Source organism: Lepidochelys olivacea (genome assembly GCF_965140295.1).
Source record: "Lepidochelys olivacea isolate rLepOli2 genome assembly, chromosome: 7".
NCBI lineage: Eukaryota > Metazoa > Chordata > Testudines > Cheloniidae > Lepidochelys > Lepidochelys olivacea.
In genome coordinates, this window is record NC_140417.1 from 122,262,725 (window position 1) to 122,366,328 (window position 103,604).

At 45.2% G+C, this 103,604-nt stretch overlaps 1 protein-coding gene across 3 annotated transcripts; it reads right to left on the reverse strand.

Moving 5' to 3' along the window:
• Positions 1–10,578: 10,578 nt before the first annotated feature.
• WBP1L (WW domain binding protein 1 like) lies at positions 10,579–97,577 on the reverse strand. 3 transcript variants are annotated; one of them, XM_084633833.1, is made up of 4 exons: positions 97,486–97,577; positions 43,565–43,667; positions 14,492–14,653; positions 10,579–12,813 (listed from the first exon to the last, which is right to left on the reverse strand). In XM_084633833.1, the coding sequence occupies exons 1-4, from the start codon at positions 97,570–97,572 to the stop codon at positions 12,062–12,064; spliced, it is 1,104 nt and encodes a 367-aa protein (XP_084489959.1). In that variant the 5' UTR covers positions 97,573–97,577; the 3' UTR covers positions 10,579–12,061. The 3 variants fall into 3 exon arrangements, with proteins under 3 accessions (XP_084489959.1, XP_084489960.1, XP_084489961.1); XM_084633834.1 differs by lacking the exon at positions 97,486–97,577 and adding an exon at positions 56,816–56,969; XM_084633835.1 differs by lacking the exon at positions 97,486–97,577 and adding an exon at positions 56,727–56,969.
• Positions 97,578–103,604: the final 6,027 nt, after the last annotated feature.

Here is a 103,604-nt window from a genome sequence, read left to right on the forward strand (position 1 = left end):
AGCTACAATTAAAGAATACAAAGGTGCTATGGTACTAAGCTAATGACAGTGTGAATTAATATATCCCCCTTCTGGGCAAAAGACCGTGGAGTGCTTTATGAAGGTGGGAAAGTACCATTTTATGGAGGTGGGAACCCTCAGCCTGTCACATTGCAAGTCTGTGGCAGACCCAGAGCTACAGCCTATGTCTCCTGACTCAGGGAAGAGCCTTTCATACACCAAGCGGGTGAAGTGCAGCAGACTTAGCCCTTGCTGCTGCTATTGACTCGAATGAGTTTTACCGTCGACATCAGGCGGAGTGGGCCTTTCGGTGGATCCCAGTCCAGCCCCAAAGATGGAATCAGCTGCTCCTGTTTGCTCTGGCCCATACATTCATTCCAAACATGGCGTGGGCAGAGAACCTGTTAATGATTTTGCTATTTTCACCTAGGTGCCAGGAGGGCTCACGCCCCAGAAGAGCGCTTTTCAGTGAGAGTCCAGCTAAGCTCGCTGTCAGCAGCGCTGCCCTAATGGGGCTGAAAGGACTGGAAAGGGAAAGGGTTCCCAACGGCACTAGGCTGCCTCCAGAGGTACTCACCTTACATACAGTTGATCCAAAAGGTCAGCTAAAAAAAAATAGTTAAGATCTCTCAGTTTCTAGCCCTATAGCTCCAACTTTGAGTCAAACACCCAGCAAAAGGTCTTCAATATGCACAAGAAGGTTGCGGCTCCGTCCTTGCCAGACTTTCACTGCCGCAGACATTCCTTTGGCATTCATTTCCTCTCTCTTTTTGGTCCTGTTTGACACAAGGTTACGCAACGCTCACTGGGGATGGGGTAAGCGAGAGCAGAGAGCTATTTTCCTGCAGCAGACAGAGCACTTGCCAGACAGGGTGGGTGATAACTTTCAAATACCTGCAGGCCCCTCCGCTCCAGGCACCCGGCCAGATGAACGGAGCCAGCCCCAACCCTCGGACCACAGCTGTTCTCTGATCAAAAACAAATCAAACAAGAAATGCTGAGTCTTTAATTCCACACGCCCAGCCATCACACTGGCTTCAGCGGGGTTGCCGCTGCCCCAGTTTGCCCCAGAATGTGAGAAAGACTGTATCAGACCCACAGTGAGTCCCTGTAATATGGGGTGGTCGCTACTGGAACATCCACTCCTGGCCTGCTTTCCCCCTCTTCCAGGCTCCCTAAACAAACTCAGCCCAAAGAAAATTCCCCACCTGGGGTTGAATTGATTCAGCCCTCATGTGCACACGAGCCTTCCAGGCCCCCAACCCCAGGTCAGTGTCCCTCTCCCCTATTTCACCGAGCTGGGTCACAGCTCAATGTCACTACAGGAGCCAAACTTGCTCCCGGGAGCTGCTGCTTCAAGCCAGCTTCTCAAGTTTCTGTTTTTGAAGCATCCCTTCGCTGCAGCCACCTGAGGGAAATAGCTCCTCTTGCACATGTAACCCCTTAAGTAACCGGAGTTGGCTCGCCCCAGACACTCCAGCCATTAGGGGGTGATCCCAGATACGACCAGCACCTGCCGATGGTTGGCAGGGGCAGAGTGAGGGCAGCTGGCTTCAGCAGTTACTGGGCTGGCCCAGTCCAAGCCAAGCAGCAAATCTGGGGGCAGGAGGGATGTGATCCCGCATGCCCCCCCCCACATCGGGTCTGAGCAATCCCTCCCCCTCTTCCAGTCCCATTTGCTAAAGCAAAGATTAACTTTAGAGGGCAGGTGGTATTGCTACTGAGTTGCCTCAGTTTCCCTGTTGGGTATGTGTGTGTGGGAGGTTTAGCTCTCTCCAAGGGCTGTCTAGAAAGATGAAGAAAGGAGACCACGAATCAGGCCACCCCCTGGGAATCCTGTCTAAGGCCCCTTCCTAGACACCACCATCCATGTCTTGGCTACACTGGCCCTCTTTGCAGGACTCACCCACCAAGCTGAAGGGAGATGGCTGGCTGGTGTACAATCCCTGCAGCCCCATTTGCAGCATGTGAAGGACGGTGGCTTTAGCCCTGGCGCTTCATGCCAGTGGAAATGACTAATCTCCCTGCATTCTGGCTCACCGGGGGGGGGGGTAAGTGGGGCACTGGTGGCAGGTTGGGGGAGGACTTGAGAGTGTCTGGGTCCCTGCAACAGGTTTCATTTCCAATGTCAATCCATATGCCTTGGAGCAAGAGATATGGGATCAAGGCAAACTGAATAAGCCTGATGGGAAGCATGACAATGAGGGTTATAGGGATTCCATCTGCAAACCTAGAGGAGGAGGAGTTTTAGAGGAGATGCACGGCTGAATCGCAGCAGAGAAAGAGAAGTGCTTGTTTCTTGAAATCCCATCTTAGTGTTTCCCCATTTTGCTGGCCTTGGTGTAGGCATAAAAAGCAGATGGAACCATCCCTTGGGCTGGTGTTCCACCCCCAAATGAGCTTGGCCCTCCAGCAAAACTTGCTCATCAAGTACGTGCGTCAGAGAGAGAGAGAGAGCGCGAGACAGAAGCTCCGTGCCCTTTTAAAATCTTGAAACATTTAGAAAGTAGGCAGATTAGTGACGCTCCCAAGGCCATTGGTACAGAGATCCAGCAGCCTCTTGGCTCCTGATCCAGAATGAGAGTTCAAGGCAGGTTATGGCTGGCTGCTCCAGATGCCACTTGCTCACATGTTTAGCACCGTCTGCTAATTTCGCCTGGGTCATAACAATGATCCAGTTTCTCAGGTTTCCTAGCGAGCTTTTATGGTACTACTTGAGAAGCTGATAAGGGCTGAAATACCCCTCCCCTTCACCCTGGCCCAGCCCTTGAAATAGGCAGACACGATCTACTAAAGTATCAAACACTAAGGCTATGTCTACACTCGCACTTTTGTCAGTCAGGGATGTGCTCTCCCACCGACATAGCTACTGCCGCTCCTTGGGGGATGGGAGAGCTCTCTCCTGCCGGCATAGAGCGCCTAAAGAGGAGACCTTACAGCTGTGCCGCTGTAAGGCCTGTAGTGTAGACCTGGGCCTCTCACCTTTCTTTCCAAGCCAAGGAACAGTCAGCTGGTCACTAAATTCAGAGCATGTGACATGAGGGTGTGCCCCGAACACAGCACAGACAGAGGAACAGACTGCGAATCTGAAGTGATGATGGACGGAGGAGCAGAAGCACAAAGTAAAGACAGATGATGGTTTAGGAAATTCTGGATTTGGATCAAAAATTCTCTGGATTTAGGTTTAAATTAATCTGCTGGAATAGATTTTCAATTCTGGACGTTTGTGTGTGTTGTGTTCTCTCCCCCCCACACACACACGTAAAATTTAAAACATGTAATAATCCTGTAACCACATTATGAGCAATTACAGAACAGCCTTACGATGTGTGTGTGTGATCACTGATGTTCCACTAAAGTCAAAAATGCCCAGCAAATGAGGCACAGGGCTGACATTTCAGATCATGATATCACAATTCCACTTTCCAGGCAGTGCATATCAGGGTGGCTAAGTTCTGATAGCTCCAGTTGCATTCTGCCTAGCTAAATTCTCCTGCAGCTTCAAATGGCTCTTCTCTTCCTGTCCTAACGTGATGGATGCTGTGGGTTGCCGAGTGCCGTTGAAAAGTTACTGGGGTTTACCCCAGAGGCAACTGAAGTTCAATAGTGAGTGAACTGATCCTGGTATAAAGATTTTTAAGACCATAGAATCCTTCAGAAATAGGAAGAGTGAGTGTGTGTCTATTTTAACATTACTATCACTAGCCCCTGAAGCCTGTTGTGAATATTGCCCAGCGTGTTGTCTGCATATATTGTTTGAAACACAACCACAAGCCAGACACATTAACTCACTGTCTACATGACACACACGTATCCACTCCACCCTCCCCCACTTTCTGCATGCCTGGTATTGAGCGAACCTTACTGCTCTGAGCGTCACAGACAGAACCAGTGGGTGTAGGTTTGGGTTGGTTGCTCTCCACCTGCAGAGATACCCTAGGATCGTTTTCTGGAGCCAGAGTGCAATATTTTGCAAATTAAGATCAACTGAAAGCTCAGTCATAGCTTTCAGGGGGGAAAAAAAACCTATAGAAAGATATTGAACGATGAAAAATTAGAGAGATGGTATGTCTCACTGAGCCTGGCGACACCCTTAATTGCCAGAGATTCTGGTGCCACCCTCAGCACCATACGGTCTTTGCTCAGGATATAGAAAAGCTAGTCTAAAATACTGGGATAAAGACCACGGCTGACCACTCCATTCCCCACATGCAGGGGAACTGGGAAGGGGTATACAAACCGCACAGTGGCCAGGAAAGGGTTAATGAGCTGCAGTGGGTTCCGTCAGCCCTACCCCATGACCCCTGGCAGGCTCGGAGGAAGGGGTTAAAAGGGGAGAGTCCGGCTCAGGTGGGGCTGGCGGGGCAGGAGAGCAGAGCTCCAGCTAGCATTCAGAGAGCCTGCTGCCCGTCACAGCCTCCCTTATGCGGGACTTCTTCGCTACCAGCACCTTGTTTGCTGCTCTGGGGTGAAACTGCAGCAGGGGCAACAGCCAAATAACCCCCTTCTGGTTTGGTTAGTCATAGTCGTGGTTTGTCCTGAGCTCAGGAGCGACCCTGGTCCCACGGGATGGGGAACACAAACAGCGACCTAGAGTCCGCTGTGACCCAGCGAGTGAGCGAGACGGGCAGTGGCAGCCCCAACAGGCCCGGCAGCTACTGACAAGCTGCTCTGGGCACCTGGTGAGGATGCTCCCAATCAGTGCGTGGCCACCACCCAGATCTGGCCCCTTGAGGCTCTGCGGCTACAAGTAGCCTCCTGGGGCTGGCTCCCCACAGCGTATTTGATCAGCTGGTTGGGGACATGCAGATACCTCTGGAGATGGCAAGAATGAAACTCTCTCTCCTGCAGGCTTGTCCCCTTCTCTCCAGGGAAGCTGAGGGCAGGAGGAAGCCAAGGCAGACAGCGAGCCCCTGGCTGAGGGTGCAGGGAGGAACCTTGCTCCCAGGGGCAGAAGGACCAGCTCCCCATGGATGTTGGCGGCTTCTCCCCAGATGACTTGAGAGAGAGACTAGAAGGCAGGAAACTGACGGTGGTGGGGAAGCGTGAGAAGGAAATGGAGTTGGTGGCTGCAGGCTGCTCCCATCACGAACACTAGAGCTCTGCAGAGCAGCTCTCCTGCTCTCTGACATGACTCTCCAAGCCATGCCCTGCTCCCTGCCCCAGGGCGCGCAGCCCCACAGCGGGCAGCCCCACAGCGAGGTGCTACATCTGCAGGAGGCACGGCCAGACGAGAGCACCATTCCCATCAGTGTCTGCCAAGAGCCAATGGTCTGCTTCTCACGCGAGCACCCTGGCACCTGTGCAGACGCTGCCCATACCTGGAGCGCAGCTGCAGGCAGGTGTGGATGGCAGAATGCCAGAAACAAGCTGATCTGGGCCAAAGTCCCCATCCAAATAAATGGGACTGAGGCCATAGAACTGGTCTGCTCAGGGTGTGGCCAAATTCTTCTCCTGGACCACTCAGTAGAGGCCAGAGCCCCCGGGAGAGACTATAGTTTTACATCCATGGGAAGGCAAAACTCCACTCAAGCATGCAGGTCCAACTGATCCTACAAGAATGTACAGGGACCCTGTAGTAGGGCTGGCCTCAGCCCTCACTTACCCAGCTGTTCTAGTTCAGGACTGGGAGTACTCTGGGGCGGTATGGAAGAGATTTGGAGAGCCCTCTGGTACTATGACCCAGGCTGCCTCAGCAGACCGGGGCCAGGAACCCAGGAAGCTGGTAGGGAGTAGGTGAAGAGGCAGGACCTGCAAAGGGGAGCTCCAAACAGGAGGCCCCCTTAGACTCCCAAGCAGGTGAGGAGCCAAGGGTGCCCCCTTCAAGAATCAAACATTTTAATGTGCGGTTCCGACTTTGCAGGAGGACAATCGAGAGATGACACACTGAATCAGTTGGCCATAGTGAATGGAGAGGTGACAAATTTCCCCCCAATCAAACCAGGCGATTCCTGTGGTTCAGAATCTGAGCTGAGTGGCTTTACTATCCACAGGAGGACAGTCAAATGGGGGACATATGGGGACAGCTCACAGTACTGCAGCCAGAGCATCAGGATCTCTTACGATTGGCTCACACACCATTGGCAGGACACTTAGGCCAGGAGAAAATCCTACTCAGAGTCAGAGTCCATTTCTTCTGGCTCAGGATCTGTAAGGAGATCAGTGAGGTCTGTGGCTCTTGTCCCGAGCATCAGCCAGTTCCTCCTAAAAGAAGTTTCAAAAGTTCCTCTAGTCCCTCTCCCTTTGAATACACAAGGATGGACTTGGTTGGGCCCCTGGAGAACAGTGCCATAGGGCACCACGCTGGTGACACTGCATTATTCCATGAGGTGCCTGGAAGCAATCCCAATACACACTAGGAAGGCTAAGACCATCGCGACTAAATTGATAAAGGTCTTTGCCAGGGTAGGGTGTGCGCTGGGAGATCTTCACCGACCCGGGGACCAACTTAATATCATGGCTGATGAAGGAGTTACGTAGCCTGTCAAAGATTAAAACCATCCAGACCACCTTGTACCACCCTCAAATGGACAGTCCTGTGGAGTGCTTATACCAGACACTGAAAAGAATGCCCAAGAAGTTCTTGGCCTAAGCCAAGGATCAGGCCAAGGATCTGCAGCAGTAGGATCAACTGTCACGCCCCGACCCTCCCCCGTTTGCTGTACTGAAATTTCTATTTTTTTTTGCCCTTTGAACTCCGATATGGGGGAGAACCCTCCAGTATCTTAGACCTAGTAAGGGGGATGTGGGAGGAGCAGGCTGCGGGGCAGAAAACGTTAATTCAGTACATATTCCAACTCCGCAAGAGGCTCAAGGCCCCGGCCACTTTTCACAATGGAGAATCTCATTCGAGCCCAGCAGGCACATGAGTACGTACACAATGGGGCTCGCCCTAGTGTGTTTAAACTCAGGGATCATATACCCTTATTACTCCCCAGTTTTGTGTCCAAGCTTTCGGCGAAATGGAAGGGGTCCTGCGACATAGCATAGCAGGTGAAGCCAATGAATGATGAGGTTAGGCAATCAAATAAGAAGAAATGGACCTAAGTTTACCATGAAAACCTCTTGAAACCTTGGGATGTCCAATAGCCTTGTTCATAGACCCTTATCTGCTAGAGTTAGGAGCCCAGGCAGCATAGCCTAAAGTAGGGGAGAACCTTCTGCCAGCACAGAAAGTCCAAGTGCAGCAGATTCTTTCCCTTTTTTCACCCTGAATCAGGGTGAACACACTTAACCTATCACGCTATCGAAATCAAGCAGGTCACAGAGGTAGACACACCCTCTGGCTCCTTTTCAGGAAGATGTGGTAAGTTGTTCAACAGGAGCTCCAAACCATGCTGGAACTGGGAGTTACCGAGTGGAGAAGTCCTAGAATGTTGGCCTTCAAATTAGATGGCACCTCCCAGTTCTGCATCAGTTTCTCCCACGCCCAGAGAGGACAAGATACTAGAGTGGTAGGGTGAAGCGAACTACACCACCACACTGGCAGATGCTTCTTGCACCCAGATCCCACGAGAAGACTGCCTTCTCTGCTCTGTATGGGCTCTATCAATGCCAGGTCATGCCATGTGGCCCCCACAGAGCACCTGCAACCATTCAGCAGCTGATGGACCGGGTCCTCCAGCCACAGGCCCAATACGCTATGGTTTATTTGGATGACATGTTCATTTATTGCTGTGGCCAGGAGATCCACTTAAATAGTGTGGTGGCCATCCTCAGGTACCTAGAAGACACTGGGTTGATGGCAAACAGAGCTAAGTGCAAAACAGGAAAGGAGAAAACCACCTACCTGGGATACATGTTGGGGAAGTGCTAGGTCCAGCCCCTTGCCTATCAAGTGCAGACCTTGAAAGCCTGACCTGCTTCCACCACAAAACTGCTACAACAGTTCCTGGGACTCTGGGGTCCTATCTCTGGTTTGTACATGGATTCTCCACCACAGCAGCCCCCATCATGAGGCTAGGAAGGGCTGCTAGTCAGAAGCTTGTGAAATAGCCTTGCTGACACATGGATGGGTAGGAAATCAGTCTAACAGTCTTGATATCTCCTGCTATACATTAGCTGGAAGCTGAATCCCCAAGAGATGGCATCCTCCATCACTGAGAAGGAAGGCCTGGTCATAGAGTCACAGAATATCAGGGTTGGAAGGAATCTCAGGAGGTCATCTAGTCCAACCCCCTGCTCAAAGCAGGACCAATTCCCAACTAAATCATCCCAGCCAGGGCTTTGTCAAGCCTGACCTTAAAAACCTCTAAGGAAGGAGATTCCACCACCTCTCTAGGTAACGCATTCCAGTGCTTCACCACCCTCCTAGTGAAAAAGTTTTTCCTAATATCTAACCTAAACCTCCCCCACTGCAACTTGAGACCATTACTCCTTGTTTTGTCATCTGCTACCACTGAGAATGGTCTAGATCCATCCTCTTTGGAACCCCCCTTCAGGTAGTTGAAAGCAGCTATCAAATCCCCCCTCATTCTTCTCTTCTGCAGGCTAAACAATCCCAGTTCCCTCAGCCTCTCCTCATAAATCATGTGCTCCAGCCCCCTAATCATTTTTGTTGCCCTCCGCTGGACTCTTTCCAATTTTTCCACATCCTTCTTGTAATGTGGGGCCCAAAACTGGACACAGTACTCCAGATGAGGCCTCACCAATGCCCAATAGAGGGGAATGATCACGTCCCTCGATCTGCTGACAATGCTCCTACTAATACAGCCCAAAATGCCATTAGCCTTCTTGGCAACAAGGTCACACTGTTGACTCATATCCAACTTCTCATCCACTGTAACCCCTAGGTCCTTTTCTGCAGAACTGCTGCTTAGCCAGTCGGTCCCTACTCTGTAGCGGTGCATGGATTAAGAAATCTGTAGTAGTGCTGATGAAGTGGATTATAAATCTGGTGATGAAGTGGGCCATGGATATGCTCTGATATTATCTCTTGGAAACCCATTCACCCTGATCACAGATGACAACTTCCTGTGATGGCTAACCACCATGAAAGACAAGTACCTATCCAGCTGTACTCACTCAAAATACAACATAAGGTGGGAAATGCCTGCCGAAACGCAGACTTATTCTCCCAAGGGAGGTGGGGAGAGCTGATGGTACCCTGGTACCATCCCGAAGGGGAGGGTGTGAGATAAGAGACATCCCACACTGGCCAGGAAAGGGTTAACGAACTGCTGTGGGCTACCTCAGTCCCACCCCATGACCCCTGCAGCAGGTGTCAGGCTTGGAGGGAGGGGTTAAAAGGGAAGAGCACAGTTCATTTAGGGCTGGCTAGGACGGAGAACAGATCCCCAGCCCCCACTCTGTGTGAGGGGCCTGGCTGGAGCCAGGAACTTCTTGAGAGCCTGCTGCCTGTCAGAGCTTCTCTGAGGGGAGGTAGGCCTGATGTGGGACTACTCTTTGCTACCAGTGCCTTGCTTGCTGCTGTGGGGTAAGACTGTGGCAGGTGGTGCCCTGTGTGAACAGGGTGGCAGCCAAATGAACCTGTTCTTGTTCCTTTACACCTGGCCACGTTTACACTAGTGATTTTCCCTGAGCCCATCTGAGACCCAGGTCACAGGATCTTTCTACCACAAGGGTAAAGATGGTTTGGAAAAAAACAAAAAAATTGGTTTGTGCCCTTTTTGCTTCTTTATGATCTACGAAGGCAGCCAGAAAGGATTTTTCAAGCACAATGGAAGACCTTGTTTCTCACCTTAGAAACGTCAGGACTATCAACTCACTTTCCTTTGTTGCTGGAGAGGATCTTGAAGATTGAGAGAACTGAAGTGGGAGCTTCCTTATCCTTAAACTGAAAAGGCAGAGTGTTGCAAACTAACAAGGAGAACTTTTCTCCTAAATGTCTGTGAGGCCACCTTCAACACGTGGGATTTAGTGAGGAAATGTTGAGGAAGGAGAAGGTGGCGGTATAGGATTCTTATTATTAAAATCCTGCTTTCTGAAAGTTGTTAAATGCTTTTTAAGCTTTCTTGAAATATGTGAGGAAGAGAGTTTAACAATTTGCAGGTCAATTCTGTAAATGGACAGATTTTAGTTCTCTCCTCAAAGGGAAGAAATGATCAATGAGCACAGCAGCTAGCAACAATTCTCCATGGGGGAAGGGTGAGGAATAGAATTCCTAGGCTTGCAGCAAACGATCAGTTCCCTATTTGTATGAGCCACTGTAAGTCTGGTCATACTGTACAAAGAGCCAGTCAGAACAATTAATGTGCCATGGAGTATTTTTTAACCACATGCGCACACCATAGCATAGAACGGGCTCTGACGAATCTCAATGAAAGACTGTTTCAATGCATCCTATTGTAGAAATTGCAATTCTAGTTCCAGTGAACATCTGCTTAATGTAAGGCTGTTTGTTGGGGGAGGGGAGAGAAACGGCTGCTCTTTAAAAAACGTTGCTCATTACAGATGAACAAGCAGAAACTAAAATGCACGATCTTCAGTACAGAGGTAAAGTATTTAAATGAGAAACCTTGAATAATCCATATTTGTTACCAGCAGAACATAGTGTATGTCAAGTAAAATGTAAACACGGATTTTTGTTCTCCGTTCACAAAATGACACACATGCGAGTTATCAGAAAAGGTGTTATATTTGGTTTCCACGTTACTGAAAACTGATTTTGGTTTCGATCAATCAAATCTGAATGCCTGCGTTAAGGTTTCAATTTCCCTCCATAACAGTAATGATCGAGATGACCATAAGTAAAGGAAAGCTAGAGGGGAACCCAAGCACACTTCATATATAGACTGAGTCCTGCCCTCTTCCACAGGAACGCTCCAGGGAATGTTAGTTTCAGCTGTTTGTTTTTTTTTCCCTTCCCTTTATACTAACAAAAACTCTACTGTTTATTAAAGCAAAGCTACAGTAAATTTTCTTGCAGTCTTACAGCAGGTTTCATGTTACCAGTAGGACATGCATGAATGTATTGCAGTCACACACACAACGCTCAGACATTATACAGTAGCCAGTTGCCACCTTAAAAAAAAAAAGAAAAAACCCTAGACATTCATTTCTTTTAAGTGGTCAGCATTAGAATCGCACCAAACTTTTGGATTAAAAAAAAAAAGAATACTGCACAGGTCTCCGCTGTAAGTAATCCTTTTGCAACAGACAGAGGTTTTTCTCCATTTGTTCAACATGCATCACTGAAACTTGAAGGCACACTGGCCAAAGACAGCCCTGGTTTTTGTTTTATCATCTTAACTAAAGTGCTGCCCTAAGGGTACAAAAATAAAATGAAAAATAAAAAAAAAGGCCAAACCTTTTGCAGCACACAAGCTGAATGTCATGTAGAGAGACCACAGTACTTGGAAAGGCAGCCCAGCTGCCTGGATTCTAACTCATCGCTGTGCTCTGAGAGGCATTGATTAAAGGAATATATTTGCCTTTAAAAAAAAAAAAAAGAGTATGTAAAGGCAAACTCTGCGACCCTTTTTGTAACTTGCATGCTATAGACTAATATTCTGTCTGGAAGAAACTGGTCCTTCAGTTACCAGCATCAAGTGGGGAATCTCCTACACCACTACCTGTTGCTGAAGCACCAAAGATTACAGCACTGTTCTGATTTAGTGATTTATTGTTTGGGGGAAAACTTGGATTATCTCTACTCCCTCAAGAGCACTAATCAAACCAGAACTCTTGGGCTGCTGACTGCCAGTGCTATCAGAAGCTGTGTGCTTCTGGGAAGACACCTGGAGGGTGGAGCCATACTGTATTTCTTATCCTCACAGGGTTAGACTTGCTGAGCTTTATGACTTGCAAGATAAAGCAGGTTCTGGAAAACTAAAACCAACCAAACAGTAATAATCCACCACCAAAATCATCATTAGGAAAGTTCCATTTTACCAAGGTCTCGTTTTGAAACTGAAGTCCCTACTACGTGTAGGCGGAGGGATGCGATTTTAAAAAAACAGGAGCAGTTGCCCACCCTCCCAAGCAGTGCTTTTGGGGATATTCCCAAAATTACATCGGGGGGGGGGGGGAAAAGCTTGCATGACCTTTTTTAAAGTTGTTCTTACTCCTTTTATAGACTCTCCCTTATGACTCAGCCACTTTAGCTGGGAGGGTGATTGGTATGAGAGTTTGGAGAGTCCTGCTCATTTATGGTGTTCAGGAGGACACACACCGGCTGCTGAGGCAGATGGTGGTGGTTATGTTCACGGTGCTGCTCCTCGGAGGCACTGAAAAGCCCTTCTTCCTCATCCCCATGGAGGCGGCCACTGCAGCTGTCACAGAAGTCCAGAGGCCCATCCAAAGTATCGTCAATGAGCCCATCAAGCTCCTTGAGGTCATCGTCATGGTGGCCCCGGTTGCAGACGCAGACTTCAATTCCCGAGTCGCCAGTGAAACGGCGGTGTCTGCTGGGTGTCTTGTCCTTGGCATCGGGAATAGCCCTGTTATGGTCGAAGCTTTCACAGCTGTAATCTTTAAGCAGTTCCTCCTTGCTCTCGGAATCCTTATCCGGGAAGGACACAGGATCGGCCATCTCCTCCAACTCAGGGCCGGTGCTGGAGCTGCCTGGCTCGGTACCCTGCATTTTGGTGACAGTTCGTTCAGCCAGTGTCATGGAGGATTCAGGGTCCCGGACACGGAGGGACCCAGTGCTGTCAGTGCTGCTGTTAGTGCCACCTGGCGGTGGAGGAGAGCTTGTCTGTGCGGGCTGGAGGTTTCTTGGCGTATCCGGGACTGTGCTGTTGCCACCCGCTGGGACGCACTGCTGATGTAAGGCACTATATGGTGGGGGAGGGGTTGGAGGTCGGTTCACCACTTCCTCATAGGGAGGCAGTAAATAATTTGGCAAAAATCCTAAAATCGGGAGGTAGAAGTTATTTCATGTGCAATTTCATGAAATTTGTTATTTAAAATAGATCAATGTCATTCACGTAATTTATGATACTTTGCCCATCTCTAGCAGCTTCTAAACCAGCGGTTCTCAAACTGTGGGGTGGACCTACAGGGGTCGCCAGGGCTGGTTTAGACTTGCTGGGGCCCGGGGCCAAAGCCCCACCACCCAGAGCCAAATCCCGAGGGTTTTAGCCTGGGTGGCAGGGCTCAGGTTACAGGCCCTGCTGCCTGGGACTGAAGCCCTTGGGCTTTTGCTTTGGCCCCTCAGCCTGGGGCAGTGTGCCTGGGTTTTGCCCCCCTCTTCTCCCTCAGGATGGTGGGGATCAGGCGAGTTCAGGCTTTGGTCCCCCCTCCTGAGGTTGTGTAGTAATTTTTGTTGTCAGAAAGCGGTTGTGGTGCAATGAAGTTTGAGAACCCCTGGATTCTAAACCAAGCAACAATGAGTTAGCATCATCCCCTACGTGAGGAGGTAATTATCGCATTTTAGAGAATGGGAAACTGAGGCACAGAGAGAACGTGACTAGATCAAGGTCAGAGGGAGTCTGTACAGAGCTGGGAGTAAAATCCAGATCTCTTGACTCCCAGTCCCATGCTTTAGCTATTAGACCACCCTGAACAGTGCACTATAAATTACAGCAGAGAATAATCCTGTATTGGTTGCAGGAAGCCGACTAGGTGACTTCACAGATTGCTAGGCTGGGGTTCTCTAATCACTGGTGTTTACATTTCAAAAAAAAAAAAAATCAAAGATTTCACCCCCCTGAAGCTTTTTGCATATGTAAGAGGAGGCAGCAACTAGAGTAAAATTAAGAGACTTGGCCCCTATGTTGTTTTAATATTGGATTCAGTATTTCTGGTGTGGCCAGAGTGAAACCCTATCACCACGAGTGGCGAGGGGAACACTATATTTGTGCTTATAATGGACCCACAAATCAATTAAAGGTTTTCCTAAGGAGACAAAACAGGCTGAAGTGGACTGAATTAAGCAACTGATCAAAACACTCTTTAAACAGTATAACTTCAAGGGAAATGTCCTTATATCATAATGCATCAGGGCAACTGCATTCTCTCCTCTTTCTGCCAATATAGCTCCCACAGATGCAGTAACAATGAATCTGTTAACTCACTGGAAATCTAGCATGGTCTAGTAGGCAGAGTATAGGATTGGGAACCAGGAGGGTCACAGCTGAGTCATCATTCCCACCTGGCCCCTGAGTGACCAATCTCTGTCAAGCCACTTTCTTTACCTCAGTCAAACCAGCTGCAAAAATAGGTTACATAGCAGGCGTATCAAAGAAAGATCGTTCCAAGCTCTCCTGAATATGGTCTTTTAAAAACCTCTCCATGGCTCCAGGAAAAGGTACAGATAACCCAGGAGCAGAAAAATGACAGGGATAAAGGCCCTGTTGCTGGCACAGTTCTGCTTCCAGAGTCAGCAGGGCCACATGTTCCAGGCAGCTAGAATTTACCTCCTCCTCTCCACAAACCACAAGTTAGGCAGCAGCAGCCCCCAACCTCTCCCTCTGACCCAGCAGCTTCTCCCCTCCTCCACCCGACATGGTGAATTCTTTGGTCTTTACTCTTTCAAAAGCCAGCCTGCTCCCTGTTGCATCTAGGAAGATCTGTAGGAAGTACATACGGAAATAAAATGGCAGAGCTGAGTAGTTATGGGCTTCCCGGTAAGCAATCAGGTTAATCTCGTGTTGCCGCTGCTGTGCCTGGAGGCGGTGTTTGGCACGCCGATGATGGCAAACGCAACAGCAGCTAAGTATGATGATGACAGTCCACACCAGCCAGAACCCTGGGAACAAACAGGGAGGGAAGAACCGGTTATTCACAGTGCAATTCATTTCCGTGGGGGGAGAAATGCGAAGTACACACAAGATGCAGTGGAAAAGATTATGGGATAATATTTAAAGCAACGAGGTGCAAACCTAAAGCTGCAACGTCTGCAGATGTTCTATATGTTACACTTGTGTTCAAAAATATACAGGTTACAACTAGGCTCCACAGCGATATATTGACCCTAACAACAAACTGGGCAATTTTATACGTGCTTCAGCACTCGAAAGAGCAGAGTTCTGGGAGAGATCACGAACATGCTGGGGACACAGCTCCAAGCTGTCCAGGCACCATGCTTCCTGTCAAACATCTAACCCATCATAAATGTTTGTTCTAGGCAAAAAATATGGTTCCATATAGAGCTGATGATGGCAAAACAGATGACTCTAGACCAGAAGGATACTTCAGCTTCAAACGATAGATCTCACCCAAGCAGCAGTATACATCAGCACTGAGTTTCTCTTTTCCCCGGGGGTGCCGCGCCCCCACTCCTCTCCCTCCCCTGAGGCCCCGCCCTTGTTCCACCTCTTCCTGCCCCCGCTCTGACCCCTCCCCAATCCCCAGCCTGCTTGCTGCTCTCCCCCTTGCCCCAAGCCCCTCCCCTAGCTGCCAATCAGCAAATTGGGGGTGCCTTCAAACAGCTGTTGCTGGTGGGTGCTGAGCACCCACTATTTTTTCTGGGAGTGCTCCAGCCTCGGAGCGCCCATGGAGTCGGCGCCTATGGCAGTATATGAAGGGCCCTGACAAATGTTAGACTTCCTTTGTAATCCAAGGACAGAGAACAAGTCTGATATTGATCTGACTGGAGACTAACATTTCTCATTAGTAAATTACCGAATATGTAAACTTTGGTGTGACCTGGCACACATGAAGAGGGTGCACGAGGACGACGACCTTGAGAACTTCACCTTCTGTGGCTGCCTAAGAGATGGGATATGGGAGGCGCTGGTGAGAGGAGACAGGTCGGGGGGACTAGGGCTTGTGCCTCCTGCATGACATGGGGTTGGAACAGGGGAGCCACAGCAGTGCCAGCCCCCACAGGGCCTCCCGGGGTCTCAGCTGGGGCCAGCTCTAGGGCAGTGTTTTTCAAACCGTGGGTCGCCTTGCTTTGGTCATCACCGCCAACCAGGACGTTAAAAGTCCCATTGGCGGGGCTGCCCAGCTAAGGCAGGCTAGTGCTTACCTTTTCCAACACTGCGCTGTGGCCTGGAAGCAGCCAGCAGCGGGTCCGGCTTCTAGGCAGGGGGGCCACGGGGCTCCGCGCGCTGCCCCTGCCCCGAGCACCGGCTCCGCACTCCCACTGGCTGGCTTGGGGGAGGGGTGGGAGTGGTGCCTGCGAGTGAGAGTGACACGGAACCAGACCTGCTGCTGGCCACTTCTGGGGTACAGCGTGGTCCATGGTGCACCCCAGCTGAGCTGCTGACCGGGAGCTGCCGAAGGTAAGTCCGTGCCCCAACCCTGCGCCCCTGCCCTAAGCCCCCCCCCCCCAACCTGGAATCCCTTCCTGCACTCCAAACCCCTCATTCCAGGCCTCACCCCAGAGCCTGCACTCCCAGCCCAGACCCTCTAATACACCCCGACCCCCTACCCCAGCCCAGAACCCCTCCTGCACCCCAAACTCCTCATCCCCAGCCCAGAGCCCTGACCCCCTCCTGCACCCCAACCCCCTGTCCCAGGCCAGAGCCCCCTCCCACACACACACTCATTCCCAGTCCCACCCCGCAGCCCTCACCCCCACACCCCAACCCTCTGCCCCAGCCCAGAGCCTGTGGCCCCAGCCCAGAGCCCTGACCCCCTCCTCACCCCAGCCCCATACCACAGCCCTGAGCGCTGCCAAACCCAGAGCCCCTCCTGCACCCCAAGCTCCTCATCCCCAGCCCCATCCCACAACCCTCACCCTCAACCCTCTGCCCCAGCCCTGAGCCCCTCCCACACCCCAAACCCTTCATCCCCAGCTCTGTTGGGTTGTGGGCATCTACAATTTTCTTCAACTGGGTCCCCAGCAAAACAGTTTGAAAACCACTGCTCTAGGGTGCAGGGCTCAGACCTCCCCACTCTGGTATTAACGAAATGGGTGTGAATTGAGTTGTTCACAAAAAGCAGATCTTTTTCTCATGACAGAAGCAAGCAGGGAGCAGGCAACAGAACACTGGCATAGCATGTCATCACTTTATTTTGTATTCCTTTAATTGCACAGGCTGAAAAATTATCTATTGAATTAAGAAAAGATTGACACACACCCAGTGACAGCCAAATCTCTCCAAAGACTCAACTGGAAATTCAACCCTGTGGGATAGGCCTCTCCTGGGATTAGGAGGAATAGGGGTTGGGGGGAAGGAGGCTATCCACCCCCTGTTGGAGGGTAAAGGACCCTGCAGCCCCCCCCCATCCTACTGCAACTGTGGCTGCAACTTCTGAAAGAACTCTAAACTTTCTTACATCCTTACGTAGGACACTGAAAAACTCCATAAAGGCCCAAAAATCAGTGAGAGGCGAAGTTTGTTTTTGTACCTTTCCCTTTTGTTTGAATTCCCGTGAATGTGAGTAACAAACTTCTGAAACATAAAACAAAATTTCCTTTTGGAGTCCAGCACTTTTGATAATCCAAAAGGAAACTTTTCAAAAAAAACCCACACCAGTGTTTTCCACTGGTTGTGGTCACTCCTGCTTTCATTTCTCTCATTCTGGACACCATAAAGTCAACCGTTCAAACTCTCTGGTTTTTGTGCATTAACACAATGCTTTTTCACAAGGGAATTTTAAAACAAAACTCTTTTTATCCACCTCTCTCCAAAAAGCAAACCTGCCCCAACCACTCTACACCAGGACAATAATTCTAGAAATATCTGTTTTACATAGGATTCTGCCTTGCTAGCCACAATGTTTAGGGGTGTTTGGTTCAGATTCATCTCTGGTTTATTCTTTTTAAACCTAATTTTTGGCCTAACTTACTTAGCAGCGCCCCTTTACAAATACACACACACACACACACAGGTGCTGAGAGCATCTGCATAGTTAAGGTTTACTTTTAGAAGGTGGGGAGAGGGAGCAAGAAAAACCTAGAAATCTCTGGAATGAGCAATCATTCATTCCAAACTTAGGACAGAAAGTAGTGTACCCACTGCACTAACTTTGAATAATTTCATTGTACTCAGTTCAAACAAATACAATCTACTGTGCCTCCAAGCTCTTAGAATGGCGCCTTGTCTTGACAATGGGAGATACACAAATCAGCCCAAATTCCTATCTTGGCCAAGCAAACGAAATACTGGATCTCTCTTTCATTATACAATTAGATTTCCATTCCTCCAGGAAAATTATCTTGTGCCCAGAAGTGTTGATGTAGGAGTACTCTGCATCTCCTAATATCTGTAGGTAAGTCCTGTTTAAAGCTCCCATGCAGTTTTTCTAGCTAGTCTACTCTGCCGGGCTTACTGTAAGGGTGACAGAAAAGAATGTGAAAACAATGAGGAGTCCTTGTGACGCCTTAGAGACTTTTATTTGGGCATAAGCTTTTGTGGGCTAAAACCCACTTCATCAGATGCATGGAGTGAAAAATACAGTAAGCAGTATATATATTACAGAATGTGAAAAGATGGGAGTTGCCTTACCAAGTGGGGGGTCAGTGCTAACGAGGCCAATGCAATCAAGGTGGATGTCACCCATTTCCAACAGTTGACAAGAAGGTGTCAGTATCAGCTGAGGGAAAATGACTTTTTGTAGTGACCCATCCACTCCCAAATTTGTTAGTCTCTATGGGTATGTCTACACTATGACATTAAGTCGAATTTATTAGAAGTTGATTTTTTAGAAAGTGATTTTAGACAGTCAATTGTGTGTGTCCCCACTAAACGTATTGAGTCGGCGGAGTGGGTCCACAGTACCGAGGCTAGCGTCTACTTTCGGAGCATTGCACTGTGGGTAGCTATCCCACAGTTCCCGCAGTCTCCGCCGCCTATTGGAATTCTGGGTTGTGCTCCCAATGCCTGATGGGGCAAAAACATTGTTGCCAGTAGTTTTGGGTACATGTCGTCAGTTGCCCCTCCCTCCGTGAAAGCAACGGCAGACGATCGTTTCGCAACTTTTTTCTGTGCGGGCGCCATACTGCTTTCAGCAGCCAGTGCAGTAGGTCTGCAAACCATCGTCATCATCCACCGCTTCCGCTACCACTCTGCTCTCCTGGTGGTCTTGCAGGGCCACTTCCGCTGCAACTCTGCTCAGCTGCTCTTGTCTCGCCATACCACGGCAAGCGTGCAGCCTGCTCAACTGTTGTGTCCTGGCAGCAGACGGTGCCGTAGGTCTGCAAAACTGGTCATCCAACCACTGCTTCCCCTGCAACTCTGCTCTCCTGCAGACACCATACCACAGCAAGCATGGAGCCCGCTCAGATCACCGTGGCAGTTATGAACATTGTAAACACCTTGCGCATTATCATGCAGTATATGAAGAACCAGAACCTGCAAAAGCAGGCGAGGAGGCGATGGTAGCGCGGTGATGAGAGTGATGAGGACATGGACACAGACTTCTCTCAAAGCACGGGACCCGGCAATTTGGACATCCTGGTGACAATGGGGCAGGCTCATGCGGTGGAACGCTGATTCTGGGGAGGGAAACAAGCACAGACTGGTGGGACTGCACAGTGTTGCAGGGCTGGGATGATTCCCAGTGGCTGCGAAACTTTCGCATGCATAAGGGCATTTTCATGGAACTTTGTGACTTGCTTTCTCCTGCCCTGAAGCGCAAAAATACCAAGATGAGAGCAGATCTCATAGTTCACAAGCGAGTGGCGATAGCCCTCTGGAAGTTTGCAACGCCATACAGCTACCAGTCAGTCGGGAATCAATTTGGAGTGGACAAATCTACTGTGGGGGCTGCTGTGATCCAAGTAGCCAACGCAATCACTGAGCTGCTGCTATCAAGGGTAGTGACTCTGGGAAATATGCAGGCCGTAGTGGATGGCTTTGCTGCAGTTGGATTCCCTAACCGTGGTGGGGCAATAGACAGAATGCATATCCCTATCTTGGGACAGGATCACCAAGGCAGCCAGTACATAAACCAAAACGGGTACTTTTCAATTGTGCTGCAAGCACTGGTGGATCACAAGGGACGTTTCACCAACATCAAGCTGGGATGGCCAGGAAAGGTACGTGACGCTCGCATCTTCAGAAACTCTGGTCTGTATGAACAGCTGCAGCAAGGGACTTACTTCCCAGACCAGAAAATAACCAATGGGGATGTTGAAATGCTTACAGTTATCCTTGGGGACCCAGCCTACCCCTTAATGCCATGGCTCATGAAGCCGTACACAGGCACCCTGGACAGAAGTAAGGAGCTGTTCAACTATAGGCTGAGCAAGTGCAGAATGGTGGCAGAATGTGCCCAGCCTTCTGTTGCTTGGGCAGTCCTCTGGGGTGGAGTGGTTGGGTGCTTGGAGGCCCCCCGCCCCGCGTTCTTGGGCCTCTGGGAGAGGATGCTATGGAACTTGGGGAAGAGGGTGGTTGGTTACACAGGGGCTGCAGTGGCGGTCTGTGCCTTTCCTGCACACCTCAACCAAATACCGGAGCATATCAGTTTGATCCTCCAGTAGCCTCAGCATTGCATCCTGCCTCCTTTCATCATGCTGCCGCCACCTTTCCTCTTGATCTCGCCACCTCTCCTGTTGCTCCAGCCATCTGTCCTCACGTTCATTTTGTGCTTTCCTGGAATCTGCCATTGTTTACCTCCACGCATTCTGCTGGGCTCCTTCAGTGCGGGAGGACTGCATGAGCTCAGAGAACATTTCATCGCGAGTGAGTTTTTTTTGCCTTCTTATCTGCGCTAGCCTCTGGAACAGAGATGCTAGTCGCAGTGTAGAAATATCTGCAGCCGCAAGAGGAAAAAAAGGGAGATTAAAACTGAAAAAGACACACTGGCCATTTAAAAGGAGGAGCTGATGTTTTTGGGTTAATGTGCAGCACAAACCCAACTAAACCCCCCCGACACCCAATTCTCTGGAATGATCACTTCACCCCTCCCCCCACCACGACAGCAGGGATGATTTCTTTTCAGCCACAGGCAAACAGCCCAGCAGGAACGGCCACCTCTGATGTCCCCTTAATAAAATTCCCCTATTTCAACCAGGTGACCATGAATAATATCACTCTCCTGAGGATAACACGAGAGATAAAGAACGGATGTTGCTTGAATGCCAGCTAACACTGGACACACGCTGCCATGCTTTCTTATGCAATAATTCCAGATTACGTGCTACTGGCCTGCCGTGGTAAAGTGTCCTACCAGGATGCAATAAGGCTGCCCTCCCCAGAAACCTTTTGCAAAGGCTTTGGGAGTACCTCCAGGACAGCTTCATTGAGATGTCCCTGGAGGATTTCCCTCCATCCCCAGACACGTTAACAGACTTTTCCAGAAGCTGTACTGGCCGCAAATGCATCCCAAGTCTTTAGGGCAAATTAATCATTAAACACTCTTGCTTTTAAACTGTGTATTATATTTACAAAGGTACACTCACCAGAGGTGCCTTCTCCGCCTTCAACATCCGGGAGCCCGGGGTTGGGAGGGTATTGGCTCCAGGGTGATAAACAGTTCCTGGCTGTCGGGGAGAACGGTTTCTTTGCTTGCCTGGTGTGCGCTATCATCTTCCTCGTCCCCAAAATCCTCATCCCTGTTGCGTAAGACTCCCTTGCAGGAGTCCACGTACAGGTGTGGGGTAGTTGTAGGGGCACCCCCTAGAATTGCATGCAGTTCATCATAGAAGCGGCATGTCTGGGGCTCTGACCCCGAGCGGGTGTTTGCCTCTTGGGTTTTTTTGGTAGGCTTGCCTGAGCTCCTTAAGTTTCACGCGGCACTGCTGCGGGTCCCTGTGATAGCCTCGGTCCTTCATGCCCTTGGAGATTTCTTCAAATATTTTGGCATTTCGTCTTTTGGAACGGAGTTCTGATAACACAGATTTGTCTCCCCATACAGCGATCAGATTCAGTACCTTCCATGCTGGAGCTCGTTTGCGATTCTGGGACTCCATGGTCATCTCTGCTGATGAGCTCTGCATGGTCACACCACGATGGCCAAACAGGAAATGAAATTCAAAAGTCTGCAGGGCTTTTCCTGTGTACCTGGCCAGTGCATCCGAGTTGAGAGTGCTGTCCAGAGCGGTCTCAATGGAGCACTTTGGGATTGCTCCTGGAGGCCAATACCGTCGAATTGCATACACACTAACCCAAATTTGACCCGCTGATGTCAATTTCAACGCTAATCCCCTCGTCGGGGAGGAGTACAGAAATCGATTTTAAGAACCCAATAAGTCGACAACAATGGCTTCATTGTGTGGACGGTTGCAAGGTTAAATCCATCTAACGTTGCTAAATTCGACCTAAACTCCTACGACCTAAACTCGTAGTGTAGACCAGGGCTATGGCTACGGCTACACTTGCAAATGTAGAGCGCTTTGAGTTAAATCAGCCTTCATAGAGCACAGTAGGGAAAGCTCTGCAGTCTGTCCACATTGACAGCTTCAAGCGCACTGGCGTGGCCACATCTGCAGCACTTGCAGTGGCATTGGGAGCGGTACGTTATGGGCAGCTATCTCAGCATGCAATTGACTGCAACGTGCTTTTCAAATGGGGGGGTGGAGTGTGACAGGGAGTGTGTTGTGTGTATGTGGGGGGACAGAGTGGATTTTTGGGGTGCTGAAAGCATGTCAGCATGCTGTCTTGTAAGTTCAGACAGCAGCAGACTCCCCCTCCTCCCCGCCCCTCTCTCTCTCTCTCTCTCACACACACACAGCATTCCACAGTAATGCTTTGTCTCCGCGCCAGCTTTCAAAGGCCATATCCGCATTCCTAGGCATGTTCAAAACAATGACAAGAGCGGCCACTTGACTTAAGGGGATTATGGGACGTTTCCCGAGGCTGATCAGAGCGCAGTAATGCAACACCTTGTTCACAGTGAAGCCCGGGCATTTCACCCACTACGCACCAAGTGTTAATCTTCTCGCTGAGGTGGAGTACCAGGAGCCCTCTAGCCGTGGAGTCAGAGAGCTCTACTTGTCTTGCCAGCGTGGATGGGGAGTGAGCTGGGGCGCCCAGGACTGCTTTAATGCGCTCTAACTCACAGGTGTAGCCAAGCCCTATGGTGCCACAAGGACTCCTTGTTGTTTTTGCTGATACAGACTAACACGGCTACCACTCAGAAAAGAATGTGAACTTTTGAGTAACAAGAGTGACAAGGAATGTCTCAATGTTCCATCCTGATGTCAGAATTTTGGTATTTCTCTCTCCCCAAAAAGAAAATGAGTACTTGTGAAACTTTAGAGACTAACAAATTTATTTGAGCATAAGCTTTCGTGAGCTACAGCTCACTTCAACGAAAGTTTATACTCAAATAAATTTGTTAGTCTCTAAGGTGCCACAAGTACTCCTTTTCTTTCTGCGGACACAGACGAACACAGCTGCTACTCTGAAACCTCTCTCCCCCAGTCACTCCCACTCCAAAGAGGCCTTTATCCAGAGTACTGAGGATTGCCCCACTCCAATCTCCAACACTGCTTGGAGGGGCTGATTTGCAATCAGCACCTTTCTGGCTGAAGATGAATGGACAGAACTCCTCTTGAAAGAGCTGCTATCCACTCACTCAAGCCCTAGCTAGACTAGGAAGTGAGAAACCAGTCATTGAAATCAGGTCTTTCACATAGCATTATTATGGAGTCAGCACTATGGCAGGTCTAGATTTCATTTAATCTCGAGAAGAAAAGAGCAAGGAAAGAGGAGAGGAGAGAGATATGGAGAAAGTCATCCAGAGCCATACTCAAAAAACAGCTGCGAATTACACCCACCCTTTTCCAACTGTTACAGGGTTGCTAAAATAAACACAGAAGCAGATTACTGTAGTACATTTTATCAGTTAATTTCCCGAAGAATTATTCCCATACTGGTAAGCTGTGCATGTTCAGTTAAGATGTGCTGGAGAGATGCCACTGTTAAGCAATTGCAGCTGAGACAGCAGAATTCTTCTATTGGGATAGCTGCTCCCTCCCACGTCTTAGTCCTCCAGATACAAATAAAATATTTCTAAATAAATCTTATTGCAAAGGAACCCAAAGTGCTTTACAAGACAAACTGATAGACAAGCTGGATGGAGGGGCTCAAGTAAAGCACAGTTACCTCTGGGGTGAAGTGTGGCAACTGAATAACACAGCAATATCACACAACAATTCAGGATAGTAAATTAATGCTGGATTCCACTGAAACTGCAGGTGGACTTTGAGGGAGGCAGAACATAATTAACTTGCCTGTCATCTGACCAATACACCAGGAACACCACACCCTATTCTTATGGAAAGGATCATGGGATTGTTCTTGACCAGAAGCAGTCAAGACTTCTGCTGTATTCCTCATATGAATTTCTGGAACCAGAGCCAGCAAACACCATGCGGAGGGATTGGTTCACTGACCACCAACACTTCTTGCATCCTGTAGGTATTCATAGGTGGCCTCCCCGCCATGCCCCAATTACTGACTCAGCCCAGGCCAGAATAGCTTGTTAGATGAGAGGATCATAGTGCAAGATGTTAAAAGTTGCAGGCCATAAAAATCTTAAAACGTAGCAAATATGTAGTGCAACGATTTATCTGAAGTGAAAGTATGAATATAAGGCTAAGCGCAAAGATGTCTAGTAAGATACACTGAAAATACTGTGCTTACGAGAGGGGAAAAGCACATTAGGGAGTGAACTATATGTGAGTGCACTGAGTGTTGACTGACCTGGAACGAGCAACGGTGAAAATGTGAACAGAAACACAGGCAGGATCATGCACAGAATAGGTTGTTCTTTCTGGAGGTGGGGGAGAGTAGGGGATTTCCAAAGTCACCCACACAAGACTGGCCACATAGCAATTATCAGAAAACCCACAGAGATGAAAAATGATGAGAGAATGATCTACTGGTTGACCGGTGGCGATCCTGAGCTGGCAAAGCACGGCTGAGCACAGTGGCAGCAGCTGCGCTCCTAATCTGGAGAAACATTCATAGATTCCAAGGCCAGAGGAACCATTATGATCATCTAGTCTGACCTCCTGTATAACGCAGGTCACAGACCTTTTAGAACCACCACCAAACCTGTAAGTATGGCCTGCATTTTGTTTCCTACCCTTGGGACATGAACACAAAAGAAAACGTGTTTTCCATTATGCACAGGATAAAATATACTTCTGGAGGGACTAAATAAAAGCCTTGCAAGTGTTGTTTTAAAGACAGAGAGAGCAAGTCTACCTCATACAAACAATGGGGGAGATATTCAACAGGCAAAATAGAAGTCTGGCACCCAACTTCCAATGAAAGTCAATACAAGTCAGGCACCTACCTGCCCTCTGTGCCTTTGAAAATCTTTCCCTGATGTGTTTCAACAACTTTCTCCCTCCCACGTGGAAGACACCTGCTGGCTTCATTTTGGGCTGATCAAAATTATCCTTCCAAGGAAGGTGATAAAAGAACAGGCAGGGATTAGGCTACCCTGAGATGGAAAGTGCCTTCTTTGGAAGAATGACCAATCACTTCTTGGCCTATTGGTCGATAGCATCAAGATCTTTCAAATAGACAGAAATGACAGAGCGGCTCATATTCTTGGTTAAAAAGATGTACAGGACAATCATCAAATTCACGGAAGTTTCTGAATATTTCTCAGTTTACTGAAACAGTTCTGTCAAAAACAGAGGCTGCCCTCATCTCAAAAAAGGTCTGCCTCTGAGACATACTGGTGTCAACAGCAATCTGTGGAGGATATGGCAATAGTGATGCAATCAAAAGTGTTGATTGCATCAGTAACAGCCAGGGAGTTAAGTTTTTCCACAAGAGCTCTGTGCCACATAGTGTCAAAAGCTTTTATTAAAAGATATTAAAGACAATGACATTAGTTCCATACACAGCATCAAACACACTGTCCAGGTAACAACAGTATGAATTCTGAGCTTAAGACAGCCAAAACAGGTGCCATACTAGGATTTTTGTGGGTGGAGGTTCTGCTCCCAATACAATCAAACCCTTTTCTGCTACACATCGGTATCTTTGGAGATAGAAATCAGGGATGGGATGGAACACCTACTCCTCCTAGGAAATAGTAACCACTTCAAAACTACCACTCTCAGAGTCAGTGTTCCCTATAAAATATTCTGGGCCAATGGCCATGGAATTGCTCAGATTTTTTTTTTTTTTTTTTTTTAAAGCCTAACCTATAACAACATTTCACCAAGAGGGGAAGAGGTCATTTTCTGTCTGACAACAGGAGGCACAAATACCATGTTCACCAAGGGCAACATTCCAAGCAAAGATTTCACTGAGGGAAGCTCCTTTTATCCAGTACAAAATGGAAAACATGTTTTCTTTCGTGTTCGTGTTGCAAGGGTAGGAACAGAATAATCTGCCCTAGAGATCACAGTAAACTTGGGTAAATGCCACTGTTCTGTTGGCAAGAAACTCACTAAGGCCAAGCCAAAAAACACCACAGAGTGCTTCTCTGTCTGACAAGCACGTTGGGTAATCTTGGCATCACAATATCTGGTCCAAACAGGAGGGGATGTGGGGCAGTTTCACTGACTGAAAGGCATACTTCCAAGTAGCAACATCTTCCTCAAAGATGCTTGAATAAAAGCTAGTTGAAGGGTCAATATTTTTGTCACCCAAGAACGGGAGACCACTTTAATCAATGTTGCAAGCTTGGTGCACTGGAGTTTTGCAGATTGTGTCAGGAAAAGACATCTCTGATCACAAGGCCATGTCAATATCCTGCCTTTTCAGAGAAGAAGCTGCTCCAAATCAGTGCTGTCTCTTAAGAAGGGATTATGAGGCTACTGACAATGTACGTTATCATACAACAGCTGAAGCTGCCAAATGTAACAAATATTTGTAGAGTGGAATAGTCAAAACTCCAACCCGTTTTGTTGCCCTCAGAGCTGCTGACTTGAACATGTGGCGATGGAGGTTAACTGCAGCTAATTCTTAGCCTCCTAGATGGTGGTGAATATACACATGCCGCAACTACTGTATAAAACCTGGACACAATAATACAATAATAAAAGACATAATAAACAGTTCTGAACATCCCTGCTTGTAGCTTCATCATCTTTCAACTAGAGTCAATATGAGGCAGCAAATCAGCAAACGCTATTTAAGTCTATGTCTCTGTCCTGGGGAAAGACTACCTAGAGATAAATAACTTCTTTATGCTCCAGATGAAATAACAATGCTAGAGGCCTAGTGAGGACCAGCCTAGGGCAACTGATCCCCAGTCTCTGTTACTAGAATACAAACAGCAAGTTGAACAATGGCCTCAAATGAATCCAAGGTGCACATCAAGTTTCAGAACATGTCCAGGCCACTGGAAAACCAACTCCAAGATAACATTTTACACAGGCAAACCAAAGCGGTGAGAGGTGCAGAAGAAGGTCAGAGGTAAAATGACCACAGGAGGTATGTCTACATTGCAATTAAAAACCTGCAGCTGGCCCATGCCTGCTGACTCAGGCTAGCCAGACTCTGGCTAAGGGGATGATTAATTGTGGTATAGATGTTCAGGTTTGGGCTGGAGTCTAGGCTCTAGGACCCTGCAAGGTGGGAGGGTCCCAGAGCTCAGACTGCAGCCTGAGCCCGTCTACACCGCAATTAAACATCCCCGTAATCTGAGCCCCTTAGTCCAAGTCAGCTGGCACAGGCCAGCCATGGGTGTCTAACTGTAGTGTAGACATACCCTAGGAAGGGTTCCTAAGGAACTATCCTGCCTTTCCTTGATGTTTAAGAGGTACTACATCAGAGGTGGGCAAACTACGGCCCGCGGGGTTACGTGCAGGCAGTGAGCTCCTGCCGCTCTGAGCAGCATAAGGGGGTGGTGGCAGCAAGTGCAGCGGTGGGGGGGTTGGGCGGGGGGCCCTGGGGGGGCAGGGAGGGTTGGATAGGGGATGGGATCCCAGGGGGGAGGGAGGGGCAGTCAGGGGACAAGGAGCAGGGGAGGTTGGATGGGTCGGGAGTTCTGAGGGGGCGGGAAGTGGGAGAGGGCTGGGGCCAGGCTGTTTGGGGAGGCACAACCTTCCCTACCCAGCCCTCCATATAGTTTCGCACCCCAATGTGGCCCTGGGGCCAAAAAGTTTGCCCACCCCTGTACTAGATTATAATAGTCCAGACTAGGCAAGACTGCTGCTGCTCCTATATAATAAAGCAATCAGTAAAGAGGGCCAAAACCTCTGTACTGTATATTTCCTCCTCTACCCTTCTATGAGCTATTACCAGCAGGAGAGTGAGTTTGTGTGTGTATGGGGGTGGGGGGGATGTGAGAACCTGGATTTATGCAGGAAATAGCCCAGCTTGATTGTCATGCACATTGTGTAAAGAGTTGTCACTTTGGATGGGCTATCACCAGCAGGAGAGTGAATTTGTGGGGGGGGGGTGGAGGGTGAGAAAACCTGGATTTGTGCTGGAAATCACTTTAGATAAGCTATTACCAGCAGGACAGTGGGGTGGGAATAGGTATTGTTTCATATTCTCTGTGTATATATAAAGCCTGCTGCAGTTTCCACGATATGCATCTGAGGAAGTGAGCTGTAGCTCACGAAAGCTTATGCTCTAATAAATTGGTTAGTCTCTAAGGTGCCACAAGTCCTCCTTTTCTTTTTGCGAATACAGACTAACACGGCTGCTACTCTGAAACCTTCTATCTGTGACTCTTACCAACCTACATTAAACAGCTTAAGATGATTTTGCCTTCTGAAACTGGCTATAAATGGTGAGAAAATAAGTGACAAAATTTCAGAAACATTAATAGTGACAAGTTTTTAATTTAATTTCTCCTTCTCTATTTTAGTCTAGGCTACCTAACGGCAGCAATGGATTGAAACACTCGCAGATACTGGAGCAGCAGAGCTATCAAAGGTACAGAGTAGGAGAGGCAAGCCAGATAAGGAGCTGAAAGAAAGGTAAGGTGTAGCAGAAAACTCTTTAAAGGAAAACAGACACAGTTATGCCGAAGGACAGCTGGGGGCGAAAACGAAAGAGGATAAATCAAAGGGAATGGGAGACTAAAACTCTTGGACATGAATCTCAGTTACAAATCCTCCCTGGAATATGCACGTGTTGCAGCATCGCAAAGGTTTTAGAAACTAACAGTCTCAGCACAAATATCCTGACTGAGGATTTTGTGTGTGTGTGGGGGGGGGGACCAACAACAACCCTCTCTCAAGGTTCCCGGGAATGCATGCAGAGGGTTAGTGAGAACATGGTTCAGAACAGCAATAATATAAATGGTGCTGTCTGCAAACAGAGAACGTTTTTCATTTATAATCCTTCTCCCAGTGGCTGCATATTAAAGATTTGTTTTCTTTCAGAATTGAGGTGATCAGTATCACTGCTCAGGGGTAAAAGCAGCAGAGGCAACTGAGAGGAAACACAGATCTAGATATAATTCTAACTGCCTAGAATTCTTACTTACTGAGCACCTATCTGTATAAAGTTCCATAGAATAAAACTGCCAGTAAAACACTATGGCTGCTCAGGTTTCAGAGTAGCAGCCGTGTTAGTCTGTATTCGCAAAATGAAAAGGAGGACTTGTGGCACCTTAGAGACTAACAAATTTATTTGAGCATAAGCATTCAGTTTTTTCCACTGAATGCATCCGATGAAGCGAGCTGTAGCTCACAAAAGCTTATGCTCAAATAAATTTGTTAGTCTCTAAGCCCTGGTCTACACTAGGACTTTAGGTCGAATTTAGCAGCATTAAATCGATGTAAACCTGCACCCGTCCACACGATGAAGCCCTTTATTTCGACTTAAAGGGCTCTTAAAATAGATTTCCTTACTCCACCCCTGACAAGTGGATTAGCGCTTAAATCGGCCTTGCCGGCTCGAATTTGGGGTACTGTGGACACAATTCGACGGTATTTGCCTCCGGGAGCTATCCCAGAGTGCTCCATTGTGACCGCTCTGGACAGCGCTCTCAACTCAGATGCACTGGCCAGGTAGACAGGAAAAGAACCGCGAACTTTTGAATCTCATTTCCTCTTTGGCCAGCGTGGCAAGCTGCAGGTGACCATGCAGAGCTCATCAGCAGAGGTGACCATGATGGAGTCCCAGAATCGCAAAAGAGCTCCAGCATGGACCGAACGGGAGGTACGGGATCTGATCGCTGTTTGGGGAGAGGAATCTGTGCCATCAGAACTCCATTCCAGTTTTCGAAATGCCAAAACCTTTGTCAAAATCTCCCAGGGCATGAAGGACAGAGGCCTTAACAGGGACCCGAAGCAGTGCCGCGTGAAACTGAAGGAGCTGAGGCAAGCCTACCAGAAAACCAGAGAGGCGAACGGCCGCTCCGGGTCAGAGCCCCAAACATGCCGCTTCTATGATGAGCTGCATGCCATTTTAGGGGGTTCAGCCACCACTACCCCAGCCGTGTTGTTTGACTCCTTCAATGGAGATGGAGGCAATACGGAAGCAGGTTTTGGGGATGAAGAAGATGATGATGATGATGAGGTTGTAGATAGCTCACAGCAAGCAAGCAGAGAAACCGGTTTTCCCGACAGCCAGGAACTGTTTCTCACCCTGGACCTGGAGCCAGTACTCCCCGAACCCACCCAAGGCTGCCTCCTGGACCCAGCAGGCGGAGAAGGGACCTCTGGTGAGTATACCTTTTAAAATACTATACATAGTTTAAAAGCAAGCATGTGAAAGGATTACTTTGCCCTGGCATTCGCGGTTCTCCTGGATGTACTCCCAAAGCCTTTGCAAAAGGTTTCTGGGGAGGGCAGCCTTATTGCGTCCTTCATGGTAGGACACTTTACAACTCCAGGCCAGTAACACGTACTCGGGAATCATTGTAGAACAAAGCATTGCAGTGTATGTTTGCTGGCATTCAAACAACATCCGTTTTTTATCTCTCTGTGTTATCCTCAGGAGAGTGAAATATAATTCATGGTCACCTGGTTGAAATAGGGTGCTTTTCTTCAGGGGACACTCAGAGGAGCCCATTCCTGCTGGGCTGTTTGCCTGTGGCTAAACAGAAATGTTCCCCGCTGTTAGCCTCGGGGAGAGTTGAGGGGGTAGCCACGCGATGGGGGGAGGCAAAATGCGACCTTGTAACGAAAGCACATGTGCTATGTATGTAATGTTAACAGCAAGGTTTACCCTGAAAGAGTGTAGCCACTGTTTTATAAAATGTGTCTTTTTAAATACCTCTGTCCCTTTTTTTTTCTCCACCAGCTGCATGTGTTTCAATGATCACAGGATCTTCTCCTTCCCAGAGGCTAGTGAAGCTTAGAAAGAAAAGAGTAAGTGGCGGGCTGAAGAGAGGGCTAAAGCTCAAATGTGGCAGCTGCGTGATGAGAGGAGGCAGGATTCAATGCTGAGGCTGCTGGAGGACCAAACCAGTATGCTCCAGTGTATGGTTGAGCTGCAGCAAAGGTAGCTGGAGTACAGACTGCCACTGCAGCCCCTCTGTAACCAACCACCCTCCTCCCCAAGTTCCATAGCCTCCACACCCAGACGCCCAAGAACGCGGTGGGGGGGCCTCTGGCCAACCAGCCACTCCACCACAGAGGATTGCCCCAAAAAAAGAAGGCTGTCATTCAATAAATTTTAAAGTTGTAAACTTTTAAAGTGCTGTGCTTCAAGTGCTGTGTGGCATTTTCCTTCCCTCCTCCACCACCCCTCCTGGGCTCATCCCCCTATTTGTGTGATGAATGAATAAAGAATGCATGAATGTGAAGCAACAATGACTTTATTGCCTCTGCAAGCAGTGATTGAAGGGAGGAGGGGAGGGTGGTTAGCTTACAGGGAAGTAGAGTGAACCAAGGGGCGGAGGGTTTCATCAAGGACAAACAAACAGAACTTTCACACCGTAGCCTGGCCAGTCATGAAACTGGTTTTCAAAGCTTCTCTGATGCGTACCGCGCCCTCCTGTGCTCTTCTAACCGCCCTGGTGTCTGGCTGCGCGTAACCAGCAGCCCGGCGATTTGCCTCAACCTCCCACCCTGCCATAAACGTCTCCCCCTTACTCTCACAGATATTGTGGCGTGCACAGCAAGCAGTAATAACAGTGGGAATATTGGTTTTGCTGAGGTCTAAGCGAGTCAGTAAACTGCACCAGCGCGCCTTTAAACGTCCAAATGCACATTCTACCACCATTCTGCACTTGCTCAGCCTATAGTTGAACAGCTCCTGACTACTGTCCAGGCTGCCTGTGTACAGCTTCATGAGCCATGGCATTAAGGGGTAGGCTGGGTCCCCAAGGATAACTATAGGCATTTCAACATCCCCAACGGTTATTTTCTGGTCTGGGAATAAAGTCCCTTCCTGCAGCTTTTGAAACAGACCAGTTCCTGAAGATGCGAGCATCATGTACCTTTCCCGGCCATCCCACATTGATGTTGGTGAAACGTCCCTTGTGATCCACCAGACCTTGCAGCACTATCGAAAAGTACCCCTTGCGGTTTATGTACTCGGCGGCTTGGTGCTCCGGTGCCAAGATAGGGATATGGGTTCCGTCTATGGCCCCACCTCAGTTAGGGAATCCCATTGCAGCAAAGCCATCCACTATGACCTGCACATTTCCCAGGGTCACTACCCTTGATATCAGCAGATCTTTGATTGCGTGGGCTATTTGCATCACAGCAGCCCCAACTGTAGATTTGCCCACTCCAAATTGATTCCCAACTGACCGGTAGCTGTCTGGCGTTGCAAGCTTCCACAGGGCTATCGCCACTCGCTTCTCAACTGTGAGGGCTGCTCTCATCTTGGTATTCATGTGCCTCAGGGTAGGGGAAAGCAAGTCACAAAGTTCCATGAAAGTTTCACATGCGAAAGTTTCACAGCCACTGGGAATCGTCCCAGACCTGCAACACTATGCGGTCCCACCAGTCTGTGCTCGTTTCCCGAGCCCAGAATCGGCGTTCCACAGCATGAACCTGCCCCATTAGCATCATGATGCATGCATTGGCAGGGCCCATGCTTTCAGAGAAATCTGTGTCCATGTCCTGATCACTCACGTGACCGCGCTGACGTCACCTCCTCGCCCGGTATCGCTCTGCCAGGTTCCAGTGCTGCATATGCTGCTGGATAATGCGTGTGGTGTTTAATGTGCTCCTAATTGCCAAAGTGAGCTGAGCGGCCTCCATGCTTGCCTTGGTATGGCGTCCGCACAGAAAAAAGGCGCGGAACGATTGTCTGTCGTTGCTCTGACGGAGGGAGGGGCGACTGACGACGCGGCTTACAGGGTTGGCTTCAGGGAGCTAAAATCAACAAAGGGGGTGTCTTTACATCAAGGAGTATTTCAGGCAGGACGTCACGGAGGGTTCCAATAAGAAATGGTGCACCTAAGTTATTGTTCTTATTGGAACGAGGAGGTTAGCCTGGCCTCTGATTGATACATGGCTAGATTTACCTCGCTGCACCTTCTCTGTGAGTGACTGCAGTGTGACCCAGAGGAATGAGTCCCCTAGACAGGGGAGGAGGCAAATGAGTACAAAACAAGTCTGGTCTATTTCTTGTTTTCATCCACTCCATCTATCTTTTACATCTTTGGCTGGCAGCAGAAGTGCAGAAGGACTGCTAGGCATCCTCATCTCTTGCCTGCCCGGCAGAAGATGGTACGGTATGACTGCTAGCCAGCCTCATCTCTTGCCTGCCCGGCAGAAGATGGTACAGTACGACTGCTAGCAATCCGTATCGCCTGCCTGCTCACCATAAGACGGTTCAATAGGACTGACTGCAGGACTAAAGAGAATGACCTGGTCAAGTCACTCCAAATTTAGTTCCTGCGCCCATGTCTGTCCAGGCGCTCCCAGCCGACGTGGCCAGGAGCACCTCGGACATGACGATGACGGCTACCAGTTGTACTGTACCGTCTGCTGCCACAAGGCAAAGGGTTGCTGCTACTGTGTAGCAATGCCGTACCGCGTCTGCCAGCACCCAGGAGACATAGGGTGACTGTTACCTGAGCGGGCTCCATGCTTGCCGTGGTATGGCGTCTGCAGAGGTAACTCAGGAAAAAAGGCGCGAAACGATTGTCTGCCCTTGCTTTCACGGAAGGAGGGAGGGAACGGGGGCCTGACGATATGTACACAGAACCACCCGTGACAATGTTTAGCCCCATCAGGCATTGGGATCTCAACCCAGAATTCCAATGGGCAGCGGAGACTGCAGGATAGCTATCCACAGTGCAATGCTCCGGAAGTCGACTTTAGCCTCGGTACTGTGGAAGCACTCCGCCAAGTTAATGCACTTAATGCACTTAGAGCATTTTCTGTGGGGACACACACACTCGAATATATAAAACCGATTTCTAAAAAACCGACTTCTATAAATTCAACCTTATTCCGTAGTGTAGACATACCCTAAGGTGCCACAAGTACTCCTTTTCTTATGGCTACTCAGTTAAGCACTCAAAAATGATGAAATGCCAAAATTAAGATTGCACATGCAACCTGACTCGGCTAATTGTGCACATGTGTTATGATTCATTCTTGTTACAATGAGGTTATTCTTCCAACGTACTGTATTTTCCTACTGCCCTAAGTTGTTGTTTTGGTTTGGTTTTTTTAAGCCCTTTAGGGACCCTTTGCCTTGTCAGGCATCAGACTCAGGGCATGTCTACACTTATTGTGGATCGATGTTGCAGCGATCGATCCACTGGGGGTCGATTTAGCCAGTGTAGTGAAGACCCGCTAAATCGACCGCAGATCGCTCTCCCGTCAACTCTGGTACTCCACCAGAATGAGAAGCATAAGGTAAGTCGACAGGAAAGTTTCTCCCATTGACCCAGCGCGGTTTAGACACCGCAATAAGTCAACCTAAGCTCCGTGAGTAACGTAGCTGAAGTTGCATAACTTAGGTCGACTTAACCCCGTGGTGTAGACCTACCCTCAGACTTCAACTCCAGAAGGGATCATTGTGATCAGCTTGTCTGACATCCTGCACATCGCAGACCACAGAACCTCACCCACCCTCTCCTGTAATAGGCCCATAACCTCTGGCTGTGTTACTGATCTCCTCACATCTTGATTTAAAAATTGCAAGTTAGAGAGATTCCATCCTTTCCTCCAGTTCAAACACCAGCAAGTGACCCATGCCCCATGCTGTCCAAGAAGGCAAAAACACCCCAGGGTCTCTGCCAATCTCACGTGGGGGAAAATTCCTTCCGGATCCCAAATGTGTTAGATCCTGAGCATGTGGGTGAGATTCACAAGACAGGCACCTGGGAAAGAATTCTCTGTAGTAACTCAGAACCCTCCCCATCTAGTGTCCCATTTCTGGCGGCTGGAGATATTTGCTAATAGTTACAGATAGGCCACATGCCATCACAGGCAACCACCATAAACTCAAACTCAGTCTTGAAACAAGTTAGGGTTTTTTGTCCCTACTACTACTTTTGGAAGGTTGTTCCAGAGTTTTACTCCTCTGATCGTTAGAAACCTTTGTCTAATTTCAAGCCTAAACTTATTAATGGCCAGTTTATATCCATTTCTTATTCTGCCAACATTGGCTCTTAACTTAAATAATTCCTATCCCTCTGATGTATTTATAGAGAGTAATCATATCTCCCCTCAGCCTTCGTTTGGTTAGGCAAAACAAGCCAAGCTCTTTGAGTCTCCTCTTATAAGGTAGGTTTTCCATTCCTCTCATCATCCTAGTAGCCCTTCCCTGCACCTGTTCCAGTTTGAATTCATCTTTCTTAAACATGGGAGACCAGAATTGCATGCAGTATGCCAGATGAGGTCTCACCAGCCGCCTTGTATAATGGTGCTAATATTTCTCTCTCTCTACTGGCAATACCTTGTCTGATGGACCTAGGATTGAATTACTTTTTTTCCCACAGACGCATAACATTGGTGGCTCATAGTCATCCTGTGATCAATGAGTACACCCAGGTATTTCCTTTCTGTTGTTTCCAATGGTCATGTCCCCAGCTTGCAATAAAAATTCTTGTTTTTAGTCCCTAAATTGATGACCTCAGACTTTGCACTATTAAATTTCATCCCATTTCTATTCCTCCAGTTTTCAATTTTATCCAAATCTTCTTATGTGATATTCCAGTCCTCCCATGTATTGGCAATACCTCCCAACTTTGTGTCCTCCGCAAATATCATTAGCACACTTCCACATTTTGTGCCAAGGTCATTAATGAAAATGTTAAATAAGATTGGTCCCCAGACCAATCTAGTATTTGACTTTATTGACTCAATGACCAATAACTATTGAGGATGGTCGTGTGGTAAAAGCACAATGATAGGTGTCGGGAGACCTGAATTTGATTCCCAAAGCTGCTATACATTTCTTTTACTTTGGACCTGTCACAACTTCTGAGCCTCAATTTCCTCATCTGTAAAATGGCGATAACTACCTCATGTGTATCCTTTTCCTCCTTTCTCCATGCTCAAAGATGACATTTCAGCTTAAACATTCAAAAAATGTCACCTAGAGACAAAGGCCAAGCTCAGAAATTTCCAGCAAATTATAAGCAAATGAAAAGGGGATTAGAATGGATATTGTTAACAACCTATTTACAGTGGTTACTGCACTCTCACTATTTACCACTTGGCTAGCGCCTCCCATCTGGGGATTCCAAAAGCACTTTAAAAACATTAAGGCAATTCAACGCCTCTGCAACGTAGGTGTTCTCTCCATTTCAAATCCTCATCTAAAAGAAAGGAAGGCTCTCTTCAGAGTGACATTCTCCCATTTCATTTTCTCCCTGTGCTTAGCAACAGATAATTCAGACTATATAGCTATATTTTTTTGGCACCAAGGCGTTCAAACTTTGTTTTACTAAGGGATGGGTGGGGAATCTGGACCAAGCTGTTATCTAATTTTAAACACAGCCCGTCCACCTGCTTGACATATCATGTTCTTTATTCCTCCACTCCACCCCTTAACAAAATAATACAATGATTTTGCTTCCTATTCTCCCCCTGTCCCCCCACACATACCATCATCTCCTTTAATTGGTTCATAACACCACATACTTCTCACTCCCATTTATTTCTAGAACTTTTCAGGCCCCTGATTTCTAAACCAAGGCTCCCTCCAAGTCCTGAAAGTGGAAAGAAAACCTGTTTACAGGAACTTCTCCCACTGCCCACAAGATGGGATCATATTACAGGAGGCACCTCCGGCTGGCCAGGACTAAGTTTCTTTCCATTCCAAAAAACATCCTCTCCTGACATCTCTCTCCCAAGGCACTGTGGTAAATAAATCAAGGATTTGTCTCAGCAAGACTGGCAAAGAGGCATGGAATTAGTTTTCAGATGCACAGGGGTGATGGAGGCCTGAACAATGTTCCCTGTAATTTTTTCCATTTATGTGCGGAATGAGTTTTGTTACATGCACATGTGCGCCACCAGTAGAAACAAAAAATCTAGATATAATATATATTTTAAAAAAGTTACCATAGGGATAATTACTCCAGCCAGGACAGGTCAGACATTTTAGAACTCACTACTAAAGAATTAAATTTACGCAGCATGAGAGAAATAAAACTATGAAATGCATAGACCAGTCAAAAACTAAAACAACAGCACTTTGAAAGAATAAAATTACAGAGAATATGGCTATGTCTACACTACAGCTGGGATCGATGCTCTGAGATCGATCCACTGGCGGTCCATTTAGCAGGTCTAGTGAAGACCCACCAAATTGACAGCAGATTGCTCTCCAGTCAACCCCTGTACTCTACCCTTGAGAAGAAGAGTAAGGTAAGTTGATGGGAGATTTTCTCCCATCGACCCCCCGGAGACCCGCGGTAAATCATCCTAAGGTACGCCGACTCCAGCTATGTTATTCACATAGCTGGAGTTGTGTAGCGTAGGTCGACTTACCGTGGTAGTGTAGATATAGCCTTAATGTGCATTATAGGAAGTACAAAGAAGTAACAACATCACAAGTATGTGTTGCGAGGTGAGTGTGTGAGAGACAGAGTGCGTAAGTGTGCATGGGAGAGAAAGACAGCAACAGGAGTGTGTGAGACAGTATGCGTGTGCTGGTTTCTGGAGAAGTCTATAAAGAGACAGCACACGGTCTCTCAAGGCACTCACCTAAAGGCTCAGACCACAGCAGCTCTCCTGCTACTGAGCCCTATTCCCTCTCCCCCGCTCTATGGAGATGGGGTACATGGGGAAGGAGGAGGCAGGGGAAGGGGGACACCCTGACATCAGCACTCCCCCACACTCTGCACAGCAAGCAGGAGGGTCCTGGGAGCCTCCCTGTTACCTTCCCCAGGGAAAAGGGGCCAGGCGCTCCAAGGCAGAGGGCAGGAGTAACGCAGCTGCAGAGCAGTGAGGGGATGGAGCGCCTGAACACACGCCGCTATGAGCGGCACTTGATTCACTCCTGGGCGGCCACGTGACCGCGCAGCTTAGAGGGAACACAGATCCTGAAAAGGTCAATATGAACTGAAACTTCTCTACAGCTATTTCAGTATATGGATTGCACTGGTTAACGTCAAAAGCTTTATCAAAATTTGCAATGAGCATAAAGCAAGCAACCACAGTTTAAAATGGCAATTTAACCATTCATTATTAAAAATTAATATGAGTCCCCATGCTGGCTGTGTGGAGAGCAAAGCTGTTGCCATGCATGAAATGGCTGTTAAGAACTGTGACAAAGTTCCTCCTCTAGCTTGGTGGGTCTTGCGCTTATTAGCAGATTTGCTTGCCTCAGAGATTCACAGCAGCCCTCAGTTTGGCCGTTTTCATGAACCCACAGTCCAGGTCAACTTCTCCTGTGTCTGACCAGGAGTTGGGAAGTTTGGGGGGAACCCGGGCCCACCCTCTACTCCGGGTTCCAGCCCAGGGCCCTGTGGAATGCAGCTGTCTAGAGTGCCTCCTGGAACAGCTGTGCGACAGCTACAACTCCCTGGGCTACTTCCCCCTGGCCTCCTCCCAACACCTTCTTTATCCTCACCATAGGACTCTCCTCCTAGTGTCTGATAATGCTTGTACTCCTCAGTCCTCCAACAGTCCACGTTCTCACTCTCAGCTCCTAGTGCCTCTTGCTCCCAGCTCCTCACACGCACACCACAAACTGAAGTAAGCTCCTTTTTAAACCCAGGTGCCCTGATTAGCCTGCCTTGATTCTAGCAGCTTCTTGATTGGCTGCAGGTGTTCTAATCAGCCTGTCTGTCTTAATTGTTTCCAGAAGGTTCCTGATTGTTCTGGAACCTTCCCTGTTAACTTTACCCAGGGAAAAGGGACCTACTTAGCCTGGGGCTAATATATCTGCCTTCTATTACTCTCCTATAGCCATGTGGCCCAACCCTGTCACAGAACATAAGAATGGCTATACTGGGTCAGACCAAAGGTCCATCTAGCCCAGTATCCTGTCTACCAACAGCGGCCAATACCACGTGCCCCAGACGGAGTGAACCTAACAGGCAATGATCAAGTGATCTCTCTCCTGCCATCCATCTCCACCCCCCGACAAACAGAGGCCAGGGACACCATTCCTTACCCATCCTGGCTAATAGCCATTAATGGACTTAACCTCCATGAATTTATCCAGTTCTCTTTTAAACCCTGTTACAGTCCTAGCCTTCACCACCTCCTCAGGCAAGGAGTTCCACACATTGACTGTGCGCTGAGCGAAGAAGAACTTCCTTTTATTTGTTTTAAACCTGCTACCCATTAATTTCATTTGGTGGCCCCTAGTTCTTATATTATGGGAACAAGTAAATAACTTTTCCTTATTCACTTTCTCCACATCACTCATGATTTTATAGACCTCTATCATATCCCCCCTTAGTCTCCTCTTTTCCAAACTGAAAAGTCCTAGTCTCTTTAATCTCTCCTCATATGGGACCCGTTCCAAAACCCTAATCATTTTAGTTGCCCTTTTCTGAACCTTTTCTAATGCCAGTATATCTTTTTTGAGATGAGGGGACCACATCTGTACGCAGTATTCAAGATGTAGGCGTACCATGGATTTATATAAGGGCAATAAGATATTCTCCGTCTTATTCTCTATCACTTTTTAAAATGATTCCTAACACCCCGTTTGCTTTTTTGACGGCAGCTGCACACTGCATGGACGTCTTCAGAGAACTGTCCATGATGACTCCAAGATATTTCTCCTGATTAGTTGTAGCTAAATTAGCCCCCATGATATTGTATGTATAGTTGGGGTTATTTTTTTCCAATGTGCGTTACTTTACATTTATCCACGTTAAATTTCATTTGCCATTTTGTTGCCCAATCACTTAGTTTTGTGAGTTATTTTTGAAGTTCTTCACAGTCTACTTTGGTCTTAACTATCCTGAGCAGTTTAGTATCATCTGCAAACTTTGCCACCTCACTGTTTACCCCTTTCTCCAGATCATTTATGAATAAGTTGAATAGGATTGGTCCTAGGACTGACCCTTGGGGAACACCACTAGTTACCCCTCTCTATTCTGAAAATTTACCATTTATTCCTACCCTTTGTTCCGTCTTTTAATCAGTTCTCAATCCATGAAAGGATCTTCCCTCTTATCCCATGACAACTTAATTTACGTAAGAGCCTTTGGTGACAGACCTTGTCAAAGGCTTTCTGGAAATCTAAGTACACTATGTCCACTGGATCCCCCTTGTCCACATGTTTGTTGACCCTCTCAAAGAGCTCAGATTAGTAAGACACGATCTCCCTTTATAGAAACCATGTTGACTTTTGAGCAACAATTTATGTTCTTCCATGTGTCTGACAATTTTATTCTTTACTATTGTTTCAACTAATTTGCCCGGTACTGACATGAGACTTACTGGTCTGTAACTGCCAGGATCACCTCTAGAGCCCTTCTTAAATATTGGAGTTACATTAGGAATCTTCCAGTCGTTGGGTACACTAGCTGATTTAAAGGACAGGTTACAAACCATAGTTAATAGTTCTGCAATTTCACATTTGAGTTCTTTCAGAACTCTTGGGTGAATGCCATCTGGTCCCAGGGACTTGTTACTGTAAAGTTTCTCAGTTAATTCCAAAACCTCCTCTTGTGACACTTCAATCTGTGACAATTCCTCAGATCTGTCACTTACAAAAGACGGCTCAGGTTTGGGAATCTCCCTAACATCCTCAGCCATGAAGACTGAAGCAAAGAATTCATTTAGTTTCTCTGCAATGACATTATCATCTTTAAGTTGCTTTCCATATGGGAGAGACAAGCTTTCAAGCTTAGAGCTCAAATGCTTGTCTCTCTCACCAGCACAAATTGGTCCAATAAAAGATGTTACCTCGCCCACCTTGTCGCTCTTAAATCCTGAGACCAACAGGGCTTCAACACCACCACTGCTTTCCATATTGTCATTTAACTGCCCATAACATTTATATAGCACCTCTCATCTTGAAGGATCTCAAAGCGCTTCACAAGATATACTTACCCAGGGTCCTGCTGTTCTGTGATTTCTGTGGCAATGGATGAAGTCTATAGATGCAGAGCTGGGCTCCAGAATCTGAACTTTCATTTAAAAAAAAATTGTTCCCATGGATGCAAAAAACCCTTGAAAAATGTAAACTGAAGTGATATCTGCTTGGGCCTGCAGCCAGCCTGAAGTAACAGCTCTGAGGCAGGAGTTGCCCCATTGAGATAAACTGGGCAAGCCTCAAATCTAAAAATGCCAGTTTGAATCCCTATATTGTTACCTATTCCCCAATGAACACTTTAGCACATATATCCAGTTAATGAGTTTACTCACCTCATAATCTTCAACTGCCTTCCTCATTTTCCCCAGCCAAATGTCCCAAATATTTGGATCCCAGATACCTAATTCTTCAGATTTCCTGACTGCTTTTATGATGCAGTGAGACACTGTCAATGCAAAGAACTGTCACATACTGATGATGTGGGCTCAGTGTAAAATAAACTGAGTTTAATATTAAAAAAATAACAGACACTAATATGCTGATTGCATTGTTTGCTTTCACTTCAGTACAATCTCCATTTTAAAACATAAGCTGTCTTCTGATTTCCATATTTCTTCCAAAGAGCAGCTGTATTCAAGGGCCCTGTTGCAAAATTTAGGTCCAACAAATTTCCAGACAAAGGACGAAGCATCAGGAATTACTGCCGTTGAATCTGGAGAGATTGGAACTCTTCATGTTTGTGTTACTACACTTTACATAAGTATCTCACTGTGGGAAACTGAGACTGCCAGTATCAGAGGGATTAAGAAGTAGGTACAACAGTTACATAAAAGCAACAAGACTACAGGGTGTGGCGATGAATAGTATCAGCACATTAGAGACGGGTGATCAATTCACAACAGTTCCAGAGGGTTTGTGCGCAGGCCCTCCTTTCTACCCAACCCCTTGGTATTCTAGAAATACACAGAATATCACCACCCCATTTCTTGCGTTGTATTAGGTGGAGTGATCATTCTTACTTCCTGTCCTTTGAGCCTCCCTTTTCCCCTACACCTCTGATAAGAATCCTGCTATCTGGTATCAGCTTCTCTCTGTTTGGTGCCCTCCAGCAATGGGCTAGTCTACACTGGGACCTTACATCGGCATAGCTATGTCTCTCGGGTGTATGAAAAATCCACATTCCTGAGAGATGTAGCTATGCTGTCTTAACCCCTGGTGTAGGTGATGACTAGGCCGACAGGAGAATTCTTCTGTTGATCTAGTCACTGCCTCTTGGGGAGGTGGATTACCTATACTGATGGGAGAACCCCTCCTGTTGGCATAGACAGTGTCTACACTGAAGTGTTACAGCGCCATTGTAGTGGTTTAAGTGTAAACACACTCTACATCTGACATCTCCAGTCCTTGTGAGTCAGCAGATGTATTTGCAGCATAAAGGAATTCTTGCCTATATTTTGTCTTCTAATTGATTTGGAGGACATCTCAGCTCCTTAGGTAAAAAACTGAGCTAGCAAGGAGTGTAGACAAGTGTATGTTAATCAGGGCCCCACAGACCTACTCTATATCCATGGAATCTGCCCAGAATCCATTCCTCACCAGAGGAATTGTGCTCCAAATCTGAACTTTTTAAAAAATAAGATGAAATTTCTAGTTCTGATGCTTAAGAAAACCTTATAAATAAGGCTACAATTATGTCAAGGAATCCGTGACTTCCAGAGATTTCCGGGACATTTCTCGCTTCAGTCCCAGGGCGGCTCTCAGCTGCTGCTAGCGGCGCCCCTCTCCCTCCCCGTGCAACTCCCAGCCACTGGGCAGCAGGGGGACCCGAAGCACCCAGCCTCTGCAAGGAGACCCCACACAACTGCTGCAGTGAGGCTCACAAGAGCTCCCAGCCACAGCAGCTGGCAAGGACCCCTGGAGCTGCCCAGCTGTGGTGGGCGTGGGAGAAGAGGACCCTGGAACTGCCCAGCCGTCGCAGGTGCTGGACCTTCCTCCCTCCCCATTTTGTCACAGATATTTTTAGTAAGAGTCAGGGACAGGTCACAGGAGTCTGTGAATTTCTGGTTATTGCCCGGGACCTGTCCCTGACTTTTACTAAAAATATCCGAGACAAAATCTTAGTCTTACTTCTAAACAAAGTGAATCAAATGTAAACCAACCCAGTGTTGTACAGTACTTCTGTTGCAGATAGCCTAAAATAATGAAAGATAAAGCTGTGCTTATCTCTGAAGCCAAACAACTGCCTGAGCCAAATGGAGAAGGTTTTTTTGTTGCAAACTCCAAGTACTCTGTCATGGCTGTTGGTAGGAAGTACCACTGCCATTACACCAGAAGATGCCAGGTCCCTATTACCACAACGCTCTAGCCCAGCCCAAAGCAGGGATCCAGTTGTTGTCTCTGCTGCAGTACACCTGGATGGCAACATATAAAAGGAATTTAAGAAGGAAACCCAGAAGAAGGATCAGAAAGGCTCATGGTCATGCAGATTATGAAAGGAGTCTATAAAAAAAGGAAGGACTTACACCAGAGTTCATAGTAGTAGTTGCAACACTGTGACTGTCCACAACAGTGACCTGTTTCACATATATAACTTTGATTGTTGACACCCAGGCAGGTTTGCTTGTCCTAAAATTAAAAACAGAGACACACAAGTTACTAACATTATATTTTTAAAATATAACTATATAACGCCTTCCACACAAGGCTCTCAAAACATTTTAAACACATGCATTAGATTTCTCAAGACACTAGTGAGGTACATAAGTATTAATGCAAATTTACACAAACAGAGAGAGAGCGAAAGCACTGCCCAAGTCTTCCATAGCTGAGAAGAGAACCCAGGTCTACCAACTGTACATGGTCCAATGCTTTAACGACTAGACGACATTGCCTTTTATTACACACCCTCCCATTCATTTTTAAGGTATCCCATTTTGTGCTCTGGACATTTTGTACATAGGAGAGAGAGATTTTGTTCCACATTTTACTTTGTTGTGTTGCTGAGGCTGTGTGTCAAGCAGAGGAAATGCTTTATAAATAGAGAATGTTGTAATCTGAGTGAGAACTGCTTGAGTTTATTTAAATCCAAGTGGCAATTACAGTATATTCTTGTAAAATTCGGCTCTGAAATTATTCTCTTACCATTAGCAGCCTAGTTTATATAAAATCAGCTTTCCAGTAAAGCTGCTTCCTGGAAGCTTCAGCATTCTAGGAGTGGAGCCAAATCAGCTGTACTTTATCACTTTGCAGTCCTCCCTCGCTGTGGTTCTCAATCTGCGGCCCAGGTAACACATTGTGGGCCGCATATGTGACCCACAATGACAAAAAGGTTGAGAACCACTGGTTTACGTGTTACTACAAATAGGACTACAAGCTTAAGTGATGTGTTTTCAAGTACACACCATAATAGGTGAAGAACATCGGTCATATTCTTGGTATTTACCAAGGCTAACAGGTTCACTAGATACCCTGTGTATTTTTTTATTCCTTCATTTTAGGGTTTGTTTGTTTTTTTAACCAAGTGATATTTCACTTTCATTGAACATACCACTTGGACCAATTATAGTTCATGTCAATGAAACCCCATACGCTATTTTTTTTTTTTTTAAAAAGACGACATTCTATTTTTGGATTCAAGGAACATGTGAGTATCATTATTAAAACATTCCCACCCCTCCCACCAACCTAATCAAGAGTTAGCACACTCCACAAAAGTCACACTTCTGGCTTCAACTCCCCAAGTGCCTACATCGAAGTAGCAGTGTAGTTTCTAAAAGAAAAGCCTCCTACGTCCCCTTACACAGCAGAAAGAGCCCTCCTCCATTTCTTCCATAAGAAGAGTTCCCAGAAGCCTTCCAAACTGTAAAGGGGTTTTTGAGCATGTGCACAGCTTCATGAAAACACAGAACAGTGTGCTACTTTCCCTTACTCTGAACTGGGGAAGAGGCCATGAAAAGATATCAGCAGCCCACCTGCTTAATAGGCAGAAAGAGAGAGGGCTGCCTGTCCTGCTAGCTCTGCAGGGGCAGCAGAACCTTCTGCCAGACAGACCTCCCAAAGAGCTCGGCTGCAAGTGATTGCTTTTTCCACTCACAACCCCGCTGCTAGACTTGCTTTGAAATCAACCTTGTTCAATCATGAAGTATTAATGCAATTAAACAGTGTTAAAAAGTGCCACGTGTTTTACGTTCTTTATTGGAGGGAATTTTTTTTTTTAAATGCTAGATGCAGAAAGCAGATGTCCCACACCTCGATAGGACGAAAAGTATAGAATCATAGAACCATAGAATATCAGGGTTGGAAGGGACCTCAGGAGGTCATCTAGTCCAACCCCCTGCTCAAAGCAGGACCAATCCCCAACTAAATCATCCCAGCTAGGACTTTGTCAAGCCTGACCTTAAAAACTTCTAAGGAAGGAGATTCCACCACCTCCCTAGGTAACGCATTCCAGTGCTTCACCACCCTCCTAGTGAAAAAGTTTTTCCTAATATCCAACCTAAACCTCCCCCACTGCAACTTGAGACCATTACTCCTTGTTCTGTCATCAGCTACCACTGAGAACGGTCTAGATCCATCCTCTTTGGAACCCCCTTTCAGGTAGTTGAAAGCAGCTATCAAATCCCCCCTCATCCTTCTCTTCTACAGACTAAACAATCCCAGTTCCCTCAGCCTCTCCTCATAAGTCATGTGTTCCAGTCCCCTAACCATTTTTGTTGCCCTCCACTGGACGTTTTCCAATTTTTCCACATCCTTCTTGTAGGTCTTTTCCACCTGTAATTTCTAAGATGATAGTCAAATGTTCAAGTCATTCTGCTGAGCTATCATAGAATTTTACATTTCAATGTCTTTAACCACAGCATTTGTTTCCCAAAGTGCAATTATGGTCAAGGAAATAACTAGAAATGGCACATCTCACAATGTCTCTGTGGCTAATGTATCCCAAGTCATATCTGTCCACTTACTAACCATTTTTTCCTCCTATTAGCCACGCAGCAGCAATGCTATTGGAGAACGAACTAGATTCTTTCCTGGCTCATGCATCAACAGAATTGAGACTTAAGGTCTAACTGAAAAAACTGTAATACTGTTGATTATGCACAAGGAAGAAAATGCAGAACTTGATTTTCAGATCAGAAATGTGGGTTTGCAGCTCTGACAAACTCTAAAGCAACATTATTTGTGTCAACCAAACAACTATGAGTTAGAGTCAGAGATAGGCCAGAGCTGGAATCCCGCACTGTCATTTTAAATGTTGCTTTGCACCAGGATATACATTTCAAGGAATTAAACAGCATTTATTCCAATACATATTTTCTTTTGTTCAAAGTATAACATTCAAAGAGCAAAAATTAAGACTTTGCAGCAACCACCTGTAACAAAGATATAAACCTCCCTGGACAGTCTCACTTACTTAAAGCTCAATTTTGTTTTGGGGGATTTCATCATAAGTTGTTCAAACCACATCATCATCTCTCTCTCTGAGTTCCCTCACTGACTCCCCCTTGTCTACAAAAGTCAAATTTAAGACAACTGCTCTTTCCAGCCCAACTCTGCACAATATCATCCTTGCCTACATGTACTTACAGGGGGCACTTGGTGACCCTGAATGTTTTGTCTTATGAAGTATGTTGTAACTACCACCAGGCACTTTGTTAAACTTTGATTTCTCACTGCATCCCACTTTGTCCCTTTACTCCTCAAGTGATGCAAACCTAATTTAGAGCCCCCCCCCCGTCCCCACTCCCCTGTGATATTCAATGTCTTGTAGGCACAGAGGGCTGCATGGAATATCATATTTTCCTCTGTTTATATGCCAGGCTGCCACCCACTTAACTCAATCACACAGCCTGAAAACCCTCTTTTCCCACAAGGCCTGCAAATGTTAAACTTACTTCAATAACATGCCATTTCCATTCCCATCTATATTACATGAAAGATTTAAATTATCACCATCCCAAATCTCCGAACGTGTTCTCGCTGGAACTTTGTGATTTAGGGCAAGCTCTTCTTGGGCAAGGGCTGTATCTTTATTTAACATTTGTAAACACTCTGTTTAGACTATTATTTGGAACACTGAACACATGGTGCTTATATAATAATTAAGGTAGCCTCCAACTGCAGCTCTTTTAAATGAAGATTAATTTTTACAAAATCTCAGCCACTGAATTATTAGTTACCAAGATACCCAAACAATGTGACTTATATTTCAAATGTCTCCTGGGCAAACACAATGTACCTTTATTATTATTATTAATTATTAAAGTGAGGCATGAAAGGAAAAAAAAACAGGTATGGGCAAGACAAAGGACAGGAAGAATATTTTTGTAATAAGAGAACGCACACATGCAAAAAATTATTGTCTCATGGAGGCAAAAATTAAAGGATTAATGCATTGTGCTACAGTGCTTGTGTGTCTAGCAGCTATTTTTAGATGAGTAGCTGTAAAGGTCATTTTAATCAGAGAAAGGACTTTCTGTGCTACTAATAATGGAACCATTAGATAGTTGAAGCTTAAAGCATAAAGGACACCAGCAAATGCCGCTTTATGTTTTGTTCTTGCACTCACTTGCTTGATCATCAGAAATTGGGAGCGGAGGGGAGAGGGAAGTGGGGAAACTTACCTGACCAATTTTTCCCCCTTGTTTTATTAAAGCATTATTCTTTCCCACAGCTGCAATGCAGGGGTCCTATTGGACACGACTGGCTGTGTCTGGCTGTCAAATAGCAGCAATTTGCAAGCATGCTTCTCCCACCTCAACCTTCACTTGGCTAATAGCAACCATTCTTCTCTGCTGCTAACCTCATCACAGTTATCCATTTACGGTCACCTCCAGAATAGATTCCTGCAGTGGAGTCTACACCGGGCTACTCTTGAAGGACATTCAAACTTCGGCTAGAGCAGAAAGTGCCCGTCTGCTTACTTAGCATTTTATGCATGCACCCATTACATCTATTCTGCAAAGACTGATTGGCTTCCAACTAGTTTCCAGGTACAATTCAAGGAGTTGGCTCATAAAGCCCCGTATACTCTGGGTTTAAGGAGTTGGCTCTCCCCATAAAGCCCTGTATACTCTGGGTTTTAGGCTATCCTCCAAGAGCCAGACTTTCTGGGACACATGAGTTGGGCCAGCATTAGCGGGTAGCAAGCAGGGCAAATTCTGAGGGCCCCATGCCACAGGGGGCCCCGCACAGTAGGGCTTAGACTTCAGCCCCGAACTGCAGGGCCAGGGCTCCAGCATCAGCCTGGTGGGGTTGGGGTTTTGGCTTCAGAAACATTGCAGAAATTCACTCCTTAGTTTCTGCCCTGGGCCCCAGCAAGTCTAATGCCATTCTTGCATGTGAGCTGACCGAACGTTGATACGTACCATTTTGGGGGCAGGCGTTTTCAGCAGAGGGCCCTCAAGCCTGGCACTCAGTTCCTACCAGCCAGCATAGCAAGCTGATGGGCATGCTGCAAGGCCCATCTATTGCTCAGGATTTTTCTGAGGTTGAGTTGGCAGAGTCTGAAGATCCTTTCTGTATTATTTTGACACGTTAATCTGGATTATTTTTGCACTACACCTATTGCATTTATAATACACACTATATAAATAAATAAAAGTAAAACTTGGCTATTTTGGTTTGTTTCCCCATAAATGATAAACCCATCGCGGTGTTGACAACTCCACAACTAACAGGGGATGTGCAAAGCTGTTTTTATTTACAACTTGTATAAATAGTGATTTAAAACTTTATAGTACACTACTTTCAAAACTGTATTAATAAAAGGCTAATTAGGATTTCTATAAACACTTCATATTCAGAGTGCTTTACAAACAATCCTTGTAAAACCCATCTGGAGGTGGGCATATGGGGAACTTGAGGCAGCATCGTTAAGCGATTTGTTTAAAACCACAGAGAACACTAATGCATCTGTGCTGGGATGAGGAATCAAATTTCTTACTCCTAGTTCTGCACTCAGACCTCACTGTGTATCCAAGTCAAACTTAGGGAAGGTCAGTTTTGAGGCTAAACTACTTAACGTCTCTAACCTTCACACATATGCTACTTGAACTGTCAGTCACAGGCGAGCAGTAAATGAGATTACATTGTATATAACTATAGAATTAGAGAGACAAGGCGGATGAGGTAATATCTTTTATTGGACCAAATTCACAAGCTTTTGAGCTTATACAGAGCTCTTCTTCAGGTCTGGGAAAGGTACTTGGAGCAGAGCGTCCCAGCTAAATACAAGGTGGAACAGATAAGGAGTTAATACACCGCACAAGAGACCAGTCAAGATGAAGTGGGCAGTAACACATCTACAGTCATAGAACAAAGGAGGGTTATAGTGGGTTACAGATAGTTGTAATGAGCCATTAATCCAGTGTCTTTATTAAGTCCATGCTTTTTGGTGTTTAGCTGAGTTATGAATTTAAGTTCCTAGGCTTGATTTTAGAAGGTGTTGGGCAGGTTTTCTTGGATGATGATGTCCGAGGGATTTTTTTTCTCTCTTTACTACAGAGGCCATATTCATGAGCCACTATTAGTCAGAATTAAGGAAGTAAATCAGAAAGCCTTCAGAAAATGGATAGACACAAACTTTGGATTTTGATTAATTCACAATCAGCTCTTATACGATATATTTTGTAAACCTCCAACAGTAACAAAAGGGAAGAATGGTCGTCTACCAACACACGAAAAGTATCTAAGGGCTCGTCTACATTACCGGCTGGATCGACGGGCAGCGACCGATCCAGCGGTCGATTTATCGCGTCTAGTCTAGACATGATAAATCGACCGCCAAGCACTCTCCTGTCGACTCCGGTACTCCACCAGCGTGAGAGGCGCAGGCAGAGTTGACAGGGAGCGTCAACTGTCGACTCTCTGCAGTGAAGACACCGCGATGAGTAGATCTAAGTACATCAACTTCAGCTACATTATTCACATAGCTGAAGTTGCCTATCTTAGATTGATCCAGCCCACAGTGTAGACCAGACTTAAGAATCATCAATCATAAAAACTCATAAGTAAATCCATCAAATGCAAGTTAATGTCTTGATTTGATTAGGTTTCACATATCAGACTATAACTAGCCTTTGGCTAGTCCTGTCCATCATCAATACCTCATGAGAGAGTACGCACAAGGGAACTGAAATAATCAGTTGTCTACGTTCAAATAATGAGGGCTTATGTGGCTGTGGGTTTAATGAACTAGTTTTTTTACTGCTGAAGATTTTTGCTGAAATGTTGACTTGTGACTCAGGGCACAAGTGCAACTACATTTAGTGGTTCATCACTGCCCTCAGTTATGCACATCATAAATCCATGTTATAATCTATCATGCTCAAGATAATCTCAGAAATGTAAAATGGTACCCAGTCAAGACCAACCTTCACCGTGGACCCAGAACTGTGCAGTGGAGACCCCCATATATTCTGGAGGCACTAGGAGCCAGATGATGCCCCCACTATGGTTCCCTGGGGGAGAACTGCAAAGGAGGAGGAGCCAGCCAGAGATTCCAGCTGGTAGAAGCAGGAGCAACCAAAGCAGAGACTGCAGCACACTCCACTCAAAACTGGAGGTTCTCAGACTTCCTCTGCCCTGTGCTGATCAGCTGTTTGCTCCCATCCGCCCCCTCCCTCCTCACAGGCTCTTCACTTTAGCTTCCCTCCACAGCCACTCCTCCTACCCTCGTCTCCCCTGCCACGTGCGCCTCATCTTCACTTCCCCTTCCATTTAGCCGATCTATCTAAACTTACCCCACGCCCACAAAAATCATGGAACTAACATGCTGTTTTTGCTGCCATCAATTGTTCACTCTGCTTCTGTGTTATACACCCCTTCCCCCATCCTGTGACTGTCTTGTCTATTTAGACTGTAAACCCTTTGGGGCAATGGGCCATCTACTAGTGTGTGTGTGTGTGTGTGTGTGTGTGTGTGTGTGTGTATATAGAGTGCCTAGCACAATGGGGTCCCACTCTTGGATGGCCCTTAGGCAACACCTTAATAAACCTGATAAATAACAATAACCAGCTAGCATTGCAGGCCAGGACTGAGATGCACTGGCAGAACCATAAAGCACTGGACTAGCTCAGGGGATGCAACTCAGGACTGCATTACATTGGCCAGGCTGTGTACGTACTGTTGCAGGTCAGGATTGAGGCATAATTGTGAGAACTATGTAGTGAACTATCCAGTATCATTATAGATCTTCATTTCTGTACATGCTAAATTCCTCAGACACATGGAAGAACGGAAAAATTAACAAACATTTGCATTTAAGTATTGTGACTTTGCCAGCATCATTTAATGCAAGCATGAATAGGCAGGCGTTGGGTAAAGGTGCAAACTATGATAATTATGTAACAGTAATTACTGGAATCTGTGGAATTGATCTGTGCCACATCACACGGGCAATAATCTCTTGTAAGCCTGACCCAAGTCAGGTGACTGGGGCTAGAGAATAAAGAGAAGTCTTATCAACTCTCCTGCATGCTATACCTTTATTACAAATGGCAACATGTTCAGTTTTACCTTTTATATATGAAAAATGCCAGATAAAAGGAATATTTTGAGACAAGTGAGCATCAAATGTTGATAGTGTAATCAAGTGCAAAGAAAACATACATCAAAGCGGCCCCAAACACAAGAGAAGGGCCCCAAACAGGAGTTTCAAAATACACTGCTTGTTGCTTTACTACTGCGGGCATCATGAGAACAATATTTAACAAACATTTAATCACCAAGATTAATTGGCCACAGTGGACCCAACCTTCGCCACCAAAGCACAATGTTAGAGGTTTTATAAACACAGTTCACCTTCATGAACAAGCTGGCTCACTCATTTACTTCTGAGCTTGAGAGAGACTCAACCTTTCAAAAGGGTACACTGTCACTTTAAAAATCATGCTGTATATTTATATCTAATATTAAAGTCACTTTTCACTTTTGTCTATAGAAACTTTCATTTTCAGGTGTTTAGTGCTGCAGTGTCAGGGCTGTAAACGTTACATGGAAATGTTTACTTGTTTAACAACTTTTTTTTTTTATGCCTTGAAGGAGGAGTCCTTGCTGTGTCCGGACTCCTCCCCATTGGTGATGTCATTTCCAGGAAAGAGCTATTTAGAGAACTTTTCAGAACTGGCTTTTTTTTTTTTTTTTTTTTTTTAAGTTGACAGTATTTAAAAGTTTAAAACAATTTTTTTTTAAAATAAAATTAATCCAACATTTTATTTGCCTTTTGGTTTGAGTCTTTAGGTTGTACTCAGGTCCAGTTTCCCTCTGCAGCCAGGAGGGTGAAAAACGCACTTTTAATGAAAGCTGGGATTCTTACAAAATCAAATGCGGTCAGGAGCTAGAGCTTTAAGAAACACCCAAATACCACACCTGAAGAAGAGCTCTGGGTAAGCTCAAAAGCTTGTCTCACCAACAGTAGTTACTCCAATAAAAGATAATACCTCACTACCTTGTCTCTCTGACACAGTCTTTGCATTCTTTTATATTTTTAAGGGGAAGTAAATATTTCATCTTGAGTGCTTTTTCTACCCAGTTGTCCATTTTTGCTGCTATTATGGCTTCCAATTTTCCTTCTCAGCAGCTCTTCCCTGGCAAAAGCACTTCACTAGGAAATGTGGGGCCAAAGAATAAATAGCCACTCAAGAAGTTCTTCCAAATGGAAGCAACTAGACCAATTTATTAAGGCCTGCAATGAGTGGAGTTAGAAAGGAGGCTCCATATGCACATTTCCCTCCCAAGATCTTATTCTTCCACTTCATCCATATTTAGTCCATTTGTTAGACTCAGTTCTGCTAGGGAAGAGGTTACATTCAGTAAAGCATGTAACTGAATCAAAGCAACGGAGCAAAACTTGATGCTGTTTTAGCTCAGATGAAAATATTTGTAAGATTCACAGAAGCTGAGAAATCATACAAACTCTTTTAAAGGGCAAGATCAAATTAAACGACTTGCAGAGATCTATGACCCTAAATATTCAAGAGAACATTTGCATGAGGCTCTCAAAAATAAATTCAGAGCCTCCAACCTTTGTACATTAGGTTTAAAGGAGTGATCTGAAATAGGATCCTCTTATAAATCAGCCTTTTTAATTAGATATTTCAAGAGTGAAATTTGAACCTTCTTTATCACAGATAAAGGTCGTCACTCACCAACATTTTAAAATTAAACGGGGCATAATTTTTCTAATTTGCAGTGAGTTTTGAAACAGATTCAAACTTTTTTTTTCCTGTGCGCTTTTCATTATGTGGGTGCGTTTACAGTAAAAATGTGTACACCTATTGTCCAGCTGAGAAGGATCTGGAATTTTCAGCCCTTTATCATGAAAGCCAAGGCACTTCTGTCTACACTACGCTCTACCACTGTTGCCAGGATCAGCTGAGCACCATGTTGTTGGAATGCAGATACAGATTTTCCAGTGTAAACAAGGCTTTGGGGACCATTAAGCAGTCCTGCTAGCCCCAGACACTACGGAAGTTGTTTCTCATCCTTGCAAAAACTTGATTGGGCCTGGCTGATATATTACATAGCAGTGCAGAACACCATGATTAGACCAATAAGGAGCACAAGTTCTTGAGAAGACTGTAGCTGACTTAACCTTGCATGCATTTACATTCTTCTTCACTGTAATATACACATCAAAGTTTAAAAAAAAAGTGAAGACCTGGAATCATTTTTTGAAGAATAAACAAACCACTTTTCTTCACTGTTATCTACAGTGATAGAGGATAAAAGGGATAAAGTTTGGGTTTAAAGTTCTACACAAGAGGACACAATGATATTTTCCAGGATTACTGTTTTTCATCGTCAAAAATCTTGGTAAAGGAGCTGGAGTGAGTAGAGTTTCTGCCTGACCTGGCAAATCGTGCAAGGTTGCTCTTCTCTAGAGCAAGCCCCTTTACCAAGATTTTTGATAATGAAAAACAGACATTTTACTTGCTTGTCAAAAAACTTGCCCAGTTCGGATAAGAAGAACTTTGCAAGGGTGGTGAAAGGGACCTTCAGCTCCAGGCTGGATTAAATATTTAAAACTTTTTAATTGCTGATAAACTATTGGTCACTCAAAAGCAAGATACTTTAATCTTTTCAAACCTGATCCAAGCCCACTAAAGTCAATGGAAAGATTCCCATTGATTTCAACGGGCTCTGGATGCAACCCTACTTTATTTAGTACCAAGAAAGAACTGAATTGAGAATAAGGCCAAGATACTGCAACAGCACATTCTACCAGCAAATAGCACTCATAAGCCCCGACCACAGATAAAGAGAGGACTAAAAAAAATGTTTATTCTTGTTTCCCTACTAAACACTCAAAGACACAACACTTCTCATAGACATTTCACATTTGCTATTTACAGGACTTATTACTTAAAATGACCTAGCAAGGATGGCCTGGGCTTTGATCCTAACAAGTTTAATCACACAAATGGTACAGTACTTGACATTTTATTATATGTATTATGCAGCTGTACCACATGGTGACGTCACTAGATCACAAGATAAGCGGATTCAGCCCAATATTGAACCAAACTCCTATCATGGTGTCAAGACAATGTAAAATGTATTGCTTGCGGAGTGTCCCTCTCTTTACAAAAGTGGAGGTTGTAACTGCTTGTGGCCATTCTGATCTCCATAACACTTATGTAAGTGTCCTGGCCAGATGTCAACTGGGGTAATTTTAATTAATTCCCCCTACAATTTGATATGAATACCATATTTTTCACTTCCTGTCTCAAAAACGGTTCTGTAGTCCCCATCATGGCCAAGTAAACAGTTGTTCAATTTCATACCACAGGCAACTCCACTTCAGTGGTGTGTGACGTGATTCCTACACTTCATTTATATACAGGAAGTTATCCCAAAGCATTTGACCATCTTGTCACCTAGAAACTGAAGTTGGTGTTTTACCTACACTTATTTTTTCATTTCATATGTTCCCAACACTGTTTTTATCCACAAATGAAGAACAATTAAAATATACAGAAACCTGTTCTTGAGACACCACCAGCTGTTTCCACTTCCCGTTTATGCATTATGTACCTGGGGTGTGTTTTTTAAAATGTATACCGCAAGTGGAACAAAGATAGATAAGCAGCCTGGTCTCCAACATTAAAATGCCCTGTGTTGAGCTAGACAGATGAGTAAAGGGAACTCAAGAGCTCCTAAACTCTGGTTTAGCATGCTACCTAGTTTATCATGCAATAATCACCCTCAATTTTTAATTTTATTTTGGGGGTGGGGGGGAATACACTTCACAGATTTAGAAAAATAATCTTAAAAATAAGATACATGGACATCTGATGCTGACCCCACTTCACAAGCTAAACTGATCTTGCAGAATTTTATTACAGATTGAAGATTTACTTAAAATCCTTAGAATAATTTCTTCAAAGATTGAACAGCTCTTCCAGTCCGTACCTACTACCCACACAACTTTCAATCACAAAGGTCTTTCCTTCCACAAAGCTATGACAGCATTGTATTCCCTGTTCAAAACTCTCAGATTTTCAAGCAGATTCTATCTGGATGTGGTTTGCTAACAAGTGAACCATTATTATAGCCATTATGTACAACTGCAAAGGGTCAATGGGTTAGAGGTAGATTATCATGTAAAACTGTTTTAGAATCAGTGAAAGAAAAAAAACCCACTACCCTACATTTGGAGAAAAAATAAACTGGTAACTGATAAACAAAGTGACAGGGCTACGTATGCAGTAATTTGCTAAACGTTAGACCAGGGGTTCTCAAATTGGGGGTTGGGACCCCTCAGGGGGTCACAAAGTTATTACATGTGGGGTCACGAGCTATCAGCCTCCACCCCAAACCCTGCTTTGCATCAGCATTTATAATGGGGTTAAATATATAAAAAGTGTTTTTAATTTATAAGGGGGGTCACACTCAGAGGCCTGCTATATGAAAGGGGTCTCCAGCACAAAAGTTTGAGAACTGCTGTGTTAGACTCTGCTGTCCTTTTAAGCAATAGAAAGTGCCCAGTTTAAAATGCCTCACATTTGCTTGGTATTTTAATACTAGATTAATAGCTATAAAGCTATACCTATTTATTGTACATTACCAACTTCAGTAGTGTTGAGGACAGTTTACAGTTAGATCTCTAGACAGACATGCCTCCGAGACCAAAACAAGTTTTAGAACTCTCAGAAGCTTAAGAACAAATAGTTGGCAATGTATTCCCAGCCAGGGAGCGGTGGGTCAGTTGCTACTGTTTCTCATTCCTTGTTACATTACCAAATATAAATTCATTGTTTCTTGTAAAAACAACAACTTTCCAAAGCTATTACATAAGTCACCAAATCCAGGATCTGTGCCTTGCTAAAACGGGCATCATGTACATGTTAACTCTTTGCCATTTTCTGTTTCCTCTCTTCAGTGAGTTATTTTGCTACACAGCATGACTCTGGAAAATAAATATTACCCATATATTAAAAAAACTCTTCAAACACTGACAGAAGTTTAAAGCAATGTAAACACATTTCCATATTAGGACCTGTGGAAAGTACATGTTAAAAAAAAACCACACACACACAGGAGAATCCCTCTTTGTTGTGAATCTAACAACAACAAAAGTTCGTTCTCCCGAACTGAAGTTTTGTTCCTTCTTTGCTAATGAAAAGAAAGTTCTCCTGCAACAGCAACACCAAAACACACACACACACACGCACACTTACTTACCTCTCTCCTTGGAAAGTGAGAAAACATTTTCTAAAAAACCAAGTTCTCCACCGGAACCAGCAGCAACCAAACCAACCAAAACTAGTTACCTGTCTCAGACCCAAGAGGAAAGGCATTCTGCATTCTCATCATCCACACTAATGCTTTGGAACAAAAGAATTTTAAAGTCCCTCAACAACCATTTCCTCATCTGATGTGCGCAGGGTGCGCCTGCAATCCTATTTAAACCAGGGCTTTCCTGGCTGGGAATGTTAAGTAAACAGGGTCCCAGAAGACAGCATGCACTCGCTCGCTCTCCGCCCTTCCCCTCTTTCTCCTCCCACACCCTGTGACATCTCAGACGCAGCAGAGCTGTAGTGTTTGGCAAGGGGGAAATGACATCAGTTCAGGCACTGCAAAAAACTGGAGACAGCTGCTGATTAACAAGAAAAGGGCTTGCTACAAACTTGAGATGCAACTTGGTATTTAGCAACCCTGCTCTAGGCAGAGGCGTTAAACGCTACATTTTGGGTGAACAAGGAGAACTATCTTGGCTCTAACCAGATACCCCAAATGAAATAAATACCTGTATTAAAGAACAGCTCTTCAATGACATTTAATTAAAATTCCTTACGCAAAAATACCTCAATTTCTCCTCAAAAATGGCTGTCTAGTTTGGATGTAGCTCCTTTGAGCAGCTTTGTAGTCTGCACTAACAGGCAGCATTTGGGGAAGATGGATCAAAACCAGAACCATGTTTGAACACCCCCACACTTGGAGGATTTGGCTAAAATGGAACACCGATCTAAACCACTCCCCTGGTTTTGCCCACTTTGATTTTTTCTTTAAAGAGTTCTTACTGCACTACTGGCAAATTCACCACCACCAAACCCCTCGCTTACTAAATGGCAAAGCTTCCATTTCTTTCAGTGGGAGCAGGATTGGGCCCCCAAGCAAGCCTACAAAGAGGTAATGTGGCAGCTATTTTTATCCTTGCCATGCCGTGAGAGCGCGTTGCTGTCCCAGTGTAGTGCCCCTACTTCTGGGCATTAACCAGCTCCACACTGAGACCAGTGGGAGGTTGTACCTCGTAAACAAACTTATCTAGTCACCAAGAATGCCAATCTTGTCTGTCCTCTCATAAACAAGTGGTACAGCAAGTTCTACAGCAGTAGGGGAGATGACACAGCAGACGGTAATCTAAATTTAAACTGTCTATATCTCCTTTAAAAGTTCAGCAACCACCCCCCCTTTTTTTTTGTTTCTCTTAAATCAGCAGCTGCTCTCATCTGTCATATGCTAAACTAGAAAACTCACCACTTCCATGTGCAGAGGCAGCAACTAAGCAGGCATTTAACAGAAGGGGAACTTCTCTTTTATTTGATCCTCTCAACCTCTAGGCGGCTACAAATTAAAGATATTTGGGGAGTATCAGAGCAGGAGTCCTTTATGTACAGAAGCCTATTAAATCCCTTAATGGGAAATAGTGGATTTTTAAATCATTTCAGGTCTTAAAAAAAAAAAAAAGAAAGAAACTACTTACAATTCTTATAAATTCAGATTTTTAATTGCATTACATTTTTAAAAAGCCTTAAAAACAGCCAAACCGTTCACAAGCAAGTTTGGTGAGAACTAGTCTCAGACAATTACCACCTTTTCAAACTTTTTAGCGCTCCTGAGCCACTGTTACCATGTTCTCTTGGAAGTTCCTGAATTGTTTCCCAACTGAGCACATAGTTCTGGGGGTTCTCTGAACACAAACAAGAGGGAGAAATGTAGTAAGTATCCTTCATACTTACACAGCACCTCATCCAAACGTTAGAAAGCACTCTACAAACACTAACTAATCCTCTAAACATACAATTCAATGTTACATGGTGCCACTCCCACCTTATCAACAGGGAAACCGAGGCACAAAAGTTAGTAGTAAGCTGCATCTCCTCAGCTTTTGGATTTTCTATCTTTTGCAAGTTATCAGAACTTTAAATGACCCGTCCAAAAAGTTACCCCGATGTCGATTATGCCACATGACACGTCTATAAACTCATGGATGAAACATTCAAACCATCAGAGGTTGCTTTGCCAAGCAAATGGACAATACCAATGATACACAGGAGCACATTCCTGTTTTGGTGATGGATAGTTATGGGCTCTTTTGCCAACATCTGAAGCTTCTGGTCCTGGCCACTGCTGGAGACAGGACACTGGACTAGGTGGACCTCCAGTCTGATCTAGTCTGGCAATTCTGATGTTCCTAGTGTTAAAAGTTGACACCCTCTGACAACTTCAACTGATCCTCCCTTTCTTTAGCAAATCACAGAAGAGTCTCCAGTACATATTCAAAAGACAAGAGCTCAGCAGTAAATCTAGTGACTCAAGATCCAGATTCTAGATACACAGTAGTAGAAAAAGGAACAGGAGGACTTGTGGCACCTTAGAGACTAATAAATTTATTTGAGCATGAGCTTTCGTGAGCTACAGTGCCACAAGCACTCCTGTTCTTTTTGCGAATACAGATTAACACGGCTGCTACTCTGAAACCAGTAGTAGAAAAGGAAGTAACCGATCTTAAAAAGTAACGAAACAGCTTCCCAGCTTACTTAGCACCACTCCCTCAGCAGGGGGCTTGATGCTCTATCATTAGAATAATAGAATATCAGGGTTGGAAGAGACCTCAGGAGGTCATCTAGTCCAACCCCCTGCTCAAAGCAGGACCAATCCCCAACTAAATCATCCCAGCCAGGGCTTTGTCAAGCCTGATCTTAAAAACCTCTAAGGAAGGAGATTCCACCACCTCCCTAGGTAACGCATTCCAGTGCTTCACCACCCTCCTAGTGAAAAAGTTTTTTTCTAACATCCAATCTAAACCTCCCCCACTGCAACTTGAGACCATTACTCCTCGTTCTGTCGTCAGCTACCACTGAGAATAGTCTAGATCCATCCCCTTTGGAACCCCCTTTCAGGTAGTTGAAAGCAGCTATCAAATCCCCCCTCATTCTTCTCTTCTGCAGACTAAACAATCCCAGTTCCCCCAGCCTCTCCTCATAAGTCATGTGCTCCAGCTTCCAATCATTTTTGTTGCCCTCCGCTGGACTCCTGCCAATTTTGCCACATCCTTCTTGTAGTGTAGGGCCCAAAACTGGACACAGTGAAGACTCTCTCTTCTCTCCGTGGGGTGGTTCTATGCTGGGAGCCATCTCACTGCTTGGCCCTTCCTTTTGGCTTTTCTTTTGTGTGTTGGGGTGCCGGCACTAGCTTCAGCAAAGATGCTGTCAGTGCCAGAGGAGCTGGAGCTGACGCCGATGCCATGTCTGTTGGTACTGGTGCCAAAGTGGTAGCTCGCAGATACGGTGTTGAGAAAGTGACAGCCAATGCTGATGATCCTGGCATTGAGCTGATCGGAATCAACGTGACTGGTGTAAAATTCGATGCATTTCTCTTCCCTGCCTTTTTTGCACCCCTAGACCCTGCGGTGTGGTGTCTGCTTGAAGGGGCACTTGCTGAAGATGACCCTTTGGGTTACTTAGAGGTGGCTGACTCCTCCAGGTCTGAGACCATGAGCATTCGTCAGTCAACCAGGTGTAGCTTCAGCCACATGTCCCTCAATTTGCGAGTGATTGACAAGAAGTATTTTCACTCTGAGTGCTTATCAGGGATGTGCCTCTCCCCCTGACAGAATAGGCATCAGCTATACTGGGGAATGAAGTCTGGCAGCGCTTAAACCCTAGTTTAGAGGTTTAGAGTCTGCCAGGGTGGTAGGCACGAGGCCCTTTGTTCCACTTGCAGGGGCGTGTCTGGGGAGAGGTGTCTGTTTTGTTCTGGTTTTAGGAAACGTTCAAAGTAGAGAACTGAAGATAAGGAGGGGTGAAGTAGTATTTGTTCTCCAATTCAATCTAGAAGATGAGTTTGAAACAAGAAGAAAAGACCTTGCCAGGTTCAGTCTTGCTGCCTCAGGTGGTAAGAGGGAACAGAGGGAGGGTGGCAGCTGCAATTGCTCCAGTCCTTTATGCCCTTGCACAGAAGCATGAAGTGGCACCCATGGCCTTGATGGACGCTGCAATGCAAAAAGATCCCATCTCATATGCAGTGAGGTCCACACTGACCCATAGTTGAAGAACACAGTGTTCCAGCTAATGGTATGCCAATGATTTTATATGAAGTAACAATATTTGCTATATTACTCTCCACTGCATTTCTCATGCATCCTAACATTGTGTTTTTCTGACCACTACTGCACATTGAGCAGAGATCCTCATTGAGCTGTCCACAATGATGCCCAAGTCTTTCTCTGGAACAGATACAGTTAATTTAGAATCCCACAGAGTGTATGAGTATTTTAAATTATTCCCTCCAGTGGGCATTACTTTGCATTTATCAACATTGAATTTTATCTGTCATTGTGTTGCTAATTCACTTAGCTTAGGGCTGGTCTCCACTACAGGGAGATCCCCGCTGCTACAATCGATGCAGCAGGGATTGATTTAGCGGGTCTTCACTAGACCCGCTAAATCAATCCAACGGCAGAGTGCTCTCCGGTCAACCCCAGTACTTCAACTCTCCGAGAAGAGTAAGGGAAGAGGACCGGAAAGCCTCTCCTGTCGACTACTGCAGTGAAGACACTGGGGTAAGTCGACCTAAGCTATGTCAACTTCAGCTATGTTATTCACATAGCTGGAGTAGTGTAACTTAGGTTGACTTACCTCCGTAGTGAAGAAAAGCCCTTAGATCCCTCTGAAGTGCCTCAGTCTTCTCTAGGCTTGATAATTTATCACCTGCAAGTTTAGGAAAGCAGCAGGAAATCCAGAAGAGAAGGTGAAGATTTTTTCTTACCATTCAGTTTTACAAGAAATATACAGGCTCTACTTCCTTTTATATTGGCTCTGGGAATGAGCATGAATATGTTTCCAGCCAAGTATCAATTCTGCATGGTGGATACTTTGAAGAAAACTGAAAACTCTGACTTACTGGGAGATAATAAATGTAGGAAGAAGAGTCAGCAGTAATTGTCTCTTCCAAAGCACCACCACATTGGGTGTTACACCTTGAAAACAACACTGTGAAGAATAAAACAGCACAGACTACAGCTAAGCATAGGAAAAGCTCCCTGAAGAGTTCTAAAGAAACCACAACTCAATCCAACCTGAAGTACTCTCCTGGACATACACCCCCACCCCTCATTCTGACAATACACTTCAATCTTGACTTTTACCACTCGTCATTATTCCAGTCGTGGGGGTCTCAAACAGGAATGGTTGTGTTATAGAGACAAATGCTGATAGGGACTCCGATGACATCACCAAACCAGCCAGTTAATCCGCTGGTCTACTTAGCCCCAGGGTTCTCTGAGGTTTCTGTTGCCATCTAACAAGAAACCAAACCTGTGAGTAGACTGCTGTAGGAAAACAGAAATACTGACAGAGCTCCAGCATAAACTTTGAGGGGAGCCTCTCCAAAAAGAATTAGCATGCACTGACCAGTACAGTGCAGGTTCTGAAGAGCAAGGAGGAAAAGACTTAAATAGAGTCTCTTCAGGTATCTTCAAAGAACCTAAGCAAAGTTTAAAAGAATAAATGGAACCTACAGTTTCAATGCTCAGGAAAGCTCAACACCAGTTATTCAAAAGAACAGCAGTTTCTGAACATACATTATACTTAGACACTGCACTTCTAAATTATTGTACAAAAGCCTGGCTCAAAGTAATAGAGCAATCCGGTCTTAACTTCCATTCTCCATTACTGAGATTTTGTTTTCAAGCATACATCGGGGGGGACGGACCAAAAAGCTCAATCTTAAAAATACACTCACACTAAAAGTTTTCTAAATTGCCCTACAAAGCATTTCCTATAATGTACTTATAATCCATTTGACTATGTGGAAGAAGAAATTTGATCTGTTTTTCCAAACACTGAGCTGCTCTTTTTGAAATGTTAGAACATCTAATACAAATTAGGATGGATTGAGGGACTGACATGGGTGTTGTTATGAGAACCGATCTGGACTAATTTAGCACAAGTGCTTACAGGAAACAGCAGGAAACATGTCAAGATCTTACAATCTAATGTCGCATTTACTACGTTCATTGTTTCTACTTTGGCTCATGTTTTTGCATAAACAAGGAATACTGTAGATACCCCACTTCTCCCTCCCTCCTTCCCCCCCCCCCCCCCGCCAAAGAGTGGGCAAACCCTTCCTTTCTAATAGAGACTGCTGGATGTAGTTCCCTCCAAATCTGACCAAGGCTATTGCTGGGTGCAAAGGATGACTGGAAAGCAGCTCCCCACCCACAAAGCCCAGGGCCTGTTTTGTCATTCAAAATGGACTGCTAGAGAATATGAAACACTCTCTTCACAGGGCTGCCTTGCCTTCACAGCTCTTGTGCTTCCTTCTAGCCCAGAAAGCTTGGATTCCAACTGCAGCCCAGACCACTGACCGTGGACCAGCCCTTTCAAACTAACACAGTGAGTGACTGGGTTCAGCATATCATGATCTACCCTCTATCTCTAACTCTTAAATTTTCTTTTCTCTCATTTCTGTGCCTTTTGATTTATCTACTGATGCATTACTGGCCTTATAGCCAAATGCTTTAGTTTACTCAAACTTTCTTGAGCATGAGTAAATGACACCATTTATTGTATCATGTCCAGTATTTAATTGTGCAAGGCATTTTAGGACACAATTTGTATGAAAAGTGGAAGACAAAGTATTATATGAAACATTTAAAGTCAGTTTAACAGTAGAAAAGGAAAGCAACATGTTATTTGGAGGATGGGGAAAGAAAATATGTTTGTACCTATTGAGTACTTAAACCCTACCAGAATATATCAGATGACAGATGCCTTCCTTTCCCCTCTATCCACATACTCCCTCCCCTCTCTACTCAGCTGTCCCCTAGACCTGGAAAATCTATTAGTTTACCCAAACAAAAGTTGCCACTCAAACTCCATCTTCTCTGCTAGGCAATATACCAGCAGCTAATTCAAACTACTGGGATTACCTAAAGTAGTGGGCAGACGCAAAACGTATCCCCCATACCTGCTCTGTTCATATAAAAAATACCTGCCTCGGTCAAATGAGTGCAGCAGGTCAGCAGACAGATTTAGATTCGTGTATAGAGCTGGAGAGAGTATGGACAGTGTGTAGGACACTGGACCAGAAGGCAAGAGAGCTGGGTTCTGTTCCTGGCTCTGCAACTGACCCGCAAGCTGCTTCACCTCTTTGTCTCTATTTCCCTATTGGTAAAATGGGAAGAATGTTACCCTCCTTCTTTTGTAAGGTACTCCAAGATCTACAACGAAGGGTGCTATATAAGAGGTAAGCAGTATTATATATGCCTCACAATCTTGACAATGACCCCTTTAAAGGAGCGACAAGTTATCCAAATATTCCCCATGTCTGTATTTTGTTATGAGCAGCTTCCCAGCAGACTGCTGGGCTCTGCGTAACTAGTAAAATAGCAAATAGAAGTTATGCCAGTAACATTCATGCTTCAGCAATAACCAGAGCACTGCACTCTACCCAAGCACTGCTAACATTAATATCCATCTCTTTTACTGCAGTGGTGTATCCATACACCAGACAGTTTGGGCATCACAAAGGCACAACTTTCAACACCTCTCCCTCCTGCATCATCACCTTTGGAACATCTATAGCGTCTCCACTTGGATAATTTATGCTCAGTTTGTTTATGTAACACTTATTTTATATACTTAAGTGATTAAAAAGCCCATCAACAAATTATCTAGAAGAAAAAGGCTGACCAGAAAAACTTCCTTTATTAGTATCAGCGAATAGGTTTCACCTTGCTATACTGACTACTATAAGTTTTACTAGAGCTCATTCTCCCTCTGGAACACTAAAGGTGGAGAAAGCCCAGTAATCACACTGCAATGGGTGTAAGACACAGGAGGGGGGTGAATGGACCAGCCTGCCCTAATCCCCGTGAACATTATGCTTGAGGTGAAGATACTGGATTGGCTACAGCAGAATGCACGACAGGAGGGATTCCCTTAGCTGAAATCTTTGGCAACCCCATGCCCTAGACAGGTTTCAGAGTAGCAGCCATGTTAGTCTGTATCTGCAAAAAGAAAAGGAGGACTTGTGGCACCTTAGAGACTAACAAATTTATTTGAGCAGAAGCTTTCGTGAGCTACAGCTCACTTCATCGGATGCATGCAGTAGAAAATACAGTGGGGAGATTTTATATACACAGAGAACATGAAACAATGGGTGTTACCATACACACTGTAACAAGAGTGATCAGGTAAGGTGAGCTATTACCAGCAGGAGAGAAAAAAAACCTTTTGTAGTGATAATCAAGGTGGGCCATTTCCAGCAGTTGACAAGAACATGTGAGGAACAGTGGGGGTGGGGGGAAATAAATATGGGGAAATAGTTTTACTTTGTGTAATGACATCCACTCCCAGTCTTTACTCAAGCCTGTGATTAATCAGTCACACTATCAGAGGCTCGTTCATCTGCACATCTACCAATGTGATATATGCCATCATGTGCCAGCAATGCCCTTCTGCCATGTACATTGGCCAAACCGGACAGTCTCTACGTAAAAGAATAAATAGACACAAATCAGACGTCAAGAATTATAACATTCAAAAACCAGTCAGAGAACACCTCAATCTCTGTGGTCACTCGATTACAGACCTAAAAGTGGCAATTCTTCAACAAAAAAACTTCAAAAACAGACTCCAGCGAGAGACTGCTGAATTGGAATTAATTTGCAAACTGGACACCATTAAATTAGGCTTGAATAAAGATTTATTTATATTTATTATTTATAAATAATAGCTGGGGATTCTCCAGTTGTAGGAAAAGCCTCAAAAGCATGAAGTTTTCAACCTGATGAGAGTGGCGTCTACAGTTGCCAGTAGGGTTAGAAACCAAACCTGCCTGGGCCAGAAAGGGGCTATACAGATCATGGAACATTTGTCTCTTCTAATCTTGACCAAAGACCTTTGAATAACAAAAGGAATTGGAGAAAGGAACATGTGAACTCCTGCCCCTTCAAGGAAAGAATGGAAAATAGGTCCACTGACAGTGTCATACTTAATGTCTTCTACAGATCACAATGTGTTTCTCAGAGGAATGGTAAATAGATCTTTCAAGCAAACACTATTAGAAAAAGATCTGCCACATCATCCTAGATGTAATAACTACCCACAGCTGTCTAGTACTGATCAGCTGAGCTTGTCTGCAGTGCAGGCAACAGGAAGCAATATCCTGTTCCTTCCTTCTTAGGAGACATAGCTCAATTTTCCACAATTAGATTTAGAGCTACCTTTTGTGATACCACATCTCCGAAAGCCCACATTGCATTCAGTGCCACCCTAATCTCCAGACATGCATTTGAATGGATTCCTGGAGAAATTAAGTCCCTTGAATATGGAACACACCACATGATCTCCCCATTACAAACAGGACGCACCCATGGCTACTACAATCTAAATCCGTTAATTTGGAAGTCCTTTTCCTAGTTACAGGTTTTCATTGGACTGCCATTGCATCAGTCTCTCTCTACCACCTGAAGTGGGTGCAATTATTCTGCTGCTCGTAACCACTGAAGGTGCCTCAAGTAAACACATTCCCACAGGTACTGTTGAACGCTATTGTGACCATGAGGTGCAACACTGACAACACAGGTCTTGCTGAAACCTCTTGGCCCTGTCAAAGTCATCTTACCAGATCCATTGTATCCTGGTCCCTTGCAGGAAAAGAAAGGATCTGAGAAAAGAATGATTTCTGAGGGGAAAACTGGTGGTGGGGCTGCTTTGATCCATTCTGGAGTGCTGCCTTTGATCAGTCAACCATCCAAACAGGGAGAACATGCACTCCCCATGTTGATATGCCATTATGATCATCAAGTGTTCAGTAAATACATGCAATGCCAATGCCAGCCCAGAAAGCAATATCACTATCACAAGTACAAGGCACTTCTCCAGGCACCAGGTACATCTTTACATGCACATTAATGCCTGCAAAGCCTAGAGCAGAGACCCAGAGGTCACTTTCTTCTAGAAGAGAGACTTGTTCTCAGATACAGAGTTGGAACTTTTACCAGGTAAGTGACTCAGGATGGGCCTGAGCCTGTTGTTTTTTCCCCTCTCTATGTCTCAGGGAGAGCCTGAAATGAAACCACTTCCCTCTCTTTACCAAGTAGCATGGAATCAAAGGAGTTTTTTTTGCCAAGAAACACTGAATTTCCTATAGTGTCTCTTCCTAACGTAGTGCTGGACTCAAGGGCAGTCTTGACTGGGGCAAGATAATTTTTCTGACCCAAATTTGGTAAGCCTATTTGAGAATAATCAATCTCTCTCTCTCTAAAGATGACCAATGGCCCTCAGGGGTATTGTATTTTTAGTTTAACTTCCAGCAGGAAGCTCTCTGAGGTGCTTACTAGCTAATGCAATTTTCTAGGTGACTTATCTTCAACAGTCTTCACAAAGAAACTGCTAAAAACATTTAATTAGTGCCAGTGAGTGTGAGCAAAAATTTTGATTGAAACTTATGGGAAAAGTATGAGTAATGTTATCTTATATTTTTTATTTTGTTCTCATAAAAATTTTGATCTTCACTAGAATATGAATATGAGTATGAAATGCATATGAAGTGGTATTTCGGATAGTAAGATTCCACTTTTAAAGTAAGTTAGTAAATACTAATCTATAAATTAATAAGAATATTCACTGATAACCCTAATGGGAGTGGAAATACCATGGTATGTGCATATTACCAGATTTGATCTCGCTCATTTTAGGGTAACCAGAGTAATTCCAAAGAAGACAATTAATTATGCTAGAGTGACGGCAGTAAAACCAAAAATATGGCCCAGTATGCATGTTCTGTAAAGCCTAATAAAAGTTTAATTAATTCTAGTTTGTATCATTTGGCTAGTACAATGATAGAAAAAGCCTATATTTGGAAATATCTGTTCAAGGGACACAGCCACGGTTGAACCAGGAATCCTCAGTTCTGCATCATCTGACTTGACTGGTTTTCTCAACTTAAATGTTGCATTATCAGCAGTATTGTGGGCAAGGAAAATGAAATATTAATGCAAAAGACTTCACTGCTTATTAAGATTTTAAATGTACAAAGTCGGGAAGTGAAAAGCTTCAGGTTCTCATTGCAATATTACACTACTTTACACAGACTGGAAATAAAATGAAATTTTTATCAGTTTTACCTCAGCACATACAAAGCAGCTACATTAACAATGCAATCTTAAGGCTGAGCAGTTAAAAACAGAAGAGCCAGGAAAAACAAGAGTTCAGGTTCCCACAGCGATGTTATTTTGGCCATGTTACACATCCTGTATGTTTTCCACTTCATATTTAAAAAGAAGAAGAGCATTACAGTCTGTAGAGTTAATGCTTGAGCTAGAAAACACTCAAAAAAGTTCACTGACTCTTTGCTGTTACAAAGCCTCTATTTCAGCCTTTTAACTTTTTCAAAATAGAAAAGGTATTTACAGAATTATAAATAAAGCAACCTTCAAAAACTACAGAATAAAGAGTCATATGTAATTTTGAACCAAGCTGATTTGACCACCTCCTCTAAACTTTGTCCATACTGAGACATTATTTGCCATATTTCAGCCTAGAGAATTTTTTGGACCAAATTATGGAACCACAAAAATAGGGACTTCACTAATATCCTTTTGTCATAAATATAAAGGGAAGGATAACCACCTTTCTGTATATAGTGCTATAAAATCCCTCCTGGCCAGAGGCAAAACCCTTTCACCTGTAAAGGGTTAAGAAGCTAAGGTAACCTAGCTGGCACCTGACCCAAATGACCAATGAGAGGACAAATCTCAAATTTCAAATCTGGAGGGGGTGTGGGGAACAAAGGGTCTGTCTGTTTGTGTGATGCTTTTGCCAGGACTAGATCAGGAATGCAGCCTCACAGCCCCTGTTAGTAAGTAATCTAGATGAAAATCTAACGCATTTCTTTTTGTTTAATGGCTGGTAAAATACGCTGTGCTGAATGGAATGTATATTCCTGCTGAGCCTTTGCCTTCTCCACCTCCAGTGCACGCTTCCTCTCTTTTTCCTTCTCCTCCATAGCTCTCCTGTGGGCAGCCTCCTGGGCTTACTTATCGAGTTGTTTTAATTCGACCAGTCTCTGGTGTTCCTTTTCTTTCTCTTTTGCTTCCAGTCTGGTTAACTCCAGTTTGCATTGTGACTTGCTTTCTGTCATCCTAGCCTCTCTGTTTTTAACTAACTTTACACCCGAGAGTTAGAAAGAAAACAAAAACAAAACAAAAAAAAATGGCTTGTAAAATTTTGCTGTACTGTAACCTGATATCCCCCCCCCTTTTTTTTTCTTTTTTTTCTGATAGCTCTTCTCAGCCTACAGAAAAACCCTTTTGTTATGCCTGTTGCTCTGTCCCCCAGGCAGGCAGACAGACTCTACAGCTGCAATCACCTTTTACAAAACCTATTCAAATCCTGCTGTGCTTCTGGTTCAAAATGATCCCACTGCTCTGCCACCATGTCAAGGTTCCTTCCCCACTCTGAACTCTAGGGTACAGATGTAGGCACCTGCATGAAAGACCCCCTAAGTTTATTCTTACCAGCTTACGTTAAAAACTTCCCCAAGGTACAAACTTTGCCTTGTTCTTGAACCCTATGCTGCCACCACCAAGGGTTTTAAACAAAGAACAGGGAAAGAGACCACTTGGAGATGTCTTCCCCCAAAATATCCCACCACGCCCTACACCCCCTTTCCTGGGGAAGGCTTGATAAAAATCCTCACCAATTTGTACAGGTGAACATAGACCCAAACCCTTGGATCTTAAGGACAATGAAAAATCAATCAGGTTCTTAAAAGAAGAATTTTAATTAAACAAAAGGTAGGAGAAACACCTCTGTAAAATCAGGATGGTAAATACCTTACAGGGTAATCAGATTCAAAACATAGAGAATCCCTCTAGGCAAAACCTTAAGTTACAAAAATATACATTCCACCCAGCACAGCTTATTTTACCAGTCATTAAACAAAAGGAAATCTAATGCATCTCTAGCTAGATTACTTACTAATTAACAGGGGTTGTGAGGCTGCATTCCTGATCTGTTCCAGGCAAAAACATCACACAGACAGACAGACCCTTTGTTCCACCTCCCCCCACCCCCTTCCAGATCTGAAAGTATCTTGTCCTCTCATTGGTCATTTGGGTCAGGTGCCAGCTAGGTTACCTTAGCTTTTTAACCCTTTACAGGTGAAAGGGTTTTGCCTCTGGCCAGGAGGGATTTTATAGCGCTGTATACAGAAAGGTGGTTACCCTTCCCTTTATATTTATGACACCTTTATTCAGAGGTACAATCACATAAGAAGAAATATGGGGAGGAGGGATGCAGAAGTGAAAATCATGAGCTTTGCAGTCAGATTGAGAGGAATGCCAACAGAAAAGCAAAAAAAAGTTTTGTGCCTGGGAAGCTGCACATTGGCCTGGAGCAATGAACTGCAGCCAATGGGAGCTGCGATCAGCCAAGCCTGCGGATGCGGCAGGTAAACGAACCGGACCCCCCCACCAGGGGGCTTACCCTGGCGGGCCGCGTGCCAAAGGTTGCCGATCCCTCACCTAAACCAATCCAGGCAAATAACATAATAGTCCCATTCCAAATGACACTGACAGGGAAAAAAGTTCCATTTTTATTCAGCAAGGTCTGGCTCAGCCTTACTTGACACAGGAATACCTCAGAAGCTTAAGGTTATTTTCTATTGATATTTTGTTACATTCTTCTGCATCCTTTTTTTCCCCTCTCTCTCCGATAAAGAAAATATGAACATTATTTTACACAAATACCTATCTTTTCTTAAAACAAAGCATGGTCTTTAGATTATAGAAAAGAAAGAACTTGGATTTGGATGACCTGGGTTCTAGTCTCAATTTTGCACCAGATTCTGACCTTGGCAAAGTCACAGGTTTTCTAGTCCTCAATTTCCCAGTGAGCGGAATGGGGATATTACTTACATATCTCAAAAAGAAAAGGAGTACTTGCGGCACCTTAGAGACTAACCAATTTATTTGAGCATGAGCTTTCGTGAGCTACAGCTCACTTCATCGGATGCATACCGTGGAAACTGCAGCAGACTTTATATACACACAGAGAATATGAAACAATACCTATTCCCACCCCACTGTCCTGCTGGTAATAGCTTATCTAAAGTGATCATCAGGTTGGGCCATTTCCAGCACAAATCCAGGTTTTCTCACCCTCCACCCCCCCACACAAATTCACTCTCCTGCTGGTGATAGCCCATCCAAAGTGACAACTCTCTACACAATGTGCATGATAATCAAGTTGGGCCATTTCCTGCACAAATCCAGGTTCTCTCACCCCCTCACCCCCCTCCCAAAAACCACACACACAAACTCACTATCCTGCTGGTAATAGCTCATCCAAAGCGACCACTCTCCCTACAATGTGCATGATAATCAAGGTGGGCCATTTCCAGCACAAATCCAGGTTTTCTCACACACACACCCCCTCCCCCACACACATACAAACTCACTCTCCTGCTGGTGAGCTATTACCAGCAGGAGAGTGAGTTTGTGTGTGTATGGGGGGGGGTGTGTGTGAGAAAACCTGGATTTGTGCTGGAAATGGCCCAACTTGATTATCATGCACATTGTGTAAAGAGTTGTCACTTTGGATGGGCTATCACCAGCAGGAGAGTGAATTTGTGTGGGGGGGTGGAGGGTGAGAAAACCTGGATTTGTGCTGGAAATGGCCCAACCTGATAATCACTTTAGATAAGCTATTACCAGCAGGACAGTGGGGTGGGAGGAGGTATTGTTTCATATTCTCTGTGTGTATATAAAGTCTGCTGCAGTTTCCACGGTATGCATCCGATGAAGTGAGCTGTAGCTCACGAAAGCTCATGCTCAAATAAATTGGTTAGTCTCTAAGGTGCCACAAGTACTCCTTTTCTTTTTGCAAATACAGACTAACACGGCTGTTACTCTGAAACCTTACATATCTCAGAGGCAGCTTATTTCATTAGAGCTTGTAAAGCACTTCAAGATCCTTATATACAAGGCACTGCAGATGTACTGACTATTATATATTCTTATGCTAAGTTAGGCATATTAACTAATTGGTATACAGTTGCAAATAAATTTTATGACTTCCAGTTGTTCTTGTCCAAAGAAGGTAATTTTCCTTGGTTTTAGAACTGGCCACTCACCAACTCAAACATGCCAACCTTTTAAGCCTGTGGTTTATCAGCTTCCCTTAATCAGGGAAAACTTGATACAGGTAGAAAGTCATCCTCTGCACTATGACAGTGAATGACCCTAAATAACTGAGCAATCTTCAGAGAGTAAGAGAAAATACAGGCAATTGGATTCAATTCTCAATGTTCTATGACAGTTGTAAAAACGAGGACAAGGACTGAATGGGTAAAGAGGACTGAGGCCACATCTATACTACAAACTTTGGTTAACGCATGCCATCATACAGCTGCTGAAGTTAATCACTTGTACACATGATACTTGGCTGCTTGCATCAGTGCTGTACACCCTCACCAGGAGTTCTTGTGTCTATGCAAACCGCAGTACACCACTGGTAGGTATCGCAGTGCTGGGAGCTACTCCCCTCGTGGGGGTGTTATTTTTACAGCGCTGTTATCTCTCCCAGCACTGGTGCTGCGACTACACAGACACGTTAATGCACTGCTGCGTGAAGACATACCCTGACAGGTGGAATCGCATCATAATGCAGGTATGGGATGACACAGGCATATGGACTCCAGAACAAGAGCTGCACTGACAGCAAAGAAGCGAGTGACGATCACACTCTGGAAGCTTGCAATGCTGGATTGCTACCGGTCAGTAGCAAATAATCCACAGTGTGGGCCATTGTGTCCTGCTGTCCAGGACTATGACACTCAGCAGCGTGCAGGACATACGGGATGGATTTGCAGCATAGGGCTATAGATGACACATATACCCCTATTTTGGCACCAGCCCACTTTGCCCTTTATTCCCCGCTTGAAGTCAAAATTCTCTCTACAGCAAGCAGTATGGCTTTACTTTAAGTGAATTTAGTCCTGAATCTTGGTGGAAGGTGTTACCTCTCTGTAAAGCCCTATAATTGTTACCAGCCTAGACTGGATTTGAATGGATAACCTGGACGTGAAAAGCTCCGTATCTCATTACCAATCCCTTGGCCTGTACTGATTCCAAATAGCAAATACTGAAATCACAGGGGATTATGGCTCTAGGAGGAGGAATAGCAGCAGGAGCAGATAAACTCTTAAGAACAAAGATCATGGGTTATGCAAATATATCAAGCAAACAGAGAAAGACTGAATACAAAAAAGAGTGGTCTCCAGGTGCAATATACTACTTTGTATCTCAGTCACAGCTAACACAGATCACAGTCATTTAAAATAAATAAACAAATAAAATCACATTTGTCTCAAAGTGTTCTAAAATGAAGGCAAGAGACCTTTTGGCTCCATTCAAACACACACAACCGCAACCCCACCCACCCACAACCTGACTCAATACATTAGGCAAGTAGTATTTCACAATACCTATGCCACAGATTAGAGAAATCCTGGACGCTACATCTAAGGCTATGTCTACTTTGGCACTCTTGGCCCTAAAACTTGTGTTGCTCAGAGGTGTGAAAATACACTCCCATGAACGACAAAAGTTTTAGCAACAAAAAGCACCAGTGTGAACAGTGCTTGTCGGCCGGAGTCGTGCTCCCGTTGACGAATCTACCGCCCCTGGCTGGGGGTGGTTTTGTTTAGTCCTTGGGAGAGCTCGCGCCATTGTGAGGTGCGCTGTGCAGACATAGCCTAAATTTGTAGAGCCCAGCATCTAACGTCTACCCTCCAAGAGCTATGTTGGCTCGCACTACCCAATGAACACTCACTGCATTTAGATCCTGGTGCTATGCCAGTACAGATACACGCCAGCCCTAATGATGCAAGAGGAAATTCTCACCATGTTTCAAAGTGGCATCAGCAGAGAGAGGTCTAAAGGAAGTATCTTATATCGTTTTATTTTTTTAAACTTTGCAATGTCATACCTTCCAGAGAGGTTGGCAGACTAGGAGATAGCCACAAACAACTAAAAATTTTCATCAATGGAGTAGATACTACTCGATACCTTTAAATGACTACTATATGTGCAGATTTACTGCTTTGTTAGATTATCTCCATAGACAGCAATGGGCAAGAAACATTCTGATCAGCAGCACTTCCCTTAACCTCTTTCTGGTGAAGGATGTTCCTTCCCTGACTAGCCATGACCTCCACTCTCCCCTCATCCCAAAACAGGGATGCCTTTTGAAAACCTGTGTGGCCGTCAATCACTAACACCAGTGACCACACATAGGAAAAGAACCATTCACCTGCTATGGGGACATTTTTGTTCCATGTCTGTATGGTGTCTAACACAATGGGGTCTTGGTCTATGACTAGGTTCTACGGTAATACAAATTAATAATAATTTGTTGCTTTTTGTTATAGTCGAGCCACTCTAGCCGAGATACACGCATCTTCCCCTAAGCCCCTCCATCTCACTCTCACATACAAAACATCCCAGCAGAAAAGAATCAAACCCACCATATTAAGACTAACTAGAGGACATGATTGTATCCACGAGCCGTGCATTTTAGGTCTCCTTGTGAAATCCTATATACCAAAGTTCACATTAAAAATAGTTTGCAGGAAGGAAAGAAAAAATATAATATAAGTTAGACAAACAAACAATCAGAAGACTCGGACAGGCAGTGATGACACTTTTTAAAGTGTTAGCACAGATCACATTATAAACTTTGAAATGTTCTTGCAAGTGACCTTGTTTCATTTACACATTTCTGATTAACCCTTTTGCATCTTAGAGTCTAACATATAATCTCTGTTGTTGCTTAAATCATCTAGCCTGCCAAAGAAAGCATGAGCCGCCTCAGAAGCAGAATGACGCACGTAAAACAATAAATACTAATCCCCAGTGTGGATTCCACGCAACTGAATTTGGTCATAGAAAATGGGATCAAAAGTTCTAAAACAGACATGCACTGGAGAAATTAGAAATCATCCCACAGTCATATCCAAAGTCTGGAGCAATTCTTAAAAGAATAATTGCTGTCAAGTTAAGAGAAAGGAGAGCAGAAGAAAGCCAGCATGTATAAAAAGTAGCCATTAGGCAGCGTTTTGTGGACACCTTAAAAATGACACACACAGCTTATTGATCAGTGTTATCATTAAACCATATATGGTACTCCATCCATAATCATTCCTCACTTAAAAGCTTGAGAGAGAAAAAAAGGTAGGCATTAGAAAGCCGAGAAAACAAACATAGTGGCTCTGGCTGACAGACTGGGGGAGGAGTGGAGGGGGCCAGACCAAAGGGACTTCCACTGAGAATGCTCTACCCCAAGCATCCAGACATTTAAATCAGCAAAGCCCTGGCAGCAATGAGCAAATATACAATACTAGCTAGCATCTAGGGCCTCCAGGAGAAAGAGGTACCAATCAAAAGTAATTCTGTATACATCCACCAGGATCCGCAGGTGAGTCAACAAGACTTCAGGGTCAGCGGTATCAGACTGCTGCTGATAGATCTAAAAGGAACTGTATGGACACCCAACCTTTGTCTGTGACTAGAAGCTCACCAACCAGTGACTAGCATAGTTTCTGCGCCAGACCCATGGTCAAACACTCAAGGAAGTCTGAGGATTCCATTATCTGCTCTATCTTTTGTAAGCACCAAGCAGAATGGGAGGGTGGGGGAGATGTTGGTCATTAAACGCTTCCTTAGACGCTCAGAAATAAACCTCTTTCCCTATACGTTCCCCCAAACCAAAACCTAAATTTAGCAAACATTATTGTGCGTTTTTAGAGAGGGAAAGCCAAAATGGTTATTTTGTTTACTTCTTTCTCTGCATTCCAGCACCATCCAGGGAGTCAAAGATATGCACATGCCTGAGTGCAGACACAGATACAGTGAATGCTAGTTATGCACAACTTCTTGGTTTCCAGTAAAAAGTTGCCATTATCCAAGAGTTACTACTAAATGAAGGTGTTTTCAAGTGCACTCACTGCATATATACATTACAATTATACAATATACTACAACCGTCTTTACAATGAGTAAACCAAACATTAAAAATGTTGATGTAGTTATAATCAATGCTCAAAGTGAAACAACACTGTAACAATTTATCCAATGTTTGCTAATAACCAGCGTTCACTGCTCATCTACTCACACTTGCTCAGCAAAGGGCTCACATAGGGCCACCAGAACCCAAACACCATCAGCAAAACACAGGTCCACATTGTGACAGGTTACCCCCGCCCCCCACTCCAGGGTGCCACCTGATGTACTGGAGTCCCACTGAGCCCGCCCACTCCACCAGCCTGGGCTCCCTCACCCTGTCCTGCTGAGCCAGGCCCTCAAGCCTCCTCTAGCATACACACAGATAGGTTTCAGAGTGGAAGCCATGTTAGTCTGTATCAGCAAAAACAATGAGGAGGCCTTGTGACATCTTAGACACTAACAAATTTGTTAGTGTCTAAGGTGCCACAAGGCCTCCTCGTTGTTTTTACACAGGTTAGGACACACCCAGCTGCAGAAAGAGACAACACTGAAAAATCAGCTCTATATGGGACGAATCAGCTAGGGGATTGCTCAGCAACTCCAGTGCACACGCCCTCTGGGATGCAAACCCAAAATTGTATGGTCTTGCGCTGCACAGAGAACTGTGCAACATAAGCTCAGGAAAATCACCCCCTCCCTCAATGTGGAGGAAGATATACACAGCTTTTTGCCCCAGTTATGAATTGCACAAACTGGTTTAGAGAAAACAAAATAAGTTTATTAACTACAAAGGATAGAATGTAAGTGATAAGGAAGAGCAAACAGATCAAAGTGGATTACTGAACAAATAAAAACTAACATGCAAACTAAGCTTAATATACTATAAAAACTGGCTACAAGTAAAAAGAAAAGGAGTACTTGTGGCACCTTAGAGACTAACAAATTTATCTGAGCATAAGCTTTCATGAGCTACAGCTCATTTCAAATAAATTTGTTAGTCTCTAAGGTGCCACAAGTACTCCTTTTCTTTTTGCGAATACAGACTAACACGGCTGCTACTCTGAAACCTGGCTACAAGTAGTAATTTCTCACTCTAAATGTTGTTTTAAGCAGGTTGCAGAGTTTCTTGAAGACAAGCTGCTCTTGCTTACAGCTTAAAACTCCTGATATTCCTTTCACAACCCAGGCACCTTTCCCAGCCTGGGTCCAATCCTTCTCCCCTCTGCTTTGTCCCTTTCTTAGATGTTCTCAGCAGTCATCCTGGCTGGGGAATTCAGTGAAGAAAGAACCCCGATCATCTCACTCCCCTGTCTTTAAATAGGATTTACATATGGCGGGAATTCTTTGTTTCCCAGTTTGATTCCCCAGCACGGTGGAACATTTCACATCAAAGCATTGTTTTAAGTTAGGTCAAAATGGGGGTCTAAATGAACTGCCTGGAATTCTGTTAAGGATGGCTTCGCTCAAAGAAATGACCACCATACAAAGAATGTTGTCATGAACACACATTTCAATTAGTGCTGGGGTTCTCAAACTGGGGGTCATGGCCCCTCAGAGGGTCATGAGATTATCACATGGGGGGTTGTAAGCTGTCAGCCTCCACCCTCAAACCCCACTTCACCTCCAGCATTTATAATAGTGTTAAATATAAAAAAAGTGTTTTGAATTTATAAGGCGGGTCGCATGCAAAGTCTTGCTGTGTGAAAGGGGTCACCAATACAAAAGTTTGAGAATCACTGACTTAGTGGGTGAGAAACCCTACTTGTAAGAGTTATACTGAGCCAGTTATCTACATACAGAAGGCAAGACAGCTCAGAAAAAATACTTATGAGTGACAGAACACATTAAGGGACCCTTTTCTCAACATCATTCCACCTTATCTGGCAGAATGAATATCATGTCTGCAAAAATTGCTTTACTTATTCTGCTAGAAATGTTCCTTAGAAGTGTTAGGAATATTTATTTCAGGTGGGTTTTTCTGCTGAGAAAATGACATTTATTACAGAATCTCCAGGCTGGCCTGACTTGCTGAGGAATTACATGTTAAAGTCAGCTGCACAAGAACTCATTAAAGTGAAGTTTTGAATTAAAATGCTCTGCCTTAAACAAGAGACTTTGTTGAATATTCCCACTAAATAATACCCTACTGTTTATGACTTGTAGATCCATCCTCAAACCACTGATTTAATATGCTAACTACACAGTAAAAGTTTGCACAAGGTCAATCAAATGTCAATTATATGCAATGCAGATTATAACATGGTGAATGGTGTCTGAAAAAAATCAGAGAAATGTTTATGCAGTTCAGGCCCAAAGTTTAGTTTTCATATGCTTTTATTAAACATTATGTAGCACCATGACTTTGCACATATTAAAAAAAAAGACTATCTTCACCCCCAGAAAATTTACCATCTAACTTAGACAAAAAGAAGAGGGTATTATTACACCTAGCAAGAGAATCATGCAAGGGCTGGTATTTTTAAACGGATGCCCACCATGGAAATCCAAGCAGGAGTAGCCAGTTTTGAGATGGATTGAGGAGGGCAAAGATATCTGATGCACAAAAAGGATTCTCCTGCACAGGACTGGAAGCCCAAATACAACTGCATTTCAGCATGCTAGCACATCAAAAGTAGAACCTGAGACAGTCTAGTTTCACTGTCCAGACACAGTGAAAGTCAAAATGTCATCTAGAAAAAGTATATTTGGTTTTGAAATTCCAGGTTGGCAGGGGGTGGGTGTGCGGTTGGCTTTTTTTTTTTTTTTTTTTTAAATGGGAAGTATCCCTTTAAGACATCTCAGGAATTCTGTCTTCCCTCAACTCCCAGGAAGGGTGTATGTGATAAGCGGTCCACTCTAAGAAGCTAAAACCAATCAGATAACTGTTTGCTCTAGATGTTCCAGGCACTTTTAAGATAAAAAAAAAAATCTGACTGACAAAGCAGTTTATGGTGCCAGTTCAGCTTCTGTATTTCCTTTACAACTGGACTGTTTGTATTTGAGTGATCTCTTCCTCATTTCACTGCCCTTCTGATCTAACCTGCTGGTTTAGTCCCGATTTTGTGACTTCACCATCTGCTGCCTTCAAAGTGAATTTGATGTAAGAAATTCACCCTTTTAACTTCGCTACAGGATCAAATCAAACATGAGCTGTGAAGAGGAAAACCTTTCACCCTGAATTCTTCTCTACCATATGTGAAACGTGCCACATGGGGCTTGTAGAGGCTCAGAAACTTAACACTTTTATAGTGCTTTACGCTTCTATTTGTTTATGGTAGCATCGCCATGTGCCAGGAACTTTGGAATGGTCCCTACCTTAAGGATAACAGTATCTAAGAAAATACATAAGAATTCAAATCAAGGCTCCACAACTATGTATAATAAAGTTTGTCCACTCTGAACTGGACTCTGAACATCTTGGGACAAAGATATCACAGAAGAAACCCCAAGTTTCTTAATCACTAATTGTATTTTAAACCTGAAGGATCCAGTCCTATACACTGGACTCAAGAGCAGGAGATGAAAATGTATTTTACTTGCCGCATGCTGTACAAATATTACACTATTCATCTCACAATATCGCTGTAAGGAGACACAGCAAGTATCATGGTTTTGTGAATCTGTATTAAGCGATCTGCAACAAGCTTTGTATGAGTAGCGGATAGACCAGGGGTCTCAAACACATGGCCGCTGGCCACATGTGGCACACGGAGTTATTTGCTGCAGCCCGCCAAGCTCCCTGCGCCCACCCCAAGTTATTTCCTGCGGCCGCCAAGCTCCCCTTACCTGTCCCCCCTCCAGCGCACCATGACCCCGCTCCTCTGCCTACCTCCAGGTGCTTCCCGCCGCCAAACAGCTGTTTGGCAGAGCTTAGTGCTTTCCAGGAAGGAAGGGGGAGGAGCGGGGAGCCGCAAGCTCAGGGAGGAGGCGAAGACGACACAGAGCAGGGGTTGGGATTTGGGGAAGGAGTTGGAATAGGGGCAGGGAAGGGGCGAAGTTGGGGTGGGGACTTTGGGGAAGGGATGGGAAGAGGCGGGCAGGGCCTCATGGAAGGGGTGGAGTGGGGGCAGGGCCGGGGGCAGCGGTGGGGGATGTGTGTCAGTGATGCGGCCCTCGGGCCAATGTGCTAGTCCTCATGTGGCCCTTGTGGTCATTTGAGTTTGAGATCCCTGGTATAGGTATTGTTATCCTGAGATTAAGGTACTTTTGCCTCATATTATCGCTACCACACAACAGTTACGGTTCGAAACAAGTGCTCAGCATTCTGATCAGACATCCCATGGTGCACTGCTCCACTGCTGTGGTGTATGTATTTTGGCATTTCCCACCCTGCACATTGTAGGATACCTACTGGAAGACAATGGAATTCTGAAGTTTGGGGAAAGGGGGAGGCATCAAACTATATTCCCATGATCTCTCTCTTTTCATCCCATCATCCATTTGGGTTTTGCAAGTCAATGCCGTTTTCAAAGTGCTGATAGGCAGCATGGAAGAAACATTGGCGAGCACTGCAATCTTCAGGATGATGAATATAGACAGGCTGCAGCAAGCATGTCTACAATCATGCTTCATGACTTCAGAAGCAGGCCATCTGAAAAACAGAGGCTGACATCCAGGAAACACTTCTCCTAGATATTTTCCAGAAGCGCCTTCACTTAGAGTGCCACTTTTGGACTTGGACAACTAGCACTGACTAGTGGGACAGAACAGTGCTATAGACCTGGGATGACCAGCAGTGCTGGCAGAATTTCAGGATGTCAAAAGCCACTTTCATATAAACCTGTGCAGAGCTCTTGCCAAGGCTGCAGTGGCGGGACACCCATGTGAGAGTTGCCCTCAATGTGGAGAAGTGTACAGCTAGTACCATCTGGAAGTTAGCCATCCCCAACTACTATTGATCAGTAACTAACTAGTTTGGTGTTGGTAAGATCAACCACTGAGGCTGTTGCCATGGAGGTTTGCACAGCTATCAAGGAAGTGCTTTGCCCCTGATTCCTAAGGCTAGGCAATGCATGGGAGGTGAATGGTTTTGCACAGCTGGAGTTCACAAATTCTATTGTGGTCATTGAGGGGATCCAGGTGCCTGTTCTTTGCATCTTCACCCTCCAGCACCAGACCGTGGAGTTCAAAGTTATTTCATCCTGGGGCTGCAAGGCCTGGTTGATCAGCATGGACAGTTCACCAACATTAATGTGGGGTGGTCTGGAAATGTCCATGATGCCAGGAGCTTTAGAAACCTGAGACTTTCCTGTAATGGAAAAAAATTGAATTTTTGGTTCAGTAGTCTTTGTGGACTATGGCAGTGCCAGACATCAGTCATTCTGGGAAACCTTGCTTACCCTCGGCTTCCCTGACTTACAAAGCCTTCTACTAGGCAATTGGATGGGAGAAAGATACACCATAAGTAGCTGCAGAATAACAGTGGAAGGTACATTTGGGAAACTGCAAGGTAGATGAAGGAGCCTGATGTCAAGACTGATGAGAAATCTCCCTCTTAGGATAGCTGTTCTCTGTGTCTTACACAACTTCTGCCAGACCAAGGGGGATAGCCTCGTAGATGGTTGGGAGACTTGCTGAATGTTTTGAACGGGCAGAGAAGATACCTCTATGACATGCTACAGGGGCACAAAGTCAGGCATACACTGTGCTCCTACTTTGAGGCTAGGGGTCACTTGTCAGAAATGTGTATGCTTTTGTTTAAGGCTTAAATCAGGATTACTACACACATATATTAACATGCACGTGCCACGCTGCAAAGCTTTGGTCGTGCTATAAGTGGGGATTCTACTATGCTTTGTGGGGGTTTTAACATAGTGTATGTGTGGAGGTGCACGTTTTCATGAGTTGTTCTAGATGCACATCCCAGACTACAAAAACATTTTGAATGTATTTTTAACAAACTATACACCAATATAAATGTTTAGATCAGTAAAAAATGTTAACCTACATAACAATATGCAAATAGTAAATGAAAAAAATACCACAGACAAGAGTTGCATGCAGACAAGTTTCTGCTTTTAAGGTCACAAAATGTGCATATGTAGGCCACTCAACACTGTTGTCTGCATCTTTGATGTGGGAGGGCCTCTCCCTTGTGGGTATCTCCCACTGTCTACTATTTTCTTTGTTGTCCCATGGCACAGAATGTCTGGAGCAGGACCTGTTTCTGAGCATGGTTGCAGGGGACACATAGGCTGTGAACCAGTCCTTGACCAGAGAGCTAGCATGTTTTCTAGGAGGGCTGTTTGCCCACCCATCCCCAGCAGCTGTGCTTGTGAGGACCATGCCATTTTTCTGTCTTTTTCCCTCTCTCTGTCATGCTCCAGGAACTCTTCCTGCCACTCCTCTGTCTTTTTCTCTCTCTCTTTGGATGCACCTAAGAGTTCTTTGAACACATCATCCCTTGCTTTCCTCTTCCTCCTACAGAGTTTGAACAGCTGTTCACTTAAAGTTAGCACCCCTGTCCTTAGTTGCCACAAGGTATCAGCTGCTCTGGGGGGAGAGGGAGAGGGAGAGAAAAAGAACAGCTCGTTATTGTCAAAATTGAAGTCTCAATGCCAGCAGAGATAAAATGTTGCTTTTTCCTTGATTTTGGAACTCTATTCCCACAGCTCTTCCCAGTCTTGCGTGAGCTCAGAAATGGTAAGACTTTTCACAATCATCTTTCATAGAATCATAGAATATCAGGGTTGGAAGGGACCTCAGGAGGTCATCTAGTCCAACCCCCTGCTCGAAGCAGGACCAACACCAACTAAATCATACCAGCCAGGGCTTTGTCAAGCCTGACCTTAAAGACTTCTAAGGAAGGAGATTCCACCACCTCCCTAGGTAACGCATTTCAGTGCTTCACCACCCTCTTAGTGAAAAAGTTTTTCCTAATATCCCACCTAAACCTGCCCCACTGCAACTTGAGACCATTACTCCTCGTACAGTCATCTGCTACCACTGAGAACAGTCTAGATCCATCCTCTTTAGAACCCCCTTTCAGGTAGTTGAAAGCAGCTATCAAATCCCCCCTCATTCTTCTCTTCCGTAGACTAAACATCCCCAGTTCCCTCAGTCTCTCCTCATAACTCCTGTGTTCCAGTCCCTTAATTATTTTTGTTGCCCTCCGCCATTTGTTGCCATTTTGTTGTCTTTGTTTGTGTAGAAGCCCTGGGCCTGTGATGTGTGGTTGTTCTGCCAACCTGGGCAAATGGATAATAAATGTGAGGTCGACTGTGGGTGTTGGGAATAGGGGCTCCTCTGCAGGTGTCCATACGTTGAGGAACCATCTCCTCAAAAGGCAAAGGATTTTGATCAAAAAGTTAACGGGCAAACAGAGAAAAATATGCCAGGCAGCTGTTTGACGGGGTAGTATCCCAAAGCTTGGGCAGGAATGGAAGGGAACCATAAGCTGAAGGAGCAGTGCTGAGAGTGCTGCATTGCTGTGAAATCTCTGTGCAAAATTAGAGCACTCTTTAGCTTACGTTCTCTTTAACCCTTGCAGATCAGCATAAAGTGCCCTGTAAAACAAACGATGTCCTGCTTACAGTATCTTTTTGAAAATGTTTATGTACCACACATGACTTTTCCGGTGTAACTCACACTGACTAAAAGCTGAGGGCATCAATGACGGCACACATCAGATAAATGCTTGGTGCTTTCTCTTTTCTGCACTTGCTGCTACAATAGAACTGCTTTTATTTAAAACCATCTCATTGGTAAGCCACACAGTGCAGCCGGGGGGGGGGAGAAGAGGGGGTTGCGTCGATTGGGGAACTAAGACTGGGTGGGAGTGGAAGGACAACAGGCAACACAGTGGCTAGCTGGAACCGCAAACAAGCTATGGTTGTGTTTCCGCATCGATAGAAAAGCGTTGTAGAACGTATACACTCTCCCGCACAGACAGCAGTATGAGCAATGGGTGGAGGGCTTAAAAGCCCAGGTGATGGAAAATGCCTATACAAACATGGCGGAGTTGAAAACACATGAGGCGGAAAGAAGGTAGACCAACATGGCAACACCCTCAATACAGCTGTATTATAATAGATCACACAATACTTACTGCAAGTGATCCGTTCCCCAGGTCAGGTATCTTCCTGTGATCCAGACCATTCCTCAGGCTGTGAACTGGCCAGCTCCTGAGTCTCTGGGACTGCATTTCCCTCTTTGGACTTGTACACATAAGTTATGTCAAAGTAAGCGCTAAAGTCGCTCAGGGGTATGGAAAAGCCACCCCCGAGTGACGCAAGTTACACTGACCTACAAGCCAGTGTGGACAGCGTTATGTCAGGGGAGATGCTCTTCCGCCGATATAGCTACTGACGTTCAGGGAGGTGGAATAATTATGCCGATGGAAGAGAACTCTCCCATCGGCATAGAGTGCTTGCATTAGAGTGCAACAGCAACGCAGCTACATTGGTACAGTTGCACCGCTGTAGCAATTATAGTGTAGACTAATCCTTAGTTCATCAAGTCAACGATATCAGAGATTTCGTTATCAGTCTCCTCCCTCTTGGTTTGCGCCTTGGTTGACATTGGCGGAGCGTGTCCTCAAAATGCAGGGGTTCAATGGTGAGATTTCCAGCAAGTTGACAGTCCTATTCATTATAGAAGCTGCAGATGCTGCAAGCTCTCCCAGAGGTCCTATTATTGTACTTCACACTCTTATAACCCAGTCGGAGTTCCTTTCCTTTATTGAGGCATTGGCTTAAGTCCCAGTTGTACCTCCCTCTCTTTCATTTGTTTGGACAGCTGCTTGTATATTTGTGCATTTCGGTGGCTAGAATTCAGATGGGCCTGTATGTGCTCCTCTCCCAATAGGGCAATGAAGTCTTCGACCCCAGCCAGAGGCCACACTGCAGTACAAGTCTTGACTGATCAGCATTGAGGAACAGGACAGCTTTGCAATCTCCACAAGAGATAGAATTACAAGACACAGAACTGCACCAGCATTTAAACAGGGAGGTGACCTCCAGCTATAATGACCCCAGGCACTAGAGAGCACACAGGTAAACAGACAGGCCAACCCTGAGCCAGCAAAGCAGCGTGAGATACCAGCAGGAGGAATTGGCAGATGAACAACAGTTTTGGGATGGGTAAAGTCATTCCACATCTCTCAGTAAACCCGCTTTTAAAGTGGGCTGAATAATGCATGTTAAAACACCAGATAAGCAACAAAAAAACTGACTGTGGAAGCAAGACCCTTTAACACGAAATAATGCAAGTTAACCTGCAACAAGTTTCAAGTGTAGACAAGCCCTTCGTTTCACCATCTAAACTGCAGATACTGAGGCAGAAAGGTGAAGTGATTTGTACAATAATGCTTCACAAGCAAGTCAATGGCAGAACCAGGATTAGAATTTGAGAGTTCTTAATAGCATCCTTGTGCTTTTCCTTTAAAGATCTGACAATATACAAAATAAATCATCTTTTTAAAGTGTTACAAAAGATAAAGTGCTATTTTAAAGTTCGCCCTCATGAAAATGTACCTCCTTTAAGAAAGCCTGGCTGTTCAGCCCCCTCTATTACCACAAGCTTTACACTAATCTCTAGTTTACATGTTCATCAAGATACTGCACCCTCAAAGGCTCTTAGTTTGGAATTGACAAGATGTCTGGTTTTTGGGTAGGGATGAAAAATGCTGACAAATGCAGACTCAGCCAGAGGACTTTATATGCAATATTTGTACAAGCCAAATAACATTTTTTTAAAAACTATTTATATAATTAAATGTGAGAATTAAAGGCATAAACAAGCTAAGTTTTACCCTGCACCCAGTGCTAAAAGAAAGGACAATGACTTACAAAGATTACTGGAAAACCACTTAAAGTTGTGCAAGAGATAAAAGAAGTTCTTTTCATAAGAATTTTGACAAAGATTGTGTGTGTCACTCATTTAGGAATCTAAATGAATGTTTAAAAAAATTGTAATGGCAGTTTAAGTGTTTAGGCTTCAAAAAATTAGATTCTTCTATACTGGAGATGCAGGACAGGAACTTACAGAACCAAAATGGAGAGAGCTAGGACACAAATGGAGGAAAGACCTGAACAACAGAAAAAAATAGGCATTGGACTGAAATCCCCAGGGCAAGAGGCAACGAGCAGACCGAGCACAACATGGAAACACAGAACAGAACTGAAAGCCATCAAAACGATAACAGAAGAAGCTCAGACTGCAGTGAGAGCCTGTCAAAGATGGAAGCGATGGTGAAGAGCCTATGTTCCGCACGGAATAAAGAGGCTAGGGTGACCAGACAGCAAATGTGAAAAATCGGGACAGGGGTTGGGGGGGTAACAGGAGCCTATATAAGAAAAAGACCCAAAAATCGGGACTGTCCCTATAAAATCAGGATATCTGGTCACCCTAAAAGAGGCATAAGTCGGTCAAGTCAGTCATACTGGATATGCGGCAATAGCTCACCAGAAGCCCACCCAGATGTTTATTTTCCTCCACTTGCACTAATACAAACACACCCGTCATCTAAGGTCTCTGTAAGTTGCGTGGCTGCACAGCAGCCTAGTAAGCAGCCCCGGCGGACCTGCCACGGTGGTGGAAACAGGCCCCCGTGGTCCCCGACCTGTTGCGGCCGGGGGGCGGGAGAGAGACGGGACAGGCGTCCCGCCCCCAGCCTGAACCTAGTCCAGTCCTCAACCTGCCATGGTGGGGAGGGGCGCCTCTCCCCCCCAGCCCAGGTGCTGCTGCAGGAAGAAAGAGCTGGGGGGAGGGCAGTCCTCTCTCTCCACCATAGCCCCGGAGCAGCCTCCACTCCAAACCCCACATCCCTAGCCCCAGTTACGCAATGCTGTGCACACATGCAGTGGAGCGAATATTCCTTTCTGATCCTTGTGGCCATTAACTTACACCTCAACCCCTACTAATGTACAACAAGACATTTAAATGTGTGACATATGACCTAAGCGTGGAACACCTGGAGTAGCAATCAAACTTATTTTTAACTTATTCTCACTGTGTGGATCAAATGAACAGATCTGCACTCTCTTACAGGAGAGGAGGTTAAGGAACAGTTCCCTACTCAAGGGTTTTCAGAGATGTTCCCAGCCCAGGCTTCTCATAGGACATGAGGGGAGATCCCTGACCAGGCTGCCCCCAAATTCAGTAAATGCAGGCCAAACTCGCTTTAGCTGGACTGCGTTGGTAATGTCATCATGCTACCACCACCCGACCAAGGGCGCAGACGGTCCTCAGCTCTCCTCCTCCAGCAGCTGTAGCCCCTCCCACTTCTCCTCGCCACACTTCCCCTCCAAAAGGGGAGAGAGATCTCGGAACGAACGATGGTTAGGGAAAAGGGAAGGGAGAGAAATGGGGCCCCATTACAGTTTTCACAGGAAGGAAGAGACAAGTTGAGCCTCAAACCTATGAAGAACACAGCAGCCAAGGGCCACCTCTTCTTCCTCTGTCTGTGAAAACCATATAGGCCCCAGCTGCCTTCCTTGCCCAGAAACCACAATGGACTCCCTTCTTCGGAGGCCTTGCTCTACTGCTTTGAAAGGGAAGGGGGAGCAGAGAAAGAAGCAGAGGGCTAACTGCCAAAGATGGGTCACCTTCTCTTCCCAGCCCTGCTGGCTCCTGAGGTCTGCAGAGCATCACCTAAACTGGCAGTACAGCAGCATACAAAGGCCAAATCAGCTGCAATGCAGAATGTACAACAAAATGTTGATTCCTCAAGAGCTCTGGTTTGCACGATATTTGATAACTCCTTCGTATTCAAAGCTAATAAAATGTATTATTGCTCAAAAAAAATTAGTCTTTACAATCCTGCTACAGTATTTGACTATGAGCCCCTGTTGAAGTGAACTCCCCAGGATGACTACCGTACTCCGACTATTCTGTTCTTTTTTTAAGCCCAGGATTATAACCTGACTGATTTCAACGCTTTAGGGTAGTGTTTCTCAACGACCAGTCCACGAGGACCTGCGCTGGTCCCCGAGATCTCCCTGACACAGTTTAGGAAGGCAGCAAGCCAGTCCCTGGTATCAAAAAGGTTGAAAAAAACTGCTTTAAGGCATAGTATTCATTGGTGATAGATGAAGTTTATCCTTAATCCTGCTCTACCACTTCTTCCACTATACTTCTTTCCAGTCAGCATTGAACCAAGACTGCAGCATGGCATGCAGAGGTGCTTTGTCACAGAAGTTCTGTTTTTTGTACTAGATGTATAATCAAGATACTAACCATTCACCTAATCATTACAAGATACCATGGCACGTTCTGCAAATGTAATGGTGTTAATCCCAGCATACCCAGCATTTTTGCCAAATTCTAATCCAAGTATTTACATTCTGCCCCTAATTTCCCCACATCATTTCAGATGGATAAAAGAGTCCCTTCAATTCCAGTTCTGAACTGTTGGGCAATGTTACTGTGTACTATTAAAGAACTTCTGCATTCCACCTCAGAGGAAGCGGCATCAATTCCTGTATATCGTATGTAATATACTGCAAGCAAGCAAGATGGAACTAAGCCTCACTGAAAGTAAATGAGACTTGTGTCCTAAATCAATTGTCTCTCCAATATCCATGGGCCAACACAGCTATAACACTGCAAACCTACCAATTAGGTGCTTTTGAAAATTCCACCCAGAGTCAGTAAATGGCTTTAGTATCTCTGCTTCAAAAAGGGTTACGAAATTACTATGCCTAATAGAAACCTTAGCATTTGTCTCACTGATTCAGACACTGCACAGTCTGCACATAACGGGTTCCCAGGGTCTTCAAAGGCCCTGAAGTAGGACGTTCATTTTCTAAATACACTTCTACTGCTATCACTTTCCAGTTTCCAACAGTTCTAAACACTTCACAGGGAAGATATAAAGCAATTTTTTATTAATACAAATTTATCCAAGTTTTACAGGGAAACAAAGACCATTTAATGCTTTGGTTCCCCATTTTCTAAAATCTTTGAGACTGGAGTCCACAGTAGGAAGATTTTTGTTTGAAGGTATTACACTGTATTATGTATGTCAAAGTCTCCATTCCCTGTCATTCTGTTCCTGCAAGTGTATCTGCTTTGTTACAGGCCAATGAACACAGATGAGTTTTGGCTGTGATTTGTTAACTCAGGGAACACAGCCTTGAAATCTTGATTAGCAATCACTTACCACACATGCCTCCTATCAGCCCAAAGCTATGTGGCAACAGAATTGAGATAAAGCAGCGAAGAGCAAGACCACACAAAACTTGCCTCTTACCTCCCCCATTCTAAAAGCACTCAAAACTTATTTTTGGTATTGCATTTTTCAAGCTTCAGCATGCTGATGTTTGTAAGGAGGGTCTCTGCTTCAATCATTCCATTAGATGAAAGCTGCCCACAGTCTTTTCAAGTGTAGAGAATGATGGGAAGGAAAATAGTTTTGGACTTCTATGGTGACTTGCATTCATCCTTGTGAGGCAGGCATGTCTTTTCATTTCACAGATGGAGAAAACAGTCACCAGAGGTCAAAGGACTTGCCTCAAGACACAGAGAGAGTCTATGGCAGAGCTAGGAATATAATCCAGAACTCCTGATTCCTAGTCTCATGGCCTAACCACTAGATTACACACTGCCAGTAAGAGCAAGGACAGGAATACAAGGACAGGTTAACTTAAGTTTTTTTGTTTTTCTGAAGAGACACAAGCATAGGAGATGCAAAAAAATTCCAGATGAGACTGACAGGAAAGGGATCAAGATCTTGGGCTGATGTAGAGGAGCAAAAATAAGAAATTAAGAAAATAAGTTAAGAGGTTACTGTATTTTTGACACTGCAATTTGAAACAGACTGAGGTGAAATGCTAAGTGCTGGCAAATGGAACACAATCACGGGTGACGAAACATCTGCAAAGGCTATTTTATCTAAACTTCAGATCACAAGAGACTTAAGATTCAAAAACAGTCAAAATGACAATAGAAAAGGAGTACTTGTGGCACCTTAGAGACTAACCAATTTATTTGAGCATGAGCTTTCGTGAGCTACAGCTCAAAATGACAATAGAGAGTTAGTTTGAAGACAGCACTATATAAATTCAGCCCTCCTCCGAAGCGTTAACTGTTTGGAAAGCAGTCTGCAGACTGGCAAATGAGTCACCCAGTAATGAAAGGTTTCAGAGTGGTAGCCATGTTAGTCTGTATGAGCAAAAACAACAAGGAGTCCCTGTGGCACCTTAGAGACTAACAAATTTATTTGGGCATAAGCTTTTATGGGCTAAAACCCACTTCATCAGATGCACGGAGTGAAAAATACACTCCGTGCATCTGATGAAGTGGGTTTTAGCCCACGGAAGCTTATGCCCAAATAAATTTGTTGGTCTCCAAGGTGCCACAAGTACTCCTTGTTGTTTTTGCTAGTAATGAAAGGAACTCATCATATAGATGGAGACATGTGTCATGATCCTTGGCTCACATTCAGGCACAAAGACACATATGAGTATCCAAAAAGTACTAGATGCCTTCTAAACACATAGTAAGACATGGTCCCTGCCCTAAAGAGGTTACCATCTAAAACAGTTTTGTCTAAGGTTATTATTGTTAAACATTTAGCAGCCTGTTACACGACAAGATCCTAGGTTTTGCCAGATTGGCTCAGATCTGAGATCCATCTAGTTCAGTATCTTGTCTCGGACAGTGACTGGTACCAGATACTTCCGAGGAAGGTGCAAGAACCCTGCGGTAGCAGACTTGGTATAGTCTGTCCACAGTCTCAACCTGATCTATGAGATTAGACCTCTTGGAACACTGGGTGGTTCCAGACAACTGGAACAAAGCTAATGTTGTCCCAGTACTACTGGAACAACTTACTAGGGGTTGTGATGGATTCTTCATCACCGACAATTTTCAACATCAAGACTGGATGTTTTTTCTAAGAGAAATGTTGTAGTTCAAACAGGAATTAATTCAGGGAAGTCCTATGACTAGGGGCCTACCAACTTCATGGCTGTGAAAAATGCATCATGGACTACGAAATCTGGTCTCCCACCGTGAAATCTGGTCTTGTGTGTGCTTTTACCCTGTACTATACCAATTTCACAGGGGAGACTAGAGTTTCTCAAATTGGGGGTCCTGACCAAAAAGGGAGTTGCAGGGGGTCAGAAGGTTATTTTAGGGTGGATCGTGATATTGCCACCCTTACCTCTGTGCTGCTGCCTTCGGAGCTGGGTGGCCGGATAGTGGCAGCGGCTGGCTGAGGGCCCAGCTCTGCAGGCAGCAGGTCAGAAGTAAGGGCAGCAATACCATACGAGGCCATTCTTACTTGTGCGCTGCTGCTGGCGGCGGCTCTGCCTTCAGAGCTGGGCTCCCAGCCAGCAGCTGCCGCTCTCCAGCTGCCTAGCTCTGAAGGCAGAGCCACCGCCTGCAGCAGCGCAGAAGTAAGGGTAGCAGTACCGCAACCCCAGTACAATCACCTTGCGACCCCCTCAACTCCTGTTTGGGTCTGGACCCCTACATTTACAACCCCGTGAAATTTCAGATTTAAATAGATAAAATCATGAAATTTACTATTTTTAAAATTCTAAGACTGTGAAATGGACCAAAATGGACAGTGAATTTGGTAGGGCCCTACCTATGACCCGTGACATACAGGAGTTTAGCCTAGATGATCACAGTGGTCCCTTCTGGCCTTCTAATCTATTAATCTTAGAGAATGGATTAAGCCCTGAAGCATGAGGTTTAATATTCCTTCCAAAATGCGTTAGTATTAATCATAAGCACTGGATATTCATGATATCCATATAAGTGTCCAATCCCTTTTTGAATCTTGTTAAATTCTTGGCCTCATCATCTTCTTGTGACAACCTTCACAGCCTAATTATGCATTGTGTAAAAAACGTATTTTATTAGTTTTGCATTTTCCACATTCTAATTTCACAAAATGTCTTGTGTTATGAGGCAGAGAGAAGTTCTTGATGTACCTTTTTATACCTTCAGCATTTTATATTTGTCTTCTAATACCTTCTTATCTGTCTCTGTCGCGGGGTAGGTACACCCCAGTCACAGGATGGCAGGTTGCGTGCGATAAAGGGTTATGGCTCAAGTGGCTAGTGTAGATACTGCTGTTTTAGCCCATAAAGCATGGCAGTGCAGCCTAGCAGCCAGAGTCCTTGGGGCTGCCCTTGCTCTCAGGGCAGCATGGTCTAATGGCCAGAGTCCTTGAGCAGTGCCCACACCCTGCGACAGGTGTGGGGCAGGGTACGGGGATCCGGGCCCACCATTCTCAACTGGGTCCTGACCCAGGGCCCTAAGAAACCAGTAGTCCACGGTTCAGCTCAATTTCCTATTTTAACAGTTGTGTTCCCTGGGTTGCTTCCTACCTCTGTTTCCTACTCTGAGTTCTCCTACAGGTGTCAGCCTTCTGGCCCACTCTCATCCCCCAGGGTCAGCGGGGATTCTGCCGTCGATCCAACTGGCTTGGCCTCCATGGTCCGTAGCGCCAGCAACAACCTGGCAGGAGCCCACAGCATACATCCATTCTCCTCCTCAACCAGCCCAAACTAAGCTGGGCCACTCCCTTTTATATCCTGTCTCCAGGCTAAGCATGCCCATCAGGAGTTGGGGGACATGGCCTCTTCATCTCACAGTGTGTGGTTAACCGCAGCCGGATCAGTGCGGGGGAGGTACACCCAGTCACAGTCTCCTTTCTAAAATAAACAATCACAGTCTTCTCAATCTCTCTTCACACCAGTTTTCTATATCCTTGTTTATTCATCACCATTCTCTGAACCCCACCTAATTTTGTGAGAGAGAGTACCTTAATAAAGACATGATAATGTTCTTCATACCATTCCTTATTCATCTTAACATCTTGTTTGCTTTCTTGACTGCAGCTGCACATCGAGCAGAAGTTTTCATTGAGCTGTCTACAATGACTCCCAGGTCCCTTTCATGCACAGATACCGTTAATGTAGAACTCTGAGGGGTATGAATAATTAAATGTATTCCTCCAAAGTTCATTACTCTGCATTTATGAACACTGAACTTCGCTTGCCATTCTGTTACCTATTCACCTAGCTTGTTTAGATCTGTCCAAGTTCACCACAGTCCTGTCTGGTTCCAACTGCCCTAAATAGCTTTCTCATTTGCACCTTTTGCTACCTTGCTATTCACCCTTTCCGGATCAATAACATAATTAGACAACACTGGATCTAGTATGAAACCGTGATGCGCCCCACTATTAAACTTTTACCATGATTAAATTTGATTATTATTTAATCCTACTCTGTTTTCTGCCCAATATAAATTTAAACACGAAAAGGATAATAATCTTACATTTACTATATGTAATGCCTCGTATCACAGAGGATACCAAAATGTTTCTGAGTAAATGAAATACAATTACATATACAAGAAACACCTCAACTACCACTGAAACACAGCTACCACTCACATTAAATGTGACCCGCGTTTAAGAATGCCAAGCAATACTAAACAACAGGCACTCAGACACCATTGTTACAAACAATATAAGGGATTAGAGATGGATGTTTAGGAAGAGAAGAATTTTGAGAAGAATAAAATTTGGTAGGATATTTTAGGTAGGCAGGCCATATAAAAATCCTTTGATGGAATCTGGCCAGAATAATACATATATCCAGCAGCACTATGCCGAGCTATTGGTTCAGAAGAGACTCGGAGAGAAAAATGCCACCTACTGGATGATGTTGAGATTCAAGCCCTGACCTGGCCTGACCTTGCTTGGCTTGTGAGGTCTGACAGGATCAAAGAACAAGGTGCTATGGCTGACAGCCATAGTTAGCTATAACCAGCCCTGAATTTTCTGGGTTGTATTTTTAAATAAGTTGTTTTTGTTTTTAATCAATCAATTTTTAATTGTAGTGGATTCTCAGACAGATAATTATGATTCCGAGTTAAAAGCAGCCCCAATTACTCTAAAAAAAAAAAAAAAAAACCACCACCACCACCACCAAGGACTTACCCAGGATACATTTTACTTTTTCAAACCAGATTTTACATTTGCTGTATAGAAATAAATTTACGCCTCAGCTCAGATAGCTTGGAGAAAATAATGTAATACTGTACATGGTTCTGAGTTCACAGCCATGTATGAAACAAGAGTTTGAATTGATGGGAAAACATGCTACACACAGGTGGACAGCCAGTTGAATTATGGTGCAACTATCACAGTACATGGAGTCCTTAATCCAACCTGCAGAGTCACTTAGAGGTTCCCAGTCTGAGCAAGGACAGAATGTACTTTGATCCCCACTGTCTCCTGCCAAAGCTGCAGAAATCAGTGAGCCAAAACCAACAGTCTCAAAAGATATTGTGGCAGAGGTGTAATATGCCCTATGGTTATATACAGCAGATTTCATTCTGAAGGATCTCAATGCACTTTTAAAAATATAGGAATAACTTCACTCTCTGAATAAAAGTGGCTAGGCCAACAAAGGTCTTTTGGAGTCTAAGGCTACGTCTACTCTAGCATTTCTGTCAATGTAACTTATGTTGTTCATGGGGTATGACAAAACACCCCCGAGTGACATAAGTTACACCAACAGAAGGGCCAGTGTGGACAGTGCTATGTCAGTAGGAGACGCTCTCCCACTGATATAGCTACCGCCACTCATTGGGGCTGGCTTAATTATGTCAAAGGGAGAGCTCTCTCCCATCAACAGAGAGCGGCTACACAGGAGATGTTACAGAGGCAAAGCTGCATCAGTACAGCTGTGCCACTGTAAGGTCTCTAGTGTAGACATGGCCCAAAAAGAAGGACCTGTACCCTGACCACACCCATTGGTGGATTATGGAGCTTTTTCCTTGCTCTGATGTTTCAGGCACAGGCCTCTATGTGAGGCAGGATACCAGCTCAAACCCCAGGTGCTAAATGCAGCCTCAGCCCAGGTGAAATGTGGCAGCCGTTTAACAGCATACACCCATGTTATACAAAAGTTTAGAACATTAAATAGAAATGCTGTACTATGATAATGCTTGACGTAGCTTCAACTGCAGAGCTGAGTTTTGCACTTAAAGCAGGGATTCAGCCTCCTTCTTATGTATAAAGAATAGAAAGTATCATCCCCAAAATTAGAACACTGATATTGAACTTGGCGTGAGACATTTTACAAGTAAACCCATTACACTGAGAAGACTTGTAAAATGTGTCCTTTAAGCTCTCTCAGACTTTTTTTGTCTCAAATGATCTTAAGACTGGAACAACACAGGCTCTTCAAACTTTTCATATTAGTTATACCTCATTGAAATCTGTGCATAAGCTACATTTGACAGAATATAGTTGTAATTAAGCTAAGAAATCCATACATGCTAGGCATAGAAATGTACAGTAAAGGCATCCAAACTACTTTTATTCTGCCCTATACTGACATAATACAACACCACAGAATTATGATTAATGCATTTTAGAGTTTATGGTTCCAGATTTGATAAAACGGATTTTAAAGATATTTATTTTTCACTCCCCCTCGCTTTATGGTGTCACTTCAGAGCAGAGTTAAAGAATGCAAACCATCTTAACTGTTTGATTTCCTTTTCAGTTTAACCTTAACTCTGAATTTCTTGATATGTAGTGGGGTTTTTTTGGATAACTGCAATATTTTAACCCTTAATTTACTAATACATACTCTCAAGATTAATTCCAGTTTACTGGATACAAGGAAAGGTCAAGGAGGCAGAGAGTGGTTAAGCAAACTGAAGTTCAGATAGTATAGAGCAATAAAATAAGAGTAACTATAGGAAATTTTTTGGTAAAGACTATAAGCAGCATGGACTATTTTTAATCCGAAAAGCAGAATCATCTGCAACAGAGCATGCTCTTGGGAACTTTTGTTCAGTGCAGGCTCAACAATAAGAGCTCAACCTACTGAATTACACAACACATTCCCTGCAATAATACCCCACCATTCTTTAGTCTCCCAGTGCCAGTACCGCCCATCCTAGCTTTACGCAATGTTACTTATAAGATCTGAAGGAATCACAAATATAAGGTGGCATGGATGCAGGTGTACATGAATAAAATTTTGTTATAAGCTTATTTTCAATATTTCACATTTCTGATTACAATTCGTAGTAGGCGGTGCAATAACACTAGGTGTTTGAGATGCAGAGGTAACCTAATATCTAAAATAAGCAATGTAAGCCAATTTTATATAAACAAAAACTTTACAAAGGAAACTTATAAAATATCTTCTTGCCTCTATCTGGTCACCACAGGAAATACACATTACCAAGAACAGTGTGCCTTCACTCATGAAATACATAAACTTTTTAAAGCACCCCATCCACTCTCCTGCTGTCTTCCTCCCCCGAGCCCCACTTCTCATATCCACCAAGGTCTATTTTGCTGTTGTATTGATTTGAAAGATTAGACGTACAAATTGCATACACAAGTAGTCTAGGAACAAACTTGCTTGTATTACTGTTGCCATGTCTTCCCTCACCAATTCCTTCTTGTTTGAGACACACTGAGAGGCAGTGACTAACAAAAAGAAAAGGAGTACTAGTGGCACCTTAGAGACTAACCAATTTATTTGAGCATAAGCTTTCGTGAGCTACAGCTCACTTCATCGGATGCATGTACTCCTTTTCTTTTTGCGAATACAGACGAACACGGCTGCTACTCTGAAACCAGTGACTAACAAGTATCTTTTACTCACTTTACAGCAGCTACTGCATCTTTGTTTGTATATAAGGGAACATAGAGGTCCACAGTTTTCTAGAAATAATTCCTCCCTCTGAATGGCCCACCGCTAAGATATGCCATTTGCACAAAGTTGAAAATTTTATTTACATTAGCTCCCAAAGGAAGTGGTAGAAGCACCAACACTTGGATCAGTAAAAACCAGACCAAAGACACAGTCGAAAGTACACAATAGGGTACAATCTTGCACTAGTCCGCACAGGAAAGGACATAAGATTAAACAGATCTACAATTTCCATGGTCACAGATAGGCTGCATCTGAAAATATTTAGAAGATTCTGGACATTCAGCACTCCAAAACAGCAGCCTTCCTGCCACTCAGCAAAACAAGATTTTCAATCACCTTGGTAAATATACACAATCAGGAGGAGATCATAAATGTTGTGGTCAATTCTCCCATCAGTGGGTCAACACTGGGTGTCCCGAACAATATGTTTTGAGATGGGCGCATCTCTGGGTGAGAGTCCATGATCTGGGTTACATGGAAGGTCAGAATACAGGATAATAATTGCCTCTCCTGGACTCAACCCTAATAATCTGTTGAATTTATTTCCAGGGTTGCGGGGTTGGCTGGTTGGCTTTTTTCTACCCGGGGTCCTTCGTTCACCACACACTAAGAACCGGCGGGGCTGACGTGGGGCAATGGAAGAGAACATGACAACACAGAGGCAAAAAGATTCAACAAAACCTGGGAAGGGAAGTAGGGAGGGCTTCGACCCAGCTCCTGGGGAGCTCAGAATAAGGGGAGAAATCTTCACTGCGGGCAGGGCAGCGCGTTAAGAAAATCAACAGCGCACAGACGAAGGTGAAAGCAGGAACCCGCTTAGGCCCCTTTCCCAGGTATGAGGGGGGTACACAGGCATGGGGGGGGGGGAGTGGAGCCTGCTGGGCCAGGCCCCAAAGTAACCCCCCCCCCACAGGGAGCTGCATCCCGAGCACACCGTGCAGCCCCCCTTCGCACCCCTGAGGGGTCCCCCGAGGGCAGCTCCCCTCCTCGGACGCCGGGCCCCCAAGCCTGTCGCCCCCCACAGGCCTCTCGCTGCCCCCTCAGCCCCTACCTGGGCGGGCTCCACGCTGGCCGGCAGCCCCTCGGGCAGGACCTGGAAGAGCAGCAGGGCCATGGCGCCGAGGAGCCTCCTCTCCATCCCCCCCCCCCACCCCCCGCCTACCTAACCCTACCGCGCCCGGCCCGGGACGGGAGCAGAGGGGCGCCCCGGCTGCCGCCCCGCCCACCTGGCGTTCCCATTGGGCCGCCCCACGCCCCGCTCTGCCTGTCATTGGCTCATGTCATCCGCGCGTGACACCCCCACCCCAGGGGTTGAGCTAATCCCGTGCGCCGCCATCTTGAGTGCGGCCCGGGAAGAACTTTTTTTTTTCCGTTTTGGCCGCCATCTTGAGTGAGGCGGAAGCACATGGAAGGGGCTGCTGCGGAAAGGGAAGCTCGGCGCCTGACATTTAAAGGGCCGGCGGTGGGAGGTGGATGATGGCCCAGGGCCCCCTCCACCAGCAGGGCCGTCTGGCCTGTGCCCACCCCACCCCGTCCCGGCCCTTCCCTTCCCTTCCTCCCCCAACTTGTCCCCAACTTTGTAAGGAGAGAGATCACTTTAGATAAGCTATTACCAGCAGGAGAGTGGGGTGGGGGGAGAGAAAACCTTTTGTAGTGGTAAACACCCATTTTTTCATGGTTCGTATGTATAAGAACATCTTCTGTATTTTCCACAGTATGCATCCGATGAAGTGAGCTGTAGCTCACGAAAGCTCATGCTCAAATAAATTGGTTAGTCTCTAAGGTGCCACAAGTCCTCCTTTTCTTTTTGTCCCCAACTGTGTCCCTGTCACCCTGACCCTGTCACCCCCTCCTTTTCCCCCCGATTGTGTCCTCATCACCCCCAGCTCCCCGCCTGTGTCCCTGTCACAGCTCTCCCTTCCCATCCTCCACGCCTGTGTCCCCATCACCCTTAACTGTTACACCCTGACCCTCCCCCAACCACGTCCCCATCACAGCCTGAGCCCCCGACCACATCCCTGTCATGCCCCAACTCTCCCTCCTGACCATGTTCCTGTCACTCCCAGACCCTCCCTCGACTGATCATGTCATGGATTGAGAACTGGTTAAAAGACAGGGAACAAAGGGTAGGAATAAATGGTAAATTTTCAGAATGGAGAGGGGTAACTAGTGGTGTTCCCCAAGGGTCAGTCCTAGGACCAATCCTATTCAACTTATTCATAAATGATCTGAAGAAAGGGGTAAACAGTGAGGTGGCAAAGTTTGCAGATGATACTAAACTGCTCAGGATAGTTAAGACCAAAGCAGACTGTGAAGAACTTCAAAAAGATCTCACAAAACTAAGTGATTGGGCAACAAAATGGCAAATGAAATTTAAGGTGGATAAATGTAAAGTAATGCACATTGGAAAAAATAACCCCAACTATACATACAAAATCATGGGGGCTAAATTAGCTACAACTAATGAAGAAAGAGATCTTGGAGTCATTGTGGATAGTTCTCTGAAGACATCCATGCAGTGTGCAGTGGCTGTCAAAAAAGCAAACGGGATGTTAGGAATCATTAACAAAGGGATAGAGAATAAGACGGAGAATATCTTATTGCCCTTATATAAATCCATGGTACGCCTACATATTGAATACTGTGTACAGATGTGGTCCCCTCATCTCAAAAAAGATATACTGACATCAGAAAAGGGCAACTAAAATGATTAGGGGTTTGGAACGGGTCCCATATGAGGAGAGATTAAAGAGGCTAGGACTTTTCAGTTTGGAAAAGAGGAGACTAAGAGGGGATATAATAGAGGACTATAAAGTCATGAGTGGTGTGGAGAAAGTGAATAAGGAAAAGTTATTTACTTGTTCCCATAATGTAAGAACTAGGGGCCACCAAATGAAATTAATGGGTAGCAGGTTTAAAACAAATAAAAGGAAGTTCTTCGTCGCTCAGCACACAGTCAATGTGTGGAACTCCTTGCCTGAGGAGGTTGTGAAGGCTAGGACTATAACAGGGTTTAAAAGAGAACTGGATAAATTCATGGAGGCTAAGTCCATTAATGGCTATTAGCCAGGATGGGTAAGGAATGGTGTCCCTAGCCTCTGTTTGTCAGATGGTGGAGATGGATGGCAGGAGAGAAATCACTGATCATTACCTGTTAAGTTCACTCCCTCTGGGGCACCTGGCATTGGCCACTGTCGGTAGACAGGATACTGGGCTAGATGGACCTTTGGTCTGACCCAGTACGGCCATTCTTATGTCCTTATGTCCCTGTCACACCCTGACCCTCCCTCCTCTGCTACCATGTCCCCATCATGCCCCAACCGTATCCCCTGTATGAAACAACTTCATCCTTCTCCCCACCCAGTATGATTGGTACCATCATCCACTGCCTCGGGAAGTGAACTAGACACCCTGACAGGTCTGGTCCGGGCTCTGGCCTCATCTATGACAGTCAAGACAGACCCAAAACGGCTGATGGCTCCAGTGCAGGTGCCCCTGCTGCTATCACCCCAGAGAAGGACACGGGAGGGCCATGGTGAGGGAACAGGTCGGGAAGCTTCACAGTGCATGGGCCACAGGAGGCTCCATGTGGGGTGGGCCTAGGACCCCAAATTGCCTTGATTCCTTCCTGTCCAGAGAACATTCTGCTTGTGCCCACTAAAGGAGCTGAGGACCCGCAAGCCTGAGAATCCCACCCCAGCAGTCCCCCTCCTGAACAGGGTCAGGGGAGGGAGAGATTGTGGGTGTGGGAAGGGGATCAGCATGACAAGCGAGTGGACACATTCCCACTGTTAAGGTGTAAGGTTGCTCCTGCCGTGTTAGCTCTGCCATATTGCACATGCTGCATTTTCAGTGCCCCATATTAAATAACCGATAATGCTGTGGCAACGCTAAAGGAAAGAGGAATAGAAAATGTCGCTTGCCAGAGCTTAGCTTAGGGAAGGTCCTGGCTTTTTGATGTGCAGAAAATCCTACCTGTCTCTTTGCACTAATGTGGGGGGAAATTTTTGCATGTAATTCCCATTTGATTTGATTTTTTCTTTTCAAGATACAACGCTGTCATGTTTCACGTTTTTGGCCATCAGTTCGCTCAGGACTTGTGCTCACAATTGCTCAGTAAAAACATATCCTTGCTTTGCAAATAAATAAATAAATAAACCCTCTGTCCCTCCCAAGGCAGCAGTGTTTGCTCAGCTTATCGCTAACCCCCTCCCCCAGCAAAACAAACAGCATGTGTTCCTCTTGAGGCGGGTACAGAGTATGCCAGGACTCAGCGTGACAGGGTATGTGCTGAAGCAACATTCTTGGAGGAGTGAAAACGGTGGTGGCAGCATCGGCTGGTGCCTGCCTCTGTGTCTTTTGCCTTCTCTATTCCAGTTTGCTTTCTGGCCCCTCTGCCTTGGGCCTGCTTTTCACTTCTTTCTGAGAAAAGTCTGAGGTGGAGGACTCAGACTCTGGGCATCTGATTGACTTTCTGCACCCAGAGTATGAGATCCCTGAGAGACCCACCTTTTTCTGAACAGTGGTGCCTGCCTGTCATTTAGAGGAGGTTGAAAGGGAATCCTCAGACTTCTCAAGGAAGATATTTGGGGGTATCATTCATGGTGCCCTGATAACTGGTCCAATATGAAGTCCATCCATGGTGCTGGTCACTCGTCTGAGGCAACTACTTGGAGAAGATGGCTGCACTCTCATTGCCAGCTGCTGCACCTCTTGCTGCTACTAAGCTCACTTTCTCTTGCAAGCTTTTAGTTCTGTGGCCAACTCCACCAGCAGAGCCTTGTGCATCAGCCTTGTTTGTGTGGTCCTTCTTCACAAAGACATACCACTGAAGCTACTGGACAGGTAATCCACCTGGAGACATGGCTAAAGGCCAGGCAACCTAAAGCTGGCTTGTTTATGATGTTACCAGCTTTGCCCATTAATACGGGGTATGCTCATTTATTAGGGTTACTCTTCGGGGGGGCAGGGGGCTGTATTTCTATTGATGTACTGCTGATGTCACTTGTGTTCTCATACAGAGCTCTACTTCTCCCTGCTGCAAGTGCCCTCCCAGTGGAGCTATCCTGCAGACCTAGGTTCCCCAGGGCTGGGTTCTTCCAGCCCCAGCCTCAGACAAGAACACACACATTAACAGAGGGTGTCTGAGAGGAGCGGGTTACTCAGCACTCCCAAGCTGACCCCTTATATATCCCCGGACTCAGTAAGCTGGGTCAAGCAGCACTTCCAAGCTGCCACCCTCATATGTCCCAGGTTCAGCCTGTGTCTATCCCCACTTTTCATGTTACAATTGTTCTGGTAGTAACCCACTCGATGAGCAAACCCCACAGGATTTTTGGGCGTTGCAGGATCTTTTAGCTTAGGTACAAGGAGCATTGCTGCAGAGCAAATGAGGAAACCAAAAAACACCCACGGGGTGGGGGAGGAGGGTGGGAGGGAGGGAGAGAGAGAAGCAACCAGCTTAATCATGAAAGTTATTTATTGCCAGGTAATAACCATACGGGAGCCAAACAAACAAAACAGTTATAATATTAAATCTAACTTAAACTTGATCATAAAAGTCAGATTTAGAAAACTATAACTGATCACAAAATTCAGGGTCAGAAGGCTATACCTAAAGAGAGAGAGGGAGAGCTGGGTTCTCACAACACCAGGAAGCTTGAATCGATTGGGGGTCCCAGGTGATGGTGGTCCCCCTAAGCGCGTCATGGCTGCAGCATGGGAATTGAACTAGAAAATTGTTGTCCCCATCTCTATCAAAGGGGATTTATCAGCCTTAGACACCAACAGTGTTTGAATGTTAAGTCCATCCAGCCGCTGCAGTCATGTCAACAACAAAACTGAAGCACACAGAGTTCCCGCAGCAGGGAGGAGTCCCTTCAAGAAGCTAATGACCTCAATGGCGACGTAGGCTGGGCATGTTTGCTTTGAATAGCAGCGGCACGTTGTGTTACAAGAATTGTCTTGTTAACAACAAGGCACGAGGCACCTTGGCTCCAAGCAGGCACGGCTGGTGCGTACACCGCCGAGCCGAGGCAGGGTGCGTTTGCCACGGGCTCAGCACAATTCCAGACTTCAGGTGAAATTGCTCTTGTGCAACTTGCACAAAAAAAAACTGCCGGCAGGGAGAGGAAAGAGAAACAATTCTCCTCTTCTTGGGCCTCTTCCCTCCCCAGGGGAAACTGGCCCTTATTTCACTGGGGATTAGAAATATCTGAGATGCCAAATTATCTCCATTATTACTAACAGCAGACCGGCAACCAGGAACCTCCTCCCCAGACTCAAAGCCATCGTCCGGCTGACTGGCTGTGACCTGTTTGTTATTTCCGAGTGCCCAAGGGGCGGGCTAAGGCCCTGCCCAGCAATGAGACATGGTCCCAGCCCCCAAGAGCTTATGATCTGAAACCCTTATCCTGCAGTCAGGTCCACGCAGGTGCGCTGAAGGCAAGGGGGCCCCGCCTGAGCCCAAGGATCCAGAACCAGCTGCAGGATCAGGGCCTAAATTCAGACCTGAAAGCGAGGCTCATAATAAAAAAAAGGGATGGAGGGAGGGGGAGAGAGGGATGAGATAAGGGGAACCATGAGCAGACCATGTGGTTAATCAATAAGACACTCAATTAGGGCTTTTAACAATTGTTCACTGGCCTCTCTTAAGGGAGACATCGAGGGAGGTGTTTGGGGTGAATGGGTTTTGGGAGGGTGCCTCAAGCAGGGGGCAAAGACCACAGATGGCACCAGGGTAGCATGGGTGAAGGGGGAGGGGAAAGGAGGAAAAGGAGACCAGGGCGGAGATATAGAGGCCAAATGGCCTGAAGGCCTTCAGAACAGGCCAGGACACTTGGGCTCACTGCCTAGGACAATGGGGAGCCAAGTGGAGCTGGGCATACAAAGGCATGGGAGGCAGTTGATTAGGGACACAGCGACTAGGATAGACTGGAAGGGGCAGGCCAGCCGGGGAGATCAGAGTAACCAAGCCAGAAGGGAATGGGTGAGCAATTTTGCCAACAGGAGGGAAGGCACCGTTCAATTGGCCATTGGGCTCAGTGCTGGTCTTGAAATGTTCAGAGCAAGCAGAGGGTCAATCTCAAGAGTTCAGCCTTTTCGTATTCACACTGATCTCCAGCACACATGCCTGCCTGCTGCTCATCTCCTCCCAGCAACAGCAAGGTC

Bases quoted from the DNA above. Each gene is read 5' to 3' on its own strand.
- WBP1L (XM_084633833.1), bottom strand. From the start codon at position 97,572: ATGGAGAGGAGGCTCCTCGGCGCCATGGCCCTGCTGCTCTTCCAGGTC. The intron at 14,654-43,564 runs GTAAGTCCTTCC...GTTTGTTCCCAG, and splicing joins CTACTACTATGAACTCTGGT to GGTTCTGGCTGGTGTGGACT. The intron at 12,814-14,491 runs GTATGTACTTCC...TCCCGATTTTAG, and splicing joins AGCTCTGCCATTTTATTTCC to GATTTTTGCCAAATTATTTA.